The sequence below is a fragment of the Pristiophorus japonicus genome, chromosome 1, assembly GCF_044704955.1.
Source record: "Pristiophorus japonicus isolate sPriJap1 chromosome 1, sPriJap1.hap1, whole genome shotgun sequence".
NCBI lineage: Eukaryota > Metazoa > Chordata > Chondrichthyes > Pristiophoridae > Pristiophorus > Pristiophorus japonicus.
In genome coordinates this window covers 215,163,458-215,307,636 of record NC_091977.1, presented here as the reverse complement: position 1 = coordinate 215,307,636, position 144,179 = coordinate 215,163,458, and positions in this window count along the sequence as shown.

Sequence of the window (144,179 nt, the reverse complement as noted above, 5' to 3'; positions counted from 1 at the left end):
CTGTCACTGCTTTCCAAATGCCCTGCTATTTCATCTTTAATAATTGATTCCAACATTTTCCCTACTACTGATGTCAGGCTAACCAGTCTATAATTATCCGTTTTCTCTATCCCTCCTTTTTTTTAAAGTGGTGTTACATTAGCTACCCTCCAGTCCATAGGAACTGATCCAGAGTCGATAGATGTTGGAAAATGATCACCAATGCATCCACTATTTATAGGGCCACTTCCTTAAGTACTCTGGGATGCAGACTATTAGGCCCCGGGGATTTATCGGCCTTCAATCCCATCAATTTCCCTAACACAATTTCCAGCTTTATAAGGAGATCCTTCAGTTCCTCCTTCTCACTAGACCCTCGATCCCCTAGTATTTCCAGAAGGTTATTTGTATCTTCCTTCGTGAAAAGAGAACCAAAGTATTTGTTTAACTGGTCTGCCATTTCTTTGTTCCCAATTATAAATTCACCTGAATCTGACTGCAAGGTACCTACGTTTGTCTTCACTCATCTTTTTCTCTTCAATGTCAGAAGCTGAAGCCTTCAGGATTTGATAAAGATTTGTGAACTGTATGCACTTTAGAAGTGTTTGCAGTGAATTCTCTATTCTCTGTCACTTCCTTGGAGCAACCTCTCTCACCATTGACAGGGCACTTCTGTCATCTCAACCTCATCTGTCATTTATTCCAGCAGCATCGGTGCCCTTGAAAAAATCTCACCTTGGTCCTTAGAATCCCACTACGACCAGCCCCAACACCAACATCACTAAACACACTAGCAACACTACCAACAACACCAACCTTCTCCGCAATCACCTGATGCTGCCCAGTACACAGGATATCAGCATCCAAACACAATAGGTCAGTGATGGCCTATCCATGGCCATTTTTACTTCACTTCATACTATACACCCTGACTACCACATGATGCGCTAGGTTGGCACCACCCCACACTAGTTCCATAAAGCATCCCAGCAAAGTCCAAGCTATTCCTTTCACACTCATCACCAGTGCAGAGGGTACAGTTATGTCTCACCATTCACTACAACTCACTTCCAAAGGTACTCACAAATGTGTCCAAGAATCCAAATTCCTGAAAATAAAGATTTCAATGTTTGACATCAACATTAACTATACATGAACATTGGCTAAAGGACCCAAGTGCCTACACTTGTCTGTTAGTTGGTATGATTGGACAAGGATGAGAGTGAGTGGAAGGGGTGGCTAGTGAAATGGGGAACTCATAATGTAAATAGAGAGAAAGAGGAATGATTGGAGGTGCAAGGTTAGTTGGTGCAAGTAAGGATGTGCAGGGGTAGAGTAGGGAACGCAGAGTGGTGGGGATGTGATGAGTGGCACAGCAAGATGAGAGGTTGAGTGTGGCTTTACAGTAATATTTTGTGATCTACTGAGATCATTGAAAGGTTTGCGCCATTGCAGCCTACTCCTGTGATGACGTCCCTGCTTGTGCCCACCTGAGCAATGTGCAACCAGGCTGCATTGGTGTCCTGGGGAGGTCCCTTCCGCCCATGTGAAGGGAAGAGGATCTCCCTGCCTTCTGTGACTCCCTCCATAAGCATCTGGAAGAAGTCATGGGAGAGCCTGGGTGCAGCCGTGCACCTCTGTGCCGTGCTTCTCAGCGTTTGCAGCTCCTCAATGCTGCAGGACACTGACAGAAGAACTCTGAAAACCACTGTGGGCAAGGTCCCTTTAAGGACACCGGCTGATGACGCACCATCAATTGACGTCATCAGACTGGCTTCCTCTTAACTGGCTGGGAAACCCACAGGGTGGGCTTAAGAAGTCCCATCATGGGAAGATTCCGGAGAGAGAGCAGGCTCGAGTCGGGAGCAGGTTTTCAACACGCCACTGACCCCGGCCGCATTGATCCCGCCGCATGTGGAGAAATTCCAAGTCTGAAGAGATCAAGGAGCTTGGACTGTTGCTGGACGAAAGAATCACGGCAATTGCCCGGGAATCTTGCGCACACCTGCATAAATATCTTTTTGTGGTTGCACACCAGCTGAACATTGATGGATGGATGCCCTTGTGGTTGACAAATACTCCTGGTTGTTCTGGAGATGCCTGGATTTCCATGTGTATGCAGACAATGGCACCCTGCACCTGTCAGCAGCCAGCAAGAGTCGCAATGTCGAACGCCCACTCATTCTGCCTGACATCATCACAGGGAAAGTTGCCATAATTGCCGGCCCTGGCAAACAATCCACCAGTGACCTGTCTTGTGCATTTGTGGGCGGCCAACTGGGAGATCCTGGATATGTCTGCGGTAAAGCGCTGAAAATGTCCGGAGGCAAAATTGTTGAGGCTGGTGCTGGCTTGACAGCCACTGGTAATGCATGGCTGCCAGGTTCAGCAGGTAGCAGGTCATCTTTGAGGAGGCTGCAGATGTCTGCCACCTACTAACGCAACAACCTGAGCCTTCTGAGACATTGTTGTTGCAATATGTCAAGGAAACTGAGCCTCTGCCTGTAGACAGTGTTTCGTGGGTAGTGCCTCCTGTGAGCTGTACCTCTCTGCTGTTCCCCTCTCTGCTGTGAACTTACAGGTCTGTGACCAGTAGGCTGCAGGTGCTGTTGCTGGTGATATTACTGGTCATTTTGGTCCTTATCTGAGGTCCAGTCTCAGGCAGGATAAATGGCACCCATCCTGATGTGATAGAGCAAACTTCCAAAGTGTTGAAAGTAACCTCTACATTGTAGAAAGTAACCTCTCAGCAAAAATGCTGTGAATAAACCCTTTCCCACTAGCAGGTAAGAAAACTGCTGTAAGTACTGAGTATTTATTGGCAAATTTTCCCTGAGATAGATCAACCCCTTCAATTGCCGCTGTGTACTCGCCTGTTCACAGGCGAGTTTCAGGAAGCCTGGGGAAACCTGTAGACCTGACGGTACACCCAAAAGAGTGTATCAATATCGCACTAATTGAGAGATTGCCATATGGAAATTGAGAAACCGCCTCTCTCTCTCTCTCTCTCTCTCTCTCGAGCGGATTGCACGTATGCAACCTAACGCGCTTCACAAGTTAAAGTAGTTGACACTGGACCCAATCACTCCAGCTTCATATACCTTTGAGGATTTCAGTAACATTTCAATATCAGAATTAAGACTAAACCATAGTCAAAGGGGACACAGTACCTAATTCGGGGACTGTGCCCGGAAAATGGGGATGTATGGTCAGCCTACCTTTGGACCTTTCCTGCTAAAGGTGGCTCAGAGTCTCTCAGAGCTCAGCCCAATCTGGTCCGGCCTACCCAAGACACCAGTCCCACACTAAGGCCCCAAGTTTCCACATGATTTGCGCCTGATTTTTAAGAGCAACTGGTGGAGAACGGACTATCTTAGAAATCGCAATTCTCCACATTTTTTTTTCTGCAGTTCTAGTCAGTAAGAACAGTTTCACTTTGGAACAGAATTTTTTCTTCAAAAGGGGGCGCGTCTGGCCACTGACGCCTGATTTGAAAGTTTCCACAGTGAAAACGTACTCCAAACTAACTTAGAATGGAGCAAGTGAAGATTTTTGTCGAACTGAAAAAACCTGTTCTACACATTAAAAAATCAGGCGCAGGTTATAAATTAGGCGTCCAGAACGAGGTGGGGGGGAGGGGGGGGGGAAGGGAAGTCATTAAATTCTACAATAAATCCTTATTTATACTTATACAAATATTATACAAATAAATCCAACCTGAATAAAAATTTATAAGCAAAGAAAAGATTAAATAAACCATCTTCCTACCTGTGTGAAAGTGCTTCAGCCAGGGAGAATGCTGCAGGAAGCCTCACAAGTTGAGGCAGCCGTTCCCGACGGCGGGGGGGGGGAGGGAGGGAGTGAGGGCCCGACCGACCGACCGCAGCGGGGGGAGGGGAGGCAGCCGTTCCCGACGGCGGGTGGGGGGGGGGGAGGGAGGGAGTGAGGGCCCGACCGACCGACCGACCGCAGCGGGGGAAGGGGAGGCAGCCGTTCCCGACGGCGGGCGGGGGGGGAAGGAGGCAGTGAGAAGGCTGCAGGAAGCCTCACAAGTTGAGCAGCCATTCCCGACGGCAGGGCGGGGAGGCCGTTGGGAAACGGCTGCCTCAACTTTCTGAGGCTTCCTGCAGCCTTCTCACTGCTGCAAGAAGCCTCAGTGCTGATGTGCTGATGGCAATGTGCTTTTATTAAAAAATGTTCAAATATTAAACAGCTACAAAGAACTACAAAAATGGCCGAGTGGCAATGTTTCCTTCACACTGCGCGTGCGCGAACGCTCCAGCGTGCACGCGCAAGGATGCCGGCAGGAAAAAAACTCATTTAAATGTTACCTGCCCCCTCCCACTTACAAAATCGGCGCGAGTGGTAGGCTCCGCCCCCCTGGACACCGCGCCAAGCTGCCATGGAGCTACAGGGCGCTCCAGAATCGCGCGTTTTTTTTCCGGCGCCGTTTCCGGCGCGAAAAACGGGCACCCAGCTCGGAGGGGCACCCGTTTTGTAGCGTGTGGAAACTTGGGACCTATGGGTCCTCAGGTCAAGTAGTTCTGAGAAATAAAGTCTGCCTTGCCAACATTGCCCACATCCCAAGAACAAAGGAAAAAACTGTATTTCAGTCAGAAAATGGTCTGTGGCTTTGAACTATTACTTTTAAATTAAAAAAAATTGCAGCACTACTCGAAATCAAGATTAAAGTGGATTATGCAAATTAAAATACGGAACTTTGCAAAGAATGGTTTAAACAGTTTCTAGAATTTGTCCTCGATAAAGGTCCAGTCACATTAGAAGAACATCACATGAAACTTCAGAACATACATTTGAAGCATTTTTTTCCCAACATGTAGAAAAGGTTAAATATTAATATTTTTCAATACAATAAAGTGAAATGCTTGTTACTGAAGATAAAATGTACCTTTGGTTTCAAATGCTGCCTTTAAGTAACTTAAAGGGATGCTCAATCTTCAGTGTGCTGTCTGTTTTCCAATATTCTACCTGTCACTTTAGGAGTGTAGGAATCAACCACATACTGTGCTGTGTTTGTTCAGGCCAATTTCATTGTCAGTAAATATATTGCTGCTCTACAATTAAAATACCTTCAAAAACAAGTGGATGTTCTTAAATTGTTCAAAGTAAGAGCACAATGTTAAATTGAATGAGGATACTACCATTGCTTACAGGAACATATGAGATGTTACAGAACCACTGTCACTTATTGAATAATCAATGATTTTTCAGAAGAAAGGAAGAGGAGGACGAAAGGGAAATGAATAACAGGAACCCAGCCAAGTAAAACTACACATCTAACAAGGTCGGAAACAGCAGTCTTAAACTTGCCTGATTACAGCTGATTCACAGCCCCTTCCTCTGAGGGAAGGGAAAGCAAAGAGATAGAACAGAAAGGATCAGCACAATTGGCTAACAGTGGCCATTAAAGACCTAGGAACTCTTAGCCAATTAGGGGACAGAGGGGGGTGTTGCAGACATATAGGCAAATTCAGTTCAGTAACCCTGAAAAAACCTAAGCAACGGGGAAAGAGGGAAACATATCCTTTTTTTTAAGATCTTTTCATTGACAAAGTAAGTTCATTTATTCAAAGACACAATTTCTAAGTAAACTTTCATCCAAAACATTATTCTTGGACATAAGGAATGTGAATTACTGCAGGGATTCTCCCACTTGTCCGCTGTAACGTCGGATGGTGGGAGAAGCCCTTGTAGAAATTCACCTCCAAAGTGTCAAGCAAGAAATAAACTGTCCTTTCCATAAAAACACATTGACCTGAATTTTGTGGCAGGTAATGATGGTGAACTATCAGCATTTGCTGTCACTACCCTTCTGAACTTGACCTTAACTTCAGGATGTAGCGCATGCGCATCTAAACGCGAAAACCCTGACGTTGTGGCCAGTCATTCACTGCTCTGACACTGGCTGTGCTGTGGAACTCCCACCCAGCAATCAGTGTAATCAATGAAATCAGTGAAAATTATGAAAACTTGGGCTTTTCTACAGTAAATGTTACCCCATTAAATTTTAAGCCTTGTTAGAATAAGTTTAACTGGGGTTTTTACATTGTATTAACTGGTAAACAAATGTCCTGGCCCTGAAAAACTATTTTTTACATGTGTGAAGTGTCAGATTTTTCCATTATGATAAAAATTACAATATTTTTAAAAATTAAAAATAAAATTCTTAAAGTTTGTTCATGATTATTGCAGCTTTTAATTTATCCCTATGTGAAATTCCCAATCTTTCATTCACTCCCTGTAACATTTTTTAAAAGTCCAGATAAAAACAGCTTCTCATTTCCAGGTTTACTGTCTGTGAGAATTCCGCTGACCGTAAATTACAGGCCATTGTTCCTTACATCAACTAAAGCCAACCCATTTAATCAACAGACAGAAAAGTCCTGCAAGACTCACTATCACCACAAAGATAAACCAAGCAAAACTCCAGAGTCTCTATCTAACCTTATATCCAGCAGTATTCATCCTTGTCATAGTCTTCAACGCCAGCCGTTCCCCAGCCATCAATTCCATCCCATTCCTAGCCACTCTCTGAGGCTGAACCAGACTATTCAAAAACTCAGCATCCTATTTAAGCCTGAGTGAGCTTCCGACTCCATAAGCCTCTCCATCACCAAGAGGTCCTACTTCAACCTCAATAATATCGCCCATCTCAACTCCTGCCTCAGTGCCTCAGTCCATCTGCTGCTCAAACCGTTATCCATGCTTTTGTTACCTCCAGATTCAACTATTCTAATACTTTTCTGGCTGTCCTTGCCAACTTTCACCCTCCTAAACTACAGTTCATTCAAAACTCTGCTGCCCGTATTCTAACTCGCACCAAATCACATTCACCCATCACCCCAATGCTTGTTGACCTAAATTGGCTCCCGGTCCAGCAATGCCTCACGTTTAAAATTCTCAACCTTGTGTTCAAATCCCTCCAGGGCCTTGCCCCTTCCTTTCTCTACAATGTCCTGTAGCCCTCCCTATAAGTCACCGAGATCTTTGCCCCACCATTTGCAGCCATGCCTTCGGATGTCTAAGCCTTAAGCTCTGCAATTCCCTTTGTAAATCTCTCTGTCTCTCTACCACTCTCTCCTCCTTTAAGATGCTCCTTCAAACGTATCTCTTTGACCAAGCTTTTGGTCACCTGTCCTAATATGTCCTCATGTAGCTCAATGTCAAATGTTGTCTGATAATGTTCCTATTAAGCACCTTGGAACATTTTACATCCAATAACAGCAACTTGTATTTACATAGCATAATTAGCGTAGTGAAACATCCCAAGGCGCTTCACAGGAGTGTTATCAGACAAAAGAAATACATTTGACTATCTTAAAGGTGCTTTTTAATTGCAAGTTGTTGTTGTCTGGCTATCTTTCTTGGTATGACTGTCAAACTTTTGGTGATGGAGAAGATTATGGGGTCGGAAGTTCAGCTCATGGTTAAATAGGATGCTGAGTTTGTGAACCGTCTGGTTCCGCCTCAGATAATAATCATGGGGGACTTTAATCTATAAATAGACTGGGAAAATTACATTGTGGTTGACTAATTCATGGAATGTATAGAAGATGATTTCCTAGATCAGTATGTTGAGGAACCAACTAAAGAACCGGTTATTTTATATCTAGTATTTTGAAATGAGAAAGGGTTCATTAATAACCTTGTAGTAAAGGGGCCTTTAGGGAAGAGTGACCATAATATCATAGAATTTTAAATTAAGTTTGAAAGTAATTTAGTTACATCCAAAACAAGCGTCTTAAATTTAAGCAAAGCAAACTACGTAGGTATGAGGGGCGAGTTAGCTAAGGTAGATTGGGAAATTACATTAAAAGATATGACAGTAGACAAGCAATGACTAGCATTTAAAGAATTAAGACATAATTTAGAACATATATACATTCTTTGAAGGCACAAAAAACCCAAGGGCAAAGTGGTCCAACCATGGTTAACAAAAGAAGGTAAAGGAAGAGGCTTATAATATTGCCAAACAGAGCAGTAAGCCTGAGGATTGGGAGGGTTTAGAATTCAGCAAAAAAGGACTAAGAAATTGATAATGAAAGGGAAAATAGAATATGAGAGTAAACAAGCGAGAAACATAAAAACGACTGTAAGAGCTTCTATTGGTATGAAAAAAGGAAAAGATTAGCGAAAGTAAATGTGTGTCCCTTACAGGCTGAGACAGGAGAGATTTTAATAGGGAATAACGAAATAGTAGGGGGATAAGGAAATGGCAGAGAAAATAAACAAATACTTTATGCCTGTCTTCATGGAAGAAGATGCAAAAAAACTCCTGGATATAGTGAACAACCAAAGGTCTAACAAGAATGAGGAACTGAAACATAGAAACATAGAAACATAGAAACATAGAAACATAGAAAATAGGTGCAGGAGTAGGCCATTCGGCCCTTCGAGCCTGCACCGCCATTCAGTGAGTTCATGGCTGAACATGCAACTTCAGTACCCCATTCCTGCTTTCTCGCCATACCCCTTGATCCTCTTAGTAGTAAAGACTACATCTAACTCCTTTTTGAATATATTTAGTGAATTGGCCTCAACAACTTTCTATGGTAGAGAATTCCACAGGTTCACCACACTCTGGGTGAAGAAGTTTCTCCTCATCTCGGTCCTAAATGGTTTACCCCTTATCCTTAGACTGTGACCCCTGGTTTTGGACTTCCCCAACATTGGGAACATTCTTCCTGCATCTAATCTGTCCAAACCCGTCAGAATTTTAAACATTTCTATGAGATCCCCTCTCATCCTTCTAAACTCTACTGAATAAATGCCCAGTCGATCAAGTCTCTCCTCATATATCAGTCCTGCCATCCTAGGAATCAGTCTGGTTAATCTTCGCTGCACTCCCTCAATAGCAAGAATGTCCTTCCTCAGATTCGGAGACCAAAACTGTACACAATACTCCAGGTATGGCCTCACCAAGGCTCTGTACAACTGTAGTAACACCTCCCTGCCCCTGTACTCAAATCCCCTCATTATGAAGGCCAACATGCCATTTGCTTTCTTAACCGCCTGCTGTACCTGCATGCCAACCTTCAATGACTGATGTACCATGACACACAGGTCTCGTTGCACCTCCCCTTTTCCTAATCTGTCACCATTCACATAATAGTCTGTCTCTCTGTTTTTACCACCAAAGTGGATAACCTAACATTTATCCACATTATACTTCATCTGCCATGCATTTGCCCACTCACTTAACCTATCCAAGTCACTCTGCAGCCTCATAGCATCCTCCTCGCAGCTCACACTGCCACCCAACTTAGTGTCATCCGCAAATTTGGAGATACTACATTTAGAATTAATATTAGTAAAAAATTAGTACAAGTAAAAAAATAGTACTGGAGAAATTAATGGTACTGAAAGCCAATAAATCCCCTGGACCTGATGGCTAACATCCTAGGGTTTTGAAAGTGGTGGCTATAGAAATAGTGGGTGCATTGGTTGTCATCGTCCAAAATTCCATAGATTCTAGAAATGGTTCCTCCGGATTGGAAGGTAGCAAATGTAACCCCACTATTTAAGAAAGGAGGGAGAGAGAAAACGAGGAACTACAGACCAGTTAGCCTGACATCAGTAGTAGGGAAAATGCTGGAATCTATTATTAAGGACATGGTAACAGGACACTTAAAGACTAATAATAGAATTGGGCAGAGAAAACACGGATTTATGAAAGGGAAATCATGTTTGACAAATCTGTTAGAGTTTCTTGAGGTTGAAAAGAGCAGAATAGATAAGGGGGAACAGTGGATGTGGTGTATTTGGATTTTCAGAAGGCATTTGATAAGGTGCCACACAAGAGATTATTAAACAAAATTAGGGCTCATGGGATTGGAGATAATATAATAGCATAGATTGAGGATTGGTTAATGGACAGAACACAGAGAGTAGGAATAAACGGGTCATTTTCGGGTTGGCAGAATGTAATTTGCCGGGTACCACAAGGATCAGTGCTTGGGCCTCAGCTATTCACAATCCATATCAATGATTTGGATGAGGGGACCAAATGCAATATATCCAAGTTTGCTGAGGATACAAAGCTAGGTGGGAATGTAAGATGTGAGGAGGATGGAAAGAGACTTCAAAGGGGATATAGACAGGTAAATGACAGGAGTGGGAGCGGGAGTTCCAGGCCCAGATAAAGGGGCCCGAGCATTGGGAGGAGCCACAGGAGTGGGAGTGGGAGATCCAGGCCCAGATAAAGGAGCCCAAGAGTCGGGAGGAGCCACAGGAGCGGGAGTGGGAGATCCAAGCCCAAATAAATAGGCCCGAATGTCGGGAGGAGCTACAGGAGCGGGAGCGGGCGTTCCAGGCCCAGATAAAGGGGCCCAAGAGCCAGGAGGAGCCAGCTGCTGCAAGGACAAAAAGTTTTTTTTTTAAATCAAAATCAAAGTGTGACATCACAGCCAAGCGGGTAAGTGATTGGCTGGTGGATTGGTAAGTATTTTTCATTTTCCCTTCATAGGAAACCTTTGACATTGTTGTAAGTGGCATCTGCCAGTAAATATATGTGATTTTTATTATCTAAGGCGAGCCAGTTAATTAAATTGGCTGTTTGCTGAGTAGTGGCTGGGCGTGTTGTGCTAAGGTTTCGAGTTTAGTTCTACTTGATAGTAGAGGGATGGCAGTGCAGCTCAGTCACGTGGATTGCCCATCCTGTGGCATGTGGAAAATCCTGGATGCTTTGCGCAGCCGGGACAACCATATGTGCAGGAGGCGTCTCCGGCTGCACCAACTCGAGTTCCGCGTTTTGGAGCTTGAGCGGCAGCTGGCGTCACCACGGTGTATCTGCGCGACTGAGGGCAACATGGACAGCACGTTTCTAGAGGCGGTCACCCCACAGCTTAAGAATATGCAGGCAGATAGGGTTTGGGTGACCCCTGGACAGAAGAGGAGGACTAGGCAGGTACTGCAGGAGTCCCGAGTCCATCTCGCTCTGCAACCGGTACTCTGTTTTGAGTGCCGGTGAGGGGGATGGTGGTTCTAGGGAGTGCAGCCAGAGCCAAGTCCAAGGCACCATGGGTGGCTCAGCTGCACGGAGGGGGCGGGTGGGGGGTAGAAAAAAAGAATGGAAGAGATATAGCGGTAGGGAATTTCATAGTCAGGGGAGCAGACAGGCATTTCTGTGGCCACAGACATGACCCCAGGATGGTATGTTGCCTCCCTGGTGCCAGGGTCAAGGATGTCACTGAGTGGCTGCAGGGCATTCTGTGGGGAGAGGGTGAACAGCCAGAGGTCATGGTCCACATCGGTACCAATGACATAGGTAGGAAGAGGGATAAGGTCCTGCAGGCAGCGTTTAGGGAGTTAGGAGAGAGATTAAAAAGCAGGACCTCAAAGGTAGTAATCTCCAGATTACTCCCAGTGCCACAAGCTAGTGAGTACAGAAATAGGAAGTACTTAAGGAAGTGGCCCTAGAAATAGTGGATGCATTGGTGGTCATTGTCCAATATTCTATAGATTCTGGATCAGTTCCTATGGACTGGAGGCTAGCTAATGTAACCCCACTTTTTACAAAAGGAGGGAGAGAGAAAACAGCAAATTATAGACCGGTTAGCCTGACATCGGTAGTGGAGAAAATGTTGGAATCAATTATTAAAGACGTAATAGCAGCGCATTCGGAAAGCAGTGGCAGGACCGGTCCAAGTCAGCATGGATTGATGAAAGGGAAATCATGCTTGACAAATCTTCTAGAATTTTTTGAGGATGTAACGAGCAGAGTGGACAAGGGAGAACCAGTGGATGTGATGTATTTGGACTTTCAAAAGGCTATTGACAAGGTCTCACACAAGAGATTGGTGTGCAAAATTAATGCACACAGTATTAGGGGTAATGTATTGACGTGGATAGAGAACTGGTTGGCAGTCAGGAAGAAAAGAGAAGGCAGTGACTAGTGGGGTACAACAAGGTTCAGTGCTAGGACCACAGCTATTTACAGTATACATTAATGATTTGGATGAAGGAATTGAATGTAATATCTCCAAGTTTGCAGATGACACTAAGCTGGGTGGCAGTGTGAGCTGTGAAAAGGAACTAAGAGACTGCAGGGTGACTTGGACAGGTTAGGTGAGTGGGAAAATGCATGGCAGATACAGTATAATGTAGATAAATGTGAGATTATCCACGTTGGTGGCAAAAACATGAAGGCAGAATATTATCTGAATGGTGGAAGATTAGGAAAAGGGGAGGTACAACGAGACCTGAGTGTCATGGTACATCAGTCATTGAAAGTTGGCATGCAGGTACAGCAGGCGGTGAAGAAGAAAAATGGTATGTTGGCCTTCATAGCGAGAGGATTTGAGTATAGGAGCAGGGAGGTCTTACTGCAGTTGTACAGGGCCTTGGTGAGGTCTCACCTTGAATATTGTGTACAGTTTTGATCTCCTAATCTGAGGAAGGACATTCTTGCTATTGAGGGAGTGCAGCGAAGGTTAACCAGATTGATTCCCGGGATGGCAGGACTGACATATGAGGAGAGACTGGATCGACTGGGCATTTATTCAGTAGAGTTTAGAAGGATGCAAGGGGATCTCATAGAAACATATAAAATTCTGATGGGATTGGACAGGTTAGATGCAGGAAGAATATTCCCAATGTTAGAGAAGTCCAAAACCAAAGGTCACAGTCTAAGGATAAGGGGTGAGCCATTTAGGACCGAGATGAGGAGAAACTTCTTCACTCAGAGAATTGTGAACCTATGGAATTCTCTACCACAGAAAGTTGTTGAGGCCAGTTTGTTAGATATATTCAAAAGGGAGTTAGAAGTGGCCCTTACGGCTAAAAGGATCAATGGGTATGGAGAGAAAGCAGGAATGGGGTACTGAAGTTGCATGATCAGCCATGATCATATTGAATGGTGGTGCAGGCTCGAAGGGCCGAATGACCTACTCCTGCACCTATTTTCTATGTTTCGATAGAGTGGATGAATATGTGGCTGGAATGATGGTGCAGGCGGGAGGGCTTTAGATTCCTGAGGCATTGGCACCGCTTCTGGGGGGCAGGTGGGATCTGTACAAGCCAGACAGGTTGCACCTCAACGGAGCAGGGACCAATATCCTCGCAGGGCGGGTCGGGGGTGGGGGGTTGCTAGTGCTGTTGGGGATGGTTTAAACTAGCTTGGCAGAGTGATGGGAACCTGATAGTGATTCAGTAGGGAGGGGAGAAAGGCAGAAATTACAAAGCAAAAATAAAGAAAGTGAGTTTGAAGGAGAGAGGAAACAAGCAGGAAAAAAGGGTAAAAAATCAAACTTAAAGGCACTTTGTCGAAATGCATGTAGCATTTGTAACAAAATAGATGAGTTGACGGCATAAATTGAGACAAATGGGTATGATCTGATAGCCATTACAGAGACGTGGTTGTAAGGTGAACAGGACTGGGAATTAAATATTCAGGGGTATTTGACAATCCAGAAAGACAGACAGAAAGGAAAAGGACGTGGGGTAGCTCTATTGATAAATGATGGAATCACTGCAATAGTGAAAAATGATATATGCTCAAAGGATCAGGATGTTGAAACAATTTAGGTGGAGATAAGGAATAATAAGGGGAAAAAGTCATTGGTGGGGGTAGTATATAGGCCCCCTAACAATAGCAACTCTGTTGGTCGGAACATAAACCAGGAAATAGTGGGGGGGTGTAAAAAGGGAACAGCAATAATTATGGGTGATTTTAACCTCCATTTTGATTAGACAAATTGGTCAGGGTAGCCTTGAGGAAGAGTTCATAGAGTGCATAAGGGACGGGTTCCTTGAGCAGTATGTAACGGAACCAACCAGGGGGCAGGCTATCTTAGATCTGGTCCTGTGTAATGAGACAGAATTAATAAACAATCTCTGAGTAAAGGATCCCCTTAGAATGAGTGATCATAGCATGATTGAGTTTCAAATTCAGATGGAGGGTGAGAAAGTTGGATCTCTAACCAGCGTACTAAGCTGAAATAAAGGAGAATATAAAGGTAGGAGAGCAGAGTTGGCTAAAATGGACTGGGAAAACAGATTGAAGTGTGAGACGGTTGATGAACAGTGGTGTAGATTTAAAGAGATAATTCACAACACTCAGGAAAAATATATTCCAGTAAGGAGGAAAGGGTGCAAGTAGAAAGAAAGCCATCCGTGGCTAATTAAAGAAATAAAGGTCGGTATCCGATTAAAAACAAGGGCATACAAAGTGGCCAAAGCTAGTGGCAGGACAGAAGATTGGGAAGCTTTTAAAAGCCAGCAAAGAATGACTAAAAAAATGATTAAGAAAGGAAAGATAGACTATGAATGTAAACTAGCACAAAATATAAAAACAGATAGCAAGAATTTCTATCGGTATATAAAAAGAAAAAGAGTGGCTAAAGTAAATGTTGGTCCCTTAGATAACGAGACCGGGGAATTAGTAACGGGGAACATGGAGATGGCAGAAACTGTAAACAAGTATTTTGTATCAGTTTTTATGATAGAGGACTCTAACAATATTCCAACAGTGGATAGTCAAGGGGCTATACGGGGGGAGGAACTTAACACAATCACAATCACTCAGGAGGCAGTGCTCAGTAAGATAATGGGACTAAAGACAGATAAATCCCCTGGACCTGATGGCTTGCATCCCAGGAAGAAGTAGCGACAGGCATTGTGGATGCATTGGTTGTAATTTACCAAAATTCCCTGGATTCTGGGGAAGGCCCAGTAGATTGAAAACTGCAAATGTAATGCCCCTATTCAAAAAAGGAGGCCGACAAAAAGCAGGAAACTGTTAACCAGTTAGCCTAACATCTGTCATTGGGAAAATGTTGGAGTCCATTATTAAAGAAGCAGTAACAGAACATTTGGAAAAGCAAAATTTGGTCTGGCAAAGTCAGCATGAAGATTTATGAAGGGGAAGTCATGTTTGACAAATTTGCTGGAATTCTTTGAGGATGTAGTGAACAGGGTGGATAAAGGTGAACCAGTGGATGTGGTGTATTTGGATTTCCAGAAGGCATTTGACAAGGTGCCACACAAAAGGTTGCTGCACAAAATAAAAGTTCCTGGGGTTGGGGGTAATATATTAGCATGGATAGAGGATTGGCGGACAAACAGAAAACAGACAGTCGGGATAAATGGTTCATTCTCAGGTTGGCAATCAGTAATGAGTAGGGTGCCGCAGGGATCAGTGCTGGGACCTCAACTATTTATAATCTGTAGTAACGACTTGAAAGAGGGGACTGAGTGTAATGTAGCCAAGTTTGCTGATGATTCAAAGATGGGAGGAAGGGCAATGTGTGAGGAGGACATAAAAAGACTGCAGGAGGACATAGACAAGCTAAGTGAGTGGGCAAAAATTTGGCAGATGGAATATAATGTTGGAAAGTGTGAGGTCATGCACTTTGGCAGAAAAAAATCAAAGAGCAAGTTATTATTTAAATGGAGAAAGATTGCATATTGCCTGGTCAACCCTCAAGGCTTCCCTAACCAGCACCTGCAAAGAGACGCTCGGCCACTCGACCAAGAAACACCAAGACTGGATCGACGAGAATGAACTGGAGATCGATGAACTAATATGCTGCAAGCGCAAGGCATTCTTAGAGTGGAAGCAGCAACACAAATCGAGGGCAAGAAAGCAGCTCTACAGATGACCGAAGGTCGAGGTCCAACAGAAAACCCGCGATCTAAAGAACAGTTGGTGGATGGAGAAAGCTCAAGAAATTCAGCAGCTAGCCAACAACCACAACGTGCGAGGGTTCTTCAGCGTAATTAAAACACCTACGGCCCAAGCACCCAAGGCCCTACCTCACTACTGGCCAAGAACGGAGAGGTGCTCAGCAAGGACAGAGAGGCAGTCAGTGCCTGCTAGAAGGAGCACTTCGAGGATCTCCTCAATCGAGACTCTGTCTTCGACGTGAGTGTCATCGACTCCATCCCACAGCATGCCACCTGCCACCGTCTCAGCACAACCCCAGCGTGGCACGAGGTTGAAAAGGCCATCTAACAATTGAAGAACAACAAGTCATCAGGAGCAGATGGAATTCCCGCCGAAGCATTAAAACATGGCGGAGAAGCACTACTGGCGCGAATCTATTACCTCATCTCTCTTATCTGGAAGGAGGAGAACTTGCCAGGAGATCTCAGAGATGCTGTAATCGTGGCCATCTTCAAGAAAGGTAACAAGTCCTACTGCAGTAACTACAGAGGAATCTCTCTGCCGTCGACCACTGGGAAAGTCATCGCAAGAATCCTCCTGAATCACCTTCTTCCTGTGGCTGAAGTACTCCTCCCAGAGTCACAATGCGGATTCCGCCCACTAAGGGGCGCAATGGACATGATCTTCACCGTGCGGCAGATACAAGGGAAATGCAGGGAACAGCACCAACCCCTGTACATGGCCTTCTTCAACCTCACAAATGCCTTCGATACTGTCAACCGTGAGGGATTATGGAGCATCCTCCTCAGATTCGGTTGTCCTCAAAAGTTTGTTACCATTCTCCACCTGCTCCATAATGACATGCAAGCCGTGATACTGACCAATGGATCCACCACAGACCCATTCCACTTTCGGACCAGGGTCAAGCAAGGCTGTGTCATCGCACCAACGCTCTTCTCGATCTTCCTTGCTGCAATGCTCCATCTCACCTTCGGCAAGCTTCCCGCTGGAGTGGAGCTAAAGTTCAGGACAAATGAGAATTTGTTCAATCTCTGCCGCCTCCAGGCCAGATCCAAGGTCGTCCCATCCTCTGTCATCGAACTACAGTAGGCAGACAACTTCAAGCCATCGTCAACACCTTCACCGAGGCATACGAGAGCATGTGGCTTACACTAAACATTCGTAAGACAAAGGTCTTCTACCAATCTTCCCACACCACACAGGACTGCCCCCGGGGGCCTTGGACAATGTGGACCATTTTTCATACCTCGGGAGCCTACTGTCAACAAGGGCAGACATCGACGATGAGATCCAACACCGCCTTTAGTTTGCCAGTGCAGCCTTCGGTCGCCTGAGGAAGGGAGTGCTTGAAGACCAGGACCTCAAACCCGGCACCAAGCTCATGATCTACAGAGCAGTGGTGATACCCGCCCTCCTATAGACTCAGAGACATAGACTATGTAAAGCAAGCAGCTCAAAGCACTGGAGAAGTACCACCAACGCTGCCTCCACAAGATCCTGCAAATCAATTGGCAGGATAGGCGCAGCAACATCAGTATCCTCGCTCAGGCCAATATCCCCAGCATCGAAGGACTGACCACGCTTGATCAGCTCCGCTGGACGAAGAACATCGCTTGCATGCCTAACACGATACTCCCAAAACAAATGCTCGACTCAAGAGCTCCAATACGGCAAGTGAGCCCTAGGTGGGCAGAGGAAACGCTTCAAGGACACCCTCAAAGTCTCCTTGAAAAAATGTAACACCGACACCTGGGAATCCTTGGCCCAAGACTGCCCAAAGTGGAGAAAAAGCATCCGGGAAGGCGCTGATCACCTCGAATCTCTTCACCAAGAGAAAGCTGAAACCAAACCTCGACAGCGGAAGGAGCATGTGGCAACCCAGGCACACCACCCACCTGTTCCATCAACCACCATTTGCCCCACCTGTGACAGAGACTGTAGGTCCCGCATTGGACTCTTCAGTCACCTGAGAACTCATTTCTAGTATGGAAGCAAGTCATCCTCGACTCTGAGGGACTGGCTGTGATAATGATGATGATGCAGGTTGGAAGTGTTTGCAGTGACCTCTCTATTCACTCTCACCTCCTTGGAGCAACCTCTTTCACCATTGACAGAGCACTTCTATCATCTCAACCTCCCCTGCCATCTATGCCAGTAGCAACGGTCTCCTTCAAAAAATCTGACCTTATTCCTTAGAATCCCACTACGATCAGCCCTAACACCAACATCACTAAACACACCAGCATCACCAACAGCAACACCAACCGTCTCCGCAATCACCTAGTGCTGCACAGGACAAAGGGCATCAGCACCCGACCACATTGCTGCCCGGGAGGCTACATTTACTTCACTTCATGCTGTGCATCCTGACTGTCACATGATGTGCCAGGTTGACAACACCCCACATCAGCTTCACAAAGCATCCCTGCAATGTCCAACCCATTCCTTTCACACCCATCACTATTGTGGGGTGTATCCTTATCATAGAATCATAGAAATTTACAGCACGGAAGGAGGAAATTTCGACTTTTCGAGTCCGTGCCAATTGACCAAGAGCTATCCAGTCTAAGCACACTTTCCAGCTCTTGCTCTGTAGTCCTGCAGGTTACGGCACTTTACGTACACTTCCAAGTAATTTTTAAATGTGGTGAGGCTTTCTGCCTCTGTAATATATAGAAGAACTCCACGAGGCTGTGTACTTGGAGCTAAACCTAGTGTGACCTTAGTCTTCTTTATTACAACTCCAGAGTGCCCAAACAATATGGCAGACAACCTTTTATACTGGACCTGTATGTGTGTGCAGGTGACCATTAGGACTCCAACAATTACACCCGTGGTGGCAAATATTACATAGCTACATATATAACATCACTCCCCCCCCCCGCCACCTCCCCACAAAAGTCTTCGGTACAACTTATTCACAAGTTGAGGCGATTCGGTGCCCTTCCCTCCCTGGTTGATCGTCTAAGTTCAAACCCTGGCGTGTGTGAGTTGGTCGGACCATTGCTGTACTGCACCGTGGTTGGTCTGACTGGACTGTCAGGAATGGTGGGTTCATCCTCGTGATTGACAGCGAGGTCGATTGCTGGTTGGGTGCGTATTGGTGGATCGTCGATGGTGATGTCCTCTTCAAGTTGTTCCTTGTTGTCAGTAAATCACAATTTAGTCTGATCTAAAAAATTTCTGCACGTTTGACAATTTAACAATTTGATTATAAACACTCTATTCCCTTCCATGCCAAAACAGTGCCAGCAACCCACTTGGGACCATGACCATAATTCAGGACAAACACAGGATCGTTAACATCAATGAGACGTGAAACAGCCACGCGATCGTGGTACATGTTCTGCTGTTGTCGCCAGGTTTCCACGGGATCATTGAGATCTTGGTGGACTAGGGAGAGCCTGGTTTCAAGGGCTCTCTTCATTAACAATTCTGCCGGGGGAACCCCAGTGAGCGAGTGGGGTCGCGTCCAGTAACTGAGCAGAATGCGAGACAAGCAGGTCTGCAGGGAGCCTTCCGTCATGCATTTCATGCTCTGCTTGATTGTGTGGACTGCCCGCTCTGCTTGACCATTAGACGCGGGCTTAAACGGGGCAGACCTGATATGCTTGATGCCATTGCGGGTCATAAACTCGTTGAATTCCGAGCTGGTGAAACACGATCCATTGTTGCTGACAAGGACATCGGGCAAGCCATGGGTGGCTGTGGACATGCTGGATGACATGATTACGCATTCAATCCATTTGGAGTATGCGTCCACTACGACTAAAAACATCTTTCCGAGAAAGGGGCCGGCAAAATCTACGTGGATCCTGGACCACTGTTTGGAGCGCCATGATCACAGACTCAGTGGAGCCTCCCTTGTTGCATTACTCAGTTGCGAGTGTAAGGGGGTGGTCTCTATTAGGCGGTCAGGTTCCCTTCTGATCAACTTGAGTGGTTTGAATCGCTCCCACTCCCTTGGGTTCTAGACTCTGGATTTATTTGGGGGATGTGACAAAGTGCAAAGGACACTGGTTTGATGCAAAGGAACGTTGATTTTATTACAGTTAAGAAATTACAAACATAATTACTCTAATAAGAAAATACAATGTCAGAACTTATTCAAACTTATTAAAGAACAATACCTTACACACTCAGAGGGGGTTACCATAGCTTATAATGACTCTAATAGAGAACAACACATTACATTCAAAGGGGGTTACAGTAGAATTATAACTCCCACCTCCCAATAACTAATTCTAGCTAGTTTAGACTCAAGGCAAGCAGGGACTATGTTTACCAATCCTTTTGACAGTTAATGGTAGATCGCGGTTTCGGGGTTCGCAGGATGCAGTAGGGTCTGCTTGCCGTATCCCGAACGTCGGAGAAGACTTCTTGCTGCGCAATCTTCAGTTGGGTTGAGTCCGCTGATGGGCGCGTTTTGGATCGATGGTGTAAGTACCCAGTTTTCTTCGTTAGAAATAAGTTTCTACAGTTTTTTAGGTAATGCTTTACCCGTTGGTAGGTCAGGATTAGATTGCAGAGTGGAAACTTTTCGATTTCTTGTTTTTTCCCCGTTGGAGTTTTTTTTCGAGTTTGGTCGATCGTGGTGGTTTTTTGTTGATACCATGTTGGTTGTGGTCGGTTGCTGCCACGATGGTGATGTTCTTCCTTCCTTCAGGACTGCAGGACTTCGAGACTGGAGAAGTTAGTTTACAACTGTCATGTTGGTTTCTCTCCTTGTCTTGATGATACAATCGCAGTCTCGGTTGTATAGCCACGTATGTCATCTGAGATAGTAGCAACCTTGTAGCTACTTAGCAACCTAATCTCTGTTGAAAACAGGGGCCAGTTATACGGTTTCAGTGGTTCTAATCTTGGCGCAAAATCAGTTCAAAATCCTTTGTTTAAATTTGGCGGGCTTGACTCTTTTAATATTTTGATGGACGTGTTAAATTTGATATGTTTTGGGTGGGTTGATGTTCGAAAACTGTTTCCTGATGGAAATATTAGTTTGGTAATTGCAAAGTCCTTTTGTGCTTAGTTTTTAGCATACAGGCTGGATTGGGCCTCTTTGTGATGCATAGAAACATAGAAAATAGGTGCAGGAGTAGGCCATTCGATCCTGCTAGCCTGCACCGCCATTCAATGAGTTCATGGCTGAACATGCAACTTCAGTATCCCATTCCTGCTTTCTCGCCATACCCCTTGATCCCCCTAGTAGTAAGGACTTCATCTAACTCCTTTTTGAATATATTTAGTGAATTGGCCTCAACAACTTTCTGTGGTAGAGAATTCCACAGGTTCACCACTCTCTGGGTGAAGAAGTTTCTCCTCATCTCGGTTCTAAATGCTTTACCCTTTATCCTTAGACTGCGACCCCTGGTTCTGGACTTCTCCAGCATTGGGAACATTCTTCCTGCATCTAACCTGTCTAAACCCATCAGAATTTTAAATGATTCTATGAGGTCCCCTCTCATTCTTCTGAACTCCAGTGAATACAAGCCCAGTTGATCCAATCTTTCTTGATAGGTCAGTCCCGCCATCCTGGGAATCAGTCTGGTGAACCTTCGCTGCACTCCCTCAATAGCAAGAATGTCCTTACTCAGGTTAGGAGACCAAAACTGTACACAATACTCCAGGTGTGGCCTCACCAAGGCCCTGTACAACTGTAGCAATACCTCCCTGCCCCTGTACTCAAATCCCCTCGCTATGAAGGCCAACATGCCATTTGCTTTCTTAACCGCCTGCTGTACCTGCATGCCAACCTTCAATGACTGATGTACCATGACACCCAGGTCTCGTTGCACCTCCCCTTTTCCTAATCTGTCACCATTCAGATAATAGTCTGTCTCTCTGTTTTTACCACCAAAGTGGATAACCTCACATTTATCCACATTATACTTCATCTGCCATGCATTTGCCCACTCACCTAACCTATCCAAGTCACTCTGCAGCCTCATAACATCCTCCTTGCAGCTCAGACTGCCACACAACTTAGTGTCATCCGCAAATTTGGAGATACTACATTTAATCCCCTCGTCTAAATCATTAATGTACAGTGTAAACAGCTGGGGCCCCAGCACAGAACCTTGCGGTACCCCACTAGTCACTGCCTGCCATTCTGAAAAGTACCCATTTACTCCTACTCTTTGCTTCCTGTCTGACAACCAGTTCTCAATCCATGTCAGCACACTACCCCCAATCCCATGTGCTTTAACTTTGCATATTAATCTCTTGTGTGGGACCTTGTCGAAAGCCTTCTGAAAGTCCAAATATACCACATCAACTGGTTCTCCCTTATCCACTCTACTGGAAACATCCTCAAAAAATTCCAGAAGATTTGTCAAGCATGATTTCCCTTTCACAAATCCATGCTGACTTGGCCCTATCATGTCACCTCTTTCCAAATGCGCTGCTAAGACATCCTTAATAATTGATTCCATCATTTTACCCACTACTGAGGTCAGGCTGACCGGTCCATAATTCCCTGTTTTCTCTCTCCCTCCTTTTTTAAAAAGTGGGGTTACATTGGCTACCCTCCACTCAATAGGAACTGATCCAGAGTCAATGGAATGTTGGAAAATGACTGTCAATGCATCCGCTATTTCCAAGGCCACCTCCTTAAGTACTCTGGGATGCAGTCCACCAGGCCCTGGGGATGTATCGGCCTTCAATCCCATCAATTTCCCCAACACAATTTTCCGACTAATAAGGATTTCCCTCAGTTCCTCCTCCTTACTAGACCCTCTGACCCCTTTTATATCCGGAAGGTTGTTTGTGTCCTCCTTAGTGAATACCGAACCAAAGTACTTGTTCAATTGGTCTGCCATTTCTTTTGTTCCCCGTTATGACTTCCCCGATTCTGACTGCAGGGGACCTACGTTTGTCTTTACTAACCTTTTTCTCTTTACATATATATGGAAACTTTAGCAATCCGCCTTTATGTTCCCTGCAAGCTTCTTCTCGTACTCCATTTTCCCTGTCCTAATCAAACCCTTTGTCCTCCTCTGCTGAGTTCTAAATTTCTCCCAGTCCCCGGGTTCGCTGCTATTTCTGGCCAATTTGTATGCCACTTCCTTGGCTTTAATACTATCCCTGATTTCCCTTGATAGCCACGGTTGAGCCACCTTCCTTTTTTTATTTTTACGCCAGACAAGAATGTACAATTGTTGCAGTTCATCCATGCGGTCTCTAAATGTCTGCCATTGCCCATCCACAGTCAACCCCTTAAGTATCATTCGCCAATCTATCAGAGCCAATTCACGCCTCATACCTTCAAAGTTAGCCTTCTTTAATTTCTGGACCATGGTCTCTGAATTAACTGTTTCATTCTCCATCCTAATGCAGAATTCCACCATATTATGGTCACTCTTCCCCAAGGTGCCTCGCACAGTGAGATTGCTAATGAATCCTCTCTCATTACACAACACTCAGTCTAAGATGGCCTCCCACCAAGTTGGTTCCTCAACATATTGGTCGAGAAAACCATCCCTTCTGCACTCCAGGAAATCCTCCTCCATCGTATTGCTTCCAGTTTGGTTAGCCCAATCTATGTGCATATTAAAGTCACCCATTATAACTGCTGCACCTTTATTGCATGCACCCCTAATTTCCTGTTTGCTGCCCTCCCCAACATCACTACTACTGTTTGGAGGTCTGTACACAACTCCCACTAACGCTTTTTGCCCTTTGGTGTTCTGCAGCTCTACCCATATAGATTCGACATCATCCAAGCTAATGTCCTTCCTAACTATTGCATTAATCTCCTCTTTAAGCAGCAATGCTACCCCACCTCCTTTTCCTTTTATTCTATCCTTCCTGAATGTTGAATACCCCTGGATGTTGAATTCCCAGCCCTGATCATCCTGGAGCCATGTCTCTGTAATCCCAATCACATCATATTTGTTAACATCTATTTGCACAGTTAATTCATCCACCTTATTACGGATACTCCTTGCATTAAGACACAAAGCCTTCAGGCTTGTTTTTTTAACACCCTTTGTCCTTTTAGAATTTTGCTGTACAGTGGCCTTTATTGTTCTTTGCCTTGGGTTTCTCTGCCCTCCACTTTTCCTCATCTCCTTTCTGTCTTTTGCTTTTGTCTCCTTTTTGTTTCCCTCTGTCTCCCTGCATTGGTTCCTATCCACCTGCCATATTAGTTTAACTCCTCCCCAACAACACTAGCAAACACTCCCCCTAGGACATTGGTTCAGGTCCTGCCCAGGTGCAGACCGTCCGGTTTGTACTGGTCCCACCTCCCCCAGAACCGGTTCCAATGCCCCAGGAATTTGAATCCCTCCCTGCTGCACCACTGCTCAAGCCACGTATTCATCTGCGCTATCCTGCGATTCCTACTCTGACTAGCACGTGGCATTGGTAGTAATCCCGAGATTACTACTTTTAAGGTCCTACTTTTTAATTTTGCTCCTAGCTCCTTAAATTCGTTTCGTAGGACCTCATCCCTTTTTTTACCAATGTCGTTGGTACCAATGTGCACCACGACAACTGGCTGTTCTCCCTCCCTTTATCACTATCACTCTCCCACTCTTTTTCCTGCCCTCCTGTGCAACAGAGCCAGCCACGGTGCCATGAACTTGGCTGCTGCTGCCCTCCCCTGATGAGTCATCCCCCTCAACAGTACTCAAAGCAGTGTATCTGTTTTGCAGGGGGATGACCACAGGGGGATGATAACTTATTTGAACATAGCAGGTTCCTGACCTTCTCAAACGCTGTGTCTTGAGGTTTTCCCTAAACCCAGTCATCAACCTTACGTAGCAACATGTGCAAAGGTTCTAACAACGTGCTCAACCCGGGTAGAAAGTTACCAAAATAGTTGAGGAGTCCCAGGAACGAACGCAGCTCCGTCACATTCTGTGGTCTGGGTGCATTCTTGATGACTTCTGTCTTTGAGTCCGTGAGCCTGCTGCCGGCTGCTGCAACTTTCTCCCCACAAATTCGACTTCTGGCACCAGGAAAACACACTTGGAGCATTTCAGCCTGAGTCCCACTCTCTCTAGGTGACTTAGAAACTCTTCCAGGATGTGTAGATGTTCGATGGTGTCACAACCAGTGATCAGGATGTCGTCTTGAAACACAACAGTGCACGGAACAGATTTCAGCAAATTCTCCAAGTTTCTCTGCAAAATGGCTGCAGCCAAGCCAATCCCAAAAGGGCACCTGTGGTATATGAAGTATTTTGTGTGTGTTGATGCACTTCGGTCTTTTCGACAATTCAGCCAGTTCCTGGGTCATGTAAGTGGAGGTTCGATCCAATTTGGTGAACAACTCTCCCCCCCCGCCCTCCACTAACGCTGCGAACAGGTCATCTGCCTTGGGTAGCAGGTACTGGTCCTGTAGTGAGACTTGGTTAATCATTACCTTGTAGTCTCCACAGATTCTGATCATGCCATCGCTTTTCAACACAGGAACAATTGGACTGGACCACTTGTTGAACTCGACTGGCGATATGATTCCTTCGCATTGGAGTTTGTCCAGTTCGATCTCGACTTTCTCCCTCATTATGTACGGAACCGCCCGAGCCTTGTGATGGACGGGCCATGCATCGGTGCCTAGGTGGATCTGGAGCTTGACGTATGTGAAGTTGCTGATGCCTGGTTCGAATAGCGAGGGAAACTTGCTCAGCACTTGAGCACACGAGGCATCATCCACTGAGGATAGTGCTTTGATGTCATTTCAATTCCATCTAATCTTTTCTTGACAGCTTCTGCTGAACAGCATTGGGCCATTGCCTGGAACAATCCACAATGATAGGTCATGCACAGCTCCATCATACGATACTGTCACTGCCGCACTTCCAATGACTGATATGAGCTCTTTTGTATCAGTAAGCAGCTTTGCATTAATCGGCATTTGGGCCTTTGTGCCTTATTGCCCCACAGTTGCTCGAACGCCTTCGGACCCATTATTGACTGACTCGCATGCGTGTCCAACTCCATGGATACTGGAACTCCATTTAATTTGACTTTCAGCATTGTGGGAGGGCTCTTGGTGGTGAAGGTATGTACCCCATACACTTCTTCCTCGGTTTGAGTTGCCTGTGCTGCGTGATTCGCAACGGATCGATCATCCTCTGCCATGTGGTGTGTCGCAGCATGTTTGCACATTCGCTAAAGGTGCCCCATTGTTGCACTGTCTTTGCACACGTAGTGCTTGAATCGACATTGATGGACCCGATGATTACCCCCGCAGCGCCAACACAGTGCTGATGGATTCACATTCATCCCCGAAGGCGGACTCTGAGTCTTGCAGCTGCAGACGCATAGGTCCTGCCATATGCAGTTCAGCCTGCTCGCGACTTCATTTTATGCACAGTACTTGCCAGTAAGCTTCGATGTTGAGAAGATATCTGTTTTGGTGTTGTCGTCCGTGGCCATGTATGCCTGGGCGATTGCGATGGTCTAGGGTTTCTGCAGCTAGCAGCTTTCGAAGAATGACCTCGTGGCTGATGCCAAACATGAAAAAGTCCCGCAGCATTTCCCCCAATGCAGGTCCAAAATCGCAAGGTCCCGCGAGGCACCTCAGATTAGCGACATAATCCGCCACGTCCTGGCCCCCGGAGCGATGGTGCGTCTAAAAACGATATCTGGCCATGAGAATACTCTCCTTCGGCTTGAGGTGGTCCCGAACCAGCGTGCATAACTCGGTATATTCCTTCTTCGTTTGTTTTGTCGGTGCAAGCAGATTCTTGATGAGGCCGTATATTTTAGGCCCACAGAAGGTGAGTAGAACCGCCCTGTGCTTTACCGTGTTAGTGTCTCCTTCCAATTCGTTGGCCACGAAGTACTGGTCGAGATGCTCAACGAAGGCTTCCCAATCATCACCTCTACGAATCTCACTAATGTTCCAACAGCAACCATGGTTGCGTGAAGGTTCGTATTCTGTTACTCTTCGCCAATTATTATGTATAGAAGAACTCCACGAGGCTGAGTACTGTGAGCTAAACTTAGTGTGACCTTAGTCTTCTTTTCTTCAACTTCAGAGTGCCTAAACAACATGGCAGCCAAACTTTTATACTGGCCCTGCACGTGTGTGCAGGTGACCATTAGGACTCCAACAGTTGTGCCCTCTGGTAGCAAGTATTACATAGTTACATACATAACAGCCTCTACTGCCCTTTCAGGCAATGAGTTGCAGACCCCCACCACCCTCTGGGTAAAGAAATTTCCCCTCATATCTCGTCTATACCTCCCCCCCAATTACTTTAAACCTGTGCCTCCTGGTTGTTGACCCCTCTGCCAAGGGAAACAGGTCCTTCTTATCCACTCTATCCAGGCTCCTCATAATTTTATACACGTCAATCTGGTCTCCCTTCAGACTCCAAAGAAAACAGATCCAGCATCTCCAATCTTTCCTCATAGCCAAAATTCTCCAGTCCAGGCAACATTCTTGTAAATCTCCACTGCTCCCTTTCCAGTGCAATCACATATTTCCTGCAATGTGGTGACCAGAACTGCACACAGTACTCCAGCTGCGGCCGAACCAGTGTTTGATACAGTTCAAGCATAACATCCTTGCTCTTGTATTCCATGCCTCAACTAATAAAGGCAAGTCTTCCATATGCCTTCTTAACCACCTTATCTACCTGGCCTGCTACCTTCATGGATCTGTGGACCTGCACTCCAAAGTCCCTTTGGTTCTCTACACTTTTCAGTATCATACCATTTAATGTGTATTCCCTTGTCTTGTTAGACCTCCTGAAATGCATTACCTCACACTTATCTGGATTGAATTCCATTTGCCACTGTTCTGCCCACTTGACCAGCACAATGATAACTTCCTGCAGTCCGCAGCTTTCTTCTTCATTATCAACAACACAGCCTATTTTAGTGTCATCTGCAAACTTCTTAATCATACCCCAACTTTCAAGTCCAAGTCATTGATATATACCACAAAAAGCAAGGGGCCCAGCACTGAGCCCTGCGGAACCCCAGTAGATACTGCCTTCCAATCACAAAAACACCCGTCAACCATTACACTTTGCTTCCTGCCTCTGAGTCAATTTTGGATCCAACTTGCCATTTTTGCCCTGGATCCATGGGCTTTTACTTCCACGACAACTATGTGGGACCTTACCAAAAGCTTTGCTAAAATCCATATATACTATAACATAAACAATGCCCTCATTGACCCTCCTTGTTACCTCCTCAAAAAATTCAATCAAGTTAGTCAGATATGTCCTTCCCTTATCAGCTCCATGCTGACTATCCTTGATTAATCCATGTCTTTCCAAATGTAGATTTATCTTGTCCCTCAGGATTTATTCCAATAATTTTCCCACCACTGAGGTTAAGCTGACTGGCCTCTAATTACTCATAAGAACATAAGAAATAGGAGCGGGAGTAGGCCACCTGGCCCCTCAAGCCTACTCTGCCATTTAATAAGATCATGACTGATTTGATCATGGACTCAGCTCCACTTCCCTACCCACTCTCCATAACCCTTTATTCCCTTATCGCTCAAAAATCTGTCTATCTCCACCTTAAATATAATCAATCATCCAGCCTCCACAGCTCTCTAGGGCAGAGAATTCCACAGATTTGCAACCTTCTGAGAAAAGAAATTCCTCCTCATCTCTTTTAAATGGACGGCCCCTTATTCTGAGGCTGGGTCCCCTAGTTTTAGTTTCCCCTATGAGTGGAAATTTCCTCTCTGCATCCACCTTGTTGAGTCCCCTCAAAAAGATCACCTCTCATTCTTCTGAACTCCAATGTCTATAGGCCCAACCTACTCAACCTAGCCTCATAAGTCAACCCCTTCATCTCCGGAATCAATCTAGTGAACCTTATCTGAACTGCCTCCAATGCAAGTATATCCTTCCTTAAATACGGAGACCAAAACTGTATGCAGTACTCTAAGTGTGGCTTCACCAAAACCCTGTACAGTTGTAGCAAGACTTCTCTGCTTTTATACTCCATCCCCCTTGCAATAAAGGCCAACATTCCATTTGCCTTTTTAATTACTTGCTGTACCTGCATGCTAACTTTTTGTGTTTCATGAACAAGGATCCCCAGATCCCTCTGTACTGCAGCACTTTGCAATTTTTCTCCATTTAAATTATTATTTGCTTTTCTATTATTTCTGCTAAAGTGGATAACCTTACATTTTCTCACATGATACTCCATCTGCCAAACCTTTGCCCACTCACTTAGCCTGTCTATATCCCTTTGCAGATTTTTTGTGTTCTCCTCACAATTTGCTTTCCCACTCATCTTTGTATCATCAGCAAACTTGGCTACATTATACTCAGTCCCTTCATCCAAATCATTAATATAGATTGTAAATAGTTGAGGCCCCAGCACCGATCCCTGCGGCACACTACTAGTTACTGTTTGCCAACTAGAAAATTACCCATTTATCCGGAATCTATTAGTTAGCCAATCCTCTATCCATGCTAATATATCACTCCCAACCCCGTGAACTTTTATCTTGTGCAATAACCTTTTGTGTGACACCTTATCGAATGCTTTCTGGAAATCCAAATGCACAACATTATCTGGTTCCCCTTTATCCACCCTGCTCGTTACATCCCCAAAGAACTCCAGCCAATTTGTCAAATGTGATTTCCCTTTCATAAAACCATGTTTGATTGAATTATGCTTTTCCGAATGTCCCGCTACTGCTTCCTTAATAATGGACTCCAGTATTTTCCCAACGACAGATTTTAGGCCAACTGGTCTATAGTTTCTTGCTTTTTGTCTGCCTCCTTTTTCTCCCTTATGTCTCACCATTCACTACAACTCACTAAACTACTTCCAAAGGTGCACACAAATCTGTACAATAATGCAACGTGCTGAAAATAAAGATTTCCGTGTTCGACAATACATCAACATTAACTATACATGAACATTGGCTAAAGGACCCAAATGCCTCCCCTTGTGTGTTGTTAGTTGGTATGATTGGACAAGGATGAGGTTGAGTGTGAGGGGTGGCTAGTGAAATGGGGAACTGATAATGTAGATAGAGAGAGGGGGATGGGTGAAGGTACAAGGTAAGGTGGTGTGAGAAAGGATTTGCAGGGATAGAGTAGGAAAGGCAGAGTGATGGGGATGTGATGAGTGACATAGCAGGATGAGGTTGAGTGTGACTTTGCAGTAATGTTTTGTGATCTACTGAGATAATTGAAAGGTTTGCGCCACTGCAGCCTAGTCCTCCTGATGACGTCCCTGCTTGTGCCCACCTGTGCATGTGCAACCAGGCTGCTTCGATGTCTCCCCTTGGGAAGGGAAGAGGACCTCCCTTCGTGCTGTGACTCCCTCCATAATCATCTGGAGGGAGTCATGGGAGAGACTGGGTGCAGCTGTGCACCTCTGTGCAGTGCTTCTCAGTGTTTACAGCAGCTTAATGCTGCAGAATAGTGCCAGAAGAACTGTCAACTGTCATTGTGGGCATGGTCTTTTTAAGGAAACCAGCTGATGACACATCATCAAAAGACATCATCAGACCAGCTTCCTCTTAATTGGCCGGGAAGTCCATAGGGCAGACTTAACAAGCCTGATCACCTGAAAATTCGGGAGAGAGCGGGATCGAGTCGGGAGCGGGCTTTCCACATGCCACCATCCCCAGCCGCATCGATCCCGACGTGTGTGGAGAAATCACAGCCAGTGTGTGCTATGGAGTCTGAGGGGCCACATTATAAAGGTTTAAAATCTTGTTTCCATTTGCACATACCTCAAGTTGCTGATACCAACATACCTCTGTGTTCTGTTTCCAAATCTCCAGGCCTAAATAATTCAAACAGAAAATAACAAGAAAATAAGAAATGGAAGTAAAAGACAACTTGAACATCCTTCCATTTTCATGCACTTTGATTAGAAGTTGCAAATTCACAGTTTTTTAAACTAAGTCAAATAGTTCGATTTCCGAGATCACAAGGGAGAGCCATAGGCTCAAAATAGGTTTCTTAAATTACACTTGGCCAAGGATTGGCTGCTGCGCCAAATTTTGAAATATATTTCATCCACTGTGTCATGGCATCCTGTCAAACCGATCATGCATAGAAGAGTCCGAATGAAAGACATTCCATACTTAGACGCCTGAGCCTAGAAATCAACATCTGCTGTATCAAGTGACAAACATTTACTGAGTTTATCAAAATACTTTCATTAAATCAAGAGAAATGGTAGATAATTTCAAAGCAACATTAAAGCTGGTCTTACAAACATAGAAACATAGAAATCTACAGTGCAGAAGGAGGCAATTTTGGCCCATAGTGTCCACGCCAACCGACAAAAAGCCACACGGCCCTCGGTCAGCAGCCCTGAAGGTTACATATAAACCTATGAACAATGAACAATGGTGAAAAGGTAAAGAGCATCCGGCACAACCAGTCCGCCCCACATAACTGCGACACCCCTTGCACCGAAACATTCTACACTCCACCCCAACCGGAGCAATGCGATCTTCTGGGAGAGGAAAAAAATGGATAAAAATCCAGGCCAATTGGAGAAAAAAAGATCAGGGCAAATTCCTCTCCGACCCATCCAGGCAATTGAAACTAGTCCAGGAGATCACCCTGACCGCATTCGATTCCCTGCAGTACTTACGATCGTATCTGCGCCAGCCAACAAGAGGTTATCCAGTCTAATGCCACTTACCAGCTCTAGTTCCGTAACCCTGCAGGTTATGGCACTTTAAATGCCCATCCAAGCACCTTTTAAATGTGGTGAGGGTTTCTGCCTCCACCACCCTTCCAGGCAGTGAGTTCCAGACCCCCACTCCACTCTGTGTGAAGAAGCCTCCCCTCAAATCCCCTCTGAACCTTCCACCAACCACCTTAAAACTATGCACCCTCATAATTGACCCCTCCACCAAGGCAAATAGGTCCTTGCTATCCATTATATCCAGGCCCCTCAAAATTTTGTAAGCCTCAATGCGGTCTCCTCTCAACCTCCTCTGTTCCAATGAGAACAAACCCAGCCTATCCAATCTGTCCTCATAACTAAGATTCTCCATTCCAGGCAGCATCCTAGTAAATCTCCTCTGCACCCTCTCTAGTGTAATCACATCCTTCCTATAATGCGGAAACCAGAACTACATGCAGTACTCCAGCTGTGGCCTAACCAGAGTATTATACAATTTAAGCATAACCTCCCTGCTCTTGTATTCTATGCCTCGGCCAATAAAGGCAAGCATTACGTATGCCTTCTTAACCACCTTATCCACCTGCCCTTTCAGGGATCTGTGGATAAGCACTCCAAGGTCCCTTTGTTCATCTACACTTTTAATGTATATACCCTTGCCTTATTAGCCCTTCCAAAGTGCATTACCTCACACTTCTCCGAATTAAATTCCATTTGCCACTGCTCTGCCGACCTGACCAGTAGATTGATATCCTCCTGCAGTCCAAGACTTTCCTTTTCATTATCAACCCCAAAGCCAATTTTAATGTAATCTACAAACTTCTTAATCATACGCCCTATATTCAAATCTAGATCATTGATAAATATCACAAAAAGCAAGGTACCCAGTACTGAGCCCTGCGGAACCCCACTGGAAACCCTTTGCTTCCTACCTCTTAGCCAATTTTGGATCCAACCAGCCACTTTGCCCTAGATCCCATGGGCTTTAACCTTTGTGACCAGTCTACCATGTGGGACCTTATCAAAAACTTTGCTGAAGTCCATATACACTACATCGTACGCACTACCCTCATCGACCCTCCTGCTTACCTCCTCAAAAAATTCAATCGGTTTAGTCAAACATGATCTTCCCTTAACCAATCTGTGCTGACTGTCCCAATTAATCCTTGCCTTTCCAAATGTAGATTTATCCTGTATTTCAGGATTTTTTCCAATAATTTTCCCACCACTGAGGTTAGGCTGCCAGGACTGTAATTACTTGGCCTATCCCTTTCTCCCTTCTTATACAAGGTTACCACATTAGCAGTCCTCCAGTCCTCTGGCACCATGTCCAGATCCAAAGAGGACTGGAAAATGATCGTCAAGGCCTCTGCTTTTTCCTCTTTTACATCGCTCAACAGCCTGGCATGCATTTCATCTGGGCCTGGGGACTTAACTACTTTCAAATATGCTAAACCCCTTAATACCTCCTCTCTCACTATGTTTATTTCATCAAGAGTTTCACACTCTTCCTTGATAGCAGTATCTGCATTGCCTCTTTGCTTTGTGAATGCAGACACAAAGTATTCATTTAGAACCATACCAACATCTTCCGCCTCTACACAAAGATTACCCTCATCGGACTAGACTTTGCATTAGTGTCCAAATCACTCAAAAGTGGGCAGTATTTCCGGCGTTAGCGATTGTATTTGTTTTCGTGATCGCCAGAATATTGCCCATTTTAAAACCCGCTAGTTTCCACTTTTTAATTTGGGCGTTAGCCATAGCGATGTGAAATGGGCGTCAGTGATTTAGTCCATCGTGCAAGGCCGGCATCCATAGCACCGGACTTTTCCCACGTTTCGGGAGGTCAGGCGTCATCTGCACATGCGCAGAAGAGAGTGAGAAGAGAGATGAAGAGAGATAGGTGGAAGCTTGGATTGATTGGAGAGAGGTAGAATTATTGATGTATTGAATTATTACTCCCAGAGTTTTCAATATGGATATTGAATTAGTTGAGGAAGCATTAGTTGAAGAAGTTATGATTGGAGAGAAGGATGTGGCCCAATTGGAAGAGGAGATTGGAGGACGGCGGCATGCGAAGCACTTCTCTGAGGAGGCCAATGCTGCTCTGGTTCAGGAGGTGGAAAGTCATTGGGCCCAATTGACTCAGGGTGGTCGTGGGAAACCACCTCCTAGGTTGTATCAGTGAATCTGGTCCGACATCGCGGAGGTCATGTTGACGTCCACGTACGAAGTAAAAGAGCTGAACCAGTGCCGCAAGTGCTGGAATGACCTCGTTGGTTCCAGCAGAGTAAGTATTAAATTTATTTATTTAATAAGTTGTAATGAAGCAATGCTTATTGTAAATGGAGATCTGCAGGATTGTAGTTAGGCTGGTAATCTTGGTGTCATCTGTTTAATCTTAACTTCGATCTTATTCAAGTTATTCTCAGACAGTAGATATAACCATGTATTTAATTGCATATGAAGCATATTAGCCTTTAATGTTAACATTGACGATGATTAGCATGCGATGACTAATTGGGGATTGTCTGTGTGCTGTGTGTGTTGTGTTGTGTAATAGTAATAATAATAATAATAATAATAATAATAATGTGATATCTGTCAGTAATCTGATATATGCCATATTTGTAATAGTTCCAAGGCAATGGTCTTATGCCGTGCCATGCTCTTGACACCTTTACAAAAAAAATCTGTCCAAGAATCATGACGAGCAGAGGCGCACTGGAGGGGGACCAGGAGATCATTCCCCTTTAACAGACCTTGAGGACAGGGTGTTGGCCTTGGTGGGGGTGCACAACAGGTCGGCCACCCGTGGTGGTGCTGAACCAGTTATAGCACCATGTGAGTAATGTATTCGTGATTTAATTTAATGCCATTTCAGTATAATATATGATTGTTGTAATGTTATTTAATGTTATGTAATGTTATGTAATTAATGATGGGCTCATGAAATATCATTGTAATGCAATGCAGATTCTGTACTATCATGATGTTAATTATATGTGAGGTCTGTCAGTATTATAGCAGTAGTGTTGCTCCTTGTGTATATGCCTGCATAGCATAAGCATTTTCATGGAACCCTAGCATCCCCTTCTCTTCTACTAACCTCATTTATGTTTTCTAGGTCAACAGGCCTTCCAGGTTCCCCAGTCGCCCAGGTTTGCCCTGCTCAGCATTATCCTTCACAGGATCCTCAGGATTCCCAGGTTCAAATTCAAGTTGCACCTATTGTCTCCGGAGGCGAGGAGGCAAGAACCTCTCCTGTACTCCTGCAGGTCCATCTTTCCACAGAGGATAGTGAGGACGTGTCCTCTTCGATTGAGGAGGTAGCAGGGCCAAGCGCTTTACAGCAGGGCACCCCGAGTGATTCCATGCCTGTGTCGACCCTACGGAGGTTGGTTCGGCGAGATTGGATTGCTCCGAGACCAGCAGATCTTAGTGTGAACATATCAACTTGTCCAAGACAATCGTCGACATAGGTCGCGAGCTCCTCCAAGCAATGGGCGGATTATCTGGCCAGGTTGCCACTTTGTCCACGATTATCTCCGAGAAGATGATGCGGACAGCAGTGGTGCTGGAAAGAATAGCCAAGACCATGGATGCCAGAGGGCAGCCAGTGGTCCCTTAATATGGCATTGCAATCCAAGGTGGTGTTCCGCCATTGTTAAGGACATATGCGAGGAGTCGGAAATGTCCTTTCCATCTGGCAATTCTTGTCCCTTCCTGATAGCCAAGTTATGCAACATGCAGCACACCACAATGAATTGGGCGACCTGCTCAGGGTGGTATTGTAATTTGCCTCCTGAGTGGTCCAGGCACCTGAAGCACTACTTCAGCACTCCAATTGTCTTTTCAATGATATTGCATGTGGCTATGTGGCTTTAGTTGTAGCACTTTTCGGCTTCTTTCTGGGGCTTACGCAGGGGGTTCATCAGCCAGCTGGCAAGGCCATATCTTTTATCCCCCAGCATCCAACCCTGTGGCTGACTGTTAAACAGGTCAGAGACAGTGCTCTCATGCAAGATGCTCTCATGGATCCTCCCTGGAAATTTAGCATTTACTGCCATTATTATTTGCTTATGGTTGACAACGAGTTGCACATTCAGGGAGTGGAATCCCTTTTGGTTCCGAAACACCTCTGCATCCTGAAATGGTGCTCGCATGGTGATGTGCATACAGTCTATTGCTCACTGCACCTTGGGGAAGTTTGCTATTCTCGAGAAACCCAAAGCCCTCTCAGTCTGTGCCTCCCTGGGCACATGGAAGCTTATAAAATCCATCCTGCGACGCAAAGAGCTTCAGTCACCTGTCGAGTGTAGCAACGTGTGGCATGCTGAGAGATACTGCAAATGTCGCCAGCTGAGGCCTGAAAGGAACCCGATGCATAGAAGGAAAGTGCCGCAATAACCTTAACCTTAATGTGCAGTGCGGTCCTGATGGTGCTGTCAATGAGCTGGCATATCTCACTGAAGACCTTCTTTCGGAAGCGCAGCCTCCTAAGGCATATATTCTCGGACAAGTTCAGGTATGGCCACATCCCTGTAAGTGCATCGGGTGTAAGTTCCCCTCCTCATCAGTCTGCCACCTCTTTGATTGGGCACATAATGCTCTACAATATACCTTCTCCCATTTCTAGTCGACAGGATGTGAGTAGTCATCAATACTGGCTGAGAAATTACAGGCCCCATTATTATTACTACATTATATGTATTCAGAATTCAAGGCTCACCCAGATTAGCTGTGAGGCACAGGATGTATAGGGCTCTCTTAGCTGGGTCTTTAAGTGCCCCGGCATTGACTTTTTTGCGGCACTGCTTCTGCTGTCCCCTCTGCTTTGAGGCTAAATTAATGTCGATGATGGATCGGATTAGGCGGTGGTCTATTCAGCAGTCGTCAGCTCCTGTCATAGCGCCAGTGATGCGCACATCCTTGCGATCCCTGGCTCAGATGATGACTTAGTCGAGCAGGTGCCAGTGTTTAGAGTGAGGGTGTTGCCATGATGCCTTGTATTTGTCCCTCTGACGGAACAGGGTGCTGGTGATGAGGAGTTCATGTGTCACCCTTGGGGACGCGGGACAGGGATGTCTCGAGGCTGGAATAAAAACCCTCCTTAGCCTCATCTGTTGCATCGAGTGTTGGGGCATACGCACTGATGACTGTCGTGCAATGGTTCCGGGATAGGGTAAGACAAAGAGTCATGTGGCATTTGTTAACACTGCATGGGGAGTCTTTGAGGCAGCCGACCAGCTCATTTTTGATGGCGAAGCCGACTCCATGAAGGCGGTGTTCTTCCTCTGGTTTTCCTTTCAAGAAATAGGTGTAACCTCCACCTTGTTCCTTCAGCTGGCCTTCCCCTGCCCGCTGGGTCTCGCTTAGGGCGTGACATGATTTTTGCAGCGTGACAGCCCTTATACATGGCCTTTTTCAATCTTACAAAGGGCTTTGACACTGTCAACCGTGAGGGTCTATGGAGCGTCCTCCTCCATTTCGGATGCCCTCAAAAGTTTGTCAACATCCTTCGCCTGCTCCACGACGACATGCAGGCCGTGATCCTTACCAACGGATCCATTACCCAATCCATGTCCGGACCGGAGTCAAACAGGGCTGCATCATCGCTCCAACCCTCTTCTCAATCTTCCTCGCTGCCATGCTCTACCTTACAGTCAACAAGCCCCCCGCTTGAGTGGAACTAAACTACAGAATCAGTGGGAAGCTGTTTAACCTACGCCGCCTCCAGGCCAGGTCCAAGATTACCCCCACCTCTGTTGTTGAGCTACAGTACGCGGACAATGCCTGCGTCTGCGCACATTCTGAGGCTGAACTCCAGGATATAGTTGATTTATTCACCGAGGCATTTGAAAGCATGGGCCTTACACTTAACATCTATAAGACAAAGGTCCTCCACCAGCCTGTCCTCGCCGCACAGCACTGCCCTCCAGTCATCAAGATTCACTGCGCGGCCCTCGATAACGTGGACCATTTCCCATACCACGGGAGCCTCTTGTCAACAAAAGCAGACATTGATGCGGAGATTCAACACCGCCTCCAGTGTGCCAGTGCAGCCTTCGGCCGCCTGAGGAAAAGAGTGTTCGAAGTCCAGGCCCTCAAATCTACCACCAAGCTCATGGTCTACAGGGCTATAGTAATATACACTCTCTTGTATGGATCTGAGGCATGGACGATGTACAGAAGACACCTCAAGTCGCTGGAGATACATCATCAACGATGTTCCCGCAAGATCCTGCAAATCCCCTGGGAGGACAGGCGCACCAACATTAGTGTCCTCGTCCAGGCTAACATCCCCAGCATTGAAGCACAGACCACACTCGATCAACTTCGCTGGGCAGGCCACATGGTTCGCATGCCAGACACGAGACTGCCTAAGCAAATGCTCGATGCAGAGCTCCTTCACGGCAAACGAGCCAAAGGTGGGCAGTGGAAACGTTATAAGGACACCCTCAAAGCCTCTCTGGTAAAGTGTGATACCAACACTGGAAGTCCCGAGCAGAAGACCACCCTAGGTGGAGAAAGTGCATCCGGGAGGGCGTTGAGCTCTTCGAATCTCAACACCGAGAGTGTGAAGACGTCAAACGTAGGCAGCGGAAGGAGTGTGCGGCAAACCAGTCCCACCCAACTCTTCCCTCGGCGAATATCTGTCCCACCTGTGACAGAGTCTGTGGCTCTCGTATTGGACTGTTCAGCCACTAAAGAACTCACTTCAGAAGTGGAAACAAGTCTTCCTCGATTCCGAGGGACTGTCTATGATGATGATGATTCAGAATTAATAAATTGTCCTCCAAAAACTCAGTAAAAAATTCAAATTGACCACAAAATAATTAGATGGTTGTTAATATATTAAACCACCTTAAAAACACTCACAAATCCATTCAAAACTCCCATGAACTTGAAGCAGCCTTCTATGAAAAGTCCTTCGAATTACAAAATGTCGTCCATACCATGGGTTAAGGTTAAGTGAGTGCAGCTTTTTCTCAGTGATTTTTTGGGCGAGCGATCTTTAGAGCGATATATGGGTGCAATGCTGAAAGTAACGTTCGCCGATACTCTGAGCAGTTTCTGGGTGTTAGTTTCTATTTTTATTGATATATGGGTGTTAGACTAAATCTCAGTGGTTAAATGGGCGGTAACTCGACGGTAGTGGGGCAAAACCGATGGAAAGTCTAGCCGTTGTCTCTAATAGGTCCTACCCTTTCTTTAGTTACCCTCTTGTTCGTAATATATTTATAGAATGTAGAGTTTTCCTTAATTGTACTAGCCAATAATTTTTCATGCTCTCTCTTAGCATTCCTAATATCCTTTTTAATTTTACCTCTTAACTTTCTATATGCCTCCCAAGATTCTATCGTATTTAGCTGTCGGTATATGATATAAGCTCCCCTTTTTTTCTTTATCCTCCCCTGTAAGTCCTGAGACATCCAGGAGATTCTAGAATTGTTATTCCCTTTTTCTTTAAGGGCACATATTTGGCCTGAGCCTTCCAGATCTCCTCCTTGAATGCCTCCCACTGTTCCGACACTGATTTACCCACAAGTAGCTGTTTCCAGTCCACTGTGGCCAAATCACTCCTCAACTTAGCAAAATTAGCTTTTCCCCAATTTGGGACTTTTATTCCAGGTCTATCCTTGTCTTTATCCATAACCAATTTGAAGCTGACTGAATTATGGTTACTGGCACCCAAGTGCTCTCCCATAAATACCCCTTCAACATGCTTAGCTTCATTCCCCAAAATTAAATCCAAAACCGACCCCTCTCATGTTGGGCTTGTTACACACTGACTAAAAAAGTTCTCTTGAATGCATTTTAAGAATTCCCCACCCTCTATACCCTTCACACTATATTTATCCCAATCAATATTAGGATAGTTAAAATCCCCTAATATTACTGCTCTATGGTTTTTGCACTTCACAGCAATTTGCCTACATATTTGCCTACATATCTATATTAGGGTTGCCAATTGTGCCCAAATCGGAAACTCTACCCCGACACCTAAATAAATCAATTTGTTGTAAAGAATTATTACCCCCACGGTGAGGAGGGATTATTTGCTCCCCTAGCTCCCTCCCACTGTTTGGGGGTCTATAATACACACTCAGCAGTGTGATCGCCCTTTTTTTATTTTTCAATTTGACCCATATGGTCACATTTGATGATCACTCTAACATTTCATCCCTCCTCACCGCAGTAATAATTCTTTACAACAAATTGATTTATTTAGGTGTCGGGGTAGAGTTTCCGATTTGGGCACAATTGGCGACCCTAACATATATTGCGCCCTAAATTGTGCTAGTTTTGAGAATTTTTTTTTCTCCCAAGTTTTCACTCAAGCTCATTTACATATCGCCAAAGAGAAAATCTGCCATGAACCAGCGCAGTGGGGCAGCGTTATTCCTTGATGTATTTAAGAGTGGTAACCTGGTGCAGTTTCATTAATATAGCTGAGAATGGGTTTATCACAAATAGTAAGTATTTTAATCACAGTGTCCAGTCCACCACCTGTGAGTAACCCAATTTTAAATAACTGAAAATGACTTTAAAAAAATTATACAGAATCATTTGCTAATTATATTGTGATACAGTAGTCAGTTTCTTATTAAATTAAAAAAATATATATATTCAAAAGCTTTTAAAACATGCCTAGTAGTGTCCTTGGGCCCAAAAGAACCAGCTTCATTTTTGGAGCCTCCTCGATGGCCTGCAAATGAGCATAATAAGTGGAAACTCGCCATGGTGATTAATTCAATCTGGGGCATGGCCAGTTTTGTGGGCAGGCCAACTTTCAGCACAAGGTTTTTTAAACGAGTGTAAAAGATCGTGGAATCTTGAATTGCACTGAATGTAATTTACGCTTAAAATTCCACGATCTTTTGCGCTGCTTTGGCTGATTTCAGGCGAATTATGCCAAAAATAACAGTGTAACTAAGTGAAAACTCTAGGCCATGTTATCTTCTTGAGTCACTCACATTGAGGTACATTTTTGGATCCCGATGGAGTCATAGCCCAACCCAGCCCAGCCCACTTTGTTACTTCATGTGTTCTTGATGCAGAACGATCTATGAATCTGCTTGTTTTGAAAAGTTCTTTGAATCATAGTTCATATCTTGGTGTTGTCGACACTGAATGTTTGTAACCATAGCTGCAGAGATGCTAACACTGTAAAATACTCTGATTTATAGCCTCGAAAGCACTGCACACAATATTAATGTTTAAAACTCCTTTGTTATCTGTACAGATGTATACACTATGAAATTTAGTGCTAACATTAAATCCGCTGACATCTCAAGTGGTAATGTCTAGGTTAATATTTCTTTCAAAAGAAAAGTACTCTGGGGATAAGAGTAAGTGAAGTTGAATGGAGACAGGACTATGCGTGGCCATCTGGTGTCAGGGATTTAGCACTGTTGGTTAACTTCAGTGATGTAATATGTAAACGTAATAGGTTAAAGCCAATTAAATTAATTTATTTAGTTTTCAATGATGGTAAATTTGTTAAGACTTTAACCACTGGGTATATGTTCCAGAGTTGGGCAGGGATCCAAGTTGGCAGGCTCAGGGTCGGGGGGAGTGAGCTGGCAGGATGCTGAATCGGGAGAATCGTCGAAATCCACCATCAACATCCTGGGGTCACTATTGACCAAAAACTGAACTGAATCAGCCATATCAATGCTGTGGCTACTAGAGCAGGTCAGAGGCTGGGTATTCTGTGGCAAGTGGCTCACCTCCTGACTCCCCAAAGCATCCCTACCACCTAAAAGACACAGGTCAAGAGTGTGATGGAATACACACCACTTCCCTGAATGGGTACAGCTGCAAAATTACTCAAGAAGCTGTGCAATATTCAGGACAAAGCAGTTCACTTGATGGACAACCCATCTATCAGCTTAAACATCCACTCCCTCCACCTTTGGCGTACCATTGCTGCAATATGTACCATTTACAGAATGCACAGCAGCAATTTGGCAGTGCCTCCCAAACCCATCACATCCACCACCTGGGACAAGAGTAGCAGGTGCATGGGAACACCTCATCGGCAAGTTTCCGTCCAAGTCACACATCATCCGGACTTGGACAAGTATCGCCGTTTCTTCATCATCGCTGGTTCAAAATCCTACAAATCCCTACTGTACTGGTTCTGTCAGAGTGTAGTGTATGGCGAGCGATAATTCTGATTCTCCAGCTAGTGTCAACACCGCACCAAGAAATACGGTTAAAAGTCAGAGCTTCAGAATCCAAATCCTTTAATAAATGTAGTGTGAACTGCAAATAGTATAAAGACACTCTAAAATTCTCATAGTACAACAAAGGAACAATCGAATAAATCAACAATAAAGAGAAATTACTTATCTCTTACTGTACATCAAAGATAAAATACAATAATTCCAGAATGATTGGATAAGAAGAGATGACTTACATAACTATGGTTCTGGGGGGGGGGGGGGGGCGTCACATACACTGAGGTCTACTTTATAACTAAACAATAAGTTACATTTTTTCATAATAAAATGGAGATAGCTCCATGTGGCTTGCTTCTATGGTTGTGCTTCTGCATGTCTGTGTCTAATCAGAAAATGCCACCCAGTGGCGGGAAATGGTAAGACATAAAATGGTGTCTCCAAGGTATCAAGAAGCATCACATCAAGAAGCAAATCAGTGCATCACACCTACATAACAGCATTATGGGAGCACCTTCACCAAGCGTACTGCAGTGGTTCAAGGGCATCTAGAGATGAGAAATAAATGCTGGCCTTTATGTGATGCCCACATCTCAGAATGGATTAAAATAAAACTTTGAAAAGTGTTACTATGTTACTATTCTGAATAAAATTTAGGTCAGAATGGAAGTTTACTGCCACTATTCCATGAGAACTGCCAATATGTGAGATATAACGATACATTTTATTTACAATGCCAAGGAAGGCTAACTGAACTTTAGGTGTTTGGTCCAACTTCTTTTCCCAAGAAGTGTATCAACAGAAAAATAACGTATGACTTGTATTTCCATAGCACCTTTCACATCCTTATGTCCACTAACCCTGGAAGTGAATTCTACACTCTGCATTGAGAAGTTTATCTTGCTCCCCCTTCTAAATCTCTTACATTTACTCTTTTGTCTATGGCCTCTCATTCTCGACCTCTCGACTATTGGAAACATTCTGTTTCCATCTACCCTGTCACATCCTTTCTATCATATCACATTGTAATCTGAATTGTTCTAATGAAAGAAGCCCCAATTGAACATTTGCTTCTATTCCCCAAAATTTACAACACCTTGTGCTTAACTGCCTCGTGGCCTTGTTTTCCACTTGCTTTCTCTGTAACCTCATGCAACCCGCCAATCATCTCACACCAAACTTTCTATTCCTCTGACTCCAGCTCCTTATGCATGTCCACCACCTTTCACACCACCATCAGCATCCATGCTTTCAGCTGCTCAGCTCTCACTGGAGAAATTCCTTCCTCAAAACTTCTCCACATACCTCACCTTCTTTAAGTCCCTCCTTAACACCTATATCCTCATCCCCCCCCTGCCCGCCCCCATAATCTCTCCTTCTTTGCCTCATCGGCCATTTCTTTGGCTCATCAGCCGTTTCTTTGGCTTATCAGCCGTTTCTTTTTCTCACACCTCTGGGATGTTCTTCTATGTTAAAAGTGCGATCTAATTACAAGTTGTTGTTACATTGTCCCTTTTATATAAAGAACTATTCCATTGTTCTTCAAAAATAGGCATAAGGAAACAGACTCCAAATCAGGAAGGGAGAAATTCAAAGGGGTTTGAGATTCTTTTTAAAGGTGATGATCAGATGTTTAGGGAGGCAGATCTAAAGACTTGAACCAAGGCAGCTGATGACTAAAGGCAAATAATCAACATTGATAGAATTGATTTATTAATACCATTCTCCTTCAGTGTAAGATGGGACAAACTAATAACTAGGGCAGTCAGTGACAGCTTAATGTGATACTAAACCAGTTAAGAACCAGGAGGAACAATATTTTTCACTTGAAGGTCTCAAATCCCTCAAATGTATGGCAGCACAAAATGGTACTTTAGTTCAATGCAGTACTGCAGTGAAGTACAGCTTTATTTATGTAACGTTATATTGGTAGGAGGAATATATTAAGATTTGTAGAGACATGTGTTCATTATTTTCTGCTTACTGTGCCCTTGTTAATATACATGAGTAACAATATTACAAAATTGACCTACTTCTAATAAATTTAAGTGATTTATTTTTGGCTTGCAAGTGTTGCATTTTGTGTTAAAATTAAAGGTGAAAATTTAATGTTAACGCACAGGTTTGATGAAAAACAACAATATTAGGCAATTAGGAGATGGTAGCCTAATGGTTATATTATGAGTAATCCAGAGGCCTGGCCTAGTTAATCTGGAGATATGGGGGCCGAAATTCAGGTGCACCAGAAAGCTGGCGCACCTATGAGTTTTGGAGTGGTACTCACCGCTGGAACACTTGGTACGGTAAGTAGATCCATTTTCAGGACTTTGACATTTTTTCAAAGTCCTACAGGAAATGGATCATAATGGGGCAGGCCTTAGCTTCAAACCCAGGCTGACTGGCTAAAAATAGGTCGGTTGGGGCCTTCGCTGCTGTCAATCAGTGGCGGAGTCGTGGTGATGTCATGGTGTGTGTGCGTCATCACACTCTCTCCCTTCCGTTAATGGGGAGAGATTCGATCACTTTTTTTTTACTTTGGCCACTGGGCCACCAGGGAGGGTTTCAGCCGGGCCAGCGGCCTGGCACCCAAGAAGGGATGCCAGGCTGTGTGTTGGCCACCCGGCCCGGGGGGGGCAGTATTTTGCCGGACGATCGGCATGTCGGCTGACAAAAATGTTTGCAATGCGGCCGTGGCAGTGGGCCCTCCCATTTAAGGGCAGCCGTGCTGCTGGGCCGCACTCAGTTTGGAGATGGTGCACCAACAGAAAAACCTGCCAGGGGTACTGAGTGGCGGGGGATAAACAGATGGAGCTGAATATCGATGGGTAAGTATTTTTATTGCTTTTTTATTGTTTTCATTGGCGGTGCAACCAGTTGGATGGGATGGGGTCCAGGCCAAAAAAATCCCCGACCTGAACTTAGGTCCAACTGTATAAAACACTAATTCAAAAGCAAAATACTGCGGATGCTGGAAATCTGAAATAAATGATGAAAGGTCATCGACCTGACATGCTGGGGGGGAATTATTTGGGGGGGTCAGCGGGCACGGTCACTGGCGGGATAGGTGGGAAAATGTTTTTTTTTGGCAGAGGGTTGGGACCCCGCTGTCAACCCGTCACACACACCTTTACCAAATGTCAGGTCTGCCAGCACTGAGCAGACCCGAAACGCAGCAGCAGCAGAGACAATTGAAATCATTAGTAGTTTGTTGCTTTTTTCCCAGCTTTTTGATTTTGACAGGTCACCTATCGGTTTCCTGCTGAAGCAGGAGGTCACTGGCTATTGTTTCAGCTGATGAATTGACAGCTTGAAATGTCAAGTCAAAGCTCCCAGCTGATTCAGATATCTTCCTTTAGCCGCTAACGTCTCTAAACTGAATTTCCACGACAGATTCAGAATGCTGCAAGTCTTTACACAAGTCTCCATCCTGTCTCACCTCATTACTTCTCACAGCAGTGACAGATCTCTTCTGTCATCTTTACTTCACCTGCCATCTATTCCATCAGCATTGGTGCCCTTTATACTGTCTCACCTTGGTCCTCAGAATCCCACCAGGATCAGCCCCAGCACCAACAACAACACCAACCAATCATCTGATGTAGTACAGGACAGAGGGCATCAGCAGTTAACCACATTGCTGCCCGGGAGGCCAGGGATGGCCTCACCATGCCCAGATTTACTTCACTTGATGCTGTACACCCTGACTGCCACATGATGCACCAGGTTGTCACTACCCCACATCAACACCCTAAAGCATCGCTACAATGCCCATGCCAGTCCTTTGACAGTCATCACCATTATGTCTCACCATTCACTGCAACTTACTAAGCCACTTCCAAAGGTTCACACAAATTTGTCCAAGAACACATAATGTTCAAAATAACGATTTCAATGTTTGACAACACATCAACATAAACTTCACATTGGCTAAAACACCCAAGTGCCTATCCTTGTGTTTTGTTAGTTGATATGATTGGATATGAGGGTGAGTGTGAGGTGTGGCTAGTCAGATGGGGAAGTAATAATGTAGATAGAGAGGGAAGGGTGGAGGTGCAAGGTAAGTTGGTGTGAGTAAGGATGTTTAGGAGTAGGGTAGAGAAGGCAGAGTGATTGGGATGTGATGAGTGGCACGGTAGGGTAAGGTTGAGTATGGCTTTCGCGATCCACTGAGATCATTGAAAGGTTTGTATCACTGCAGCCTGGTCCTCCTGACCCCATCCCTGCTTATGTCCTCCTGTGCAATGTGTAACCAGGCTGCGTTGGTCTCCTGGGGAGGTATCTTCTGCCAATCGGAAGGCAAGAGAACCTCCCTGTATGCTGTGACACCCTCCATGAGCATATGGAGGGAGTCATGGGAAAGGCTGGGTGCAGCCATGCACCTCTGTGCAGTGATTGTCAGTGTTTGCAGTACCTCAGTGACAGCACAAATGTCAAAATCAATTTGCGTATGGTCCCTTGAAGGAAACTGGCTGATAACACATCATCAAATGACATCATCAGATCCACTTGTTTCAATTGGCCGGGAAACATGCTGGGCAGGCTTAACAATCAGGGGAAAATCATTCTACACGGCGGGCTGGAGCCAGCAGCGAGGCCGGGACCTGCCACCGACGTGGCCCGCCGTGGACCTGTCGAGGTTGGTAAAATCCAGCCTGTTAAGTTTTTCTTTCTTCAGAGATGCTGCCTGACCTGCTGAGTATTTCCAGCATTTTCTTTTTTTATTGTACAAAACAATAGGGGGGAGAGATTCAGTTGCTTTGCGCCTCCCATTAGTGCCTGCGAAGACGGTAATGGGGAGCGAAGGGGTAACCGACCAGACGCGGTGAATTCACCAACGTCCACCAGCTCCCCTGGTGGTTTTTGCGATGGCACTAACACTTACCACCTCGCTCTATTGCACCCCGTAGATCGTGACGTTCTCCGGTGCGCGGTGCCCCATTTCCGCCCCGGATGTGATATTCGCTCCTGCTCCCTGCTGCGTCACGAGGCATCAACAACAGCAGCTGCAGGAGGCGTTGACACCTCGGCTGGCCGCTTGGGGTGCGATATTTAAAGACAGTGGTGGTCATATTGGGCAAACATTATTCTTCACACCAGTCTGATGCCTGCTGGTTGTTTCTGATGGTGCATTGTTGCACGACTTCTCATCCCTCCACTCTCTTAGAGTGCTTGGGGCTGTAATGGATGTCGCGCAGGTCCCATCGCCCCACAGAAATAAGAGGAAGAATGTTGTAACCCAGCATTGGCCCTTCCCTTTAAGTGAGGGAAGGAGCCTGTGATGCCGGCAGAACTGCGCTGAACATTCTTCAGCACTCTGCCACTACCGCCCCACTCACACACTTCAGCGCTCTAAGGGTAGTGGCAGCACTTGATCTAGCGCTCTATTTCCCTCTTGGAGCGCTAAAGCTCAAGTTTGCGGGATGCAAAAAGGATTATCGCCTGGTGATATTTTTCTCAGGGGCGCAAAGGAATTTCTAGCCCTAGTTAGGCCACATCTAGAGTACTGTGTATGGTTCTGGTCATCACATTACAGGAAAAATGGAATTGAACTAGAGAGGGTACAGAGGAGATTTACAAGGATGTTGCCAGGACTGGAGAATTTTAGCTGTGAGGAAACATTGGAAAGGCTGGGGTTGTTTTCTTTGGAACAGAGAAGGCAGAACGGTGATTTAATCGAGGTGTATAAAATTTATGGGGTCGAGATAGATTGGATAGGAAAGACCTTCCACTGGCATAGATTTAAAGTAATTGGTAGAAGGATTAGAGAGTGGTGGGGGTCTGGAACTCATGGCCTGAAAGGGTGATAGAGGAAGAAACCCTCAACACATTTAAAAGTACTTTGATATGCACTTAAAGTGCAATAACTTACAAGACTATGGACCAAGAGCTGTAAAAGAAAGAAAGACTTGAATTTATATAGTGCCTTTTATGACCACCAGACATCTCAAAGTGCTTTATAGCTAATGAAGTACTTTTGGAGTGTAGTCGCTGTCGTAATGTAGGAAGTGCGGCAGCCAATATACGCATAAGCAAGCTCCCACAAACAGCAATGTGATAATGACCAGATAATCTTTTTTTTTGTTACGTTGATTGAGGGATAAATATTGGCCAGGACACCAGGGATAATCCCCTACTTTTCTTTGAAATAGTGCTATGGGATCTTTTATGTCCACTTGAGAGAGCAGATGGGGCCTCGGTTTTAACGTCTCATCCGAAAGACAGCACCTCCGACAGTGCAATGCTTCCTCAGCACTGCACTGGAGTGTCAGCCTCGATTTTTTTGTGCTCAAGTCCCCAGAGTGTGATTTGAACCCACTACTTTCTGACTCAGGGGCGAGAGTGCTACCCACTGAGCCACAGCTGACACTATGTAAAGTAGGATTAGGCTGGATAGCTCTTCTTCAGCTGGCATAGACATGATGGGCTGAATGGCCTCCTTCTGTGTTGTAAGATTTTATGATACTATGGCCTAGAAATTGAGCCATCTACCATCACGAATGATCACCATGGTCCGGTCGAAAAATGACGGCGCCATTCTAGCGCACTTCACTGTCGTAGGACTTGACAGCCGCTATTTTGGTGAGGGCTATTGGCAGCATTGGCCCTGGAAATGTTAATGAGGAGAGATGATGTCAGTTATTGTGTAATGCTGACTTAACGTTACCTCAGCGAACTATGGCCTTAGCACTGAGTTTAGCACTGTGTCCCAAGCTCACCATGAAAATCCAGCGTTCAGCAGACTGACAGACACTGTCAGCACCTATTAAAGGGACACACACATCTTGCAGGTAAGTTTGCCTTTAAGCTTTTGAATTGGAATGATTTTATTTTATTTAAGTAGTGGCTTGGTGCAATACAAAAGTTTTTAAAGTGTGCAGGGAGTGCAGCAAGGCCTCGGATGGTAAAGGAAGGCTACTGGGAAGATGGAAAATGCTGCAAATATTCAGCAGGTCAGGCAACATCCATGGAAAGAGAAACAGAGTTCACTTTTCAGGCTGAGATGTTGCCTGACATCGTGAGTATTTACAGCAGTTTTTGCTTTTATTTAAGATTTCCGTCATCCGCTCACAGAGAGAAGAGGAGGATGCCGAAGAGGAGGAAGTGGAAGGATGCAACCCAGAGAGACCATTTCTGGCCGGAATATCCGGGATTGAATCATCCTCCTGCGGTACCAGTGCACACAATCCCAATTCCCATTTCAACATTTGTCCCACACCTTACCTGCCCTCTGTTCTGACCATCACAGCGTCCTCTTGGCCACAATGCTGATAGTAAAACCACCATAAAGCAAACTTCCCAATCCAACTTTTACATCTATCCTTCCAAAATGATATCAGGAATCAACTAATCACCCTTAAGCATTCCCTTAGAGACTGTCTTGTGTGTGCCTCTGCCTATCCTACTGATGTAATACAGTGCTATCCCAGTGGCTGCAGCATGGTGGGGGGCACTGCAAATGGCCTCGTTGGTTGACCTTGAGTAGCTGGAATTCTTCTTCTTCTTCTTCCTCCTCCCTCTCCTTCCTCTTCCCCTCCTTCTTCTTCTTTGTCTTCTTCATATTCTTCAGCTTCTCGTCCTCCTTCTCCTCCTCCTCCCCCTCCTCCTCTTCTCCTCCTCCTTCTCCTCCTCCTTCTCCTCCTCCTCCACCTTCTTCTACTCCTTCTTCCTCCTCCCTCTCCTTCCTCTTCCCCTTCTTCTATTGTTTCTTCTTCTTCCATTTTTGTGAAATGAAGAAAGCACAAATGTGGAGTTGTAGTGAGGGGAGGGTGGGAAAGCACATGGTGAATTCCATAAGGGGAATAATGTATGAGGAAACCAGCATCTTGTATCCTTTCAGCCTCACCATTGCTGAAGGGCTCAGCCATGCTCCTGCCAAGAATGACCAGCACCGTCTCCTCCAAGGGGATGAGGTGAAGCTAGAATTGTGAGGTGTGCCTCGTGTTTGATAGAGATTGTTGGTAGATGAGTGATTGGTGGGGGGTGAGGCGAGGGAGAGTCGTGCATTGAGAAGTGTGTGAGGCTAGTGGTGCAGTTGGTAGGAGATGGACTTGCAGATGCATTCACTGACCTTGACCAGTGGTCTGAAGTCATGAGGCTTCATTGGACAGGGGTGAGATTGCTCATAGTGACAGCTTCGGTGATCTGGTCCCACATCGTTCTTTCTGGATGGCCTCCTTGGCCCTGTGGATAGTGGATAGTGTTGACCCCTGCGCAAAGCTGGAGTGCTGTGTGCGAGACCCTGGGTGCCCCTTCCCTGGCTTGCTGAGCCATTTGTGTTGGTGCTGAAGCACTTATCCTATTTTTTAAGTGCAAATTTTTCAGCTTTAAGAACTGAAGACTCCGATATGGGACTTCTTTTTAATGTAATTTTTTTTTTCCAGAACGGCAGTTGAACTACATATTTTTACATTATTTTTAATATTTTTATTTCAGAAGGCAGTGCCCCTTTAAGAAAACTGACAAGGCTTTCTGAAATTACAGTCTCGCTTTCAAAGAGACTGCTCTAACAGCAATGGCACTTGGGCCATGCCATACTGGAGCTTCCTGCCAGGACCAACACCACCAGGACAGCATTCCACAGTGAGTTAAGTGCTGGGCTGATGGTAATTAATCCCCAGCGCCAATTTTTCGATCCTGCCAGTGCCATCATTTGCGGTGGCCAATATAATCCAGCCGCGGAGGCATTAGCAGTTTTTATGGTGGTCCAGAATTTCTAGACCTATATCTTCTCCATTACAATGACCATCTACTTCTATCTCCATAACATCACCCATCTCTGCCTCTGCCTCAACCATCTGCTGCTGGAACATTTATCCCTGCATTTATCAGCCCAATACACAAATATTCCAATGCTTTCCTGGACAGCCTCGCATTGTCCACCTTCTGTAAACTTCAGCCACACCAAAACTCTGCTGCTCATATCTTATGTCACACTAAGTCTTTCTCACCCATCACCCCTATCCTTGCTGACTCTGGCTTTCAGTACATGTCTCCTGTCTTCACTTCACCATTGACGGCTGTGCATTCAGCCGTCTAGGCCACATGCTCCACAATTTCCTCTCCAACACTTCTACAACTCTCTCTCCTCCTTTAAGACTTTTCTTATAATCCATTTCTTTGAACAAGCTTTTGGTCACTGCTCCTAATATCTCCTTTTTTATCATTCATTTTTCCTTACAACTCTGTGAAGCATCTCAGGATGTTTTTCGACATCAAAGGCACTATATAAATGCATGTTGTTGTTAATAATAGTGCATAGACAAACTTTCCACCATTCAGGTTCACACCCTTTTCTCTCTTGCAAGACAATTTGGAATAGAGATCAATTTCAAACCTCGGTATTGGGTTAGTAAATAAGTTACTGCTTTGGAGAGACATCTCAGAAGGAACATGGATACAAATGTCTGTATTTTCAGAGCACCCAGTTAAATGGCTCAGCTCTCAGCCCAGTTTAGTTTTTACAAATTACGCCATGTAGTATTGTGGGAAAACTGGCACTAAATATCTCAGCATATTTCAGTTAAGGACAAATCTGCAGAGTTTAAGAGAATTCTCCAAAGATTTCTTCTGACAGTGGCTATCAGACCGTCCTTACGCATGGAACAAAGTGGACATCACACTGTTTCCATTGTATATTGCTTTTATTAGATTTCCTTTACCCTTGCTATAATCCATATTATGCAGATGTCACTAATTATTGAGTTTCTAATGACTTTATGATGAAACAGCAGACAGTAAGATTTAACCAAGCCATACAAGCAATAATCCACTTGATCCGCTTTTAATTCCCCTTTGCTTCCTGACACTCGTGGATTACTGTCTTCTTCCCTCTGGAGAGACATGATCAATTAATAAGCTAACCGCCAGCCTATAAAATGCACACTGTAAACAATGTTAACAGATTATTACAGGACTACGAATGACAGCAGCATAATGGTTCATTGAATAGGAGAACAGTGAAAATGTCAGTTTAAGAACGTGTCAAATGAAATGTGCTTTTACAATTTTGTAACTGCTCAGAACGCTGATGAAAAGATTTAGAATATCAAAAGCTCATACATTTTCAGAGGTGCCTTTAGCGAACTGGTCATTTGTATTTTTGAAAAATAGCCTTTCTATCTTCATACATGTAATTAAAGAGTTTGCATTTTTTTAATCTTATATTTTACTACTGCCCGAAATCCGACTCTCTTAATATGCTTTAAAAAAAAATTCCTGTTGTCAACAGATCTGTTGATGAGGATCCAACCAAGATCAATATTAAACTTTCCTACCTGTTGCTGATTCTTTTAATTGACTCATTGGTGTTGATTTTAACTACCTTCACTTGGTCAATACCTGACACGGCGGACTTCATTTTAACTGCCCTGGGCTGGTGGAAACCAGGCTGGGGGAGCAGTTAAAATGGAGAATGGGACTTACCCACTCCTTTCCCGTCCCAATCTGACCTACTCCAGTGTTAAATTGCAGATGGCAAAACATTTTTCCCTAAGCCAGTAGGATCCTCTTTTATCGGGCTCCAATAACATCATCAAGACCGGATCTGTTATTTCAACCTGAGGCCTGAGCAGGGGAGCAGTGATGGCTTCCCCACCAGGCCAAACCTGCCAGGAACTGCAACCAGGGCTAGAAGAGGCCTAACATGGAAAGTTTTTACATTTGTTTTTAGTGTTCTTTGTGGGTCAGGAACAACGGGAGCAGGAGTGCTCCCTTGAGCCCCAGAAGGAAACCTCGCACCTCCACACTGCTGGACTTTACCACACCCCGACCGGAATTCCCTCCCTGTAACACTCACTTTGTGCCTGGGACCATTCCCAGTTGTGGTCTCCAGCTGCCTGATGTTAATAGCCTATTGGTCGGGAAGTCAACAAGTGGCATGCCGAGCTCATCTGCTTCTGTCCCTGGACTGATATGCAGCTCGCTTTGGTACATTCTCACCCAGGAGTTCAGTTAAGCCCATGGCATCTGTATAAAACAAAGGGCTGCATTAAACCTTAATTGTTGACTTAGTATTTTAATAGAAATTGCTATTTTTCTCATGTACTGTAATGCATACAGTGTGTGTCCTTGTGGTTTAAAGGTTCTGTTTGTGACTTTAACACTTGACAATCAGGGAGCAACAGGTTGCTAAACCTAGTAACTAAGTTGTACTGCAAGATTGTTTAAAGATGTGAGTTATATACTAGATTTTATGGTATTTGGGAAGTTCAAAGGAAAAATGTATTTTTAATATGTCATTATGGAAAGCTAATTATTTGTTGTTTGGCTGAATACTGCATCCTTCACTTCGAATGCATACTTCTTCTGGACTATGTGACAGAAATTGCAATACGTTTAGGAGGATTTTTCAAGATGAAAGTGTTACTAGACATGGTAGTGCAGCTGTGGCCAAAGGATCTGAGGATCATTTCCTGCCTGCTACATTTCCTGTACAGGTGACCAAACATTGGCTTCATTTTCATGAAGGAACTAATCCCTTTGTGACTGATTTATCTTCTATCATTTACTAGTGCCCAAATCACAAATTGATGCTATTATGTCTGTAATGTACTTATGAATGACTCCACGAGGCAATGTGTTGTACTCAAACTGTAGTGACCTTGGTCCTTTATTCCAAACTCCAGAGTGAATCAGCCACATGGTGGCTCCCCTTTTATAAGCCACCAGGGCAGGAACCCCGGACTCCACCAGTTGCACCCTCTAGTGGTGCCAGCATGTATTTACACAGTGTAAGCCTTATTGATAGTACATCAGGTAAACAAGTCTCTATCTTATGCAACTATACAGTGACTACACAGAGAGTATATCTATAGTCTGCATATTTAACATCACTCTCCCCCAAGTCCTTTATGCCAATTACCTTTGCACTACGTGCTATGGCTTAGCTCTCCCCAGACTTAAGTGCCAATAGCCCTTGCACCTTGGCTATGCTTTGGCTTGGCTCTCTCCCTGTTAACCCCCAAGTCCTTTTGCCACAAAGTTGGATAGTGGTTACCAGTTTGGATGGTTCGATGATGTCGTGGAGGTTCCAGTGGGTTCTGGGTGTGATTCATGTGTGTGTCCATGGCTATCCATTTCCCCCTGCACCCCCCACAGCGAGATCATGTAGCTGGCCCATTACATTAACATACAGGATCAGACACAGTGCAAGTACAAAGAAAGGAAGAAAATAAATTTGTTTTACAGTTTATATCGTGACACCTTGGTTCAGTGACTTACATTCGTTATGTTTTATGATCGTGCACCACGATTGGATAGATTGCATTCATGGTTCAGTCATGGTCAGTACTGAGGTAGCAGCACAGGTATGCAAGGACACGAGTTCCAGAGCAACCGAACGCGGTCCTAGTCATCTGATGGCGCGCTGCATCCGCTGCTAACGGAGTGGGCTTGGTTCGCTCACCTAGCCAGGACTCGGGGCCTTTGCCATTGCTTACTGGTGGGCAGAGCCACCGATGTGTGTGGCCTCCCTGTCCTCCTTTGAGTGCTGCAGAACCTTCTGCCTGCTCTCTAACGGTGTTGGGAACCTGGCTGTTCCACGTCCCATTTGGGAAACTCGTTGGTTCTGACCTGTCGCTCCCAGACATGTACAAGGCCATGACTGGATCTGGGGGCTGCGCCGTCTCCACCCGGGTGGTGGGCAACGGCGGCCGACTGCACGTATTGGCACCGTTTTCGTTTCCAGGTCCACAGCGAATAGTGCCATCGGGTGCCTGCAGCGTGGGATAGACCTGGGGCAGGGTATCAGGATCAGTGCCTTCACCCTCCTGAGGTCGCTGGCCGATAAGTTGTGGGACACATGGGGCAGGGTATCAGGATCAGTGCCTTCACCCTCCTGAGGTCGCTGGCCGATAAGTTGTGGGACACATGGGGCAGGGCATCAGGATCAGTGCCTTTACCATCCCGAATTCGCTCTCTTGCTACTTTTGGGGACACTCTATTACCGACATCTCGCAACATTTTGTTTTTTATATTCTTAATCGGTTCGTTACATTTGATTGCCATGCATACAATGTCTCTTTAAGTTCAGTTGGTTGCAGGTCTCCTTTAAGAGAACCTTGTCATGCCACACTGCACCTCGCTCTGTCCTCGAAGTCGACTTCCTTGATCCTTCTCTCCTGCAATTTTGCCACAAAAGCTGGAATAGTGCCTGTGAATTCGATCTTCCTCCCCAGGAGTCCTGCCACTGGAGCCGGGGAGGTACTTTTAGGTTGTTCCAGTTGGATCGTTGCCACGCAGTCATGATGGACGGTCTGTGCCTCAGGTGCTGTGCTGGTCTGTTCTCTGGTGCCTGGACCAAGCGAAAGTGAGGTTTGGCTCTGCCTCTGAGCATGGGGGACATCGATTGCTGGAGTGAAGAGGTCTTCCCATTTACACTGGATCTTCTCCATTCACCTTCTTCCGAGTAGCGTTGGACCATTACCTGCAAGAATCCACAGAGGTAACTTGTGCACCATGCCATTTTGGATTACACTTACATCCGCACTACCAAGGACTGGGATCAGTTCCTTGGTGTAGATGCACAACTTTTCCTGTACTGGAACCAGCTCGGGTCGTTTTTCGTTCCATAGCCTCTCAAAGGTATCCTGGCTCATCACTGACTGGCTCGTTCCCGTGTCCACTTCCATGAAGACTGGAATGCCATTTACCTCGACTTCCATCTTCACTGGAGGACAATCGGTGGTGCAGGTATACACTCCATACACTTCTTCTTGGGGCTGAGCTGCCTCTCTGGCCAAATCATCACGCTCCCTGCTGGATTCAAAGTCATCTACCGCCTCCTCTGCTAGATAGTGAGTCATATTTCTTTTACACATATGCTGGAGGTGGTCCTTCGTGTTACAGGCTTTGCATACGTACTCAGCAAACCGACACTGGTGAGCATTATGGTTTCCTCTGCAACGCCAGCATGGTGCTACTCAATTTACACCTCTCGGCGGACTCTGAGTTCTGGAACCCTGAGGTCTGTGCTCCCTGCCCTGGGCAGAGCCACATTCTACAGTCATGCCTGTGAAAGGCACCATTCTGTGTACATTACTTCCCGGGTTTGAGTCCACAGGATGAATAATTTGCTTGTGCTGCAGGTCGAGGTCATGAGTGCCTGACTGATGCTGATGGCCTTCTGCAGGTTGACTGTGGTGTCGGCAGTTAATAGCTTGTGAAGGAAGCCCTCGTGACCAATTCCTATAATGAAGATGTCTCACAATGCTTCGTTGAGGTGCGTGCCAAAATCACACGGTGTCGCAAGTCTCCTGAGGTCGGCAGCATATTTTGCAAACGCTTGGCTCTCAGGTCTGCTATGAGTGTAGAATCCGTGCCTGGCCGTGAGGATGCTCTGTTTTGGTTTTAGTTGGTCGCGAATTAGTTCAGTCAGCTCATTGTATATCTTATCCTTGGCCTTCGTGGGTCCCAGCAAGTTCCTGATGAGGCGATAGACCTCGGGCCCACAACTGGTCAGCAATATAGCCTTGCGCTTCTCCGCCAATGTGTTCGTCTCCCCTGCCAGGTCTTCTGCTACGAAATATTGCTCAAGTCTTTCCGTGAAGGCATCCCAATCATCACCCTCTGCGAAGTCTTTCAGTGTGCCAAAGGTAGCCATAATCGTGTGAAAGTCTGTATTCTCGTTGCCAGTTATTATGTCTGTAATGTACTTATGAGTGACTCCACGAGGCAATGTATTATACCCAAACTGTAGTGACCTTGGTCTTTTATTCCAAACTCCAGAGTGAGGCAGCTGCATGGAGGTTCCCCTTTTATACAACCCCTGCCATGAGGGCAGGAAACACCGGTCTCCACCAGTTGCACCCTCTAGTGGTGCCAGCATGCATATATACACAGTGGAAACCTTATTGATAGTACATCAGGTAAACAAGTCTCCATCTTATGCGACTATAAAGAGACTACACAGAGAGTATATCAAAAGTCTACAAATATAAAATATGCAATATCATATTATAGAATATAATTACCATGGAATCATAGGGCTAGACTTTCCACTATGGTCGCTATCGTCCATAAATGGGCGGTATTTTTCAGGATCGCTGGAATATCGGCCATTTTAAAAACTGCTAGTTTTGCCTTTGTAATTTGGGTGATAGATAGCCCTAGTGATGTGAAATGGGCCTTAACGATGTATTCAGTCGTGCATGGCTGGCATCCATAGCAACGGCCGTTCTGTGCATGCATATATTTTTTCAGGCAAAAAACTTTTCCCACGGGGTTGACAGAGAGAACAGGGGACCTGGTCCCCATCAAAACATGATAGAACCTTTCTTCTATTCTTGCTTTATAAAATAAAATCTATCAGCCAACTGAGGTGAACTCAATTTCCTTCCTCATGGGATGACATACCCTAGTTCTGCTTCTACCTGTACTGTGGACCAGAGGGGGGAGGAAATCCATGATTTATTAACGCTGACATTACAGCAATGTACTTGTATGTAACTTTTCTCATTTTATTCTCCCATCTCTATTCTGCAGCATGTAAATACTGGTTGAGAAATTACAGGCTCCATCACTATAAATGCCCTTAATTTGTCCTCAACAAATACAAATGTGATTAGATGATTGACAAGAGTCAAAAAGGCCCTTAAAATCACACACAAATTGATTCTCCTGACAGCCTTTTACTACAGATCCTCCCCGTAGTGCCAAGTTATTGCAGCTTTTCTTCAGCTTATTTTTCAGCCAGCTTATTGGGGCGAATTGTGGGCGAAATGTCGAAAGTAGCACTCGCCGATAATCTGGGCCATAATCGGGCGCAAGTTTCCATTATAAGTACTATGCTTGGATTTGCACGAGGATGTTGTCATGCATATATATTTTAAGTAGGCCGGGCGATGCAGCTCATTCAGCAGATCCGAAAGTTGGGCCGGCAATAAATGGGCTATAATCGGGCGCTAGTTTCCACTTTTCAGCAAATATGGGTGATAGCCTGCATCTCAGCTCTTATATGGGCACTAAATGGGCAATAAATGGGTGATGATGTGCCAAAAGTCTAACCCATAGAATCAAACAGCACAGAAGGAGGCTATTTGGCCCATCGTGCCTATACCGTCTCTTTGGTAGAGCTATCCAATTAATCCCACTCCCTGCTCTTTTCCCATAGCATGTAAATCTTTTCCCTTCAAATATTTATCCAATTCAATTTTGAATGTCATTATTGAATCTGCTTTCAGGCACTACATTCCAGGCCACAACTTGCTATGTACTTTTTTGTTTCCTCATGTCACCTCTGGTTCTTTTGCGAATCACCTTAGAACATAAGAACATAAGAAATAGGAGCAAGTGTAGGCTATCTGGCCCCTCGAGCCTGCTCCACCATTTAATAAGATCATGGCTGATCTGATCCTGGGCTCAGCTCCACTTTCCTGCCCGCTCCCCATAACCCTTTATTCCCTTATCACTCAAAAATCTGTCTATCTCCACCTTAAATATATTCAATGACCCAGTCTCCACAGAGGACAAATGTTGAGGACAAATTTTCAACAGCCTTCTCAACTTTTCCTGCCACCTTCAAAGATCTGTGTACATACACCCCCAGGTCTTTCTGTTCGTGCAGCCCCTTTAAAATTGTACCATTTAGTTCATATTGCCGTTCCTCATTCTTCCCACCAAAATGTATCACTTCACACTTCTCTGTGTTAAATTTAATCTGCCATGTGACTGCCCATTTTACCAATCGTTTATGCCCTCCTGAAGTCTGTTACTATCCTCCTCATTGTTTACTACAATTCCAAGTTTTGTGTCATCTGCAAACTTTGAAATTATGCCCTGTATACTCAAGTCCAAGCCATTAATGTATATCAAAAAGAGCAGTGGTCCTAATGCCGACTTGCTGGGGAACCTCACTGTATACTTCCCTGTAGTCTGAAAAACAAACGTTCATCACTATTTTCTGCTTTCTGTCCCTTAGACAATATTGTATCCATGCTGCCACTGTCCCTTTAATCCCATGGTCTTTAATTTTGTTAACAGGTCTATTATGTGGTACTTTGTCAAATGACTTTTTCAAAATCCATATACACAACATCAACTGCACTGCCCTCATCAAACCTCTCAAATAACTCAATCAAATTAGTCACACATAATTTGCATGCTGACTTTCATTTATTAGGTCATACTTTTCCAAATTCCAATTGTCATTGTTTCTAAAAATTTCTCCACCATAGCAGTTAATCTGACCGGCTTGATGTTGCAGGGTTTATCCCTCTCCCCAATTTTTAAACAGGGGTGTACAAGTGCAATCGACCAGTCCTTTGGCACTGTCCCTGTTTCAAAGGAGGATTGGAAGCATCTACAATTTTCAACCTGACTTCCCTCCGTAGCTTAGGATGCATCCCATCCGGACCGGGTGACTTTTCTACTTTGAGGCCTGCCAACCTTTAAAGTACATCATCTTTATCTATTTTTATTCTATCCAATCAATATTGCTACTATCTCCTCCTTTACTGCTACATTGGCAGCATCCTCTTCTTTCGTGAAAACAGGTGCAAAATACTCATTTAGTAACTTAGCCATGCCATCATCTGCCTCCTCAAGATGATCTTTTTGGTTCCGAATTTGCCCCACCTTTCCTTTGACTAATCTGTTACAATGTGTATGTTTATAAAATACCTTTGGGCTCTGTTTTATGTTAGTTGCTAATAAATGCTTCTGGGGAGTCAGAGGAAATGTATTAGCATGGATCGAGAATTGGCTGGCTAACAGAAAGCAGAGAGTCGGGATAAATGGGTCCTTTTTGGGTTGGAAATCGATGGTTAGTGGTGTGCCACAGGGATCGGTGCTGGGACCACAACTGTTTACAATATACATAGATGACCTGGAAGAGGGGACAGAGTGTAGTGTAACAAAATTTGCAGATGACACAAAGATTAGTGGGAAAGCGGGTTGTGTAGAGGACACAGAGAGGCTGCAAAGAGATTTAGATAGGTTAAGCGAATGGGCTAAGGTTTGGCAGATGGAATACAATGTCGGAAAATGTGAGGTCATCCACCTTGGAAAAAAAAACAGTAAAAGGGAATATTATTTGAATGGGGAGAAATTACAACATGCTGCGGTGCAGAGGGACCTGGGGGTCCTTGTGCATGAATCCCAAAAAGTTAGTTTGCAGGTGCAGCAGGTAATCAGAAAGGCAAATGGAATGTTGGCCTTCATTGCGAGAGGGATGGAGTACAAAAGCAGGGAGGTCTTGCTGCAACTGTACAGGGTATTGGTGAGACAGCACCTGGAGTACTGCGTGCAGTTTTGGTCGCCTTACTTAAAGAAGGATATACTAGCTTTGGAGAGGGTACAGAGACAATTCACTAGGCTGATTCCGAAGATAAGGGGGTTACCTTATAATGATAGATTGAGTAGACTGGGTCTTTACTCGTTGGAGTTCAGAAAGATGAGGGGTGATCTTATAGAAACATTTAAAATAATGAAAGGGATAGACAAGATAGAGGCAGAGATGTTGTTTCCACTGGTCGGGAGACTAGAACTAGGGGGCACAGCCTCAAAATACGGGGGAGCCAATTTAAAACCGAGTTGAGAAGGAATTTCTTCTCCCAGAGGGTTGTGAATCTGTGGAATTCTCTGCCCAAGGAAGCAGTTGAGGCTAGTTCATTGAACGTATTCAAATCACAGATAGTTAGATTTTTAACCAATAAGGGAATTAAGGGTTACGGGGAGCAGGCGGGTAAATGGAACTGAGTCCACGGCCAGATCAGCCATGACCTTGTTGAATGGCGGAGCAGGCTCGAGGGGCTAGATGGCCTACTCCTGTTCCTAATTCTTATGTTCTTATGTTCTTATGTTCTTATGTTATGTCTCTCTTTACCCCTTTTTGTTTTTTAGGTCCTTCCTGTAATTTCTATTTTTGGTTTGGTTCTCGACTGTATTATGAATTTTACAATTGTCATAAGCCTCTTTTTCCTGTCACATTTTAACCTCTATGGCCTGGAGTTTCTGCTAGGTTGAGATGTTTTATCCGCACAATCCAGCCCGAACTTGCCCAAGTTAGCAAAAAAGATCGCCAAATATTAAGTGCAAATTATGTTCAGTGGAACTCGAGTTCCTTAATTTTTTGCATTAGTTTAAAAACATTGTGCCAGAAGGCAGCCCTTTCCACAAATACAGCCACACCCGCAGATCAAATTAATCATCGTGGGTAATTTTGACTAATTGCACTAATTGCCTTCAAAATGGCTCTAAAATGTAAGCTTTATTTTAGGAACAAGGATACGAATAGGCTTGTTTTAAAAACATTGAAATAATATTTTTTAATTTAATAAGAAACTGACGACTGTACACTAATGTAACTAGCAAATGGTTCTTTAGAATGTTTTTAAAGTAATTTTCAGTTATTTAAAATCAGTTTACTGACAGATAGTGGACTAGACATATTGTGTTCCAAACACAGATGAGACTGCACACAGGGAGGTTAAAGTAACAGTGACCTCAGTCTTTATTAAGACACTCCAGAGTGAGGAACAGGCCTTAGGGACCGGCTTATATACAGTGCTCCCAAGGGATGCTGGGATTCCTTGGGACTTCAGGGGATGCAATCCCTAGAGGCGGAACATGGGAGTGCATGCTTTACAGATACACAACATCAATCCCCCCACAAAGTCAAAGTGAAAACTATTTACAAGGTGAGGCGGTCGGGAGCCTTTCTTTCCCTGGTGGACCGCCTCGGTACAAATGTCTGTTCTGGTGTGTTGGCTGTGCCCTCGCTGGGCTGGCATGTTGTTGACCCTGCAGGGCTGCTGGGTGAGCTTGGCCTTGCTGGGCTGTTGGGCGTGATGGGTTAGATTTCCTGGTCTGCGGTGGTGTCATCGATCCTTTGGGTGTGTGTTGTGGGCTCGAAAAAGGTGGTGTTTGCTGTGGGTTGTTCAGGGCAGTCTGTGAACCGCAGCCTCGTTTGGTCCAGGTGCTTTCTGCAAATTTGTCCATTGTCTAGTTTGACTACAAACACCCTACTCCCTTCTTTAGCTATCACCGTGCCCGCGATCCACTTGGGACCAGGTCCATAGTTTAGTATATTCACAGGGTCATTCAGACCAATTTCCCACGACACAGTGACGCGACCATCGTTTACATTTTGTTGCTGCCGCCTGCTCTCTACCTGATCATGCAGGTTGGGGTGAACCAGCGAGAGTCTGATTTTAAGTGTCCTTTTCATGAGTAGCTCAGCCGGGGGCACCCCTGTGAACGAGTGGAGTCTCGTGCGGTAGCTGAGCAGTACTCGGGACAGGCGGGTTTGGAGTGAGCCTTCTGTGACTCGTTTAAGGCTCTGTTTGATTGTTTGTATTGCCCGCTCTGCCTGCCCATTGGAGGCTGGTTTAAACGGGGCCGAGGTGACATGTTTGATCCCATTGCAGGTCATGAATTCTTTAAATTCGGCACTGGTGAAACATGGCCTGTTGCCACTGACCAATATGTCAGGCAGGCCGTGGGTGGCAAACATGACCCTCAGGCTTTCAATGGTGGTGGTGGTGGTGCTTCCTGACATTATTTCACATTCAATCCATTTTGAAAAAGCATCCACCACCACCAGGAACATTTTACCGAGAAACGGGCCCGCATAGTCGACATGGATCCTCGACCATGGTCTGGAGGGCCAGGACCACAAACATCGTGGTGTCTCTCTGGGCGCGTTGCTCAACTGAGCACATACGCTGCATTGCCGTACATAGGACTCTAAGTCAGAGTCGATACTGGGACACCACACGTGGGATCTGGCTATCGCTTTCATCATTACTATACATGGGTGTGTGCTGTGGAGATCCGACATGAACGTCTCCCTACCCTTTTTGGGTAGCACTATGCCATTACCCCACAACAGGCAGTCTGCCTGAATGGACAGCTCGTTCTTTCGCCGCTGGAATGGCTGATGAGCTCTTGCATTTCAACGGGGATGCTGGCCCAGCTCCCATGCAGTACACAGTTTTTTAGTAGGGACAGCAGAGGATCTTGGCTGGTCCAAGTCCTAATCTGGCGGACCGTGACAGGAGATTTATCATTTTCAAATGCTTGCATGACCATTAACAAGTCTGCGGGCTGCGCCACCATCAACAAGTTTGCAGGCTGCGCCATTTCCAACCCCGTAGGCAATGGTAGCCGACTGAGAGCATCCGCACAGTTCTCGGTGCCTAGCCTGTGGCGGATTATATAGTTATACGCTGATAGCACGAGTGCCCACCTTTTTATGTGGGCTGAGGCATTAGTATTTATCCCCTTGTTTTCAGCGAACAGTGAGATGAGGGGCTTGTGATCGGTTTCCACCTCAAATTTGAGGCCAAACAGGTACTGATGCATTTTCTTTACCCGAACACACACACTAATGTCTCTTTCTCAATCATGCTGTAGGCCGTCTCAGAGTTCGACAAGTTCCTGGAGGCATCGGCGACAGGTTGCAACTTCCCCGCAACGTTAGCTTATTGTAATACACACCCGACTCCGTATGATGACGCGTCACATGCTAGCACAAGTCTTTTACAAGGGTTATGCAATACAAGCAGCTTGTTGGAGCGTAAAATGTTTCTGGCTTTCTCAAAGGCAATTACTTGGTTTTTTCCCCATACCCAGTTCTCCCCTTTATGCAATAACACATGTAAGGGCTCTAAGAGGGTGCTTAACCCCGGTAGGAAGTTACCAAAATAGTTGAGGAGTCCCAGGAACGACAGCAGCTTAGTGACGTTCTGTGGCCTGGGCACATTCCTGATACCCTCTGTTTTAGCGTCTGTGGGCCGAATGCCATCTGCCGCGATCTTTCTCCCCCAAAACTCCACTTCTGATGCCATGAAGATGCATTTCGACCTCTTTAGCCGTAGCCCTATGTGATTCAGTCGCTGGAGGACCTCCTCCAGGTTTTGTAAGTGCTCGACGGTGTCCCGACCCAATATGTCATCCTGAAAAACCACTGTGCGTGGTACTGACTTGAGTAGGCTCTCCATGTTTCTCTGGAAGATCGCGGCAGCCGACCGAATTCCAAATGGGCATCTGTTGTAAATGAACAGTCCCTTGTGCGTGTTCATGCAGGTGAAGCCCTTTGAAGGCTCCTCCAGCTCCTGCATCATGTAGGCTGAAGTCAGGTCGAGCTTGGTGAACGTCTTGCCTCCTGCCAGCATCGCAAATAGGTTGTCTGCCTTAGGTAGTGGGTATTGGTCCTGTAGCGAGAAACAATTAAAAGTTACTTTATAATCGCCGCAATTCCTGACCGTGCCATCACTTTTGAGTACTGGAACAATCGGGCTGGCTCACTCGCTGAATTCCACTGGGAAGATGATGCCCTCACATTGCAGCCTATCCAGCTCGATTTCCACTCTTTCCCTCATCATGTGAGGTACCGCTCGCACATTGTGGTGAATGGGTCGTGCGTCTGGGACCAAGTGGATCCGCACCTTCGCCCCGGACGTTTCCAATGCCTGGCTCAAAAAGGGAAGGAAATTTTTAAAGAACCTGGGTACCCAAGGCCTCATCGACATGTGATAGCGCTCGGATGTCATCCCAGTTCCAGCGGATTTTGCCCAACCAGCTCCTTCCAAGCAGTGTGGGGACATCGCCCGGAACAATCCAGAGTGGCAGTTCGTGCAACTTGCCCTCGTAGGTGACCTTGACCACAGCGCTGCCCGGGACAGTGATAAGCTCTTTGGTGTACATTCTCAGTTTTGTGTGGATGGGGCTCAGGGTTGGTCTGAGTGCCTTGTTGCACCAGTCACTCAAACATCCTTTTACTCATGATGGATTGGCTAGCACCAGTGTCCAGTTCCATGGCTATGGGTAAGCCATTCAATCTTACATTTAGCATTATAGGTGGACAGTTCGTCGAAAATGTGTGCACCCCGTGTACTTCAGCATCTGCCTCCTCTCTCTGAGGCTCAAAATTGCTTTGATCCACCATGGACCGATCTTCCTCTGCCACATCGTGGTTAGCAGGTTTTGCAGAGCTTGCAGCTTGTCTGCAAGCTCGTTGGAGGTGCCCCATTGTTCCACAGCTCTTGCAAACATACCCTTTGAAGTGGCATGAATAGGCTGAATGGAAGCCTCCACAACGCCAACAAGGTGTGAATTGCCTTGCATTCATCCTTTGTTGCGGACTCTGAGTCATCTGAGCCACCTGAGGCCTGCTGGCAGTTGCAGACTCGTGGTTTCTGCCCTGTACATTTCTGCTCGCAAACACAGTTCCAGTTAATTTATGAACATTGCAAGCACTTGTGTGCTGAGAGATTTGTTTGGTGTTATCACTGGTGGACATAAACGCCTGTGCTATTGCAATGGCCTTACTGAGGGTCGGTGTCTCTACAGTCAATAGTTTTCGCAGGATGGTCTCGTGGCCAATGCCCAGTATAAAAACGTCTCTGAGCATTTGCTCCAGGTAGCCATCAAACTCACATTGTCTTGCAAGTCGCCTTAGCTCGGCGACGTAGCTCGCCACTTCCTGACCTTCAGATCGCTGGCATGTGTAGAACCGATACCTCGCCATCAGCACGCTCTCCCTCGGCTTAAGATGCTCCTGAACCAGTGTACACAGCTCCTCATACAACTTATCTGTGGGTTTCACCAGCGCCATAAGATTCTTCATGAGGCTGTAGGTCGATGCCCCGCAGACCGTGAGGAGGACCACTCTCCTTTTTGCAGCACTTCCTTCTCCGTCCAGCTCATTGGCTACAAAGTACTGGTCTAGCTGTTTGACATAGGCTTCCCAGTCCTCACCCTCCAAGAACTTCTCCAGGACGCCCACAGTTTGCTGCATCTTTGCGTTGGATTCGTATACTCGTCGCCAGTTATTGTGTTCCTAACACAGATGAGACTGCACACAGGGAGGTTAAAGTAACAGTGTCCTCAGTCTTAAGACACTCCAGAGTGAGGAACAGGCCTTAGGGGTCGGCTTATATATAGTGCTCCGAAGGAATGCTGGGATCTCTTGGGACTTCAGGGGATGCACTCCCTGGTGGCGGAACATAGGAGTGCATGCTTTACAGATACACAACAAGACACTCTGATTGAAAAGTTTAGTTTTCATTGATGAACCCATTTTGAGCTGTATTAATCAAACTGCAACAAGTTACCACACATAAATATATTCAGGAATATTTTTTAAAGCAAAAATTTGTTCAAAAATATAATGTTCTAAAACAATGCCCGATGACACTGGTTCATGGGAAATATTTGCATTCGCTGATATGGAAATGAGTTTGAGCAGAAACTTGCGAAAGAAAAGCACTTCTCAAAACTAATGTAGCTTTGCATGCAATTTGCACCCGGTTCGCCGATTGCACTCAAAGCGGAAACTCCAGCCGTTAATTATCCAAGGGAGCTCGAGCTTTGGATGCCCTTCCTTTCCACCTCATGGGAATGTGTCTACTCTGTATCTGATCCGTCTCCTCTTTGAAAGCCTCCCATTGTTTAATTATTATTATATCTATCAATTTCTGTTTCCAATCCACTGGGCCAGATCGCTCTTAACTCACAGAAGTTAGCCCTCCTCCTGTTCAGTATGTTTCCCTTGAATGTACTGCGGGTATGGTATCATAGTGGTTATGTTGCGTGAATAGTAATGCAGAGGCCTGGACTACTGATGCGGAAATGGCTGGATTTTCCTGGGCCCCACCCACATAGTGTTGGGTGACCCAGGATACGGCAGGAAACCCTGAAAGGTGGGTGTTTTAACTCCACTGTGTATGTGTGACATCAGGGGCGGGTTCCCCACCTGGACGTTAGTCTGATTTATAGGCTGGCTTCCATTCATTTGGGGACCTCAGAGAAGGAGGCTGAAGCAACAGTGAAGTACTGGGCCGGGATGGTGGGGTTGGGGGGTGGGCGCTTCCGATTCCCGGAGGGGTTGTCCAATCTCCAGAGATGTGGTATGATCCCTGGAGGGGGGTTCCCAAAGCAGGTTAAAGTAGAGGCTTCAGGCCTAATTATAATATTTAAATTGACAACCCGCCTCTTGTGGGTTGGCAGCCCGCCCCCTGTCCCTCCTGAGTGATGGGTGAAAGTGTGCAGGTTGGAGGTGGATTGGGGTCGGGGTTCACTTTTTTTCAACTTTCATTTTCCCCCCCACCCCCCACCCTTCAATGCCTCCAATCCACCCACTCTTACCTCAGAAAATTCCAGCCCTGTTCAAATCCCACCAAGGCAGCTGGGGAATTTAAATTCATGTTAATTAAACAAAAATCTGGAATAAAAAGCTAGTGTCAGTAATGGTGACCATGAAACTACTGGATTGTCGGAGAAACCCATCTGGTTCACTAATGTCCTCTTTATTTTATTGAAGAAACAACATAAAGGGCAGGGTTGTCTTGATGAGTAAAAAATGTAAAAGACAAGACACTGTAAATCAGGAGGTACATATTAGGTGATGCTAAGCTTGGAAAAGCCCAAAGGTTATAGAAAGAAGGAAAGACTGTCGTAAAAAGTTTCGAAGTCCTGTGAAAGCTTGTGATAGATTGTGAATGATTGATGTGATGCCTGAAAATGGAACAGAGAGCATGTTTTCTGATTATCCCTTCCCTCTCGTCACAAAGGGGCAGCACATAGATGAAAAATAGGAGGAGGCTAGATGGTCAGGCTTAGATTAGAATATCACTATTTGGGGCATTGAGGGTGAAAACTCACATCCTACCATTCCACACCGAGATTTGTTAATGCTCCAATGCACTGTGTCATTGTCTGTCCTCCATACCAGTGTCATTTTTGGTTTTCTGTAATTGATGAGGGTTAAGTGCTCTTGGTTGTCACGTAAATGCTGAATATGAGTTTTTTCAAAAAGTAAATTTGATCTCACCTCATGGTAAGGTAGGTTTTGACTCTCACAGGTGAACTATCACTTCAGCAATCTGAATGAAGGTAGTATTAAAGTTGTGAAAGGCTTTTGCTGCTAACGCCTCCCACTAAATTCCGTGGGAGTTTAGCGTCGGCGGTAACCGGTAGCGCCCCACTCCACTGCGCTGGCGATGAAGACGTCACCACCGTGTGCAGCACCCCTTTTTTGCCCCGGAACAAAAATTGGCCCACCCCCTGAATCTGCACCAGGCGATGACAGCAACAGCTTAAGAGATGTGAACAGGTGGCAGGAGGCTTGCGGGGCACAGGTTAAAGGGCAGGTGGCGGGTGGGTCAATGAGAAATGTGCCGACGTCGTGGCCCATTGTCGCTTTGAACACGAGATCCATGCCGCGATTTGGCAGCCCGGCACTCTGCTTGAGTGCCAGGCTGGTGGCACAACACCCCACTACCCGATGGTCCAGGTTGGGCCCCACAGAGTTGGCAGCTTGATCCTCCCCTTTAATGAAGAGGAGAGTCCCACCACGTGGCAGCGTGATATGACCCAATGCACTCCTTTCACGACTCGTCCGCCCTGTTACTGCCCCAGAGAGGAAGTGGAAGCGTTTTTTTGCGAGTGGGTTCAGCTTGTGAGTAGGTTCAGCTTGTGAGTACAGTGGTGCAACCTAACTATCTCTTGCCGTGATGAGTCCGTCCCAGGCAGCAATATGCACCGCTGCTGGTGCCATGGCCACATGGCATTCCTACTCCTCCACCTCATCGTCCTCCTCAGAAGAGGCAATGTGGTCTATGTAATGTCCTTACTTAATGGCACAAAACCCACAAGAGGCACATTCTATGGACAAGGTCAGTCTATGACCTGAACCTTTATTCACAGGACCAAAAAGTGATGACCCTGCGTGGGACCTCCCTTTATATACCTGGATGACCAGGTAAGGAGTGTCTCCCACAAATTCACCCCACTGTGGTCAAGGTGTGCATTGCTTAAGTATATACAGTATTGCAGTGGTGTTACATAGAGGTTACATACATGACATCATCTCCCACCCCTGCCCTCCCACCCCGCCAAAGTCTTATTGGGATCATAGGTTAAGTCTTTCAGATGGTCTACGCTCCCTTGTGGAGCGCCACAGTTGGGGCTCTGGTTGTTGAGCCTTGGTGTGAGTGTCTATCATCTGTGGTGATTCCGGCCTGTCTGGGCTGACTGCCGGCACTGTGCATGCTGCTGAATGTTCTTGTTGCTCGTTCACTGGCGATGTGTGAGCACTATCTCATGATCTTCCTCAGGTTCCTCAGTGTCCATGCTGAATCTTTTTTTGACTTGATCCAGATGCTTACGGCACATCTGCCCATTGTTAAGTTCCCCTCTTTGTCTATTACAGTACCCTCATGGTGTGATTGAGGACAAATACAGGGTCATTTATTTCTATACATCTCCCCCTTGAATTTCGGTCATGGTACTTGTTTTGGGACTGGTGCTTGCCCTCAACTATGTCGGTCAGGACTGGGTGAATGAGTTTTGAGTGTTCGTTTCATAAGTAGCTCAGCGGGCGGGACCCCCGTGAGTGAGTGCAGTCGGGACCTATAGGCCAGCAGGAGGCGCGATAGGCGGCATTGAAGGGAGGGTCCTTGAATCCTGAGCATGCCTTGTTTAATGATTTGGACCGCATGTTCTGCCTGGCCATTGGAGACCAGCTTGAACGGTGCTGTCCTGACATGGTTGATGCCATTGCCCGACATGAACTCCCGGAATTTGTAGCTCTTGAAACATGGGCCATTATCGCTAACAAGGATGACCGGCAAGCCGTGGGTTGCAAAGACCACACATAGACTCTCCACAGTGGTGGATGTCGTGCATGAATTCAAAATAATGCACTCGATCCATTTCGAGTACGCATCTACCACAATGAAAAACATTTTTCCCATGACCGGGTCCATGTAGTCTACATGAATACGTGACCATGGCCTGGTGGGCCAGGGCCACGGGCTGAGCGGGGCCTCCCTGGGGGCATTACCCAGCTGGGCATACGTTGTGCACCTACGAACACAGTTCCCGGCCAAAAAACATGTGACCGGGCAATGGTCTTCATCAGCACGATGCCTGGATGCTCGGTGTAGAGTTCCCTGATGAATGTCTCCCTGCCTCTCTGGGGCATGACTACCCAGCTGCCCCATAGTAGCAGTCGGCTTGGATGGAGAGCTCATCCATTCGCCTGTGAAACGGTCTGACCTCCTCAGGGCATGCTTCGTGTGCGGGCGCCCAATCCCCATTCAGGACACATTTCTTAATCAGCGATAGGAGGAGATCTCTGTTAGCCAGATTTTGATCTGGCGGGCTGTGATGGGGGAGCCTGCACTGTCAAAGGCATCAACGGCCATGACCATCTCAGTGCTTTGCTCCGCTGCCCCCTCGGTGGTGGCCAGTGGAAGCCTGCTGAGAGTGTCAGCGCAATTTTCGGTGCCTGGCCGGTGCCGGAGTAGTCATAAGCAGCCAGCGTGAGAGCCCATCGCTGTATATGAGCTGACGTGTTGGCATTGACTGCCTTTCTGTCTGACAACAGGGATGTTAACAGCTTGTGGTCCATTTCTAATTCGAACCTCTGCCAAAAAGGTACTGATGCATTTTTTTTACACCATAGACACACGCGAGTGCCTCCTTCTCAACCATCCCATATCCCCGTTCTGCTTGAGAGAGCGACCTGGAAGCATAAGCCCAGGTTGTAGTTGGCCCTCAGCATTACTCTGCTGCAACACACACCCAACCCCATAGGATGATGCATCACATGTCAGAACTAATTTCTTACAGCGGTCGTACAGGACCAATAACTTATTTGAACAAAGTAGGTTCCGCGCCCGATTGAAAACCTGTTCCTGACAGTCCCCCCAAAACCAATCACAACCTTTACGCAGGAGCACGTGAAGCGGCTCCAACAACATGCTTAAGTTCGGCAGAAAGTTCCCGAAATAGTTCAAGAGTCCCAGAAATGAACGCAACTCCGATGTGTTGCCGGGCCTGGGCGCTCGTCGAATCGCCTCTGTTTTGGATTCGGTGGGCCGAATCCTATCTGCAGCAACCCTCCTGCCCAGGAACTCAACCTCAGGAGCCAAAAACACACATTTAGACTTCTTGAGTCGCAGGCCTACTCGGTCCAGTCGGCGTAGCACCTCCTCCAGGTTGTGGAGGTATTCCTCGGTGTCACGACCTGTGATGAGGATGTCGTCCTGAAATACGATTGTTCCAGGAATGGATTTGAGCAGGCTTTCCATGTTTCTTTGAAAAATTGCGGCAGCTGATCGAATGCCAAATGGGCACCTGTTGTAAACGCACAGTCCCTTGTGCGTAGTGATGGTGGTCAGTAGTTTAGATTCGTTGGCCAGTTCTTGGGTCATATAAACTGAAGTGAGGTTCAACTTGGTGAACAGCTTGCCGCCTGCCAGTGTGGCGAAAAGATCATCTGCTCTCAGGAGCGGGTATTGGTCTTGTAGGGACACTCGATTGATAGTGGCCTTGTAGTTGCCACAGATCCTGCTTTTAGGAAAGGAACGATGAGGCTCGCCCAGTCGATGAATTCAATGGGCGAGATGATGCCCTCTCTCAGCAAACGGTCCAATTCACTCTCAATTTTCTCCCGCATCACATACGGCACCGTTCTGGCTTTGTGGTGCACTGGTCAGGCGTCCGGGGTGATGCGTATCACTACTTTGGTACCTTTGAACGTCCCGACGCCAGGTTGGAATAGTGACTCAAATTGTTGTAGAACTTGTGAGCACGAACTTCGCTCCACAGTTGACATTGCGTGCACATCCCCCCATTTCCAGTTCATCTCAGCTAACCAGCTCCTCCCCAATAGTGCAGGACCATTGCCCGGGACAATCCAGAGCAGCAGCCGGTTCACTGATCCATTGTGTGTGACCGCCGACATTGACTGCCTAGCACTGGAATGATTTATTTGGTATACATCCGTAGCTGTGTCTCAATGTGTTCTAGTTTGGGTGTACTGGCTTTGAGTGGCCATAGCTTTTCGAATTGTTGAACGCTCATGAGTGACTGGTTGGTCTCCGTGTCCAGCTCCATGCGTACAGGGATGCCGTTTAATAAAACCTTCATCATCATTGGTGGCGTTTTGGTACATGATCTGTGAATGTTTGACCACCCCCAAGCACTTATCTTATGCCGGGGATTTGTTTTCAAGTGTAGTTACTGTTGCTATGCAGGCAAACACAATTTATATAGTAACATAGGGCTAGAATATCCACAAAGGAGAATGTTTTTGGGGTTATTTGCGATTAGTGAGCCTGCGCTATGTGAGCCTACTCATGTCACCCTGCCTCCTCCCCTGCTGCTAACCAGTCGCCTGTTCTTTTATATTTTGCAGATGTTTCAGATACTTCCAATAATGGAGCAGACTCCCGCCAGCTCGCCACAAGCGGAAGTGGATGACACCGAGCTCAGCCATCCTGCAGAACCTCCACAGGATGATCAGGAGGAGGACGAGGAGGAGAATGAGGAGGAGGAGGACGATGCTTCAATAGATTGGTTTTTGGGGGGTGGGGGGGAGGATGATCAGATGGTGGTATTGAATTTGGAGGAGGTCGACGCCACAGAGCTAGAAAGGGTTTTAGCCTGTCCTATGCAGCAGGGGACATATGTCAGTTATGCACCATCCGAGGTCCCGGTCCCCAGTGGGTTGCAGGAACCCACACCCAGGGCAGCAGTAGGCCCGTCTGTACGGAGGCAGAGACATAATGAGCGTTTTCCCGAGATGGAGGCTCCACGGGAGGAGGCAGAGCTGATAGGAATGACTGGGGAGAGCGTCCAGCTCACCAAATCACTCCTTGAGGCCATGGGTGTGATCTTGGGAAGCATAGCAGTACTATCTGCTGACATTAGGGAGGGCATGTCTGAAATAGTCACTGCAACTCAGGAAAACACTGAGGCTGTCATTGCTCAGTGGCAATTGACGGTATCGAGTGATGCCACTCCAATCCCCAGACCAACCTCAACAGTCAGTGTGCAGGTTGATCCACAGACTGAAGAGTCCCAAGCCAGGCCTTCTGCAGCCAAAGGTTTTCAAGGGCTTCCATTGGCGTCTCCTTCGTCTGTCCCCCAACAAGCGGAGCGCCGTACCCGAGAAATGAATAAGAACCATGGGCTCACTGGGAGTAGACTAAGCCTGCGGTAATGGGCAAGGCTGATGGCAAGGGCAAGGAGGGCGGGTGATGCAGTGGTGTTTAAATAAGGGAGGGTCGAGGTGGCTGCAGCTGAAGTTTGTTTGCTGCTGTGGTGGTTGTTGTTTTGCTGTTCTTTTGTTCTTCTTTTGTTGTTGTGGTTAGTTGTTTGCTTTATGGTTATTTAATTGACGTTAATTTAAAAGTTTAATATAACACCAAAAGTTTTCATTAAAGTTAAGTACAAGTGTACAAATGTTTAATAATTTCAAATTATTTTTTCAACTGAACCAAACTTATGCAGTGTGTCATTCGCAGAATAACGGGGAAATAGTCAATATGGTGGGATAAAGTGGGCAGTCCATGATGGAATGTGCCATTCAGCCTTCATGCAAAGCGGTGAAGTATCAGCTGCTGATGCAATGACGTAAGGTCCATGGGGGCCTCCTCCCGTGTCCTCCTGAGGTGGTAGTGATGGCATGGGTTCCTCATCCTCCTCCTCTCGTCCTCCTCCTCTCCTCCTCCTCCTCCTTGTCCTCTTCCTCCCGCCTCCCCCTCTCCTGAGGTGGTTCTGCAATCTCCAGTAGCATTTCCCGTCCCCTCATGATGGCAAAGTTGTGTAGAATGCAGAACACCAAAATGAACTCAGCGACCTGCTCAGGGAGGTACTGCAGGGAGCCTCCAGACTGGTCCAAGCATCGGAAGCGCTGCTTTAGCACTCCAATTGTCTTCTCGACGATGTTGCGTGTGTCTATATGACTATTATTGTAGAGATGCTCGGCTTCTCTCTGAGGGTTGCGGAGGGGGGTGTCATCAGCCAGGTGGCAAGGCTGTAACCTTTGCCCCCAGCATCCAGCTCTGGCCTTGTGGTTGACGTTCAAACATCTGTAACACACTGCTCTCATGCAAGAACTAAACATCAAGGATGCTCCCTAGAAATTGTGCATTTACTGCCATGATGCACTGAGTGTGGTCACAGATGATCTGTATGTTCAACGAGTGGAATCCCTTTCATTTTCAGTCAACCTCCGGATCCTGAAAACGCATTCGCAGGGCAATGTGCGTACAGTCAATGGCAGCCTGTACCTTGGGGAAGCCAACAATTCATGTAAAGCCTATAGCCCTCTCATTCAGTGGCTCCCTGGTCATTGGTTAAGTTGATGAAGTCCTTCCTACGTGCAAACAGTGCAGTAGTCAGCTGGTGAATGCAGCGATGTGTAGCATGTTGTGAGATGGAACATATGTCCCCCGCTGATGCCTGAAAGGAGCCGGAGGCATAGAACGCAAGTGTCGCAGTCGCCTTCACCACGACGGGCAGTGCAGTGCACCTCACACTTGTAGGCAGTATGTCTGCCTTTATGAGCTGGCATATATCTGTGACCACCTCTTTTCAAAAGCGCACTGTGCCTCAGTCAGGTGGAGGTATGAGTGATATTCCATGTAAACTCATTGGGGGTAAAGTCTCCTCCCCATAAGTCTGTGGCCTCTTTGATTATGCTGATAATGCTGTCGAATAAGCCTTCCTGGATAATATAAGCAATCACCAAATATCGCACAGAAAGAATAGGCCCCATTCTTAAAATGTCCTTAAATGTCCTTAAAAATGAATTATAAACTCACTAATCTCTAAACACAGCATTCCCTCCAAAATCTTCAACTCAGCTCCGTTTTCCAAGATGGCACCGTGAGTGCCGATTTCAATCCGAATCGACCAGGTAAGGCAAGCTTTTTCAGTTCAGTATTTATCACTGTCCTTAAAATTGTTGTTATTGGCCAAATTCACAAAAACGGCAATAATGTTCTTTTTGATGTCACAAAAACAGTTTGGAAAAATGGCGGTCATTATTTTTTAATGATGGCATTAAACCACTGGTCAAATTTGAAAAATTTCCTTAACATTTTAACATGAAAAAATAGTGTTAAAATGTGCGTTAGGCTGGCTAATTTCTAGCCCATAGAATGATACAGTATAGAAGGAAGCCATTCTGTCCATCGTACCTATGCTGGCTCTTTGAAAGTGCTCCCAATTAGTCCCATTCCCCTGCTCTTTCCCCATAGCCTTCCAAATTATGCCTTTTAAATTCTATATCCAATTCCCTTTTCAAAGTTGTATTGAATCTGCTTCCATCACTCTGTCAGCAGGGACGGATTAAGGCAGGGGCAGATGGGGCAGTCGGCCGGGGCCCAAGCCTAGAGTGGGGCCAATACAGTGTTGGATTAAGGATAAGGGTAAACAGTATTGACATAAGTGACGTAGCAAGAGCGAAGTGAAGCCGCGAGGGCTCAGGCGCATGTTATTCTCGACTTGATGTAAACAGATTCTAGATGCTCTTTTTCTAGAGATGCATTCTAAACACAAATCAGTGGTGAACAAAAGGAAAGAGCACCAGCTACGCGAGGAGCAAAAGAGACAAGAAGTAGCTAAACTGCTGAAACTAGATAACTTTTTCCAACTAAAAACTCAAGATCATGAAGATGAAGGCCAAGACGAAGCTGTGCAGTCAACTTCAACAACGAAACCACTAGTGACATCGGACCCAGAGTTGGCCGAGTATGAGTGACATTGGGCTTTGGGGAGACAATTAGGCAAAAATTCCAGCCTCGCCGTGTCCGTACGAAGTGCACACGGACCTGGCGAAGCCTCGCTAAAGCCGGTTTTCGGGGCGCAATGCGCATGCGCTGAAAGCCAGCTTTTCCGATCTGTTAAGATTTCTCTTAACAGATCCCCTGCATTCCCGGGAGAAGGACATTCGCGCGGGTGAGACTGGGCTATTTGCCCAACTCTTGCCCAGCGAATGACCTTCAAACTTTTATGCCTGGTAAAAGCAGACGCATATAAAAATTCAATTTAAACATACATTTTTATATTAAAAACCCTGTTTATTAAGGTAAGTTTATTTTAAACCCTATTAAAACACATATAAAAAAAATTAAAAATATATATATTTTTTTCTAAGCCATTTAAATAACTTTAATTTCAATTAATTTTAAATATGTGAGGTATTTTTTAATTTATTATGTTGTGTTGCTTCTTTTAGGGGTTTACGCTCATTGATAGTAATGGGAACTCGTAAAAACGGATTTCCCATTATTATCAATGAGAATACTGCAGAGTGATTGGTGATCCAGGCCCATGTGACTCCAGCATGTTCGTGTGTATGAGGAAGTCATCTCCCCATACGCTATGCATAGAATGAAGGCCTCTGACCGGAATTGAAGGCACCTTCGGGACCACCATTTATTTTCGTAAAAAAACTTTGGGCCGGAGGCGTTCGTCTGAAGGAAACGTCCAACCGTAATTTTAGACTCATTAATATCTCAGAAGACATGCGAAGCCATTGGATTGCAGAAGGTAGTGAGGACTGCCGAAACTGTGATAAAGACTTCCAAAACTCCGGCGTGATTCATGCCAAGAAATGATGCCACCGATACTGCTCGAAGTCTTTCTTCACACGTGTGCACCCGCTGACAGGGGAATGTGTGGAGTGCACATGGCTCTGTTATTCACCTTCAAACAGTAGGTGAATATAAAGCAGTAGAATATACTGCTTTGCTTGCAAGGTCACAGCACGAACAAGTAGCCCTTTACGCATGGGTTTAATGACTGGAAGCATGGAGATGAGAAGATTTCACCTCACGAAAACAGCCACCAGCATAGAGAAGCAATGTGCACTAGACAAGCAGGCACTGGTTGTGTGGATGGTCATATTGTCTTCCAGTTTGAAAATGAGCAGCAGTATTGGCGCAAGGTGCTAGAGCGGACTGTATGTGTGATAACGTTTCTCTGTGAACGAGGTCTTTCATTGCGAGGCAGAGACAAAATCATTGTGTCTCCAAGTAATGGTAATTATCTGGGTGTGTTGGAAGTTGTCACAAACTATGATGCATTTCTTGCTGAACATATCAAGCGGTTCGCCAATAAAGGCAAGGGGCACACTTCATCCTTGTCTTTCACTACCACTTCATACTTGTCATCCACTACTTGTGAAGAACTGATTAGTCTGATGGGTGGCAAAGTACTTGAGATGATTATCCAGGAATTGAAATCAGTGAAGTTCGATTAAATATCTGTTGATTCAATCTGTTGTCACACACTCAGATCAGCTGACATTAATCGTCCGCTATGTTCTACCGACTAGTCCTGAGGAAAGGTTCCTAAAGTTCTTGCCGATAATCGGTCATACTGGACAAGAAGTTGCAGAAATAATACTGACCTTTCTGGATGAGAATGAAATCTACATACAAAATTGTCACAGACAATCTTATGATAATGCTTCAAATATGAGTGGGAAATACATTAATGTCCAAACTATCTTCAAAGAGCAATGCCCATATGCAACGTTTATACCATGCGCAGCACACTCACTCAACCTTGTGGGGAACAACAATGCTGAATGCAGCCCAGCAATCATTAGATTTTTTTGTCATTATACAAAAGTTGTACATTTTTCTCTCTGCATCGACGTATCGCTAGCGACTGTTTTGTGAAAAACTAAACCCTTTAGGGCTGTCTGTCGTCAAACAGCTTTCTGCTACTCGATGGTCAGCAAGGTATGAAGCAGTGTCAGCCTTGCTCAAAGGTTATACTCCCATATATGAAGTGTTGGAATCCCTGGCAACTGATGTGGAACAGAAAGTTGAATGCCAAAATGAACCTCAGTTGATCCTTGATAAATTGGGCGAACTGGATTCAGCTATTCTCTTGTTATTTGGTACACAGTCTTGAAGTGCTTTCACCTGACCAATCTCTCGCTTCCAGAGCCCAGTTTGAATCTGAATGTCATGGTGTCTTTACTTGAGTCCCTTGTTGATTTTTTCAAGACCCAGCCGACAGAGTTTGAGGACTTCAAAGACCGAGGGATTAAACTTTGTGGCCACAACGAGTACAATTCAGCTCAGAGATGCGTCCGGGTATGCAACCGCCGCTATGACGATGGAGATGCTGAAAACACTGCTGTCACCCAAGGAGAAATTCAAATCTCAAGTGTTCCTTGTCATCATTGACCAACTAATCAGTACCTTGAAATGCCGCTTGAAGCATACAAGGAAATCAACTGTAAATTTGGATTCCTGTCCGAGCTAACCGCTCTCTCGACTCATGAGATCAAGAAAAACGCAACAAATCTTGGCCCTCCTATCCCAAAGATCTGGAACCTATGATTGAAAGTGAATTCATCCAGTTTTCTAGCTTGGTGATATCCTCAACTGAACTTCAAACCTCAATTTGTGTCAAACAAACTAAATCAGCAGAGATGAGAATGTACCAATTCCTCCATACACACTCCCTCACCCAAACCTTTTCTAACATTGAAATAGTTCTTCGGATATATCTGTTAATGATATCAAGCGCAGGCAGCAGAAAGAGCGTGCGACAAATCTGTCCCACCCTCCCTTACCCTCAACGACTATATGTCCCACTTGTGATAGGGACTGTGGCTCTCGTATTGGACTGTTTAGCCACCTAAGGACTCATTTTAAGAGTGGAAGCAAGTCTTCCTCGATTCTGAGGGATTGCCTATGATGATGATGATGGTATCAAACTGCAGTGGTGAATGGTCCTTCTCTATACTAAAACATATCAAGGATGAGGTCAGGAACTGAATGGGACAAGATCGACTTAATAGTCTTTCAATCATGAGCATCGAGAGCGAAGTACTGAGAGGATTTGACTTCTCGAAAATCATTGACAAGTTTAGCCGACAAAATTCGAGGAAAAGACCAATATAATGTATAGAACTTTTTAAGGGTTCTTGGACAAGACACCAATAGGCAGCAGTTAGTATGTTTTGTGCGATGGATCAAGATTTTTTAAGCTTACAGCAGTAGTATACTTAACAAAAGGTGATAATTGAACGAAAGCTCGCAGTCGTAAGTCTCTGGAAAGTTCTGGACACAGTCAATGTCATTTTCAATCTGTTTGTTGCTATTCCAGCAGTTTCTGTGTGAATGTATTCTTTGAATATCGATGTTTTAACCAATTTCATATCAAAGGTTCGTTTGTCCAGTGTCCATATATGGGGCTAAACTTTCCATTATTTTTGCATGCATAACACCCACTTAACATCCATTTCACCACTGAAATGAGGTATAACACCCAGATATCACCCACTTAGCCACAAAATGGAAACTGACACCCATTTTTCGGACACTTATCACCGAGCATTACTTTCCCCATGTACGTAAAGCCGAGAAAAAATAATACCGCCCACCCACTTTTTTTGGACAGAATAATCAGAATGGGAGAAATCAACACCTATAATATCGCCCAGCGTTACCTTCTGCAGGTAATTAACGCCGAGATTCAATAATACCGACCGCCCACTTTATTTTGTCATGAAGATCAAACTTGCCGGAATTAACGCCCAGGAGATCGCCCAGTGTCACTTTCACCACCTCGCACACATCTCGCCCACAATATCGTTCGCCCAAAATATCGCTCAGAAAAAGTGGAACTATTCTGAACGAATCACAGCGGTGTAGGCGTAATTTTTCAAATCGCAGGTCGCTTCATTGAAAAGGGTGCTTCAACTTCGGGGGAATTTGGATTGACTCTGGAGTTCTTCTCAGATGAAGTGACCATCTCAATTGACATCTTTTCAGACGCTGGGCGATTGGGGTTTACTGTAGGTGTCTTTTAGTATGGAAATTATTGCTTCTGATCAATCGCTATTATACTTTCATTGGAATGGGCCAGCCATTTCTCAGCCTGCATCGATTAATACGCAGATGCTGCAGTGCAAATGGCACAACGTCTAATGCACTTCATTATGTGCCCAATCTAAGACGTGCCAGAATGAGGAGGAGGTCCAGACCATACACACCCCGCACTTACAGGGAGAAGAGATCTTACCTCGACATGTCCGAGCACACATGCCTTCAGAGACTGTGCGTCGACAAGGTTGTGATTAATGAAATATGTGAGCTCATCAGGCCACATATGCAGCCTGCTATCAGGACATCACCATTGGTCAAGGTCAAGGTCAAGGTCACCGCGGCACTGTCTTTCTACATGTCCAGTTCCTTTCAGGCCTCCGTGGTCGAGATTTCCCCTCTGTCTCACCATGCCACCCATCGCTTCAGTAGACAGGTCACGGAGGCCCTGTACGTACGAAGGATGGACATCAGCTTCCCTATGACCACGGAGGCTCAGACTGACAGGGCTGGAGCATTCTACCTCATTGCTAAATTCCCCAGGGTGCAGGGAGCAATACAGTGCACTCACATCGCCATGCGGGCACCTTCTCAGGACCCAGAGCTTTTTCGTAACAGAAAAGGATTTCACTCCCTGAAGGTCCAACTAGTTGTCGACCACAACCAGATCATAATGGCAGTGAATGCCAAATGTCCCAGGCAGCTTCGATGAGGCTCACATCCTGTGTGAGAACGCTGTTTCTGACATGGTTAAGAGTCAGCCACATGGATGTTTAGTGACAACCGATATGCCCCAGCCACCTGGCTGATGACCCCCCCCTGCGTGACACGCACACCGAGGCTGAGAAGCAATACAACCAGAGCCACAGAGACACACGCAATATAGTCCAGAAAACAATAACTGTGCTTAAGCAGCACTTTAGATGCTTGGAGCACTCAGGAGGGAGCTACAATAAAACCCTGAGCAAGTAGTTAAATTTGTGGTTGCGTGCTCCATGCTGCACAACCTGGCTATCAGGAGGGAACAAGAATTGTCATAAGGGACTAATGCTCCACCTCAGGAGAGAGAGGAAGAGGAGGACGAGGGGCTGGATGCTGAGCTAGGGCCAGACAATCAGGCTGACTAGGCAACCATGCCCATGCCCCCCTCCAGACCACAGGTAAGGACTCATGGTGGCTACATAGCTGCAAGATTCTTACGTCAGGAACTCATAACTGAACGATTTCCTGAAAGAACGTTGCTGTGAGTGACAACGCTGACACACTGTTGTATGTGTGCAGCTCAGACATCAATGGTGCCCATCATCTTGGTGCCAGTTAAAGTTTACGTTGATTGAAATTAAGCTTTATTTAACCCTTTCATGTTAATGAATTACCAGTATGTAACGGTCCAGCTATCTGAGACAATGCGCAACAAGGTTATGTTGAATAAAAAACATTTTATACGACTATTGGTCTGAAATCATAAGTATTACGGACAAAAACACTCCACCCCCACCCCACTTTTTCCACAATTGACATCAATCAAATGTTCCACATGTCTAGCAACACAGAATAAAAAGGCAAAGCAGGAGGGTGGCCCCCCTCCCCCCCATACATCAAAACAAATTGCATACACCGAGATGGAGATATAACACAGCCAGCACCTGCGGACATGCACCTCACTCTCCTTCCCCCCATCCCCTTCTTCTCCCCACCTCTACCTCTTCCCCTCCTCGTTCCATGCCACCTGGCCGAAGTGCTCCTCAGGCGGTGCCTCATCTGGGGATGAAGGCAGAGGCGGTGGTTGCATGGATATGGGAGTGGGGGATGCTGAGGTGTGAACATTCTCAGATCCAGAAGCAGGATCATGGTCTTTTGTCAGTGGTGCGGAACCTAGGTGTGGAGTGCCGCGCTCCGGGACCACTGGGAGGCCTGTGCCAACAGTGTTCCTGGCCATCGCCTCCAGGGTCTCTACTATCCGCGGAACATACTCAGTCATGGTGACCAGCTGTCAGATTATGTCCCCCATTGCATTGAGGATCTGGTCACCAATGTCTACAGTCCTCCTGGACAACTGCATCATCTCTCCGCTCTCATGTGGCGCTCGTGGAACAGACCTGCCGCGTCCTCGAAACCTCTGCGGGGTCGGCGCCATCCTGGGGACAAATGGGATGCCCTGTGGTGAGGTGCTTGGGGCTGATACCTCCAGAGTGGAGGCGGGAATGGACGGAGGAGCATTGTATGGCCTTGGGGTGGAATGGATTCTGGAGTGTGGCGATGCAGGTTCCTCAACGTCTGCACTCTCATCCGTAGAGAACAGACCCAGCGGATTGACGGGCGAGAATCGGAACCCTCAGCACCAGATGTAGGATCGCCTGACGAGTCCGGCCCCGAGCCCCCACCTTCTGGCCTCTGTGGCCTTGCCTGGGGCCGCGCTGCTGGCTGAGCTGCAAAACACAAATGAGGTTATTAGAGGAGAAGGGAGTGCTAGGGTCACAAGGTGATTCCAGCGCTACACATAACATATGCACGACAAAAGCACCACTGTTATCAAAATCATCACAGACATCATATTTCATGACCATCAACACATTCTGCATTGCAATGATTTTCATTAGGCCAGCATTATTTATAGGATAATTTTAGAATATATAATTGTTCGGATATGAGTGGGTGTGGCATCTATTGACTTTACATTACACAATGGTGTAAACTTTACTCACGTCGCATCACTTCAGAGTCTGCAGATGCTTACGTGGCCGTCCGGGTGTGCTTCCCCATGAGTGCGAGCACCCGCTCCTCCATCTCAGTGATGTTGCTGGTGACTGGTGGCCCCCCACCCGTTCGCCTCTGCACGGACCTCATCGTTGATTGCTTCTTCTGTAAAAGGTGACAGGACGACATGGCATGAGATCATTGCGTGATATCATTGCTAGGTACTGTCACAGAGACTGATACAACACATAACCGACAGATATAATCATGATTATTATGATAATAATCATTCTTTACCTAAAGACGTACACCGTGACTGCAGGCTTTGAGTACAATATTCCTGGTAAAAGTGAAAGACCTCACATCTGATGATAGTCACTCATGACTCTTACAAATCAAATTATATAAATACATAAGTATGTAAATAAATGTAATACTTACTCTTGCGGATCCAACAAGGTCGTTCCATTGTTTGCAGCATTAGTTGCCCTCACGCTCCTCGTTGGTCGCCGATGAGACCATCTCTGGCCCATATCTTCTAGTAGGTCTTTGGCTGGGCTTCCTACGCCCCAGCGTAACTCGACTTCCTGCAGGAGGAAGGCATTTCCTTTGTCCGAGAACCTCCTGGCTCTTTTGCGGCCTCCAATGTGCTCCTCTCCCAGCTCACTGCTCTCGCCAGCGTCAGTCTCCACAGCGTGCTGTGTCACTTCCTCCACTCCTTCCATTTAGGTACCAAATTTGGGCAAGTATCTGGCTGGTAACAGCTAATTTTTTCCCCAATTTGTTCTAAAGCTCTGAACTCTCCCTCCTTCCTCCCAAAGTAGCCACACCACATCCACACACGCTTTCACTCCCTCTCAGCTCCCTCTCTCTCTGTCTCCTCTTCTGCACATGTCATGATGACCCTTGACATCCTGAATCACGGGAATCGAGCGTTGCCATGCCGTTGCTAAGGACGGAGACATTTTACGGTAGAAGGTCAGAGAGATTTAACGCTACCGCCCATTTCACATCGCTCGCGGTAACGCCCAATTTTATAAATGGAAACTAGGGGCTTTGAGAATGGGCGACAAGCCAATGATCTGAAAACGTATTTTTACTGCCCATGCCGGAAATAATGCCCATTTTTGGGTGAACTGCACAAAAGTGTAAAATCTAGCCAATTGTTTTTAAACAAAATCACCCTGGTGGTTCTAATGGTCAAAATACCATTCTCACTCAAACCAGAGCTAGTATCTTGGCCACTCCTGTCTCCAGTAATTTTCCATCAATCCTATTTTGTCCATCTTATCTTGTTTACAGATTCCTTCACCTCCTCGGAATTTGCCTTTTTTATGCTACTTTATCCTAACTGTTGGTTTTAATTAGACAGATTCAAATTTCTACTTTGTTATTTTAATAATTTAACCTTAACTCACAGCTCATGGCTCCTTGTTATTTCTGCATACATTTGAGCAGCTTCTAACATTTTAACATTCCCATGCCCACAGAGAATCATGGGTAAGATTAGTTTGGTCAATAACTACAAATTGAATATATATACAAATCTCTAATACCAGTCTTTCTTACAATCCCCACCTCAAGGATGAAATGTTTTAACCATTGATTCCTCGACTACCTTAAGCTACTTTCTGACAAGCATTACTGTAAATTGCTTTTTCAATTATTAGCAGGGAAACTCTGAAATGAAGATTTCCCCCTTTCTTATAGTCCATTTCTTTGAGGGAGAGAGCAACCTCTGACCCCTTATTCAAATTCAGTTCACTGTTCCGGTGTTCAAATTCTGCCCCACCTCGGGTATCCTCTGATTCTTGTGTTCTTTCCTGATCTTATCCCATCTGGGGTCTCCTCTATGTTGCTTACTTGAGGCAGAGGAATTCTTTCTGACCCCTCATTTTATCATGATATTGGCTAGCCCTCATAATCTGGATTAGCAGTATACTCAGATCAATTCACTACCTCCGATAGCGATATGCTTTATGACACTAATTGAATGTTGGTATGATTTTGGCTTATGCATCTAAGTCTTGCTACATTGGGTATATATATCAAATACACTATCATAACAAGTAAGAGAACTACCAGAGCATGTGAAATAATACAAACCCAAGGGTATGCTGATATATTGTGCCACATAATTGTGCAGGATATACTTAAGTATCTCATTTATTGTTGGTTTCACTTGAACATAGGTTTTGAAACAGGTCCTGTTAGACCCGTAAAGCATGGTACAGGAGGCACCACTAAAACTACCTCATACTGGATTTGTACTGACTTTTCCCACGCTCTGTTACTGACAAAACACAATTACAATTAAAGTTATAATTCAGTCTCACAATCACTAGTGTGTTGACTAAGTACATACATTTTGAGCGACAATGATGCAGACAAAGAAAACAGACATTGTAAACAAATTGAAGTTTAACATCTAATCAACAAGTCTTGGACTTAAAAGATTCTCCAGATCTCACTTTTACTTGTATCCATCTTGTGGATAATTCTTGTTAAATTTATTTCTCCCGAGCCTTCAATTTTCCCAATCCAAATTCCATGTAACTCTCCACTTCAACTTCAATCTCAATTCCTCTAACAAGTACCAGTGCATTTAACTCTATCCTGATTGTTTCATTAATTAGATAGTTTCTCGATGGAGTATGTGTCAATGCTTAAAAATGATCTCACTTCCTGAGCCACATTAACCATTTCATATCTTGCTGTTGTCAAGTAACTGAGCACGTCTGAGACCGTTTCTTCAGTGCAAATCACATCTGCACTTTTACACTGGTATCTCGATGCTATCCGATAAAAGCCATCCTGGGCTTTCAGGTAATCTTATCAAAAGATTGTAGTCGTAAACAGATCTTTGCTTATCTCCCACTGCATGTTCCCGATGTCTTGGGTAGTGGCCAGACTATCAATGCAGTTTCCTTAAAAGGTATGTAGGCAAGGACACAAATGTCTCCAAGAGAAAGCTATCAGTTTACTATTCATAACTACACTTTGCTGACTTTCAATAGAATGTTAGAACAATTCAATTCTCCTGTTTCTATCTCATACGATCATTTACTTCCTCTCTCCATTTTACTTATCCCATTAATTACCATTCATATCTCATTCATACCTGGAGGAGCTTTACTGTCAAGTATAATATTAAAGATAGAAAACATAGATCAAACATTCTAACTTGGTCCAAGTTATTAACACTGTTTTTTTTAAATTCTTTATACACAGCAATATTGTGGCCAAACCAATTTCATCGTTTCAAATTTATCACAAATCCAACAGTATTGTTGCATGAACAGATTTTGTCAATGTTCAATGTTATTTACCCACAAACTCTTCTCTTGATACAGAGAAGTTATCATCTTAAACTTCAGTTAGATTTTCCTTTCTCGAATGTTTGAATTGTGGCTCTACTTAAGAGCCCAAGGAGTTAACTTGTCAAATCATAATTTTCCTTCTGGCCCGTGGGAAAATATTCACTTAAAGTTAAGAAACTCAAATTAATAATGCCCAATCTCTTTAAAATTTCATTCAGCAATTCAAAAGGCTTTCCTTGCTGAATTAATAAAACACATGTCAGCAGAAAAGGTTAACTTCTTTCTCGGTTTATAAGAAGGCAGAGCAAAACATGATGTCATTACTTTTTTTTTGAAAACCTTTCCCGATATGAGACACAAGTGCTTGCAATTCATTTATAAGGCTGGTTCCATATCTTATCTTGATCTCCCCACCTCGAGCACGACTCTCTCTCATCAAAGAAAACGGCATTTAGATTGCCTCTAAACTTTCCAGCATTATTTCCAAACTGTCCAGCATCATCCTTATGATGATAGATTGAGTAGACTGGGTCTTTACTCGTTGGAGTTCAGAAGGATGAGGGGTGATCTTATAGAAACATTTAAAATAATGAAAGGGATAGACAAGATAGAGGCAGAGAGGTTGTTTCCACTAGTCGGGGAGACTAGAACTAGGGAGCACAGCCTCAAAATACGGGGGAGCCAATTTAAAACCGAGTTGAGAAGGAATTTCTTCTCCCAGAGGGTTGTGAATCTGTGGAATTCTCTGCCCAAGGAAGCAGTTGAGGCTAGCTCATTGAATGTATTCAAGTCACAGATAGATAGATTTTTAACCAATAAGGGAATTAAGGGTTACGGGGAGCGGGCGGGTAAGTGGAGCTGAGTCCACGGCCAGATCAGCCATGATCTTGTTGAATGGCGGAGCAGGCTCGAGGGGCTAGATGGCCTACTTCTGTTCCTAATTCTTATGTTCTTACGTTCTTATTTTAAAAAGGTTTCCAAACCCAAAATTTTCCAATACAATCAAAATGTCCAACAAAGAGTATCACCATGGCCACAATGAATGTCGGGTTTTCATAGGTTAATTAACCTCAATAATTCCCATCAAACTCAGAGCAATATCTTATTAACTAAGCACAATACAGAGCAGATAAAATAAAACAAAATAGCACAGTAAGTTAAGTCACAATTCATATTCTTCTTTCTTCACATGCCTTTCCAGATTACTGTAAAAATACTGAATATAACTGGTGCAACATTAGGTTTTGTATTTAACAAATATCACGCACATTCTACATAACGGAAAAAGGTGGAACTTCCCTTGGCTTGTAGCTTCAAGAAGTTACAGTGAAAGGAACAGAATCTCTCCCCTCACCTTTCTTTATCTCATTCATAGATTAAATTTATTATCTTTCAACACAATGTAATCAATTATTTTTTTTTGACAAGTAAGTGTGCGTCTCAGCCTTGCAATAACCAAATTGAAAAGACAGCGCTTTGTTACGATTCAAATTGATTTAAAACGAGACCACATATTTTTAATTTAAAATACATAAGACAATCACAATTTTTTTCCTGTAATTCAATTAAAGCATCCAATTCATTTCTTTTTTAGCAACAGTAAATTCAAGGCTGAAGTTTTATCTTTTGATAAACAAACCATAGCTCCATAAATCATAATCAAAATAAATCTGCACCTGTGTTTCTAACTTAAAATGTAATTCAATTCTAGGCACACAATGAATATTTTAACACTCAATTTATTCATACTTTTGTGAACTTCCCAGATCCAGTACAACAGTGCAATGGGTTAAAAAAACTTTCAGTTCTTTGTCCGAAAAGGTGGGCGGAATTAAAACAAACATACAGACACAGCGTTTTTCTTTTAAAAGACAGGCTTTCAGACAAATGAAAAATTCTTTAACTTCCCAAACATTCGCAGTCAGGAAAATTTCCACACAAGCACATACACTTTCATACAAACGGAAACATTTTAAACAACATCCTGTAGGGTTCCTTTTACTCACTAAATTTTATGGGCTGGATTTTCCTTTTAAATTGCCCCCGCCCGATCCTTAGCGGTGTTCCGGCGGTTGCATCTTTTTTAACTGCCGGAATGCTGCTGGTGCGCGCTTGCGCGGTTTTCGGGTGCTCTATGTCGCCGTCGGCGAAGCGGCGCGGGAGCGAAGTGCAGCGGGCGGTGTGTGGCAGAGGAAGTCTATCGACTCGGGAATCTTCGGCTCCCAAGTTGTGCGCGCGCAGCTGAAGCTCCGCCCCCCCCCCGAGAGGCACTAACGAGCGGCCAGAGACTGCCGGCCTGAGATCGCTGTGGTGGGGCGGGGTGGGGGGGAAGATTGAGATCACTGTGGCGGTTGGGAGGGAGGGGGGAAGAATGAGATCGCTGTGGGAGTGGGGGGAGAGAGATCGCTGTGATGGGAGGTGAGATCACTGTAGGGGTTGAGACAGACTGGGAGGGGTTTAGACCAAAATCTAACTCAGGATTCAAAGGCCCTCGATAGTTTTCAGCACAAGATAAAAACCAAATGGTAGCACATACTTGGCATTCTCAAGTGCCCAACTGTCCGCCCCCGATTGCTATGTAGATGTGATTATGGTGGTAGTTCCTAGTGAGCGTTATTCTGCTTCCCCTCTTCCACAGATTAACCCTCCTGGCTCTAGCAGCAAAAGCTACTACTGAAGCTCGATGCAAATCTCAGAACATAATGTAGCCAAAGTGTGGAGCATGAAAAAGCCCACCTAGCCCCTTAGTATTCCTCTCAACAATTCTCATTCAATTCGAGTCTGCCTTATAGAAAGCTCAAATCTAACATTTAAAAAAAAATTGTGAGTGTCTGGACCTTGGAGGGCACGGGGGCGGTGGGGGAAGCGATTGGGGAGTGAGAGAAACTGGGGGTGAGAGACTGGTGGTGAGAGAGACTGGTGGGAGGAGAGACTGGTGGGAGGAGAGACTGGTCGGAGGAGAGACTGGGGTGAGGGAGACTGGTGGGAGGAGAGACTGATGGGAGGAGAGACTGGGGGGAGGAGAGACTGGGGGGAGGAGAGACTGGGGGGAGGAGAGGCTGGGGGGGAGGAGAGACTGGGGTGAGGAGAGACTGGGGGGCGGAGAGACTGGGGGGAGGAGAGGCTGGGGGGGGAGGAGAGATTGGGGGCAGGAGAGACTGGGGGAAGAGAGACTGGGGGGAGGAGAGACTAGAGGGAGGAGAGACTGTGGGGAGGAGAGACTGGGGGCAGGAGAGACTGGGGGCAGGAGAGACTGGGGGCAGGAGAGACTGGGGGGCAGGAGAGACTGGGGGGCAGGAGAGACTAGGGGCAGGAGAGACTAGGGGCAGGAGAGACTGGCGGGAGGAGAGACTGGGGATGGGGAGAGACTGGGGATGGGGAGAGACTGGGGGAGGAGAGACTCGGGGGGAGAGACTGGGGGGAGAGACTTCGTGGGGGAAGAGACTGGGGGGATAGAGAGGTGGGGGGAGAGAGACTGGGAGGTGAGAAAGACTGGGGGGAGGGAAGACTGGGGAGGAGAGACGTGGGTTGGGGGGAGAGAGACTAGGAGGGATGAGAATCTGGGGGATGAGAGAGACGGGGGGAGTGAGAGACTGGAGGAGGGGGAAGAGAGACTGAGGGGGGCGGGAAGAGAGACTGGGGGGAGGAAGAGAGACTGGGGGGGGGGGAAGAGAGACTGGGGGGTCAGTGAGACTAATGTGAGTGAGTCTAGTGAGTGAGAGAGACTAAAGGAGTAAATAAGACTTTATTAGATCATTTATATTATTGCCTAACACTACAAAATACTACAATCCATTAAAAAATACATCAAACTGTGGAGAACTATAAAGATCTGTGTAATATCGAACAAACCTGTCAGATCTGTGTCCATACCGCCCACTTAAGATCCACTTAAGATCCACTTAAGATCCAGTAAGACCTGCTTTTTCAGGGCCGTATTAAGGTCCGGTGGTAAACAGATCTTAATGATTAAACTTCCATTTTGGGCAGTATTTGGGCAGTAATATATGGGCGGACAGTATCGAATACCGCCCGGCGGTAATGACTGTGGAATTTACCGCAGGGCAGTAAGTGGATGGTAAATAGGCGATTTGAGAGGAAACTTGTATTTCTGGGCGGTAACTGGGCGGTAAATGGACGGTTTGAAAGGAAACTCTAGCCCTATTTCTTTTTTTTTTCACTCGGCACAAAAGCTGGTTTCAACTTTAAGTTTCTTTTTGATCTTTTTGCTTCTGTATCTCCCACTCTTTATGCTTCTCTGAAGAAATTTTTGCCGCTTGTCATTGTTGAGGGGCACTCTGGGGTCTCCCCAACCTTTCTGCCAGCCGTGCTGATATGTCTGTTCTAGCAGTATGTCCCAGTCTATCATTTTTCCTCCATCTGCTGCTCCTGCTACCGAACCATATGATTTGGCAATATCAGCAGCCACAACTTGCTTTCCTTTTATGTCTTCCACCCCCAGCTCTTGCTGCTTCTTTAAGTCCTCTACCTTCTGACGATGTTTTTCTTTTATCTATTCTATCTCTTTACTTTGTTTCTTACGGTACTCATCACTTTTAACTTTTTTTAGACTCTCACGTTCTTGAACAAGGTTTATCACTTCTTCAAAGTCGACTCAGTCTCCTTATGTTACACATTCCATCAATAATACCTGTACTTCATCCTCACAGACACGTTTGTCTAATTTACTATTATAAGCATTAACCAAACGCTTACTAGCCATTTTCTTTAATTTACCCGAATCTCTTCGAACTGTTTGCCACCTGCGCCTGAGGGCAGCTGTCGACCTGTGGAAGTAAATAGTAAACATTTAAAAAGATGACACGCAATTTGCCACGTCACGCAAGCTGATTCTGCCCACATCTAACACTTTTAAACAAGCAGCTGAACAGAGCCACTCATTTTTCGGCATTCCATAGCCTGCTTGGGTAACAAATGCATAACTGCCACGTCCAGGTCCGATAGCTGCCTTAGAGTGGCAATGCCCCTGCCTGTCATTGCATGGTCCCTCGCATTATGGACCACTTTATTCTAAATTGAAAAAAGAAAATAAATTTAAAATGAGGTTTTTAGCACAGACAAGCACCTTTAAGAGACTGATGCTGCAGAGGTTGTGCAGGGGATTTCAGATCTGGTGCCAGCCCCAAGTGTGGCACCACAGGAGTCATGGGTGGAGTTACAGCAAGTGGAAAGGGTGGGTCGTGACCCTGTGTCTCCGCACACCACCTCTGCATCCCCTGGTCCCTCTGCCTCTGTGAGTAGCACAGATGACTGTGGTTCCAAAGCCACACAGCAACCTGATACCGCACAGCGGGGGGGAGAAATAGAAAATGAAAGAGTTGAGATAGAGGAAAAGGGGGTGATAATTGCAAATTTAAGGGAAGAGATGCATGCCCATCATGCTACTTTAATAGACTCTATTCCCTTTGTCATTCGGGCAGTTGATGGTGTTGGGAGCCAGATTAAAGAGGCTCTCATTCCACTGTCGCAGTTGTCAAAAATGCACGAAACTAACAGTCAAACTTTGAATCACATTCATGAAACTCAAACGGAACTATTGATTGGCATTCGCAATAATCGCGACAAGGACAATCAATTGTTTCAGTTGATTGCTACTGCGCTTACTAACACGACTAACATTGGGTTCAAATTTGGCCCACCCGTTTTTTTCGCCGCACTCACGTGAGATGCGCCGACTTCCTAGGATCAAAACGGTGCCAAAAAGAGTTCCTCGGATTCTAGCCCCCCTGTCAACTCTACCGGGGCTTGGTGCAGGGTGACGAGTCCATTGGGGGGCGGAGCTAGGGCCCTGTGCCGATAAGAATGGCGGCAGCTGTCCGCATGCGCAGTGGAGCGTTCGCACATGTGCAGTAGCTCCTCCCATGATGATGATGATGTGTGCTGCAGCGTGGGACCCGATGCTTCCCGCCCCTATCCAGGGCTGAGTGGCCTGCTGCACAGGCCGGCCCGCTGCCCTCAAGAAACAGGTTGGTGCGGGGAGACTTTTGATCGGGGGGGAAAGAGTTTTGATTGGGGGAGGGAAGGAGGAGAGTTTTGATCTGGGGGGGAGAGGAGAGGAGAGTTTTGATGGGGGTGGGGGTTGGAGGAGGAGAGTTTTGATCTAGGGGAGGAGGAGAGAGAAGAGTTTTGATGGCGGGGGGCGGGGGCGGAGAGGAGAGTTTTGATGGCGGGGTGGGGGGGAAGGGGTGATAACTGTGTAGCCAGTAATTTTAATAAGCTTACTCAAGACTTTTCTTAACCCTGTTGATGAAAATTCTTTCCTACGAGCGTGAGGTACTTCTATATTTTATTTGGATATTTTGAAAAAATTATGTAAATATGTTTTGTCTCTTTACTTCTTTTATTTTTGTAGTTTAAGCTTCCATGAATGCTTCTGTTGTATAGTAAATTAACTTTGCGAAGTTTGTTAGTCCTGTATAGCTGTTTGATCCTATTCACATTCTTTAGTCAAGTCATTAAGTACCGACCTGCGCTGATTTCTTAACTCTCCGCAAAGGTTTTCTGTGCGGCCACAAGTGGCCACGTACGTTGGCCAGTTAGTTTGGAGTTACTATTAGCTGTGCAAACTGGCTTAAATGGTCAAAACAGGCATAGGTGGCTGGTAACACCCCCTTTTGAACAAAACTAAACTAAACTAAAAAAATCCGAACAAACTCACTTACACTGGCGCAAATTGAATGTGCAAAATGGGGATTTTTAAGATACTCCAGAAAAATCAAATTGTTCCAAAAAAAACGGAGCAACTCCTGGGCAATTTTGGGCCCATTCTAAGTAAAGTATCTATAACCTCTGATCCCATTTTGGGGAATGTGGATAACACCTTCCCTGATCCCTGTGAAGAGACAGTGCAGGGCCACAAGAGAGATGACACACTCGTGATGTTAGAAGGAAATTTTGTCCTTCTGCAGCAGCAGCAACAGAAAGAGCAACCTGGGAATGAGTCAACTGCTGAATGGCAACAGTTGGGTATTTTAACTAGCGAGAGAGTAGTCCTATTAAAGGAAAAGGCAATGGCAAAGACAAAGGAAATGGGAATTCTGATGGGATTGGACAGGTTAGATGCAGGAAGAATGTTCCCAATGTTGGGGAAGTCCAGAACCAGGGGTCACAGTCTAAGGATAAGGGGTAAGCCATTTAGGACCGAGATGAGGAGAACTCAGAGAATTGTGAACCTGTGGAATGCTCTACCACAGAAAGTTGTTGAGACCAGTTCGTTAGATATATTCAAGACAGAGTTAGATGTGGCCCTTACGGCTAAAGGGATCAAGGGGTATGGAGAGAAAGCAGAATGGGATACTGAAGTTGCATGATCAGCCATGATTATATTGAATGGTGGTGCAGGCTCGAAGGGCCGAATGGCCTACTCCTGCACCTATTTTCTATGTTTCTATGTTTCTATGAAGCAGATCGTGCAGGAGACAGTAGGGTGCCACGCTGCCTCTTTGTTGTATTTGCATGTTGGTGTTGTGTTAGTATTTCACTATTTTACAATGTTGATGTGTTCTTTTGTAGTTCACTATTTTATTTAATATTTATAGTCTGTAGTCACTTGAAATTTTGATTCAACTTTTTTATTAGCAACCAAACATTACAACTGTTTGAAAAGTAGCAAATAAGTTTACATCTTATTGTTGAGTCTTTATTACAGTAAGAATCCAAAACAATCACTTTAAACTGTTGGCATGTTTTTATCAAATAATTTTGAGAATGTTTGTAAAGTAGCAAAACATTATCGAACAAAGGTGAAAAACTTGATGCAATAAAAGTTTAATTTTTCACTTTAAATTCTGTTTCATTTTTTCTGTGCCTTGCTGGACTGGGGCAGTTGGGAGGGAGGAGATGACTGTATCATCACCTCGTAAACATGTTGCCAACTAGCTGTTCCCTGATAGCTCTGCTTTCGGCACCAGCTTGCTCCTCCCTGTCATGTATTCAACCAGCATTGTAACCCATGTATAATCTGACCTAAGTTGTACACTGTGAGAACAATGACCACTAGGTGGTAAACTTGTGGGAGACACTCCTAACCTGGACCTTCAGGTATAAAAGGGGGAGCTCCACCCACGTCCATCACTTGAGTGCTATGGAATAAAGGGCAGGTCACAGACTGACCTTCTCTCAAGCATGGGCCTCGTGTGCATTTATACTGTATAGAAAGGATGTATCAATGGCGATGAGAAACTGGGATTTAAACCATGCGAGCATGGCCACGAGCAGAACAGACGAGAGGTACTATGTTAAGGAATGGTTGGGACAGAGATTCAACATTGTTAAAGCAGCACACAGTTCTCCAGGCAGAAAAGGGCAGTCGGGCATGCCCCAACATGTAGTCGAACCCAGAGGGGGAGTTCGACAGAGACAATGGCAAGCTGAACGGCGATTCACGCCATTGCAAGGGACAGTGCAGCCAGTAATGGGGCTATCAACACCTGTTAATGGCACACTCAAGGACAGGGGCAGTCAGGGGCGATCGACTGGCAAGGGACCTTTTGTTTCAAACAGCAGCTCATGTTGGAGGCGTGGAGGCACACACTCAGCTGGAGTTTGCAGAGATGAGCAAAATACCTGCAGAAATTGCAGAAATGAACGCTGGGAGAAATCGCTGTACACCAGAGGGTGCTGCTGCTGGAGACCTAAGGTAAAAAGGAACTCACAGCTTGTTGTCCTCACTCAGGAGCTGCAAATAAAGGACTACAGGTCTACACAGTTTAGGTATCATACCTTGCCTCGTGGAGTCATTACTAAAGGTGCCTACATACACTACATCCTGTACACTCTCTCTGGTGGGTAGTTATTCCTTCTGATCAGGCAGCGTTCATGGTTCACCAATCTTCTTAGTTGTTCCCTGCGACATATGTTTCTCCACTCCAGAATGTCATAGATATGTATGATAATGCTGTATCACAGATAGATGCTGTACACAAAGGAGGAAAGAAGGAAATACTTATACAACTCATTTTTAAAGTCGATAGGTACAAATTCACATTGGGCTCCCATGAAACCTGCTTGAAATTATTGCAGTTACTGTTTGTCATGTATCTTACATTATTATATATAACTGTATCCTAACATGCTATACATGACTGCAATAAGATATGACCTGTAACCACCAGCATACCTTACCACCAGGGGTGCACTTGCAAGAGACAGGTATATAAGGGCAGGTCTCAGGCAAGTGCAGCATTCCAGAGCTGTGAAATAAAGGTGCAGGTCCAGAGTGACCTTGACTTCACTACATGCCTCGTGTGAATCTGTACTGAGGGGACAGGACTTTACACTGTTCTTATTTAAAAAGCCCTTATTTTTAACAGTGAACTTTCTCATGTTAGTTCATCACTATTAAACAAATCCTTCCATTTCCAGGACAAATTTTTAACCCATATTTAACCCATATTTTACTTCTCTCAGAGTTACAAAGTTTTCTTAAACTTTCTAGCTGTTCATGCATTTCCTCAATCTAATTAAAGAACCTGCATTTAATTTTACAATTGTATGAGAGGAATTTTTTTTTTAAACATGGAAATTAGACATGCCTTTTGCTAAAAGGCTTAAATCAGGCTTTAAAAATTTAAAAAAAACTTCCCGTTGTAAATGTCCCCTAATGACCTTGTTTTGCTTCTTCTCCTGCAGCTCTACACACAGAATGCAGGCTGTACATCTGCTTTCATCTGTCGCAGAACTTTCGTGCCTAGATTCTGGGCAGTACCTCTCTAAAATGCTGAATTTTGTACGAGAACTCATAGTTCTCCAATGCATTCAGAGGATCTGTTAAGCTCCAGCTTGACAGATTGCAAAAGCTGGTTTTCAGCGCATGCACATTGTGTGCTGAAGACTGGCTTTTCCAATGCCTTCCCGGGTCCGTAGAAACTTCGTACAGACCCGGGAGCCCGGAATATCCATGCCAGTAAAATATTAAATGAGTGTCGTCATACTATCAATGAAAACATAACATGAGATGTAGACCTGACCTTGTCCTGATGCATACTTCGCTTACTAATGTCACTTACTGCAGGATGTGAATGGGAGTAGTGGGGCGCATGACCAGGGTACTGCCTCGGGCCCGAGACACCCTTAATCCATCCCTGCCTGTCATCACTGCATTCCAGATTATAACAACTCGCTGAATAAAATCATTTCTCCTTATGTCCTTCTTAAATCTGTGTCCTCTGGTTACCAACTGTTTTGCCACTGGAAACAATTTCTCCCTATCTACTCTTAAAAACCTTTTATAATTTTGAACAACTAAAGTTCCCCTTAACCTTCTCTGCTCTATGGAGAACAATAGCAGCTTCTACAGTGTCTCCACATAATGGAAGTCCCTCATCCCTGGTACCATTCTAGTAAATATCTTCTGCAACCTTTCCAAAGCATGAGGGGGAGAAATTGGCCTCCAATGCCTCTCCTGTTAGTGCCTCCAGGGGGCGATAATGGGGCATTAACAGCTTACTGACTGGCCACGGCGAAATTACCGACGCCCGCAAACATGCATGGCAGGTTAGCGCTGGCACTACACTTTACCGCCTCGATCTCCTGCGTCCTGGAGATTGTGAAGTCATCCATTGCACAGCACCCTGTTATCACCCCGTATCTTAAATTCACTTCCGCCCCCTGCAGCATTGCCAGGTGGCAACAACTGCAGCTGCAAGGTGCGTTGTGAGCTCAGCCGGCCACTTGGGGAGCGGTACGTAAATGGATTGGTGGTCAGGTAGACCAAAATTCTATTTTCACTCCACTGTGCTGCTTTTTGACTTTTTCCCATGTCCCGATTGATCTGCCCTACATTCTATTAGAATGCTTGAGGCTGATCTTCGCGGATTGCAGGGCCATCGATGACCATTTCCAGCCTTACTTTGAAACGACCTCAGCATTGGCCTTTTCTTTTAAGGGGGGAAAGGAGCCTGTGACTCCAGCAGCGCTGCACGGGACATTGTGCAGTGCTCTGCTGCTACTGTCCCTCTTGTTCCATTTAGCGCTCCAAGGGATGTGGTAGCACTTGAGTTAGTGCCCCACTTCCCTCCTGGAGCGCTCAACCAGAAGTTCACATCGGATTTAATGTGTAGCGCCCGCCGATACTTTTACGCTGCACAATTTCTACCCCTTAATATCCTTTCTAAAGTGTGATGCCCAGAATTGGATATAGTATTCTTGCTGAGGTCTAACCAATGATTTATAAAGGTTTACCGTAACTACCTTGCTTTTGTACTCTATGCTACTATTTATAAAGCCAAGTATCCTGTATGCTTTTTAACAACTTCATCAACTGGTCCTACCACCTTCAAAGACTTGTGTATGTGAACCCTCGGGTCTCTCTGTTCCTGCACCCACTTTTAAATGTTACCATATAGCTCCTCATTCTTCCCAATATGCATCACTTCATACTTCTCTTCATTAAATTTCATCTGTGCTATGTCTACCCATAATCTTCATAAGTGTATGCAGTGGTGAGGGTTACTAAGAGACTAGACAATCAGTTAAATTGTACTCTGTCAGTGTTTTGGAATGAATTACATTATTTTATGACAAGAATGTAAATAAAGTGTTTGGTTTGTGGGATTTTCTGTTTAATTGAACAGAGCTGCTGCCTGCACAGTCCAACTTCTCTCTTTTTTGAGACATTGTCCACATAGCTAAGATTTTAATTCATTTTCCTTTCATATAAGATTAGTCTTGATCTCAGAAATTACTCATTTATATTTGACATAAATAAAGATTGCTTTCCCTTTCCAAGTTTTTCTTTCTTAATGTCAGCTCTCTTTCTCTAATTCTTCAAAATTACAACAAAGACCCCAGGCTCCGATTGTGGCTCCGTTACATTTGAAAATGCCTTTAAAATATTTTTGTGACAAATTTAGGACAATAAGGCTAGGATAAATATCTTGTTAGAGAGTCATAAATCAAGCTCTGTAAAGTCTGCTTATTTAAATTTAAACCTTTGCTGGGGAATGTGAAGAAGTTTTGCATGCAGCTATATTTCTCTACATTAAAGTTGAAGTTCACCTTTCCAATTGCTTGCGTACAACAGTAAGAACGTCAGAATAAAAACAATTCAAAGTGCAGCAAGAAATAGATGATCTAAACAGGTGGCGCACACAGAGGAAATATTTTAGTCCCTGAATCCCTCACCATCTTTATACAATAAATTTTCTTTGGAATTCAAACACTGATAATTGCTCAATTTCTCACCAAATAGAATAGAAATGCATTAACATTTGCAGAATACATTTAAATTAATCCACAGCCAGCAAGGTTGAACTCGTGTAACCATGGATGAGTTGTGCTTTGATGATAATTTTAAATTTCACACAGCTGTAATTCAAGCATGTCCAGAAACGGTGCAAAGTGGGCGCAGGGAACATTCCCTGCATCTGAACAAATAGGCCGGATGCAAAATTAATATTTGACCTCGGGTCTTATTATCATCGTGTCGGTGATCTACAGACACATAATAGGTGTGCCCAGACAGATCGGGAGGGTGGCGGTGATCGGAGGGAGTGTGGCAGTGATCAGGGGGAGTGTGGCAGTGATCGGGGGGAGTGTGGCAGTGATCGGGGGGAGTGTGGCAGTGATCGGGGGAGTGTGGCAGTGATCAGGAGGGTGTGTGGCAGTGATCGGGGGGAGTGTGGCAGTTATCAGGAGGGTGTGTGGCAGTGATCGGGGGGAGTGTGGCAGTGATCAGGGGGAGTGTGGCAGTGATCGGGGGGAGTGTGGCAGTGATCGGGGGGAGTGTGGCAGTGATCGGGGGGGGTGTGGCAGTGATCAGGAGGGTGTGTGGCAGTGATCGGGGGGAGTGAGGCAGTGATCGGGGGGAGTGTGGCAGTGATCGGGGGGAGTGTGGCAGTGATCGGGGGGAGTGTGGCAGTGATCGGGGGGAGTGTGGCAGTGATCGGGGGAGTGTGGCAGTGATCGGGGGGAGTGTGGCAGTGATCGGGGGGAGTGTGGCAGTGATCGGGGGGAGTGTGGCAGTGATCAGGAGGGTGTGTGGCAGTGATCAGGGGGAGTGTGGCAGTGAACAGGGTGAGGGTGGCGGAGATCGGGGGGAGGGTGGCGGTGATCGGGGGGAGTGTGGCTGTGAACAGGGTGAGGGTGGCGGAGATCGGGGGGAGGGTGGCGGTGATCAGGGTGAGTGTGGCTGTGAACAGGGTGAGGGTGGCGGAGATCGGGAGGGAGCGTGGCAGTGATTGGGAGGGAGGGTGGCGGTGATCGGGATGGAGTGTGGAGGTGATTGGGAGGGAGGGCGGCGGTGATCGGGAGGGAGGGTGGCAGTGATCAGGACGGAGGGTGGAGGTGATCGGGAGGGAGGGCGGCGGTGATCGGGAGGGAGGGTGGCGGTGATCGGGAGGGAGGGTGGTGGTGATCGGGAGGGAGGGTGGCAGTGATTGGGAGGGAGGGCGGCGGTGATCAGGAGGGAGGGTGGCGGTGATCGGGATGGAGTGTGGAGGTGATTGGGAGGGAGGGCGGTGGTGATCGGGAGGGAGGGTGGCAGTGATCAGGACGGAGGGTGGAGGTGATCGGGAGGGAGGGCGGCGGTGATCGGGAGGGAGGGTGGCGGTGATCGGGAGGGAGGGTGGTGGTGATCGGGAGGGAGGGTGGCAGTGATTGGGAGAGAGGGCGGCGGTGATCAGGAGGGAGGGTGGAGGTGATTGGGAGGGAGGGTGGTGGTGATCGGGAGGGAGGGTGGTGGTGATCGGGATGGAGTGTGGAGGTGATTGGGAGGGAGGGTGGCGGTGATCGGGAGGGAGGGTGGTGGTGATCGGGATGGAGTGTGGAGGTGATTGGGAGGGAGGGTGGTGGTGATCGGGAGGGAGCGTGGCAGTGATTGGGAGGGAGGGTGGCGGTGATCGGGAGGGAGGGTGGCATTGATCAGAGGGAGGGGGAAGAGTGAAGTCATACACTGACACTAAACGACACGCTCAAAAGCCCCAACTGAAGAATGGTGATTGAGTCAGAGTTAAGCGCCCAAACCGGAGTCATGAGCTCGAATCTTCACTTTCGCTCCAACACAGATCGGGCGAAAGTTCAGCCCTCACACCTATGAGCTCAATGATAGAACTCATTGAGATTTGGCATCAACTTGCGAAGTGGTTCGGTAATGTGTGTGTAGTGCAGGACAAACTTCAGATAGAAGCTGCAGGTGCCGAGGAATGATGACATTTCTTTCACGTTGGTAGGCTCCTGCATTTGTTGGATCACGTCAATGTTACCTTGTGCTGTAACTCTGTAGCTCAGAAAGTTTATTTCTCCAGCAGCGAATGTACACTTATCAGCATTAAGTGTAATGTTATGTGTAGCAAGTCTAGGCATAACTGCGAAAAGCCGCTGGTCATGTTCTCCCATTGTCCGTCCATGGACGATGATATCATCAAGCAAATTGAGGGCTCCCTCTATGCCTGCTAGCATAGTAGTGACAATCTTCTGAAAAGCACTTGGTGCAGGAGATAGTCTGTAGGGTATGCCTTGATACTGATAAAGACCATCATGCGTCGTGAATGCCGTGAGCGGTTTGCTGTCCTCCGCTAGGAGTATTTGCAGGTAACTGTGGCGCATGTCGAGTTCTGTAAAAATGATTGAGTTGTGGAATTCTGAAGACAGTTCGTCGATGGTAGGAAGAGGGTACTTGTCGGGGATGATGGCCTTGTTGACCTTTTTCAGGTCGATGCATAGGCGGATCTCCCCATTTTCATGCCAAGCAAAGACTAAGTTCGATATCCAGGGTGAGGAGTCGATGTTCGCCATGATTCCCTGAGATTCGAGTCGCGTTAATTCTGCGGATACTTGGCCACGAACTGCGAATGGGAGATGGTGAAGTCGCTGCATAACCGATTTGATGGCAGGGTTAACGCAGAGACAATGACAGAATTTTGTTGTCACTCCAAACCCTGTGAAGATTGAGGGATACTGCTTATCAAACTCCACCATGTACACAGGTGTGCCAATTGGATTGTAAACTTTGAATCTAAGCTTGCCAAAAAGGTCAACACCCATGAGGCTTTGTCCCTTCATGACATGAAAGGAAAAGGTCTCCAATGTTATGCCCTTGTAGTATAGCGGGACAGATATGACTCCATATAGCTCAATTTTGGAGTCGGAGTATGCATGTAGAATGGAAGTTGCAGGCTGCAGTTGACAGTGAGTGAAGTGGGTTTAGTACACAGCCTCTCTCAATATGGAGATTTTGGCTCCAAGGTCAATGAGGAGGCAGATGGGTGTGCCATCAATGTTTACCTCACAGTCCTTGAATTTGCCTGAACCGATGTGCGAAATGTCACTAATGTTGTAAACCATACTGGGTTTATCACTGTCGGGGTTGTCCACATGTCCAATATGCTGCGATGAGCGATAGACACTAGCAAAAAGGTTCATTTTACTACATGCACAGCATTTCTTCTCATGGGAAGGGCAATTAGGACTCTTGCTGAGTGTGATTTGTCCCCACAGTTAAAGAAGTGGAAGTTAGGCCCATGATCCATTGTGGGTGGCTTATTACTAGCCCTGGGTCTCTGCTGCAATTTCTGCTTTGGACGAACGCCTTGTATATGGGCTGTAGCTGAAGTCTGCTGCACAGGGGGAGCAGGGGATCTGATCGCTTTTGAATTGGAAAGCGCTGATTCGATTTGGATGGCCAAATTAGTTGCTTTGTCCAATGTCAATTTATCATCCTCCATTAGCAAGCGTTCCCGAATGCGAGGAATAGTTGTTTTCTCAATAATGTGATCCCTGATCATTACCTCTGTGAGTACTCCAAAGTTACACGTAGCGGCCAGTTCAATTAATGAAATGCTATACTGTTTGATTGGTTCACCGCTCCCTTGCCCCCTTTGACGAAATTTGTATCTCTCCATCATGATACTTTTCTTTGGCCCAAAATATTTCTCTAGGGCGCTTATCGCTTTGTCGTAGACTCCGTGTCTTCAATTTGGCCGAAGATGCGTTGGCCTTCGATGCCGAGGCAGTGGATAAGTATTGCACGGCGGCGAGCTGGTATTACGCTGTCACCGTCTAACCCATTCATCGTGATATCTGTCGAAAAGCTTTTTATCCATCTCGGCCATGGGATTGGAATGTCCCCAGGTGTGGAGAGGAAAGGTCAGAGGGGGAGATGGGTAAGGAGGTTAAGTTGATTCATCATCGTCGCCAAATTATGTTGTGTATGTAAATAAACAGACTAACTGAAACAGGAGTAATGTAACTTTACTGTGTCCTATATAGCAACTCCCAAACTGGTGTCCCAAAACCAGCATGTATACATCATCATCATCATCATAGGCAGTCCCACGGAATCGAGCCGTCTACAGCCGTGTGTGAATAGCTCCCTTAGGATCCTAATGCCTGTATAGTGACAGTTCGTGTAACAAAAAAATAGAGTATGAACTCAAGAGCCTCCTTGTTCTTCCTAACAAAATGCATCACCTCACACTTTTCTATACTGAAGTTCATTTGCCATTTACATGCTCATTCTGCAAGTTTGTTAATGTCTTCTTGTATTTTGTCGCATTCTTCCTTCGTATTAACTACACCTCCCAATTTCTGTCATCTGCAAATTTAGAAATCGTACTTCTTATTCCTGAGTCTAAATAATTAATATAAATTGTTAACAACAGTAGTCCCAGCACCAATCTCTGTGGAACATCACTTCCTATCTTTTGCCAGTCTGAGTAGCTGTCTTTAACCCCCTACTCTCTGTTTTCTGTTTTGTAGCCAGCTTGCTATTCATTTTATCCACCTGTCTCCTGACTCCACATGCTCTGACCTCAGTCATGAGTCTACTATGTGGTACCTTTTTGAAGGCCTTTTGAAAATCCAAATATATTACATCTACTACATTACCCTTGTCTACTCTTTCTTTTACTTCTTCAAAGAATTCAATAAGGTTGGTCAAGCATGACCTTCCTTTTTGAAATCTTGCTGACTACTCTATTATATTTTTGGTTTCTAGCTGTTTTTCTATTACATATTTAGATAAAGATTTCATTATCTTTCCTAGCACCAATGTTAAGCAAACTGGTCTCTAATCTGGCAGTCCTCTGGCAGTATTCCCTTTTCTAATGAATTGTTTTATATATATATGTAATACTGCCTCTGCTATATCTTCCTAACTTCTTTTAATATGCGCGGATGCAATCCATCCAGGGATTTTATCCTCTCTAAGTTTGATTAGTTTATCAATTATCTCCCCCTTTCTCTCTTAAATGTCATGTCCACCATGTTAGTCTCCATGTTAGTCTCCTTGGTAAATACTGAGGCAAAGTAACTATTCAATATTTCTGCTATTTCTCTGTTATTACTGTGAATTTAGCTTGTGAATTCCTTAGTGTCCCTCTCCCTATCCTGATTTTTGTTTTTTTATTTATGTGTCTGTTGAATACTTCACGATTTATTTTTATATTCCTTGATAATTTAATTTTGTAGTTCCAATTTGCTTCCCTGTTTATTATTTTACTTCTTTCTAATCTCTTCATATTCCCTTTTGTCCTCTTCTCCTTTATTGTCTATACACTTATTATGTGCATTTTTCTTTAGTTTCAATTTTAACCTTATCTCTTTATTCATCCATGGTGTCTCATTATTGACTAGTTTGTTCTTGTTTTTTAAGCAGAATATGTTTCTCCTGAACTCTATTGATCACCATTGTAAATATTTTTTGCTGCTGTTCTACCTTTTGGTCATTTTTTTTAACCTTTTTTACCTTTGCACCATACAGGCAACACACCCTCCTGGACTCTCAGTCATGACTGTAGAAGACAAAATCTAATCCCCTATTTATTGAATCCTCTATGACCAAAATCTTTTTATTTTGCTTCATCCCCCTTGGACCACCTCCTCTTCCACGGTGCCATGGTTAGCATTGTGACCATCCTTCCTGCAGCCTTCATCCTTATCCTCACAGGTAGCAAGTACATCGTATCTGTTGGGCATGACCTGTGTCTGTGGGACCTCCTTATCTACCTCCCCTCGGTTTCTCTTACCCTGTGGCCTGACAGTCACACACTCCCCTTCCTGCAGCTGTGATCTCCACTGAGCTGTGACTGTACTTTGGAAAAAACGATCCAGATACTTCTCCCATTCCCTTATGTGTTGGAGTGTCGCTAACTCGCATTTCAGCTCAAGGACTCTGAGATGGAGTATCTCCTGCAGACATTTCCTGCAGATTTGGCAATTAGAGACAGTCTTACTGTCCACAAATTCCCTCATATCACAATCCCGACACATAACTACCATTTCTAGCTTTTATTTATTAATTTATTTATTTGTTACTTGTAATTTAATTCTAGAACTAATACAAATATTTGAGGTCTAGATTATATTTAGTCGATGGATTTAGCTTGGTTTAAATTAGTAATTAATTATTCTGAATATTTATTTGTTTAATTAATTATTTATAGTATATAGTTAAAAATAGAGTAGATATAGGCCCTGAAATTTCGATGTCCCGGGTCCGTACAAAGTTTCTACGGACTCGGGAAGGCATCGGAAAAGCTGGTTTTCAGCACGCAATGCACATGCGCTGAAAACCGGCTTTCCCGATCTGTCAAGGTTCTGGCTTGACAGATCTCGTGCATATCGGGAGCGAGGACACTTGCAGGGCAAGATTTCCGATATTTACGCATATCTTGCCCAGCAAATGTCCTCAAAAATCTTGCACCTGAAAAAGCAGGCATATAGCCTACTTTTACAGGCGCATTTTAAAATAAAGTTATAAAAACACATTTTATTTTTAAAAACCCTCCTCACTATGGTAAGTTTATTTTAAGGCATCTTATAAAAAAAAATATTCCCGATGTTTTTTTTTTAAAGAACTTTAATTTAAATGATTCTTAAATATCTCGTGTATTTTTCTATTTTTTATTAGTATTTTGTGTGTTTGGGGAGAGTTTCTCATTCATAATAATGGGAACTCCAACTTACGGTGTTCCCATTTTTATGAATGAGAAAATATTGTACCTTTATTGGCTGCCCAGAGCCATGTGACTACAGCTCTAGCCCTGCGCACGTCCTGACGTGCACGCGCTCTGATGCGTAGGAGTGAAGGCCTCAGGTTCGGAAGTTCGAACGGGCGCAGCAGGAACAAGTAGGTGCGCATCTTTCTCAACTTTTTCAGTTGATTGCCCGCAGGAAGACCTCGATCGGAATTTCAGGCCCATAGTCAATTAAATACTTAGCTTAATTTCCTTAGGATCTGTTGCTCCTCACCTCGTATTATAACACCAGGTTGAGCTTTATCTCTGGATTTGTTTAACTACTGGGCTGTGCAGCTACCGCGCCGAGCTGTGGGTTACCCGTATGGCTCCGTTGTTAGGAGAGAAAAAGAGTTAATCTGATACCAATTTTAAAAACAGGTAAAAAAAATCAGATACAAAAACATATAAAAGTAAAATTTAAAAAACACATTTTAATGTTAAAATCCCTGCCCACTAAAGTAGGTTTATTTTTAACCCAAATTACAAAACTTTTTAAAAATCGGAAAAATATTTTTTTTTCTGACATTTTTATTAACTTTAATTTCAATTAATTTTAATTCTGTGAGGTGTGTTTTTTAATTTTTATTATGGTGTTTAGTGTGTTTGTTTTTTTTTCTCATTAATAGCAATGAGATCTCATAAATACGGAATTCTCATTGCTATTAATGAGAATGCTGTAGAATATTTTACCTGATTGGTTGTGCAGTCACACGTGACCGCATTTTCTGCATTGAAACCTCGAGGACGGGAGCGCGCTTCGCAGCGCGGGAAGAGGACGCCCCACCGGAATCTCCTCACCTCCTACTATATCAGGTGAGGAATTTCATTAAAATTCTCTGGTCTGAGGCGTTCGCTCGAAAGAAACCTCTGACCGGAATTTCGGGACCACTAATTTTCAGAGTAGAACAATAGCCTGACTTTTCTGAAGGGGCCATGTTTACAGTAGAGCTAGACTCCACTGTGCTAAAGAGCTTCCTTGACCTTGGCCAGATTTCAGGCCCTGGGAAAATTAGAATGTGGAAGGCTTGCTCCCTGGCCTCAAACAGGGGTTGTGGCAAATTGTCAGTGAAAACCTGCAGCCATAGACCTCAGAAAATTGCCACTGCTGGAAGATCAAGGCAACTGCTGAACTGTTTGATAGAAATATATTTATTTTTCTCTATTAACACCTTTAAGTGGTGTTGCTAGAGATCTGGCACCATTGCCTTGACCATTACTCTTCCTAGATCACTCCAATAATTGCTAGACACCGGGGCCTTACAGGCAGCTCGGTGTCCAGAGTTCGGTAGGAGAAAACAGAGGGGAATATGATGGATGCTGTTATTTGCTGATTTTCATTTAATTTGTATAAGCTCACTCGCAAATGACACAGTTTAGGTTGCTGGACCAGCCACTGAGTAAGGAGGGATGAGTTGGGACGCAGCAGAGCATGTCGCCAACCAAGTTTCTGCCTGCGCACACCCCAGATCTACCAAAATAAATCAGCACAGAGTGCATGGAAAGTCTAGCCCAAACTCTCAAACTGTGACCTACTTGGGACATTTATCATTACTGCTGAAGCAATCAATCCTATGTGAAATATTGATCTGAAGCAACTAACTAAACTAGAGCTAACTATACAATAAAGCCAAGATAAGGATGATCCAGCAGACATGTGGCTAGGTGGTTGTACCTCTATAATGGAATTGTTTTACCTGATAATTCAAAGCTAACTGACACAGTCAATCCCTGAAGAATTGTGAAGAGGCATCATTTTATTCATGCTGAGAAGGGGAGACAAAATTCTCTGAAGAAAACCATGAAGCTATTACATTTCCTTCAATTCAATATTAGACTTTCTGCACATGAATATTTCTGAGCGCGTGATCTTCCATTGGTGGAGTGTGCAGCGATAAAACTCCAGCTGCTTTCTATCAAAAAGGATCAAACAATCAAATATCATCTCTGCTACAGATTTCTGAAAAGTGTCTCTTCCATTAGTTCCTGTGTATTGCCAACTTAATTACTTTTCATGCACTATTCCATTCAATACATAGGCCCTCCGCCTAGGAAAGCCTCCAGCACTATGACAAAATAGGAAAGGTCATTTTCATTATCGACGGAATGTATGAATCCTCTATGTACTATGTCAAAATGGAAGGATGTGCGTTGTATTGGTTTAGCATCAATATTCAAATGAAGCAGAACAGTGCATTTGCCCCTTTCTGTTTGGAGCTAATAAGCATGGACAATGAAGGAGGAGGTTGATAATGCCAAGATTGGTATTGCACTAATTCCTTTAGACAACAAAGGATGTATCATGGAAGTCTCCAGATTTGGAATGTGCTGAAGATATTATATAGGGCAGAATTTTCCCCAAGCCCATTTTCTGGCATATTGCCAGAGTTACGCCCGTTTTTCTAGACCAGAAATGCGGCAGAAATATTTTGCCAAAGCTTCCCCAATGTATAATTCAAATTTGGTGCCACGCAGTGTGTCCAGTCTGCTCAGGGGATGGAGCCTGCTATCTGCACCAAAAAACAAAGCTGCACTTTCTGCACATGTGCGGGAAAAAATAGTTATGCTTTTGACGTCGTTGCAATGAACGCACATGCTCAGTACAGCTTGGGTTTGGCAATCGGCCATTTTTAAAGAGCCAGTTGTGTGTGTGAGGAAGTTGAGTGCTGAGTGAGAGCATTGGAAAAATCGCAGCTGGAGGAATAGCAGATGCAATAGAAACATAGAAACATAGAAAATAGGTGCAGGAGTAGGCCATTCAGCCCTTCAAGCCTGCACCGCCATTCAATGAGTTCGTGGCTGAACATGCAACTTAAGTACCCCCTTCCTGCTTTCTCGCCATACCCCTTGATCCCCCTAATAGTAAGGACTTCATCTAACTCCCTTTTGAATATATTTAGTGAATTGGCCTCAACAACTTTCTGTGGTAGAGAATTCCACAGGTTCACCACTCTCTGGGTGAAGAAGTTTCTCCTCATCTCGGTCCTAAATGGCTTAGCATTATCCTTAGACTGTGACCCCTGGTTCTGGACTTCCCCAACATTGGGAACATTCTTCCTGCATCTAACCTGTCGAAACCCGTCTGAATTTTAAACGCTTCTATGAGGTCCCCTCTCATTGTTCTGAAGTCCAGTGAGTACAAGCCCAGTTGATCCAGTCTTTCTTGATAGGTCAGTCCCACCATCCCGGGAATCAGTCTGGTGAATCTTCGCTGCACTCCCTCAATTGCAAGAATATCCTTCCTCAAGTTAGGAGACCAAAACTGTACATAATACTCCAGGTGTGGCCTCACCAAGGCCCTGTACAACTGTAGCAACACCTCCCTGCCCCTGTACTCAAATCCCCTCGCTATGAAGGCCAACATGCCATTTGCTTTCTTAACTGCCTGCTGTACCTGCATGCCAACCTTCAATGACTGATGTACCATGACACCCAGGTCTCATTGCACCTCCCCTTTTCCTAATCTGTCACCATTCAGATAATAGTCTGTCTCTCTGTTTTTACCACCAAAGTGGATAACCTCACATTTATCCACATTATACTTCATCTGCCATGCATTTGCCCACTCACCTAACCTATCCAAGTCACTCTGCAGCCTCATAGCATCCTCCTCGCAGCTCACACTGCCACCCAACTTAGTGTCATCTGCAAATTTGGAGATACTACATTTAATCCCCTTGTCTAAATCATTAATGTGCAATGTAAACAGCTGGGGCCCCAGCACAGAACCTTGCGGTACCCCACTAGTCACTACCTGCCATTCTGAAAAGTACCCATTTACTCCTACTCTTTGCTTCCTGTCTGACAACCAGTTCTCAATCCGCGTCAGCACACTACCCCCAATCCCATGTGCTTTAACTTTGCACATTAATCTCGTGTGTGGGACCTTGTCGAAAGCCTTCTGAAAGTCCAAATATACCACATCAACTGGTTCTCCCTTGTTCACTTTACTGGAAACATCCTCAAAAAATTCCAGAAGGTTTGTCAAGCATGATTTCCCGTTCACAAATCCATGCTGACTTGGACCTATCATGTCACCATTTTCCAAATGCACTGCTATGGCATCCTTAATAATTGATTCCATCATTTTACCCACTACTGAGGTCAGGCTGACCGGTCTATAATTCCCTGTTTTCTCTCTTCGTTTGGGGTTACATTGGCTACCCTCCACTCGATAGGAACTGATCCAGAGTCAATGGAATGTTGGAAAATGACTGTCATTGCATCCGCTATTTCCAAGGCCACCTCCTTAAGTACTCTGGGATGCAGTCCATCAGGCCCTGGGGATTTATCGGCCTTCAATCCCATCAATTTCCCCAACACAGTGCAAGGATCAAGAATTTCTTACAGGAAGAAGTGGAGGCTCTAGTTACTGTGATTGAGAACAGATGGCAGGAGCTGGACACCAGAGAGGTCACATAAAAGATCCACCCAAAGAAATGAAGAAATGCTGGAAACAAATTGCAGAAGATTACTGTGCAATGGTGACCAACATGAGATCTGGAGGCCAGCGTAAAAAGAAATGTCAGGACCTTGGTCAAGTAGTTAGTGTAAGTAATATTTTCATTTATTCAATGCAATTGTAATTGTAAATGTGACCAGCTATATATGTCCCACCCAGCAGAAAGACACCCTCTCTAAAAAGTTGCTTTCATCTTTGCAGAGGAAGGTGGCACATAATAAAAAGGAAAGAACTCGAACAGGAGGAGGCCCAGCAAATCTGCACCCACTGACACCCTTGGAAGAGAGTGTCGCTGCTTTGATGGGTCCTGCCTGGACCCACAAGCTGGGCCCACACTCGAGGGAGAGGGTAAGTCCTGCAAATTCATCATGGTCCTTCAAATCAGCTTGCTGCCTGGCCTGCGATGTTTGAGCCTACTCATGCCACCCACCTTGCCCCTCCTCTGCTGCTAACCATTTGACTGTTCTGTTATCTTTTGCAGAACTTGAGGCCGACCCTGATGATGCAGATGATGATTCAGATGAGGATGAGCCTGAAGAGGAGAACGTCTTCCAATCCAACCCTCTAGACCAAGAGCATGGGGGTGAGGGGGAGGGGATGGAGCTGGATGAAGCTTTCACTGTTGGACTGACTTTGGAGGAGGTGCCACTCATGGAGGTGACAGCCCCTTCCATGACTAATGATTTGAGTATTGGTGGGACATTCCATGGTTTCACACCTTCCGAGGTTGCCGGTCCCAGTAGTGTGGTGCAGCGAAGCACACCCAGGGCCCCACCGTCCCAGGCTGCGGGTCCCAGTGTTGGGGTACGAGCCACACCCATGGAGAGGAAGGGTAAAAGAGCTCGACCGTGCTCTCCTGAGGGGCAGGATCAAACAGATGTGGTTCAGATGATGTCATTGAGTATGGAGAGCATTGACCTTACCTGATCACTCCTGGATGCCATCAGTGGGGTGAGTGATGAGGTAGTGGGACTGTCAGGAGAAGTAACAGCAATAACATGAGAAATGGGAACGATATCTGGGACCATCAGTGAGGGAATCGTGGCCATGAGAGAGGAAATGTCAGAGTTAGTGCAAACCACTTCACTGAATGTTGCAGGTAGTTCCGACAGTTTTGATCAACATGAGGGAGGGAATGTTGGAGTTAGCTGCTGCAATAAGGGAACATGTCCAGACCCCGCGCCCATTGACAGAATCAACTGTCAGTCCTACTCCAATCCCCACACCAGTCTCTGAATAGCCCAAAGCCGGGCTCTCCAATGTGCCACCTGGGCCCTCCAACTTGCCGCCTGATGCCACCACCGCCCACCCTCAAGAGGCGTGCAGTACCCGAGATGTTAGAAAGAATAAGCTTGATATCAAACCCAAAAACACTGCGCCACCGCCTGCGGGCAGGGGTGGTTGAATGTCCAAGACCAAGCGTAGCGGGCAGTCTTAGAATAAAGAGGATGAGAGATGGATGCAGCCTTTCTTTGCTGCTGTTGTTGTTGTTATTATTATTATTGTTACTATTGTAACTGTTCTCAAATTAAAAGTTTTTTGTAAGTTATGTAAATTTAAAGTTTATAAGTGAACTTAAAGTGTGATATTAAAGTAAAGTTTGATACAAGAATAATTTTATTAAAGTTAAGTTAAGTACATTGTAAACATTTGAATAAAATATATTTTATATTAAAACTGAATCCTGTTCCATTAACACAACACAACATTACGGAACAGCTCCAAACAGTAAACATGTCCATCTGGAATAGTTGTCGCTGAGCCCTCAGGCATCAGTAAAGCGTTCACGGATGAGCTGCTGGCGCAAGGCTCGAGCAATCGTTAATGGAGCACGATGACCCGCCCTCCTCCGCCATCGTGCTCCGGCCTCAGGCACTTGCATGGCTTCCTCATCATCGTTGTCCTCCTCTTCCTCCTCCTCCTGCTCATTACCTACATCTTCCACATCATTATCATCAGCCACTCTCACCGCAGGTGGGTTTTCCACTATCAGGTGCTGCTGCCTCATGATGGCTAAATTATGCAGCATGCAGCACACAACAGTGAACTGACCGACAATCTCAGCGGAGTACAGCAAGTAGCCTCCATAATGGTTCAGGCATCGGAAACGCTGTTTCAATATGGCAATGGTCCTCTCTATGATGCTGCGTGTTGCATTGTGCGACATGTTGTATTGACGGTCAGCGCGTAGGAGCATCATGAGCCAGGTGGCGAGGTCGTACCCTTTGTTTCCCAGTAGCCTGCTCTGCCCTTCTGGCTGCTGCTGCTGAAACATGGCAGATATAATGCTGTCGCATAGTATGACCACATCATGGGTGCTGCCAGGGTATCTTGCATCGACTGACATGATATCATGCATGTCATCACACACGAGCTGTACATTAATGGAGTGGAAGCCTTTTCTGTTCCTGTACATCTCGGAATCCTTCAAAGGTTCTTGCAATGTGGGTACAATCAATGCAGCCCTGTACCTTTGGGAAGCCAGCAATCCTGGTGAAGCCCACAGCCCGGTCATGAATTGCTTGGGCGGTCATTGGGAACTTTATGAAGTAATTCCTACGCGCATACAGTGCAGCCGTCACCTGGCGAATGCAGACAGGTATTGCAGGTTGAGAGATGGCGCACACATCCCCAGTTGTAGCTTGAAACGATCCGGAGGCATAGAATGAAAGTGCAGCTGCAACCTTCACTTCAACGGACAAAGCAGTCCTCCCGTCTGCTTTGACCAACTCACAGATCCCAGTTACAACTTCCTTGCAGAAACGCAGCCTTCTGACACAGTCTGCATCACTCAGGTACGAATGCCTATCGTGATGTATCCAAGGTGGGCAAGGCCTCCTGCCTAGCACTCTATGGTCTCTGTTGTTCCTGATGCGATGAAGTCGAATCAATTTTCTCCTAAGTAGCATCATGATGCAGAAGACTCGCACAAGGTAGGCATTGTCAGTGTTGTCCCCATACTTAAATTTAACCTTTGAAAGAAGCTCAAAATGGCAGGAAAGCAGGCAGGACAGGTTTGCAGTTGTCTCTCTCCAGGTCTGTATGGATGGACCACACCCAAAGTTTTTATGACTTCTCCTCTCTCTCTCCCACAGCCCCCACCACCTTTTACTAATTGAAGTCTTGTGATTTCTCTCTCTCTCTCCCCCTCCCCGGGCTCCAAGCCTTCTGAACTGTCTCTGTCTCTCTCTTTGTGGTGTATGTAGCACTCAAATCACTGACTCCACATGGTCTGGTGTTGTAGTAACTGCTGTGACCTTAGTCCTTTATACTCTGTCTTGCAGGTACTTTCAGGTCTCCCACCACAGCGCCCCCTGTGGCGCACTATACATTTAATGTACCTAGACAATACATATCATCTCACTCCCCCCCCAGTTCCAAGAGCCATTGCCAGTAACCTCGGCCTTGTTCATCCTGGTTGATTTGTGAGTGTGAGTCCATGACCATCCACTTCCCTCTTCCCCCCCATGTAAAGCTTATGCTTGTGATCCGGTGCAAGCATCTGGTATTAGCAGCCCTTACATGGGTGATGAAGTCACGAGTATAACCTCCAACAGAAAGCAGGTATACATGGATAGTACATTTGTATGGTACATATATTGTATGGTACAGATGTTATGTCAAAAGGTTGTAGATGCACTGAACAGTTATTTAATACCAGCTCACTGGGTGAGGTACGGTGGCGGTATGCTGCCCCTTTTTGCCCGAGGTAATGGGCTGTGCTGAGACAGGGTATCACAACTAGTGCATTGCCTCTGTTCTCAGTAGTCGCATTAGCGGCTCATCTGCAGCCGCTGAGCCATTGCATGAATCACGTAAAATCGAAAATCGCCTAGGTCCATTAGGCATGTTAGTCACGGACCCCTTACCCCTTTTACTTGTACCTCGTGGTATTAACTCTTTTTGTAACTCATTCATATCCATCATTTTCAACACAGTCTCCATCAAAATATTAACTCTTATCGTAAATCACGTCATCATACAAATCATTACTCAATTAGACTCGCTCTTGCCTTACAAAAGTCTCTTTGTAGGGTCCACCAATGGTGTAAGTTCCTTTTAAGGCTCCCAGGTGAATTTCCCTTTTAAGACGCCATCTTGTGATTCCACGAGGCTTCCACTGGGCGCTGCCATTTTAGTTGCTCTGCTTGCCTTTGTTCTGCTGAACTCTGCTGCTCTTGAGCTCGTTGGCATGGCGTTTTAGGAAGAACTAGAAGGGGTAAAGAAGGAAGAAAGAAGAAAAATGGCCAAGAACGATTGAATCTTGAATTGTGGCAAAAATGGTTCTGTGGATTTGATCGGTCATAGTCTCTGTGCCCTCCGTAACTGCTGTAACTGCTGCCTAATCTGCCACTCTGGCTCTTGTGCCCACCCGAGTAGCTGTCGCATTCTCCCGGGTCATACCTGCCGCCGCTGTAGCCTCCCCTCCTGCCGTTCTGGCCTCCGCTGTAGCCTCCCCTCCTGCCGTTCTGGCCTCCGCTGTAGCCTCCTCTCCTGCTGTTCCGGCCGCCGTCGTCCCGGCCTCCACCATAGCCGCGACTGCCGCCCGACTTTCTTTCCGCTTGGGCACCCCCCCCCCCCCCCCCGATTTGTCGTCTGTCGATGGATTTCCTGATCAACGCCTGCTCTTCCAGGGTCTGCTCGTCTGTGGGGGCTGAGGCTGCAGAATTGCTTGAGGTCAGGAGTTCTGGGCTGCTGTCGCCTGTGTGTGGATTTAGACTGCCGATGAACGGCTTCTTTCTCCTCCAACTCAGTCGGCGCTGCTCTTTGGGAACCCAGGGAACAGCAGTCTATGGAGGAATGAAGTCTTCCCTGCTCCCACGGACCTTCCCCATCCACTTCCTGCCGAGAAGCGTCGGCCCATCGCCTGCAATGACCCACAAAGGTAAACCATGCATCTCGCCCCCGTGAGATACCTGCACATCCGCTCTGCCAAGAATGGGTATCAGTTCCCTGGTGTAGGTACGCAGCTTCACCGTGACCGGGACCAGCTTGGGTCGTGCAGTTGGGTTGACCCACAGTTTCTCAAAAGTTCTCTGACTCATCAACGACGGACCCGATCCAATGTCCACTTCCATACTCACTGGGACTCCGTTGATCTTAATTTCCATAATCACTGGGGCCAAATCGAGGGTACACGTATACAGTCCAAGCACCTCATCTTTTTCTGCCTGCTCCTCGCTGGATGGTAGATAATTTACCATCTCCTCAGCCACACGGTGAGTCAGGTTTCTTTTGCACATACGCTGAAGGTGGCCTTTCGTGTGGCAGGTATTGCATGTATACTCCGCAAACCTGCATCAGTGAGCCCCATGGCTTCCTCCGCAGCACCAGCATGGTGCTACTCGATTAGCCCCCCTTGGAGGACTCTGAGTTCTAAGACCCCGGGGTCCGTGCTCCCTGCCCTGGGCAGAGCCATGTTCTGTAGTTTTGTCCGTGGCGGGCGCTATCCTGTGGACAGTGCCTGCTGGGTTCGAGACTGTGTGGATCATCTGCTTGGTGCTGCACATCGAGGTCATAAATGCGCTGCTGATGGTGATGGCTTGTTCAGGGTGACTGTGGATTCAGTGGCTAGCAGCTTGTGAAGGTGACCCTCATGGCCAATCCCCATAACAAAGATGTCTCGCAACGCGTCATCAAGGTGTGTGCCAAAATCACATGGCGCCGTGAGTCTCCTGAGGTCCGCAGCATATTTGGTGACGTCCTGGCCCTCAGGTCTGCAGTGGTGGTAAAATTTGTGCCAGGCCGTGAGGATGCTCTCCTTCGGTTTCAGTTGGTCACGAATGAGTTCAGTCAGCTCCTCATATGACTTATCCCTGGTGCGACCGCGCGTGCCAGCAAATCCCTGATGAGACAGTAAACCTCATCACGACAACTGGAAAGCAATATCGCCTTACGCTTTTCTCTCAGTGCGTCCGTGTTCCCCGTCAGGTCGTTTGCTGTGAAGTAGTACTCGAGCCTTTCCGTAAAGGCCTTCCAATCATTGCTCACCGTAAAATCCTTTAGCGAGCCAAGAGTAGCCATGGTTACGTGAAGTTTGTCCGTGTCCTTGTCGCCAATGTGGTGTATGTAGCACTCAAATCACTGACTCCACACGGTCTGGTGTTGTAGCAACTACTGTGACCTTAGTCCTTTATTGTGTAACTCCAGAGTGACTCTCAGGTGTGGTGGGCAGCCTTTTGTACTCTCTTGCAGGTACTTTCAGGTCTCCCACCACAGCACCCTCTGTGGCACACCATTGTACTTATACATTTAATGTACCTGGACAATACATAACAATCTTCTCTCTCTATATCTCTGTCTCTGTCCGTCTCTCTCTCTCTCTGTCTCTCTCTCCCCGTCTCTTTCTCTGTCTCTCTCTCTCTTTCCTGCACGCCCCCCCTCTTTCCCACGGCTTGTTTTGTAGCCAAGCCCCAAGCTGCTGTGCCTGGGTGCGCGACCGATTCTGCCGGCCAAACCTGCGACCCTCCAGCCCTGCTTCAAGATGTTCGGTGGTGACGTGTGAGTGAGTTAAAAAATGAGAGAACTTCTGAAATCTAACAAATTTATACTTCTACGTTAACAGGTAAAAAAAAAGTTGAACTTTATTATTGATTTTGACAGTGTTCTTGACTTCCGCTAAAATCTTCGATTTAAAAGCAATGGCATCTTTCAGTGCAGATTTCTGAATGTGCGCTGGTTTTCTTAACTCACCAGAAGGTTTTTTGGGTGTGGCCAGATATGTCGACCTAAGAGAAAAAAATGTTGGCCAAACTGTGACCAATTGAAAAAAACTGGCGCAGACATGATGTAAAAAAAAAACTGGCCTAGAAAAATCGTAACTAAGTCAGTTGTGCTGGCACAGATTGCAGAGGGAACCTTTGAAAAAAATAAATACGCCAAAAAAAATGGCGCGTGCCAAGAAAATGGCGCAAATGCACGAGGAAAATTGAGTCCATTACTCTAAGTGATAAACAGAATCTGCCAGAGATCAAGAAGAGTTTGTGAACAGTTGCTGCTATTGTTGTATTCTGGATTAATCAGACAAAATTGAAAAGGCACGGTATGTTCTGCTCATTACACCATTTAGAAAAAAAGCAGCTGGCAGCATTCTTAATATATTGAAACATCAACTCTACAAGCAGAGGAGGGAATGCCAAGAGCCTTCCAAACCAGACAGCCCAAATCTAAAAATCGCATTATTAGCTAACATGCAGTTATATTGATACATGAGTCCAGCAATCAAACAGTACTGTCTGAACAGTTCCATCGCAGTGTCTGTGCCTCTAATGCAGCACAGGGATTTATCTAACTACAAAGACGAAAGAACAAAGACAGAACAAATCATTAATGGCTATTGGCGCGAACTTCTTCTTCTTAGGCAGTCCTTTGGAGTCGAGGATGACTTGCTTCCACACTAAAAATGAGTTCTCAGGTGACTGAAGAGTCCAATGCGGGACCTACAGCCTCTGTCACAGGTGGGGCAGACACTGGTTGAAGTAACAGGTGGGTGGGGAGCCTGGGTTGCTGCACGCTCCTTCCGCTGTCGACGCTTGGTTTCTGCTTGCTCATAACGATGAGACTCGAGGTGCTCAGCGCCTTCCCAGATGCTCCTCCTCCACTTTGGGCGATCTTAGGCCAGGGATTCCCAGGTGTCGGTGGCAATGTTGCACTTTATCAAGGAGGCTTTGAGAGTGTCCTTGAAGCATTTCCTTTGCCCACCTGGGGCTCGCTTGCCGTGTTGATGCTCTGAGTCGAGTGCTTACTTTGGAAGTCTCGTGTCAGCCATGCGGAAGATGTGGCCCGCCCAACGGAGCTGATCGAGTGTCGTCAATGCTTCGATGCTGTGGATGTTGGCTTGAGTGAGAACACTGACATGAACTAAACCATGTGTAGATGTATCAATCAGCCTGATGTTACTACTCGTGGGTCTAATTTTTTACCTTCACACTCCTTCTGAAGGTGTTGGCTCTATTTACTGTGGTATAGTTCCATCACCATTAGTCAGCCTCTGGTGTACTGTCCAAGTGGTCAATCCTGGCCCATGGGATTACCTTACCCTTGTCTAATGCTGTCTTCAAACAATTTTGACACATGCAAAGTCTTTCCAGCAGTAGACAAGATATAACTATTAGGGACAGTGGCTCTATTTCACTCCGTTATATCCTGGCCTGTTTTTTTCGGTGGAATTCAGTCGAAATCAGTCAAACCAGCGCAAAAGATAGCAGAATTTTCAGTTCAACTCAACAACAACAAAAACAACAACTTGCATTTATATAGCGCCTTTATTGTAGTAAAATATCCAAAGGTGCTTCACAGGAGCGTTATCAAACAAAATTTAACACTGCGACACATAAGGGGACATTAGGATAGATGACCAAAAGTTTCAGCAAAGTGGTAGGTTTTAAGGAGCGTCTTAAAGGAGGAAAGTGAGGCGGAGAGGTTTACAAAACGAATTTCTGAGCTTGGGGCCTAGGCAGCTGATGGCACGGCCACGCGGTTGCGCAGATGAATGGGAACATTGGTTGTCGGGCTGGTGAAGGTTACAGAGATAGAGAGGGGCAAGGCAGTGGAGGGATGACAATTTTTAAATCAAGGCGTTGCTTCACTGGGGGTCGAGGTAGATCAGCGAGTACAGGGGTGAAGAGTGAATGGTACTTGGTGCGAGTTAGGACACGAGCAGCTGAGTTTTGGATGAGCTTAAGTTTATGGACAGTGGAAGGTGGAGGCCAGCCAAGACCGCATTAGAATAATCAAGTCTAGAAGTAATAAAGGCATAGATGAGGGTTTCAGAAGCAGATGAGCTCAGGCAGGGGCAAAGTCAGGTGATGTTACGGAGATGGAAATAGGCGGTCTTAGTGGTGGTGTGGATATGTGGACGGAAGCTCATGTCAGGGTCAAATACGACATCAATGAACAGACTGGCTTATCCTCCGGCAGATGCCAGGGAGAGGAATGGATAGATAGCTAGGGGCCGGGTTTGTGGCAGGGCCTGAAGACAATAGCTTCAGTTTTCCCAATATTTAGTTGGAGAAAATATTTGCTCATTCAGTGCTTGAAGTCGGACAAGCAATCTGACAATTTAGAGACAGTGGAGGGTTCTTTTGCATTAGTTACCATTACCATGCGCATTACTATTGCCTTGACATGTCCGAGGAGCAGTGCATAAAAAGGCTGCAGTTCCACAAGGAGGTGCTCACAGAGCTCTGCCAACTCCTGCAGACATACCTCGAATCTGACATCGGCACCAGGATCTCGCTGTCAGTGCCAGTGAACGTGACACTAGTGCTGAATCTCTACGCTAACAGGTCCTTCCAGGCTCCTGTAAGTGATATATGCAACGTAACGCAGTTTGCAGTACATTGCTGCATTCGCCTGGTGACCGACGCTCTCTACAGCAGACAAATGGACTATATAAAGTTCAGCATGTCCAGGAAGAACCAGGATGTGTGCTCTCATGGCTTTGCCAGGAAAACGGGCTTCCCCATGGTTCAGGGGGCCATTGATTGTATGCATGCGACATTGTGATCCTGCCCCACAATGGAGCGGTGTTTCGGAATATGCAAGGGGTTCCACTCATTCAACGTTCAACTGGTGTGCGATCATAGGCAGATGATCCTCACTGTCAGTGCCCGCTATCCTGGTAGCTGCCACGATGCCTTCATCCTTCACCGCATGAAAAATGTGGCTGGTTCATTGGCGACAAAGGCTATGGTCTCGCTACCTGGCTGATGACACCCCTCTGCAAGTCCACCACCACTGCCGAGCAGTGCTAAAATCACAGCCATGCCGCAACCAGGACCTTTATTGAGCAAACTATCGGGGTTCTGAAGCGGTTCTGCTGCCTTGACCCCTCTGGAGGGCTATTTCTGTACTCACCTGATAGAGAGTTCATGCTGCACAACCTGGCCATTATGAGGGGCCAGCCATTACCACCAGGGATGCCAGCTGCACCTCAGGAGGATGATGATGATGAGGAGCTTCAGCCACGGAAGAGGCAGCCTGACACTTGCAAGGGCTGCTCATCAGAGACTCATCGCACATCGATTCCAGTGAATTACGCAAAACGTGCCGAAAGGCCAGCCTATTCACCTGGCGATCAGCTGAAGACATCACACCCCACTGTCCAAGCCTCCACTTGTATAAATCGCAACACAAGAATGTGACAATTCAAAATAATATTTATTATGTACGAAAACCATACTATGCACTAAAGATGCACAACAGAAAGCCAGCACCAGCATCAAATTATTTATAAAACAGCACCGCCTCAAACATCATCACCCACATCGAAGTGCAACTATTTAGATGTCTTCAAATGGCAACAAGGTCAGCACCTCTGGCCACTATGGCATTATTGTTCAGTGGGTCTTCCTCAGTGATTTTCCACCCCTTCCCTTCTCCCCCCTCCCACACCTACTGCCCCTCCTCAATGGAGTCTCAGGGCCTGCAGCAAGGCCAGTTGGAAGTTGCCGTGGTGTTGCCACTGCCACAACTGATGGTCTAGCAGAATATCCCCAACCAGCTCGGGCCCGAGAAGGCTCGGCTGCAGACTGCACCACCTCAGCATGGGCAGCAGCACTCTGGCTGGATGGGTTGCAGAGAGCGGCAGGTACAAAGGCAAAATGATGTCATCCTGAGAGAGGACATCATATTCTATAAGGCCCAACATGTTGCTGCTCCCCCGGGGCAGAGCCTGAGCATATGGAGCAATCTGGGTGAGCAGATTGCTGCCCTGCTTCGACACCTTTAGGTTCCCTTTGGACAGATGGAGCCCCAGACACTATGGCAGTGGTCAGTGGGTGTGAGGCATCAAGTTGACGCTGCATTTGCACAGACTACGACTGCAGCCCACCACAAAGTTGATTGATGCTATCACGCACTGATGACATGACCGAATGCAGGCCTTGCGTAGCTTCGGCCTTGTGTTCAATGGCTACTGCCACATCATCCATAGTCCGTGCCATCATGTCTGGGACCCCATGATCATTGGTAGCTTCCAACATCCATTGGTATCTACCAAGTATGGGCTCGATAGGTTGCTGAGATGCAAGAGCAACGGTTGAGGCGGACTCCTCCATCCTCAGGGATGTGTGGACAAGCACTCCAAGGTCCCTTTGTTCATCTACACTATTAAGTGGCCTACCACCTAATGTGTATACCCTTTCCTTATTAGCCTTCCCAAAGTGCATCACCTCACACTTCTCTGAATGAAATTCTATTGCATTGCCAACCTGACCAATAGATTGATATCCTGCAGCCCGTGACTTTCCTCTTCATTATCAACCACACAGCCAATTTCAGAGTCGTCTGCAAACTTTTTAATCATACTCCCTATATTCAAATCTAAATCGTTGATATACCACAAAAAGCAAGGGGCCCAGTACTGAGCCCTGTGGAACCCCACTGAAAACATCCTTCCAGTCACAAAAATATCCATCAATCATTATTCTTTTCTTCCTATCTCCAGGCCAATTTTGGATCCAACTTGCCACTTTGCCCTGTATCCGATGGGCTTTAACCTTTATGACCAGTTGACCATGTGGGACCTTATCAAAAGCCTTGCTAAAGTCCATATATACTACATCATACACACTACCATCATCGACAATCTTGATTACCTCCTCAAACAATTCAATCAGGTTAGTTAAACACAATCTTCCCTTAACAATCCGTGATGACTGTCCCTAGTTAATTCTTGCCTTTCCAAATGCAGATTTATCCTGTCTTTCAGGATTTTTTCCAAGAATTTTTCCACCACTGAGGTTAGGCTGACAGGCCTGTAATTACTCAGCCTATCCCTTTCTTCCTTCTTAAACAAGGATACTACATTAGCAGTCCTCCAATCCTCCAGCACCATGCCCTGATCCAAAGGGGACTGGAAAATGATGGTCAAGGCCTCTTCTATTTCCTCTTACTTCGCTCAACAGTCTGGGATGCATTTTATCCAGGCCTGGGGATTTATCTACTTTCAAAGTTGCTAAACCCCTTAATAATTCCTCTCTCACTATATTTATTTCATCCACACTCCTCCTTGATAGCAGTATCTGCATTGCTCCTTTCCTTTGTGAAAACAGATGCAAAGTATTCGTTAAGAACCCTATTAACATCTTCCGCCTCCAAACAAAGATTACCTTCATGGTCTCTAATAGGCTCTACCCTTCCTTTCGTTACCCTCTTAATATATTTATCGAACATCTTAGGGTTTTCCTTAATTTTACTGGCCAAGAATTTCTCGTGCTCTCTCTTAGCATTCCTAATATCCTTTTTAATTTTGTCTCTTAATTTTCTATATTCCTCTAAAGAATCTATAGTATTTAGCCGTTGGTATATGACATAAGCATCCTTTTTTTGCTTAATTCTTCCCTGTAAGTCCTTAGACATCCAGGAGGCTCTAGAATTATTTTTCCCAGCCTTTTTCTTTAAGGGCACACGTTTGGCCTTAGCCTTCCAGATCTCCTCCTTGAATGCTGTAAGGACTGAAAGCATCGAACCCCCAAGGATTTATTGGACATTGTCTGGACATTGCGTTTAATATTTTTTTCACCGCAGAAAAAAAACTGCCAGTTGTTTGTGGGAGGTGCCCAGGTGCAGCTCCATGTTGGACTTAGAATGATGGGCAGGGAGTCTGGAATGACAATAAGACAGGAGGTGGGCTAATGGAGTCCATTGTTAGGCAAGGTGACCTCGTCAATCGTTGATTACCAGAATGAGTTACCAGAACAATAGAGACCCATTAAGTCCAGACTGCCTGGAAGCGAAAACCCATCACTGAACTCAAACACATGAAGCCTCAAAAACAATGAATTTTACTGAGTAAAAGCAGAAGACACACCCACAGTAAGCCTCGAAACAAACTTTATTCAGCCTGAAAAGGCAAACGAACTTAGGATATAAAAGCATGCCACGTTGACACAGCTCCCTCTCTTGCCTCGCTGCTTCGCCCCTATAAGAATCCAGCCCTCCATATTATGACTGAGAGAAGAAACCAGAAGAGACACCTTTTCATCGGAAGAAGCAGCGAGTAAGCCAATGAAATCGGTGAGCATTTCTGCACACACATCTTTTAAGATCACAGCCACAGTGTGAGGGGGTATCATGTGTTCCCCCAACCAAATTCTTAGGGGTTTACGGGGATGTGTTTTAGATGTTGGGGTACTTGGGGCCTATTAGACAGGCCACACTGTGTATTGTACTGCATTTGTTTGTTTTATACATCAGAGTGTTTGTAGTTTTACTGGGTGCAGGTGTGTGTTTAGCTTTAATAAAGCATTGCAGGTTGAAACCGAGGTATTTGTCCGTGACTCATTCATCTGTCCAGTACAGTAATCACTCCCAGGTCTAGAACTAGTGTAACATGGGTGTGTGTCGAAAACACTTAAGGGAAAGCACTTACAATGCCTCCCACTGTTCCGACACAAATTTACCCACAACTAGCTGTTTCCAGTCCACTATGGCCAAATCACTCCTTAACTTAGCAAAATTAGCTTTTCCCCAATTCTGAACGTTTATTCCAGGCCTGTTCTTGTCCTTTTCCATAACCAACTTGAATCTGACTGAATTATGGTCACTGGCACCCAAGTGCTCTCCACTAATACCCCTTCAACCTGCCCAGCTTCATTCCCCAAAACAAAATCCAAGACCGCCCCCTCTAGTGTTGGGCTTGCTACATACTGACTAAAAAATTTCTCTTGAATTAATTTCAAGAATTCCGCATCCTCTATACCCTTCACACTAAATTTGTCCCAATCAATATTTGGATAGTTAAAATCCCCGACTATTACTGCCCTATGGTTTTTGGACTTCACAACAATTTGCCTACATATTTGCTCTTCTATCTTCCTCCCACTGTTTGGGGGTCTATAATACACGCTCAGCAGTGTGATCGCCCCTTTTTTATTTTTCAATTCAACACATATGGCCTCATTTGATGATCCCTCTAACATATCATCCCTCCTCACTGCTGTAATAGTTTCTTTAATCAGTACCACAATCACCTTTTTACCCCCCACTCCATCTAGTCTAAAAATCTTGTAACCAGGAATATTAATCTGCCAAACTTGTCCCTCTTTCAGCCATGTTTCTGTAATGGCTATAAAGTCATGTCCCAAGGGGGCTCGGCATCACCAACCACCACTACACTCACGTGTGCGCCCATCAGGGCCGATACGCATTCCTCCAACGCAGTAAGAGGTTGCAAGTCATGGTCCCATCCTCCGGTCCTTGTTTGCTCCTTTTATATTATGCGCCAGCTTCACCAACAGCATTAACAGTTGGTGCCCTTCTATCAGTCTGTCCGAAGTGCCTTACATAGTTGAGTACATAGAAACATAGAAAATAGGTGCAGGAGTAGGCCATACGGCCCTTCGAGCCTGCACCACCATTCAATATGATCATGGCTGATCATGAAACTTCAGTACCCCATTCCTGCTTTCTCTCCATACCCCTTGATCCCTTTAGCCGTAAGGACCACATCTAACTCCCTTTTGAATATATCTAACGAACTGGCCTCAACAACTTTCTGTGGTAGAGAATTCCACAGGTTCACAATTCTCTGAGTGAAGAAGTTTCTCCTCATCTCTGTCATAAATAGCTTACCCCTTATCCTTAGACTGTGACCGTTAGTTCTGGACTTCCCCAACATCGGGAACATTCTTCCTGCATCTAACGTGTCCAATCCCGTCAGAATTCGATATATTTCTATGAGATCCCCTCTCATTCTTCTAAATTCCAGTGAATATAAGCCTAGTCGATCCAGTCTTTCTTCATATGTCAGTCCTACCATCCCGGGAATCAGTCTGGTGAGCCTTCACTGCACTCCCTCGATAGCAAGAATGTCCTTCCTCAGATTAGGGGACCAAAACTGTACACAATATTCAAGGTGTGGCCTCACCAAGGCCCTGTACAACTGCAGTAAGACCTCCCTGCTCCTATACTCAAATCCTCTCGCTATGAAGGATAACATGCTATTTTTGCCTTTTTCACCGCCCGCTGTACCTGCCATGCCAACTTTCAATGACTGATGTACCATGACACCCAGGTCTCATTGCACCTCCACTTTTCCTAATCTGTCACCATTCAGATAATATTCTGCCATCCTGTTTTTGCCACCAAAGTGGATAACCTCACATTTATCTACATTATACTGCATCTGCTATGCATTTGCCTAGTCACCTAACCTGTTCAATTCACCCTGCAGCCTCTTAGCATCCTCCTCACAGCTCACACTGCCACCCAGCTTAGTGTCATCTGCAAACTTGGAGATATTACATTCAATTCTTTCATCTAAATCATTAATGTATATTGTAAATAGCTGGGGTCCCAGCACTGAACCTTGCGGTACCCCACTAGTCACTGCCTGCCATTCTGAAAAAGACCCGTTTATTCCTACTCTTTGCTTCCTGTCTGCCAACCAGCTCTCTATCCACATCAATACATTACCTCCAATGCCACGTGCTTTAATTTTGCTCACTAATCTCTTGTGTGGGATCATATCAAAAGCCTTTTGAAAGTTCAAATACACCACATCCACTGGTTCTCCCTAGTCCACTCTACTCGTTACATTCTCAAAAAAATCTCGAAGGTTTGTCAAGCTTCATTTCCCTTTCATAAATTCATGCTGACTTGGACCGACCCTGTCATTGCTTTCCAAATGCGCTGCTATTACATCTTTAATAATTGATTCCAACATTTTCCCCACGACTGATATCAGGCTAACCGGTCTATAATTCTCTGTTTTCGCTCTCCCTCCATTTTTTTAAAAAAGTGGGGTTACATTAGCTACCCTCCAAACCATAGGAACTGATCCAGTGTCTATAGAATGTTGGAAAATTACCACCAATGCATCCACTATTTCTAGGGCCACTTCCTTAAGTACTCTGGGATGCAGACGATCAGGCTCTGGGAATTTATCGGCCTTCAATCCCATCAATTTCCCGAACACAATTTCCTGACTAATAAGGATTTCCTTCAGTTCCTCCTTCTCGCTAGACCCTCGGTCCCCTAATATTTCTGGAAGGTTATTTGTGTCTTCCTTAGTGAAGACAGAACTAAAGTATTTGTACAATTGCTCTGCCATTTCTTTGTTCCCCATTATAAATTGACCTGATTCTGACTGCAATGGACCTACATTTGTCTTCACTAATCATTTCTCTTCACATATCGATAGAAGCTTTTGAGTCAGTTTTTATGTTCCCTGCAAGCTTACTCTCATTATTTTCCCCCTCCTAATTAAACTCTTTGTCCTCCTCTGCTGAATTCTAAATTTCTCCCAGTCCTTAGGTTTGCTGCTTTTTCTGGCCAATTTATATGCCTCTTCCTTGGATCTAACACTATCCCTAATTTCCCTTGTTAGCCACGGTTGAGCCACCTTCCCCATTTTATTTTTACGCCAGTCAGGGATGTACAATTGTGAAGTTCATCCATGTGATCTTTAAATGTCTGCCATTGCCTATCCACCATCAACCCTTTAAGTATCATTCGCCAGTCTATCCTAGCCAATTCACATCTCATACCATCAACCTTTCTTTAAGTTCAGGACCCTAGTCTCTGATTTAACTGTGTCACTCTCCATCTTAATGAATAATTCTACCATATTATGGTCACTCTTCCCCAAGGGGCCTTGCACAACAAGATTGCTAATTAATCCTCCCTCATTACACAACACCCAATCTAGGATGGCCAACTCTCCAGTTGGTTCCTTGACATATTGGTCGAGAAATTCAACCCTTATACACTCCAGGAAATCCTCCTCCACCGTATTGTTACCAGTTTGGTTAGCCCAATCTATATGCAGATTGAAGTCACCCATGATAACTGCTGTACCTTTATTGCATGCATGCCTAATTTCCTGTTTGATGCCATCCCCAACCTCACTACTACTGTTTGGAGGTCTGTACACAACTTCCATGAGCATTTTCTGCCCTTTGGTGTTCCACAACTCTACCCATGCAGATTCCACATCATCCAAGCTAATGTCCTTCCTTACTATCGCGTTAATCATGCAACATGCTGCTGCATGAGAGTCTTCACAGGTCGATGCAATTTCAAATAGCTGCGTCCACTTGATGTGGTAAAGCTGGAATGAGCGTGCCAGCACCTAACAGTCACGGTGAGGCTACCATCTTCCACACGCATATGAAGACTCAGGAGGAAGCAACATGAGGGGTGGGTCTCAACAACAGAGTAGGAAGGTTAATTGCACATGCAGGCCTTTGGAGTGGGTGAGGCTGCAAATGCTAACGTTACATCTGGGTTCACTGACAAAGAGCATGGGGTCAGACACATTCTGATTGAGCAGAGACTGCACATTGAGCTCAGAATATAGCATGCTCAGATTAATGTAAAATATACTCACCCTCAGCAACCAAGTCATGTCATTCCACTTCTTCCGATACTGGGTGGCTGACTTTGGCACCGTGTTTGTTGCTGACACGCTTTGAGCGACTTCCCTCCAAAGTCGACGAAAGGTCTGTGGCAGTTGCCTCCTGCCAATCTTGGTCCATAATAGCTCCTGCTGCATCTCCAGAGCATCAAGGAGTGCATCCGTGGTGGCAGCGGCTAACCAGTGTGCATGCTGACGAGCAGCCGCATCTGCCATCTTCCCCCTCTGAGTAAGTGCGTAGGAAGCGAATATAAACACGAGGCGGTGACACGCCCTAACACCGCCTGAATTGATTCCGGATGGCGCCAGTATGTCTGTGGCGCAGTTACAAATGCTGATTACCGTCTGGATGTCACCGCCCCACTTACTGGCGTTTACCACATCAAGAGTAGTGTGTAATTTACCACTTGAATTTCGCAGTTGGTGGAGGTAATTACCACCTGGCATTAAAAACACCCACCAGGCAGTGTCACTGCCTTTAAATCGGCAGTAACAAATTTCGACTTCTAAGAAACTGACTACTGTACACCGATATAACTAGCAAATGGTTCTGTATATTTTTTTAAGTCATTTTCAGTTATTTAAAATTGGATTACTCACAGGTGGGAGATGAGGCACTCTGATTAAAAATGCTTATTTTTTGTGAAAAACCCATTCTTGGGTATATTAATTAACCTGCAACAAGTTACCACTCTTAAATATATCAAGGAATATTTCTAAAAGCAAAAGAAAAATTGTAAAGCATTGCATTCTAAAACGCTGCCCAATTGTGCTGGTTCATGGCAAATTTTGTGTTCGGTGATATGCAAATGAGTTTGAGTGGAAACCTGAGGGGAAAAACATTTCTGAAAACTAGTGTAATTATGGGCACAATTTGTGCCCAGTTGCTGATTGCGCACAAAGCAGAAACTCTAACCTGCTACATTTACTACCTCAGAAATCAGGAGTCTTAGACAACGGCCCTGAAATTTGGTGCCAGAACTGTGGTATAGCAGCACTTCTCTCCATCTGAAGCCTAACACTAAGAGCGCACAATTGCCTACCGTCCCAGTTGGGACCGGTAATAGCTGCGAGGTGGGACTTCCTGCGCCAGGTGCAGAAGTCCCGCCCCGTCAGCTAAATTGGGCTTATCGCCCTGAGAGTTAGTGGAGAGCACAATCTCACATTCCACTTCCACTCAGGGGCACTAACCAATGCGATTTTTCCAACGCTACACGAAAGGGCCCGTATCATTGACGGGATCGGGCCCTCCCCTTCCATTAAAGTGAAGGGCATGCTGAGGACACTGAAAGAAGGAGAAGGGGCTACCACTAGACTACCAGGGAGCGGGGTGCCGTGGCAGCAGCCTGGCACAGAAGCAAAGTGCCGGGCTGCAACATCGCAGCATGGACCCTGCAATATGAAGTTGAAATGACCGTGACTGGGCCGCGCCGCCCCTTTAATTTTCACCCCGTGAGCGGCGTAAAGCCTGGTATTTGTCCTGTGAAGCTGTTGCGGGCAGCACCCATGGCAGCCTCACGGGGCGCTACTGAATTATCACTCCGGGGTGAAAACGTGTCGCTGTGCAGGGTGATGACGTCACAATCGCCGGCGCAATGGCCCAGGGCACTATCGGTTAGCGCCACCACTAATCTTCTGTGAAATTACTTGGGAGTTGGTGGCACACTACACCGGGATGAAAAGTCATTTGGCGGCACTAACGGGAGGTGCAAAAGACCTGAATTCTTCCCCTATAGACGCTCCCAAATTGCGGGGCTGGAGTCATTTCTTTCATCGTCGCATACAGCCCACGGCTTTAGGGGTACATCACCTGCCCAATTGTGTTAGCCAAGCTTGGAGCTGTATTCTGCTGCCCCAATAGTCGGGATCCTAAGGCCCAGAATAATAATGTAGTAATTCCTCTTCTACTTGGAAGGGAGCAAATGGCTATCTTTATAATGATATTGGATTCTCTCTGGTGTTAATTACCTTTCTCAGGCAATTTTGGGCTCTTCTCTAGCTAATGTAGGTCCAGCTGGACTTAATGGTGCTGTACAGAATTGAACTATGTGGGGTATTGCAACTGAGCACAATCTTGACCTCACTAAATACCCAGGATGTATTTTCACCATCGTGACTGAATAGAAGAGGAAAAGTGTTTGATTTTCCTCCACTTCTTCTCTAACCCTGGATGGGTAGCTGCTACTCCGGATGAGATCAGTTAATAAAGTGCAGATTGGTGCCTGCAGGTCTGCATGGTTCCGTGCTACACTGTTTGGTGCTTTTGCACATTAGGTCACTGGGGGAGCTCCTCTTATGATTTTTAACAATATAAAGGCCTGTTAGGTATATTGGGACTGTTAAAGGCGTGCAGGTAGAGGGGAAATGGGTGACCACCAGACATAGTAAGCGTGCTAGGCAGGTAGTGCAGGAGTCCCCCATGAGTCCATCTCACTTTCAAACCAATATTTACTTCTGAGTATCGGTAAGGGCGATGGTGCCTCTGGGGAGTGCAGCCAGAGCCAATTGCAAGGCACCACGGGTGGGCACAGCTGCACAGGGGGGAGGGACGAAGAACAAAAGAGCCCTAGTGATAGGGGATTCTATAGTTTCTCAGCTGTAGACGTGACTCCCGAATGGTTTGGTACCTCCCTGGTGCCAGGGTCAAGGATGTCACAGAGCGGAGACAGGGCATCCTGGGGGGAGAGGGTAAACAGCTTAGAGGTCGTGGTCCATATCCGGACCAACGACATAGGTAAAATAAGGGATGAGGTCCTATTGGAAGAATTCAGGGAGCTCGGAAGAAAATTAAGACCTCAAAGGTAGTAATCTCCGGGTTACTGCCGGTGCCACATGCTTATGAGAATAAGATTAGAAGGATAGAGAGGATGACTATGTGGCTGGAAAGTTGGTTAGGAGGGAGGGCTTTAAATTCTTGAGGCATTGGCACCGCTTCTGGGGGAGATGGGACCTGTACAAACCGGACGGGTTGCACCTCAGCAGTGCCGGGACCAATATCCTCACGGGGAGTTTTGCTAGTGCTGTTGGGGAGAGTTTAAACTAGCTTGGCAGCGGGGTGGGAACCTGAGAACAAATTCAAAAGGGAAGGAGGTAAAGCTGAAATTGGATAGCAAGAATCTAGAAAGCGAATGTGTAAGACAGAAGAAACAGGGTTTAGTACGGAGTAAGCAAGGAGGTCTTCCTGTGCTGAATGGTTATACTTTAATGCAAGGAATAAGGCGGATCAGCTAAGAGCACAGGTAGACACTTGGGAGTATGACATTATAGCCATTACAGAAACATGGCTGAAAGAGGGGCCGGTTTGGCAGATCAATATTCCTGGCTACAAGAATTTTAGACAAGATAGAGAGGGGGGTAAAAAAGGGGGGGGGTTGCGGTACTGATTAAATAAACTATTACAACGGTGGGGAGGGATGATATGTTAGAGGGATCATCAAATGAGGCCATATGGGTCGAATTGTGAAATAAAAAAGGGGCGATCACACTGCTGGGCATGTATTATAGACCCCCAAACAGTGGGAGGGAGATAGAGGAGCAAATATGTAGGCAAATTGCTGTGAAGTCCAAAAAACATCGGGTAGTAATGGTAGGGGAATTTAAGTATCCAAATATTGATTGGGACAAATTTAGTGTGAAGGGTATAGAGGGTGCGGAATTCTTGAAATGTGTTCAAGAGAACTTTTTTAGTCAGTATGTAACAAGCCCAACACGAGAGGGAGTGGTCTTGGATTTAGTTTTGGGGAATGAAGCTGGGCACGTTGAAGGGGTATTAGTGGAAGAGCACTTGGGTGTCAGTGACCATAATTCAGTCAGATTCAAGTTGGTTATAGATAAGGACAAGAATAGGCCTGGAATAAAAGTTCCGAATTGAGGAAAAGCTAATTTTTCTAAGTTAAGGAGTGATTTGACCATGGTGGACCAGAAACAGCTATTTGTGGGTAAATTATTGTTGGAACAGTACGAGGCATTTAAGGAAGAGATCTGGACGGCTCAGGCCAAACATGTGCCCTTAAAGAAAAAGGTTGGGAACAATAATTCTAGATCCCCCTGGATGTCTCGGGACTTACAGGGGAGGATTAAGCAAAAAAGGGACGCTTATGTCATATATCAACGGCTAAATACTATAGAATCTTTAGAGGAATATTGAAAGTTAAGAGGCAAAATTAAAAAGGATATTAGGAATGCTAAGAGAGAGCATGAGAAATTCTTTGCCAGTAAAATTAAGGAAAACCCTAAGATGTCCTATAAATATGTTAAGAGTAAGAAGGTAACTAAAGAAAGGGTAGGACCTATTAGAGATCATGAGGGTAATCCTTGTGTGGAGGCAGATGATGTTGGGAGGGATTTTAACAAATTCTTTGCATATGTTTTCACAAAGGAAAGGGGCAATGCAGATACTGCTAACGAGGAGGAGTGTGATATTCTGGATGAAATAAATATAATAAGAGAGGAAGTATTAAGGGTTTTAGCAGCTTTGAAAGTAGATAAAACCCCAGACCCAGATGAAATACATTCCAGGCTGTTGAGCGAAGTAAAAGAGGAAATAGAAGAGGCTTTGACCATCATTTTCCAGTCCTCATTGGATCTGGGCATAGTGCCGAAGGATTAGAGGACTGCTAATGTAGTACCCTTGTTTAAGAAGGGAGAAAAGGACAGGCCGAGTAATCACAGGCCTATCAGCCTAACCTTGGTGGTGGGAAAATTATTGGAAAAAATCCTGAAAGACAGGGCAAATCTGCATTTGGAAAGGCCAGGATTAATTAGGGACAGTCAGCACGGATTTGTTAAGGGACGATCGTGCCTGACTAACCTGATTGAATTATTTGAGGAAGTAACGAAGAGGGTCGATGAGGGTAGTGCGTATGATGTAGTATATATGGACTTTAGCAAGGCTTTTGATAAGGTCCCACATGGTAGATCATGAAGGTTAAAGCCCATGGGATACAGGGCAAAGTGGCAAGTTGGATCCAAAATTGGCTTGGAGGAAGGAAGCAAAGGGTAATGATTGATGGATGTTTTTGTGACTGGAAGGATGTTTCCAGTGGGGTTCTGCAGGGCTCAGTACTGGGACCCTTGCTTTTTGTGGTATATATCAATTATTTAGATTTGAATTAAGAAGTTTGCAGACGACACTAAAATTGGTTGTGTGGTTGATAATGAAGAGGAATGTCATGGGCTGCAGGAGAATATCAATCTACTGGTCAGGTGGGCAGAGCAGTGGCAAATGGAATTAAATTTAGACATGTGTGAGGTGATGCACTTTGGGAGGGCTAATAAGGAAAGGGTAGACACGTTAAGCGGTAGGCCACTTAATAGCGTAGATGAAAAAAGGGACCTTGTAGTGCTTGTCCAACGATTCCTGAAATTAGCAGGCCAGGTGGATAAGGTGGTTATGGAATGCTTGCCTTTATTGGCTGAGTCATAGAATATAAGAGCAGGGAGGTTTTGCTTAAATTGTATAATACTTTGGTTAGGCCACAGCTGGAGCATTGCGTGCAGTTCTGGTCGCCTTTTTATAGGAAGGACGTGCTTGCACTAGAGAGGGCGCAGAGGAGTTTTACTAGGATACTGCCTGGAATGGAGAATCTTAGTTATGAGGACAGGTTGGATAGGCTGGGTTTGTTCTCATTGGCACAGAGGAGGTTGCGAGGAGACCTCATTGAGGTGTACAAAATATTGTGGGGCCTGGACATGGTGGATAGTAAGGGACTATTTCCATTGGTGGAGGGGTCTATTACGAGAGGGCATAGTTTTAAGGTGGTTGCTGGAAGGTTTAGAGGGGATTTGAGGAGAGGGGGAGCTTCTTTATGCAGAGGGTTGTGGGGATCTGGAACTCGTCGCCTGGAAGAATGGTGGATGCAGAAACCCTCACCACTTTTAAGAGATGGTTGGATGGGCACTTAAAGTGCAGTAACCTGCAGGGTTGTGGACCTACCTCTCATAATTGGGATTAGACTGGATGGACTTATGTTGGACGGAGCAGATATAATGGTAACTACTGCAGGGAATAGAATACGGCCAGCGTGATCTCCTGGACGAGTTTCGATTGCCTGGATGGGTCAGAGAGGAATTTTCCAGATTTTTTCTCCCTAAATTGGCCTTGGTTTTTATCTGTTTTTTGCTTCTCCCAAGAGATCATATGGCTCCGGTTGGGGTGGAGTGTAGAATGGTTTAGTATAAGGGGTGTCACAGTTGTGGTGAGGCGGATTGGTTGGGTTGGGTCTTTGCCTTTTTGTCATTGTTCATAGATTTATATGTAACCTTGAGGGCTGCTGACCAAGGGCCATGTGGCTCTTTGTCGGCTGGTGCAGACACAATGGGCTGGAATGACCTCCTTCTACCCTGTAAATTTCTATGTTTCTATATTAAATTTGTTACTGGGAAGTGAAGGGTGCAAAATTCATGAGAACTCCCCCAGTATTTGGGCTCATTCGAAAGGAAATTTAATTTAGGACTATCTACCAGAAAGTTTGAAATCCTAAAGTGCTTATGGAAGAAACTACAAACTTTAGTCGAATTTTGGACTTTTACAAGACAAATTCAAACCTGTAGGCGGGCCTAAGGAACTAAAGAAGCCCACTTGATTATTGGAACTGTCTGGGTGTTGGGACTAAGTTAAATTGTCTGGAGGAATGGACATTCGAAAACCCTTCTCCACAAGAGACATTTACATTACAACAATAACTCAGAGATGGCCAGCCATCAAACCAAACTGAGAAAAGCCATCTTGAACATAAATAAGAACAAAGGGCCCACTGCAGCCTGTATGCGAAAAACTAAGCACAAAAGGACATTGCGATTACCAAGCTAATATTTCCATCAGGAAACAGATTTAGAAATACAACCCACCCAAGACATAGTAACTTTTAACAAGCCCACCAAAATATTACAAAGAAAATTCAAACCCGCCAAATTTTAACAAAGAATTCTGGACTGATTTGGCACGAAGATTAGAACAACTCAAACCAAATAACTGTCCCCCTGTTTCAACAGAGGGTGTGCCATATTGTTCTTTGCTATACTATGCCATCAAGAAGGGAGAGAGACCAACTCGACAGTTGAAAACTAACTTCTCTAGCCTCGAAGTCCTCAAGTCTGAAGGAAGGAAGATTATCACCATCACGGCAGCAACCAATCACAGCCAACGTGGTGCCAACGAAAAACCACCGCGATCGACCAAACTCGAAACAAAACTTCAACAGGAAAAAAACGAAGAATCGAAAGTTTCCATTCTACAATCTAAGGCCTGACTACCAACAGGTGAAATCATTACCTAAAGAGACTTTGAACCTACTTCTAAGAAAACCAGGTACTTACCCCATAGATCCAAAACGCGCCTTACCGCATCAGTGGACTCAACCCAACTGAAGATTGCACAGTAAGAAGTCTTCTCTGACGTTCGGGTACGACAAGCAGAACCTATACAATTCAACGAACCCCGAAATCGCGAACTACCGCTAACTGATCAGAAAGGATTGGTAAGCATAGTCTCTGCCTGCCCTGGAGTCTAACCTAGCTAGGATTAGTTATTGGGAGGTGGGAGGTGTAATTTTTTACTGTAACCCCCTTTGAATGTGTAATGTATTGTTCTTTATTAGAGTGATTATAAGTTTGACATTGTATTTTTCTTGTCTGTAATAAAGTTAAAGCTCTTTTTCATCAAACCAGTTGTCCTTTGCACTTTATCACACCCCCCAAATAAACCCAGAGTCTAGAACCAAGGGAGTGGGATCGAGTTGACCCGCTCACGTAGATCAGAGGTGAACCTGACCTCCGGGACCAACCCTTTACAGAAGCATTAGTTAACAATTAGTAATATGTTCAAATGAAAGATGATCAGGTTGGCTGAATTGGCCAGTTCTCCCAGGATATTCTGTGGTTGGGAAGTGAATCACTGATGTATCAGATTGCACCATCGTCTGCATGGATTGGCCTGACGGTCTTTTCCTATCCTTTTCTTTGCATGTTTCTGTGTTCTTGTCTAAAGCCTTGAACCCCAAAATCAACTGTCATTTAGGCTGAAAGAACAAAGAAATAAATACTTACATTTATATCACAAATCATAGAAATTTACACACAGAAGGAGTCCATTTGGCCCATCATGTCTGTGCCAGTCGAAAAAGAGCTATCCAGTCAAATCACACTTTGCAGCTCTTGCTCCGTAGGTTACAGCACTTCAAATGCATTTCCAAGTACATTTTAAATGCGATGAGGGTTTCTGCCCCTATCACCCCTGCAGGCAGTGAGTTCCAGACCCCCAACATCCGATGGGTGAAAATATTTCCTCAACTCCCCTCTAATGCTTCTACCAATTACGTTAAATCTATGCCCACTCTTTATTGATCTCGCTGCTATGCAAAGTAGGTCCTTCCGATCCACTCTATCTAGGCCTCTCATAATTTTATATACCTCAATTAAGACTCTCCTCAGCCTCCTCTGTTCCAAAGAAACCAACCTCAGTCTATCCAGTCTTTCCTCATCACTAAAATTCTCCAGTCCTGGCAACATCCTCGTAAATCTCCTCTGTACCTTCCCTAGTGCAATCACATCATTCATATAATGTGCTGTACTCCAGCTGTGGCCTAAATAGTGTTTAATACAGTACTAACATAACCTCCCTGCTCTTATATTCTATGCCTCGGCTAATAAGGAAAGTATTCTGTATGCCTTATTAACCACCTTATCTACTTGTCCTGATACCTTGTGGACATGCACTCCAAGGTCCCTCTGTTCCTCTACACTTCTCAGTATCCTACCATTTAATGTGTATTCCCTTGCCTTGTTTGCTCTCCCGAAATGCATTACCTCTCACTTCTCCGAATTGAGTTCCATTTGCCACTTTTCTGCCCACCTGACCTGTCCATTGATATCTTCCTGCAATCTATATCTTTCTTCCTCACTATCAGCCAGAAGGCCAATTTTTGAATCATCTGGAAACTTGTTAAACCTGCCCCCTACATTGATATATTGACACAAAAAAGAAGCGACCTAGTACTGAGCCTTGCGAAATCCCATTGGAAACAGCATTCCAGTCAAAAAACACCTGTCGACCATTGTCCTTTGCTTCCTGCCACTGAGCCAATTTTGGATCCAACTTGCCACTTTCCCTTGGATCCCATGGGCTTTTACTTTTCTGAACAGTCTGCCATGTGGGATCATGTCAAAAGTCTTGCTAAAATCCATGTAGACTACATCAAATACGCTACCCTCATCGACCCTCCTTGTTACCTCCTCAAAAAAATGAATCAATTGAGTCAGACACGACTTTTCTTTAACAAATCCATGCTGACTGTCCTTGATTAATCTGTGCCTTTCTAAATAATGTTTAATACTGTCCCTCAGATTTGTTTCCATTAATTTACCCACCACTGAGGTTAGGTGGATCCTTGTGTCCTTTTTAAACAACGGTACAATGTTAGCATTCCTCCAGTACTCCAGCACCACACCTGTAGCTAGAGAGGCTTAGAAAATGATGGTCAGAGCGTTTGCATTTTCCTCCCTTGCTTCTCTTAACAGTTGGGATATATTATATCTGGGTCTGGTGATTTATCTACTTCCAAAGATGCTAAACCCCTTAATATTTCCTCTATCACTACATTTATCTCATCTAATATTTCACACTCCTCCTCCTTAACTGCAATGTCTGCACCATCCCCCTCTTTTGTGAAGACTGATGCAAAGTATTCATTAAGAACCATACCTATGTCTTCCATCTCCACAGGTTACATTTTTGGTCTTTAATAGGCCCTACTTTTTCCTTAGTTAACCTCTTGCTCCTTATATATTTAAAAACATCTATGGGTTTTCCTTGATTTTACTTGCCAATATTTTTTCAAACACTCTTTGCATTTCTAATTTCCTTTTTTGAATTTCACCCCTTCACTTTCTATATTCCCCATGACTTCCTACAGTATTGAGCTCTTAGTATATGACATAAGCTTTCCTTTTTTGCCTTTTCCTACCCTGTATGCTCCTTGGCATCTAGGGGACTTTAGATTTCGGAGTCCCACCCTTTTTCTTTGTGGGGATATATTTGCTCTGAACCCTTACTATCTCCTCATTGAATGCCTCCGAATGCTCTGATACAATTTACCTTCAAGTAGGTTCTGGTCACCATATTATAAGAAGGATATAGAGGCACTGGAGAGGGTGCAGAGAAGATTTACAAGGATGACAGTAGAAATGTGAGGCTATACATATCAGGAAAGGATGAAGAGGCTGGGTCTCTTTTCTCTTGAAAAAAGAAGGCTGAGGGGTGACCCAATAGAGGTCTTTAAAATTATGAAAGGTTTTGATGGAATGGATACAGAAGAATATTTCCACTTGTGGGGAAGAGCATAACTAGAGACCATCAATATAAGATAGTCACCAAGAAATCCAATAGGAAATTCAGAAGAACTTCTTTACCCAAAGATTGGTGAGAATGTGGAACTTACTACCAGAGGGAGTGGTTGAAGCGAGTAGTAAAGATACATTTAAGGAGAGGCTAGACAAGCATATGAGGGAGAAGCGAATAGAGAGTTAAGTGAATAGATTTAGATGAGGAAAGATGGGAGGAGGCTTGAGTGGAACATAAACACCGGCATGGACTGGTTGGGCCGAATGGCCTGTTTCTTTGCTGCATATCCTATGTAATCCTATGAAATCCCTTCCACCTGACCAGCTTCATTCCCTAAAACCAAATCTCTCTTGTTGGGCTTGCTGAGTACTGGTGCCTTTCACAACTTCACAATGTCCCAAAGCGTTTTACAGCCAAGGAAATACATTTGAATTATAGTCACTGTTGTAATGTAGGAAATTATATATTGATGAATTATATATTGATGAATGCTGTTTTTAATCGACAATGCCATTCCTTAATGTGTGGCTCTAAACACTATTCGGGAATTGCAGCATTGTGGGCTATTCCATCCATTATTTGGCTGTCGAAGGTGGCATGACAGCAGAGGAAGTTGTAGCACTTCGAGAACCAACATTAGCACGCAATATAATAATTACTATTGTGATACATAAGGCTAGATTTACTGTAAATGGAATATTATTGTTATAAAATGTACAGTTCCAGGATTAAACAGATCTGTTACAGTGTGATTTGTGATTCATGATCTAATTAATAGTTTATATTTCATTTTACTAAACAGTGTAAAAGGTTTTTGGCAGCCGTCTAGATCAATGACATAATGACATCATCCTGTCACTATTATTGCCCTTGCCCATCCCAGTTTAAAAATCGGTAACGAATCTTGCAAGATGGGAACGGTAGCACAGTGGTTATGTTACTGGACTGATAATCAAGAGACCTGGACTAATTCATCCGGAGAACATGAGTTCAAATTCCACCACGGCAGCTTAAATTCAATTAAATAAATCTGGAATAAAAAGCTAGAATGTAACTATCGGTTTGTCATAAAAACTCATCTGGTTCACTCATGCCCTTTAGGGAAGGAAATCTCTGCCTTTCTCACTCGGTCTGGCCTATATCTGACTCCAGGCCCACAGTGATGTGGTTGACTCTTAACTGCCCTATGAAATAGCCTCACAAGCCACTCAGTTGTATCAATCTGCTAGGAAAAAGAGTAAGAAAACCAAACACAGCACCCTGCATCCACCTAGGCTCCGGATTCAGGTATGGCAATGACAAACACAGCCCGATCAACCCTGCAAAGTCCGCCCCACTAATATCTGGGCACTTGTGCCAACATTCGGAGAGCTGTCTCACAGACAAGTCAAGCAATAACCTGTAGTCTCAGAAACATACCTTTCAGCTAACTTCCCAGAATCATCCATCACTACACCTGGATATGTCCTGTCTCACTAGCACTGTTGATAATACCTTCCATCACTTTGCTGATGATTTGAGAGTAGACTGACGGTCTGGCATTAATTGGCCAGATTGGATTTGCCCTCCTTTTTGTGGACAGGACTCACCTGGGCAGTTTTCCACATTGCCAGTGTTGTAGCCATACTGGAACAGTTTGGCTAGAAGTCCGGCTAGTTCTGGAGCACAAGTCTTCAGCACTACAGCCAGGATGTTGTCGGGGCCCATAACCTTTGCTGTATCCAGTGTGCTCAGCTGTTTCTTGCTATCATGTGGAGTGAATCAAATTGGCTGAAGACCAGCTTCTGTGATGGTGGGGGCCTCAGGAGGAGGCAAATATGGTCATCCACTCAGCTGAAGATGGTTCTACAAGATGCACTGCAGCAACTTGCCAAAGCTTCTTCAACAGCACCTTCCAAACCCGTAACCTCTACCACCAAAGGCAACAGACATGTGGGAACACCACCACTTGCAAGTTTCCCTCCAAGTCACACACCATCCTGACTTGCAAATATATCACCATTTCTTCATTGCCGTGGGCCAAAATCCTGGAACTCCCTTCCCAACAGCACTGTTGGAGTATCTTCACAAGGACTGCAGCAGTTCAAGAAGACGACTCACCACCACCTTCTCAAGGGCAATTATGGATGGGCAATAAATGCTGGCCATTGCCTGTGGCACCCACATCCCATGAATGAATAAAAATAAGTAACTTGGCTAGGTGGCAATGCCGCTTTAAGACCACAATTTCACGAGTGCAGCATAAGTGCTTTCTCACTAAACTGTAATTTTGTGGGAATATGACAGAAACTATCTTAAGCCTGTTTCCGAAACCAATATAATATATTTTTAAGTGTCTTTTGCTAGATGGCTGAGGCCAATTGGAGTTGCATCAACAGCTTTCCTGATAAGGTCAACTATCTCAGAATAGAACTGGATTGAACCTGGGACCTTTCTTGTGTTACACATTGGATAAACTCAATAAGCAATTGACGGGAGCCTAAGACATCAATATTTAAATGTTACTGCAGATACCAGTAGTACCAATGAATGTATTACATGTACATTGAGATGTGCCAGATCACAATTCATTTGAACACTAACACAGAATTGCCCTATCAGGAGCACAATCAGATGCTTACAGCAGTGTTGTTCTTAACTGGGCAGACAGACATCCTGAACCTGGGAGTCTCAACTGATTTGTTGGTTCTGATACTGACTGAGCCCTTGTGCCCTCTGAAAATGCCACAACCAGTCTACAATAATGCACTGCTGTGCCCCAACTCAAACGGCAGCAACACTTACAGGTTATCATGAAAGCTCTCTTTGGATGAATAGCACTCTTCCACTCCCTATCCACTCCAGCTTCAAGTGCAACAGTTTCCACTGCAGCTTTAGGCCTCAGGCACTGCCAACTCTTCCCCAACCTCAGGCCAGGGCTCCATCCCACTCCAGTCCTGGACTCCATGTCCACGTTGCTGTAGGCCTCATCTCCTGCACAGGCATCCACCCCAGTTTCTCTCACCTATATGTGTTGCATTGTTTCCAAATTCATGTGTACTAGTTAAAATGTGGCCCAACATTCACTTCTTCCACTCAAACCAGATCTCACCTCTCCCTGCTGGCCTCAAGAAGGAACCCATAACTTCTTCTTTCCTAGGCTCTTTCCTGGCCTCAACCCTCACTTTCCTGGCCGCAACCCTCACTTTCTCCGATGGACTCTCCTCACTCAATCTTACCTTCTTCCTGCCTGCCAAGATCCCCATCTCCAACCAGCTACATTTTACCTCTTGTCTTGCTACTTATCTGAAACATTAAAAGATAAGACAGAAATTCAAAAATCAGTAAAGAAACTTATGTGATACGTATGGAGACATAGTGGGAAGCATACAAGTAGAGAGGACACAGAGGGAAGGCCTGGAAATAGAGTGAAAAAAATTCAGAGACAAACAAACAGGGTGGTACAGAGATAGTGAGAGAAACCATGTGAAAGGCATGCAGAGAGATAGGAGAAGAGGGAGACAGAAGGAGGAAAGATAATTGAATGGGGAGAAAGAGATTGTTACAGGAAGAAAGAGAGGCATTTTTTATTTTTGCCTGTGAGTAATCACATATGAAATTAGTGTGTATAATTGGTTATGACCATATTAATCCATTTATCTGACAGGACACAAGAGATATATGGGGGTATGAATATGGCACTGCAGTATTTCCTCTGTGTTTATTCATCACTTTTATGGAAAGGAAAGCAATGTGTGGAATGATCTAAAAATGAATTTATTTTCATTCCATCCAGTGTATCAATCTCTAACTGATCTTCCTCTTTTGAATCTGAGGAATTGATAATTTAAATGTTGCATTTAAGCAGCACTCAAATAAATTGTCATTGTGCTGCATATGAAATTATATATAATGATACTTGCACAATGTGCCGTTTTGTGGAATGGGCCAAAGCCAGAAACATTTGTTTATACACTTTATTGATGGGCTGATCAAGGGGAGGGATGTTAATCTTGGGGAATGGAACGATTCCGATTTCAGATACCCAACATCATCACTGAGCACTCCCAGTTCAGGAATAGCACAGCTGAATGCAGATTAAAGTTACCTCTACTTTATCTCAATCATGTGCATCAGCCCAACCTCAGAAAAGTGACTCCGACTGTGTCACTGCAGTATTTTGCCTATTTCCAACACCAGCCAGTTTTGTGCTATTGCCCCATGCCCACTAAGAACTGGAATGAGACTGCCCGAAATCAATTCACATAGGACCCTTACAGTCAGAGGACACTATCGCCCCACCAGTCAGGGCTGGGTTGAAACCCAGGTCACAAACACAAAAGACTAGTCTGTAACACAGCTCCACACAAATACCCTCAAACATTTTTTCTAATCACCTCCTTAACACACTGAAAGAAATTAATTAACATTAAGGGCTGGATTTTCAGCTTTTTCCGATTTCACTTGTTTTCGGGCGCAAATCGTGGCAAAATCAAATTTTTAGTGCCAGGTTAGCGTTAGTGCCATAGCACGCAACTTTCGCCAAATGAAAGTTCACAACGGGCATGAGCGCCAACTCCAGCGCTGCACAACAGAATTAGTGCGCCGGAGCCGTACTTTCCGACCATAAAAAAAAATCGGCCGTTCCGCGCATGTGCAAATTTCTTTTTCCGCCGCTTCTGGTCTGCTGTCCGATCGCAAACACTAATGCAGTGCACAGCTGTGTGCATGCGCAGTACACCCAGGGCTGGATCAGCCATTTTATTATTCAATTGTGATGATGGAGGAGGAAGGCAGCAGGCAGCATATGAGATGATTTACACAGGAGGCTAACAAAGCTCTTATGGGAGCTGTGGAGAGGAGATGGCAGGAACTACACAGGAGGGGTGGATCTAGACCCCTGCCATTAATTTTTCACAGAATCTGCTGGGAGATTGCTGAGGAGGTCTCGACCTCCAATATTGTGATAAGGACTGGCACACAGTGCGGAAAAAGTTCAATGATCTTTCGAGGGTCGTTAGAGTGAGTACAAATGTTATTGATTAAATTATAAATCTGACACGCTATTTTTCTCATGCTGTTGCTGTCTCTGAGCACTTTGTGGGTTGCCTCCTAAAATGCATAACATATAGGTAGGCTTAGTGTGGCATCCTATTTGCCATAATGATCTGTACACATTATTAAGATTGCTTTTCTGAGATCCCATAAGATGTTTCCGCACTTTGATATTCTCCTGATGAATGACATGTAACTTCCAAGGCCGTTAAACTGAGGACTGTATTACATTCAGACAGTATGGTATAAGTGCTTTGGTGGCTATCTGTTTGTGCCACAAGAGCAGATGGACCCTCTGGTAACCATTCCCATTGTCATCTTTGCAGGCAAAGAAGTCCCACAACTGCCGGTGCGGACAGGCAGCGGTCCACCTCAGACCCTATCACTTATGGACCTGGAGGAATGAGTGGCAGGACTTATCGGCGTCTCAGGTCGGACAACTGCCAGTGGTGGTGCTGAGAGCAAGTCCCGCACATTCTCTGGCTGGGTTGAGGCAATGTGATGCATTGTCTCCGGGCTGGGTTGGTACAATGTGATGCAGTGTCGCCGAACTACATACAATAGAATAGCAATGGTCCTTCAAATGAGCCTGTGCTATGTGACCTTCCTCATGTCACCCTGCTTCCTCCCCTGCTGCTAATCACTTATGTGTTGCTTTCTACTTCCAGATGACCAAATACAGGCACAGCATCTCTCAATGGACCACTCCACGTCAGGCCATAGTCTGGAGGAGGAGGAAGTGGAGGATACCGATTAAACGACTCGGTGCAGCATCAATCCATCCATATTCCACCACTGGCACTCAGCTCCTCTGAGGTCGACGTGCCGTTCTTGGGGTTCAACAAAAGAAAGTCTCCTGGGACCAATAGTGTGCAGCAATGCAATGCTGGAGTTGAATCCCGTATGCCATCTCTCCAGAGGGTGAGTCAGCAAAGTCGATCTGCTGACAGATAGGCAGACACGGTGGGATTGTCCAGGGAAAGCATCAGGCTCACCCGTCAGCTCCTTGATGTCCTGGGTAAGATTCCCGTGACCATCGAGAAACTTACTGTGACCATTACGGATCACAGATTGTTGGTGTGAGCCATGAAACCTGTGTAGGGGAGGATGAAAACCCCCTCATATTATCCAGAAGGAAAAGGGCTGTGGGATCTGTCTGTGCTGCAATGTTAATTGAAACCGAGACAGTTTGACCTTGGCAGGGCAGTGATTGGACGGGGGAGGACACCGGAGGGCCAATGGTGGGACAGAGTCAGCCCGAAGCCTGGGGCTTTCAAGCCAATGGGAGAGCACTTGCTCGAAAACTGTGGGACTGACTCATCGCCATTATCGGGCTATTGTCTTCCCCATGTTTTCACTATGGAGGGAAATTATGCAGACCTTCAGAAAACTAGGGAACCCAAAACAAACCAAGGGCCTACACAATGGCTACAGTAGGCCAACCCAATCAACCCCTACTCAAACCTTGAGTAGGTTACAGAAAACTGAATTGGAGGGAAATTATGCAGACCTTCAGAAACTAGGGAACCCAAAACAACCCAAGGGCCTACACAATGGCTACAGGAGGCCAACGCAATCAACACCTACTCAAACCTTGAGTAGGTTAACATCAGTGGAAAAAACCCGCAATAATCTAAAACTACTGCATTTTTCAAAATCACAAAGCCCACCAATGGGAAGGATTGATTTCAGCACGCGAGGCGGACTGGATAATCTGGCTATAAAAAAGGGGTTTCTGACCCAGTGTGTGGTTCTGCTCTCGTGATCCAACAACCAGCAAGCCTTTCGACACTGAAGGAAAACCAGTGTCCGAAGACACTGAAGATAGAAGAAACAAACCACCAGACTGCAAAAGGCACAGTAGTGAGTATAACCTCTGGTCCCCAGAACTCCCAACTCAGTTAGGCCAGGAAAGGTGGGAGGTTGGGCATTGTACTGCTAAACTTGTGTAAATATTTTCGTTGTGTCCATTTAGTGGGATTTAGGGGGATTGTTTTGTTTGTGTATTGCTGTTTGTTGAGATACACCTTGGCAAATAAATTGGAAGCCTAAGTTCCTCTTGGAATCACCTTGTCTCAGTTCTATTGCATTAACTCTCCTGATCGTGAGACATGTCAGAACAATGTAAGGGAAGCTAGGAGCGCCTCGAAAACGCTCAACTGTGTGTCACAGGCTAGGGAAGAAGGGGTTAGGAGTGTTTGACACTCACAGGTGCCTCACAGGCTTGGCATAAGCTGTGGGGACGCACGAGTTTCAAAACCCCCTTCATAAGCTGTGGACACAGTCTCTCCAGGGGTGCTCTTGCAGCACTCAGGGTACCTCACAGACCAGGCATAAGCTATGAGGGCAGAAGCCCAGAGAGAGACACCCAAGGCACAACAGCACTCCCCGAGAACCCCATACTGCGAGGCCATTACTGCCAACACGAGGTTGGTGGCCTCCACCAGTCACACTGGGGTCCCGAAGAGTGTGGCGAGCAGCCTTTCCAAGTTCCCCAGTGTGACATCCAGACCCACCCCCACACCACCTGTGACTGGTGACGCCAATGAAGAGGCTAGGCAATCAGAAGCCGGGCTTTCCACATTACGAGCTCATCCAGTGTCTCCCCAGGAGGCGTCTCCAATGTCTCTGCCCCCAGCACAGCAGCGCTCTGACAATGTTGCTGCATGCCATCGTGGTGCCACTTTGGGCATGAGGAGCAGGCGAGGGAGGGGGCTAAGGGTAAGGGGGGTGCGGTTGGGGGGAAGCCGGTGATAAGATACAGTGGGGCAAGGGTGTTGGTTATAATGTTGTTGTTGTTGTTGTTGTTTAATCACAGTTTAATCACAATTTATGTTATTTTATTAAAGCTTCAACGTTTGCAAATTATGTTAACAAAGTTATAAAAGTTTACAATGTTTCATGAATTCTTTTCTTCGCCTTAACCATTCCTGTGTAGTGTCTCAATTGCAGAATAAGAGCGGGAATAGTCAACATGGTGGGATAGAGTGGCCAGGC